A 139,474-nucleotide genomic window follows, 5' to 3' on the forward strand; every position below is an offset into this window, starting at 1 on the left:
GTAGAAGCTGCACTCAAAGCACTTGGGAGAAATAAATCACCAGAAATAGATGGCATACCAATAGAACTGCTTCAGGCTACAGAATCTTCTCTAGCTCTAGCTAAAATCTGACAACAAATATGGAAAACAAAAAAATGGCTGACACATCTGGAAATGTTCAATATACATTCCTGTCCCCAAGACAGGGAACATTAGGGGTTGCAGTAACCACAGGACCATTCCATTAACTTCCCCTGCAAGCAAAGTGATGCTCAAAATTCCACAACAGACTTTTTCCATATACTATGTAATGTCAGATGTTTAAGATGGTTTCAGGAAAGCAAGTGGCACTAGGAATCATATTGCAAACATACATTGGATAATGGAGTACATCAAATAATTTCAGAAGAAAATCATCATGTGCTTTATAGATTATAGCAACATTTTTGATTTTGTAAGTCATGAAAACTGTGGATCATTCTTAAAGAAATGGGTTGCTATAACATTGATTGTCTTGATGCATAACCTATACTCAGGACAAGAGGCTACTGTCAGGACTTACAGATGGAAGGTGGCACCATGTTGCAGCATCCTTTAGCAACTCCATGGAGGGGCCAGTGTTGAATGTGGTATTGCACATTGGGAACAAAACCAACTGGCAGGAATTTCCTCTTTGGTACAAGAGGCTCAGAAGAGATTCATTTGTGTTTAAGTCCCCTTCCTAGCATCAAGGTGACAAGTGTTATTGTCACCATGATGTGGGAAGAATGGAGGAAATAGAGAAGGGACCATCACCATGTTCAAGCCAAAGAAAAAGACCATAACAATGCAATCTACTTTCTTAACTTCCCTAACTACAGACTGAAGAATTAAGGAAACCTCCTAATTGATGGGGGCATTTTACTTCCAGCACTGTCACTTCTATGACTGAAACAGTGAGTAAATTGTTGGTGGATGTGGGGCCCAAAGTCCACATGCAGAAGTGTTGTGCCAGGAAGAAATGCCACAGAAAGCTCTGTTGTAGAGATCATGCAAGTAGGAGAAATCCTTCTCCCACACAGAAGCTGCAGACACGACAACTGCTGAGTTCTCTTTAAGAGGCTTTTAATCTCCGTTGCAAGGTATTTACACCGACTGACATAATGCTCCACCACCATCCACTAAACACTAACCACATGGGGCATTGGCACTCCTTCCTTATATACACAATCACCAGCAGAGATTCTAGTCCAACCCCTAACGGGTGTGTTACACAGTTTCTTATCTCCTGTGTGCCATGACTGTGCATTATTGATGCTTGATGGCTTCATGTCATGCCTTTGTGTCACCAGCTTCCTGTGATTCAGCTCACTTCCATATGCACTGTCATCATGGCTTCTGGTTGAATTCTGGTTACCTATAATCTTTGTTCCATATTGCTGCTTCTAGGACATTTTCACTGGATGCAATCCATCCTGACATACATCAACTCTTATACCTGAGTGAATTTAAAAGTGGAAAACAGTATTCCCTTCCCCCTTTATTTTATAATAATTATAATTTGTTGTAAGAAAGGACAGTAAGCAGAAATGAAAATGCTGCAAGCCCAGAAATTAAAGCAGTACACAAAGAATTAAAGCTATTAGTGTGGATGTTTTTTAAAAAAAATCTTAATGTTCACTCTCCTCGGCAAAGGCAAATTTGTCACAAGTTGCAGGCTGAAAGAGAATGGAGGAGATTACCTTATGGTTCATAGGGCATGGAATACAAGTTAACTTGATGGAGGTGGAAAGAAACAGGGACATCTAGTTATGAAGTGGACTAACTACAACAAAAAAGGGAACAACAACAACAACAACAACAAAAGAAATGTCTGCAAGGCTTAGATCTAAGCCAAATGGACAAGGAGCACATGCTCAAGCAGTCACAACATCTGTCGATAAAACTAATAAGATGATATATACAAATCAGATAATTCTTGAAGAAATAAAGTGATTGAGAGCTGAGATGACCCAAAAGGGATCTGATTTACAGTCTGGATTTAAGAAGGATTTGAAGTTTGAACTGAAAGACATAAGGAAATATCTGGCTCAGAGTACTATAGAAATGCAGCAAATGAATAAAAAATTATCAGCTTTAGAAGGCAAGACACAGAAAGTTACTGAAAAATTGACTTCAGATAGAGAACATGACCTGGATTTTCTGGCTCTTCTGAAACTGGTAAGAGACCTAGAGTGAGATTTAAAATTCTAGAAGATTCTACAAGAGGAGGCCTTGGACTCCCAGATTTTAAATTATATTCTCTGTCTGTTGTTTGGTTTGAGTAAAGGACTGGATAAAGTTTGGGGGGGGGAGTGATTGTTACAGCTGGAGGGGTTTGATTTGAGATCTGGTTGCCATAGTTTTATTTCGATGACAAAATTAAGGCAAATTCAGATTTTAATAATCATCGTGTTAGAAAATCTTTGTAAAGAATATGAAACAAATACAAAACAAGATTAAACTGTAAAATGCCTTTATGGGTTTCGCCTCATGAAGCTTTTTCCAGAAAAGAAATGGTTATCTAGAGATAAATGAGTAACTAATTGAGCACTCCTAATGTCTGATGGGGATCATTATAGAATGACAACAAGTGAAGGACTGGAATTGGAAGGATGTAATTTTTCATTGTATTTTTCTAGACAGATATTTGAGAGATTTAAGATGGATAAGAACATATATGGTTTGGAAATCATAAAATCAGAATTTGAAATTCAATTATGTACAGATGATGAACATTTAATTGCAAAAGTATATAAGCTTTTGTTAAGAATGGAAATGGAGAAAGAACAGGTTAAAGAATGTATGATAAAATGGGCTCAGAATATAGGTCGTAATATTCTAATGAATCAATGGAAGTGAATGTGGACAAAAGGGTTGATGTTTGCCTTAAATTATGATTTGAAGGAAAAATTGTATAAAATAATGTACCAATGGTATTTGACACCAGAAAGACTCAAAGATGTATATAGTTTCCACTGACATATGTTGAAAATGTAAACAAAAAGAGGTGGTGGACATGCAATAAAGTGAGAAAATACTGGATTCAGATACATTCTATAGTGCAAAACATCTTGAAATTTCAACTGAAACCAGAACTGTTTCTATTGGGAAACCTGGAAGAACAAAGAGAGAAGAAATAAGGAAGAAATGTCTAACATATGCTTACTGTAGCAAAAATACTCTGTGTGTAGAAAGGGGAGGATGTAGACACTGCATCACAACAAGAATGGCTGATAAACTGTATGAATTTGCAGAAATGGACAAACTGATAGATTTGATTAAATAAACATCAGCTAGTAACTTTTTAAAAGAATGGGAATTAATAATTGACTTTTTGAGAAAACATTGATGGAAAATAGCAAATTTAGATTTGAAGAATAGACTGGGGAAGTTTATTGTATATATTTGTTTAGAGGAAGTTAAAGAATTTAGCAGCTATAACCAGTAAGTTGCAAGTCATATGTATCCCCCTTTTCTTTTGTTGTTGTTGTATTGTCATAAAGTATAATATGATAGAGTTAATAATTAGTGTGTGTATGTGTATCACATAGTGTGTAGATGTAGTAATTTCCTCCATATATGTTGTTTTATAGAATTAAAAGTTATGTTTTTAAAAAGTTTTTTTTGTTAAAAAGAGAGGCTACCATCAGGATGGATTACAGAGAAATAGAATGGTTTCCAGTTGTCAAGGGGGTCAGGCAAGGCTGCATTTTATCACCCTACCTCTTTAAATGGTATGCTCAACATATCTCACATAAAGCAGGATTCGACTCGGAGGAAGGAGATGTGAAAATTGGAGGAAGGAACATCAACAATTTAAGAAATGTAGATGATACCATACTACAAGCGGAAAATTGCAAAGACTTTGAATGACTACTGAAGAAAGTCAAAGAAAAAAAATGCAAAGGCGTGTTTACAGCTGAACATTAAGGGGGGGAATGACCACAAATGATATACATAACTTTAAACTAGACAATGAAGACATCGAAATAGTTCAAGATTTTCCATAGCTTGGCTCAGTCATTAATCAGAATGGAGACTGCAGTCAAAAAATCAGAAGAAGGCTATGACCTGGCAGGGCAGCTATGAAGGTTACAGTTTCAGGACAAGATCTAGAAATGTAAAAATATATAACTGAATACTAAAGGTAGGATTGTCCATGCCATTGTACAGTGGGCTCTTCCCATCTTGGAGGTTTGGTTGTGGGGTTTCTTGCAGATGGCAAAAACCAAGAACTGTTGTGCCCCATATTATTCAGTGGTGGCAACATACACATGGATGCACATGCTGCCATTTCATAATATAGTCCACTGTATTTCCAGTTTCTATGTATGGTTGTGAAAGCTGGACAGTGAAGAAAGCTGATAGGAAGAAAATAAACCCTTTTGGTGTTGGAGAAGAGTTCTACAGATATCATGAAATACTAAAAAGACCAGTAAATGGGTCCTAGAGCAAAACAAGCCTGAACTCTACCTAGAAGTCAAGATAACTAAACTGAGGCTATCATACTTGGACATATAATGAGAATGCTTGACTCATTAAAAAAGGGAATAATGATTGGTAAGACAGAAGGCAACAGCAAAAGCGGAAGGCTACATTCCAGATAGAGAGACTCAATTAAACATGCCATAATGTTGATTCTACAAGACCTAAGCAGGGCTGTTGATGATAGGATGATTTGGAGGTCTCTTGTCGCCATTAAGTTGAAGTTGACTTGATGGCAGTTAACAACAAAAGCTATTCATTATGGTCATGTTCCTGGTTCACTTTTCTTGTATTATAAGCTAAATGCCCTGATAGACCTTTTTACTTTTCTATGATCGGGTCACTTTGGAGCAAAACAGATGGGAAGGAAGGAGTAGCCAGAAACTGATCCTGGCTCAGTCAGCCCGGTGCTGCAGCAAACATACGCTACAGCCCCGAGAGCACCTCCTGCCATGGTGCCAAATGTGACAAGAAGTGGAAAAGATCGTTTTGGGATTGGTTTTGGACTTCCAGGAAATCCAGGGGTGTGCATCATCTAAACACCATGCCCCAAAGCGGCCAGATATTGCCCCCATCTGCCCATCTGTTTCAGGCCTATTTTTCTGTACAGCAGCCTAGGAATGTATTACCTTGTTTAGAAGCCACATAACATTGCTGGGTTATATTTTTCTTGTGAACAATTAGATTATTTATGGCCCGGTACAGATGGGCCTCAACGCACGTCTTGATGACATGCTAGGGTTGCCTTGGGGCGTTGCTTACAGAATGCCCAGATAGATCTTTTTCAAGGATGTTATGGTGGGAGTCTACTACAGACCCCCAAATCAGATGGAGGAATTGGATGACGCCTTTTTAGAACAGATGACTACACACTCAGAAAGGAGAAATGTAGTAGTGATGGGCGACTTCAACTATCCTGATATTTGCTGGAATTCAAACTCAGCCAAATCCTCAAGGTCTAGCAAATTCCTCACTTGCCTCGAAGACAATTTCATTGTCTAAAAGATGGAAGAGGCAACAAGGGGGTCAGCTATTTTAGATCTGATCCTAACCAACAAGGATGACTTGGTTAATGGGGTGCAAGTGGTGGGATCCTTAGGTGGAAGTGACCATGTTCTCCTGGAGTTTGTTACACAGTGGAAAGGAGAAGCCAGGCATAGTCAGACAGGCATTCTAGACTTTAGGAGAGCGGATTTCAGTAAACTTAGAGAGGTATTGAGGGTGATCCCGTGGTCAGAAATGCTAAAAGAGAAGGGAGTTCAGGATGGATGGGAGTTACTCAAAAGGGAGATACTGATGGCACAATTTCAAACAGTTCCATTGAGAAAGAAAAATGGGAGGTGTCTCAAGAAACCAGGATGGATGACTAAGGAACTTTCAACTGAGCTAAGTTTTAAACGGAACATGTATAAGAAATGGAAAAGGGGGGAAATCATGAAAAAGGAATTCAGACAAATAGCAAGCACATGTAGGAGTAAAGTCAGAAAAGCTAAAGCGCAGAATGAACTCAAGCTTGCTAGAGAGGTTAAAAACAGTAAAAAGGGCTTTTATGTATATGTCCGCAGCAAAAGGAAGAAGAAGGAAATGGTAGGGCCACTACGTGGAGAAGATGGCAAAATGCTAACAGAAGACAGAGAAAAGGTAGAATTACTCAACACCTTCTTTGCCTCAGTCTTCTCAGAAAAGGAAAAGGGTGCTCAACCTGAGGATAATGGAGCAGAGGACAGAATAGGGGAATTTCAGCACAGAATAAGTAAAGAGATAGTAGAGGAACACCTTGTTAATCTAAATGAATTTAAGTCTCCGGGACCAGATGAACTCCATCCAAGGGTATTAAAAGAACTGGCAAATGTAATATCGGAGCCATTGGCAATAATAGTCTTTGAGAACTTCTGGAGAACAGGAGAAGGTCCCTGCAGACTGGAGGAGGGCAAACATTGTTCCCATCTTCAAAAAGGGGAAAAAAGAGGATCCCAACAATTATCGTCCAGTTAGTCTGACATCTATACCAGGAAAGATTCTAGAGCAGATAATTAAATAGAGAGTCTGTGAACATCTAGATGGCAATGCCATAATCACAAAAAGTCAACATGGGTTTCAGAGAAACAAGTCATGCCAGACAAACCTAATCTCTTTCTTTGACAAAATTACCAGCTTGGTAGATGAAGGGAATGCTGTGGATATAGTATCTCTTGATTTCAGTAAGGCCTTTGACAAAGTTCCCCATAACATTCTTGAAAACAAGCTTGTAAAATGTGGGCTAGACAAGGCAACTGTTACATGGATTTGTAATTGGTTGACTGGCCGAACCCAAAGGGTGCTCAACAATGGCTCCCTTTCATCCTGGAGAGAAGTGACCAGTGGGGTCCCACAGGGCTCTGTCCTGGGCCCAGTGCTATTCAACATCTTCATCAATCTTGGATGACATAATTGGGGGCATACTCATCAAATTTGCAGATGACACCAAATTAGGAGGAATAGCTAATACTCCAGAGGACAGGATCAAAATTCAAAATGACCTGAATAGACTTGAAAGCTGGGCCAAAGCTAACAAAATGAAATTCAACACGGAGAAATGTAAGGTACTGCACTTAGGGCGGAAAAATGAAATGCACAGATATAGGATTATGGGGGACACCTGGCTGAACGAGACTACATGTGAAAGGGATCTTGGAGTCCAAGTAAACCACAAATTGAACATGAGTCAATAGTGTGATGCTAAAAGGCCAATGCAATTTTAGGTTGCATCAATAAAAGTATAGTATCTAGATCAAGGGAAGTAATAGTGCCACTCTATTCTGCTCTGGTCAGGCCCCACCTGGAATACTGTGTCCAGTTCTGGGCACCACAATTCAAAAAGGACATTGAGAAACTGGAGCGTGTCCAAAGGAGGGCAACTAAAATGGTGAAGGGTCTGGAAACCATGTCCTATGAGGAACTACTTAGGGAGCTGGGGATGTTTAGCCTGGAGAAAAGAAGGTTAAGAGGTGATATGATAGCCCTGTTTAAACATTTGAAGGGATGTCATATTGAGGAGGGAGCAAGCTTGTTTTCTGTTGCTCCAGAGAACAGGACCCGGAACAATGGATGCAAGCTACAGGAAAAGAGAAGCTACCTCAACATTAGGAGGACCTTCCTGACAGTAAGGGCTGTTCGACAATGGAACAAACTCCCTCGGAGTGTGGTGGAGTCTCCTTCTTTGGAAGTCTTTAAGCAGAGGCTGGATGGCCATCTGTCGGGGATGCTTTGACTGAGATTTCCTGCATGGCAGGGGTTGGACTGGATGGCCCTTGTGGTCTCTTCCAACTCTACGATTCTATGATTCTATGTATTCCATATGTCAAAATGGCGGCGCCCTGTACAGATGGGCGCTGCCATTTTGACATGATGGACGCACTGCAGTGTCAGTATCGCGCCGCAAAAGGAACCTGCTTTTTGTGGGTTCTTTTTCTGCCGGCGGGAAACTGCCTGGTTTGTCCACTGCATTTCCCCCCCCCCCAGCAGAAAACTAGGCACTGCCAGACTGCCCTTTTTGGGCGATCTGTAACCAGGCCTATAACTATTTCTAAGAGACAGGTTTTCACCATTCTGTATTTGTGGCTGTGAAGGTCTGTAGGTTACAGATAGCTTTTACTGCCTTTTTGGATGACTGACACTGGGAAAAGAGTGGGGGAGTATATCCTTGTTGGTTGAGATGGCAGATTTTTACCATATTATAATTTTGGGCTGCCCTTCTGGGACAGGATTTGAAGGCATCGTTTTACAGTGGTCGGTTCCTTTGTGGTCAGGCAAGCCATGAAGGAGGTGCTGGGAGACTGCTGTTTGAAGTCCCTTTTGTTCTGCCCTTCTCACCAAGAAATATAGGATGGTGATGGTGATGATGATGATGATGATGGCAATGATGATGATGGCAATGATGATGACAATATCAACAACAACAAAGTTTCCTTTTGTTCGTTTTGGCTCTAGCCTGCCAGGATTATTTTAATTTTTGTTATCTTATGTGTTACTATCTCCCTTCTCAGTTTTCTGCCATCTCTAGATTTGATCAGCTTTTACATTCTCATCCTACATCCTCATCCAGACCTTTTAAAAATCTTGGTTAGTACAGAGTTTCAGACAGACGTCCGTGGTGCTCCACTTGAGACCTCCCTCCAAGTTGATGTAAAAACCTTAGTGAGCACTCCCTGTGTATAGTTGTTCAACCATCATTAGATCCACATTGTCCAAGTATAAGTTGAAAATGTGGGTTTCTACATCAAAGTGATGTAGAACAGCAGGGCTAAGTACAGGTATAGTTGAATGTGTTTATTGGTTTTCAGTAGGGTGGAGTGAAGGAATGTGGCTATATGCATATGTGATAGGATCAGAAAGTAGATTCTGGCAGATCATCAAGCACTGGCATGTTGCAGTGTCTATGGGTGTATTTATGTGTATAATTTTCCACAGATTCATTGCACTATCACTGGGTGCAGACAGTACTGACAGCTTGAAAAGGGCGGTACCCAAACTGTGTATCCTTTTGGCAAGAAATGACTTGGGTACAGTAATATATACCCTGGTAATATCCAGGCTGTTTATTTGTAGAACGTTGTATGCACTGAGCCCTTGAAGACTGTTCAGAAACTTCAGATGATTCAAGCATATATTTAAAATCTCTCATTGGCTGTCCTACCAATCTATTTACAGGTCCAGTTAGAGTTATTGGGTTGCATCATATTGTGTCCAGCCATCAGTAGGAAGGACAAATTCCACTAACAGGCCTAAAGTAGGCCCAAAATCTTCTTTAGAAAGTTGGGGGATCTCTAGACCAAGATGAGATGTAGGGGGCAAGAGAACAAAGAAAAGCCTTGATGTGTGAGCAAAAACATGATCACTTGATATTGGATAAAGCCCCTGATTTGTGGCTTTAGACTAGTGGCAGTCATGTCATTCTCCAGACAGTGTTGGGCTGTATCTCCCAATATTTTTCACTGCTGGCTTTGCTTATCCAAAGCGGCTGCCCTAAGCAGTCTATGGATGACCTATACTGTGCTATTCTGCATTACTTTGGTGTGGAAATCCACATTTCCAGGTTATTCCTGGATGAGTCACCAGGATATGCTGTCTTGACTGGCTGCTCTAAACAGTTTAAGACCAGGGTATCAAAAGAACCACTTTCTTCCACATGAAGCAGCCCACCTCCTTTAATGTCTTTCTTTGGGTACCTCCCCACCTGAGGTTTGTTGGAGGTGGGACTGTTGGAGAAAGAGCATTTTCTCTGGTGGTGCCCTTGAATTATGGGACTCCTTCCCCAGTTATGCTTGCCAGGACTTGACTGGCATTGTCTATCCTGTTATTGTGAGGTTTTAATGGCATTTAATTGCTTCAGTGATTCTGCTTTCCCCTGTAATTAAACGTATGGTTTCTCAGCAGCTTCTCTTCTTGTTATCTGAGGCTTTTAGTGTGTTTTTTTCTTTTCTTTATACATATGTAACTAATTTTAAGGCAATAAACTGTCAATAAACAGGGATACAAATCAGGAAAATAAGTAAAGGAATGAATTCTCCCTGTTCAGTGTATTCTTAGAAGTGTGGAAATCCTTTTCAGTGTAATTGTAAACATGTAGAAGGTGGTATTTATTTCAAGGCAATTACTTCAGAATAAAAGGATGTGGTCAGATATATGGCCAAAAACCATGTGCCAGGAATGGAGTTATTCATAGCCAGTAGGCAGTGAGATGTGGGAGCAAAATTGTTCTGAATGACATAAATGATTTAAATATTTATTATATTTATAGCTTGCCTTTTTGTGACATGGTACTTCTCACCCCCATTTTTATCTTCACAATAACTTTATAAGTTAGTTCATGTCTGAGAGGTAGGTACTAGCATACAGTTAGGAACTCTGTGAGTTTGATGGCTAGGTGGGGATTTCAACCAGTCTTTTCAGTCTAGCATACTAACCACTGTGTCATACATGCTGCTGTGCTTCATGTTGAGTCTTAACAGTTGCCATGCCAGGTGAGACCCAAGGCCTATTTATCATTTTGTTTTCAGCAACCACAAACCAAATGAAGGCAGTAGTCTTCACTTGAGGAACATAGCACCTGGTACATGAAGATACGCTGCTTCTGAAAATGAAGATTTAATTGCACAATCATAGGTAGTAACAATTTGTGAAAACATCTAGGGGTAGTTATGTTGGCCATATAGTAAATCCAATAACATAAAAAATCCACCAGTGATACCTTTATTGGACACCCTAAATGCACATTATGCATGTGCAGTGGAGCTCTGAAGGCTTGCAGCATGTATATTGTGCATTCTGGCTGGCCAATAAAGGTATCGGTGTTTGGTGGATTTTTGATGTTATTGGAGTGTCCATTTTAGACTTAATCTTCTATGAATTTGTTACACTGTGTATGCCTTTGTCACTTGTTGACTTATAGTGACCTCATGAATTTGATAGGGTTTATAGTTTTCTGGGCTATATGGCCTTCTATGCCACCACCCTGAAGATGCCAGCCACAGATGCAGGCAAAACATCAGGAATAAATTCTTCCAGAATGCGACCACATAGCCTGGAAAACCCACAGAAAATTATGGATGCCGGCTGTAAAAGCCTTCGGCTTCACATTCATAGGATTTTCTTAGGCAAGGAATTCTCAGAAGTGGTTTTGCCAATTCCTTCCTACAGTTCCAGGTTTCTGATTGTAGTCTTCCATCCAGGTAGATGGAAGAGCTGGTTAGAGCTGACCCTGCTCATCTTCCAAGTTCAGATGGGATCTGGTGCCCTTAGGGTATTTAGGCCTTTATGCTGCCAAGTTAAAATGAAGAAGACACAAACTCAGACTCTTTTGACTTTGTATCTCCTTGCACCATAATTCCTGATCAGCTACACCAAGTGCTATTTTTTAGCCAGGTTTTAACCTTACTTCCTCTGAAGTATACCCTACAGCACCAGGTATTAGCTGTCAGCCTCCCATTCAAGTACTAACCAGATCTGGTGCTGCTTAGCTTCCAAGTTCAGACAAGATCTGGTGTGTTTAAAGTATTCAGACCCATTTGTTAAATTCCCCCCATATGGTCTTGGGCCCTTTCACACTATACAGTTATAGCCTGATGGATGTCATGGTGATATCCTATGGAATCCTGGGACTGGCAGTTGAGCTTCTTTGGGGCCTCTGACCAAACTACAAGCCCCAGGATTCCATGGGAGGTAGTCACAGCTGGGGAACCCATGGCTTTCCAGATGTTGCTTTGCTCCAGCTTTCATTAGGCATTTGATCATAAGCTGGGTGACTCTGAGAAGGACAGGGTTACTGTACCTTTATAGCTGGCACAATGAAGCCTTCTCATGTTTGTGTGTGCCTTCAGGTTGCTTGTTGACTTGTGGCGACCCCATAAATTTCACAAGGTTTTCTTAAGCAAAAAATCCTCTGAGGTGGTTTTACCAGTTTGTTCCTCTGAAATATAACTTGCAGGACCTGGTATTTGATGGTGGTCTCCCATCCAAGTACTAACCAGGCCTGACCCTTCTTAATTTACAAGATCAGATGAGATCTGGTGCCTTCAGGCCATGATACGGCACCACTAGATATGGTCTGATCTTGAAAGCTGAGTAGAGTCACACCTGATTATTCCTTGGGAGACTTCCAGGAAATAACCAGGTACACCTTGGGCTAGATGCTAGTTGCAATCCAATACCATGAGAGTCATGGCTCTCCTCAACTATGTTGTTGTTGTTAACTGCTTTCCAGTGGACCCATGGTGACCATGAATGAGACTTCCAAGCCATCCTATCCTCAACCACCCTGCTCAGCTCCTGCAGATTCATGTGGCAATTCTGATTAAGTCCGTTCATCATGAATGTTATCTTCCCCTTTTCCTATTGCCCTCCACCTTACCAAGCATTGTTGTTGTTTGTTGTTAACTGCCCTTTAGTTGATTGCAACCCAAGACTCCTTGTCCTCCATTGCTCCGCTTAATTCCTGCAGCCCCGTACCCATGACCCCTTAATAGGGTCCATCCATCTGGCATGTGGCCTTCCTACTTCCTTCCAACCTTCCCAGCATTATTGTCTTTTCCAATGAGTTCTTCCTTCTCATGATGTGTCCAAAGTATGACAGCCCTGGTGCCGCAGTGGTTAAATGCCTTGTACTGTAGCCATTCACTCAAAACCATAAGGTTGTGAGTTCAATACCAGTGAAAGGCCTCAAGCTCAACTCAGGCTTGCATCCTTCCAAGGTCACTAAAATGAGTACCCAGATTGTTGGGGGCAATTAGCTGACACTTTGTAAACCGCTTAGGGAGTGCTTAAGTGCACAGATAAGCGGTATAGAAATGTATTTGCTATTGCTAACTTTGGCTTCCAGGGAGGTTTCTGGCTTGATCTGCTCTAGGACCCATTTGTTTGTCCTCTTGGCTGTCCATGGGATCCTCAGCACTCTTCTCCAGCACATCTCAAATGAACTGATTTCCTTCCTATCTTTTTTTTTACAAGCCAGTTGTCTAGCGGTCACATCCATACATGGCAAAAGGTATACAATGGCTTGTATGATTATAACTTTTGTGCTTAGTTGAGTATCTTTGTATTTTAGGATCTTTTCTAGTTCTTTCATAGCCACTCTCCCCATTCTTAACCTTCTTCTGATTTCCTGGCTGCAGTCCCCATCCCTATCACTGTTTGATCCCAGGTATAGAACTGTTTTACTATTTCCATTTCTTCATTGTCTAGGTTGACTTTGTGTAAATTCTCCATGGTCATTATTTTTATTTTCTTCAGCAGTAAGCTTGCCTTCCTTGATCTTTCTTAGTAGTTGTTCCAAGTCTTTCAGGTTTTCTGCTGGTATTATGGTGTTGTCTGCGTATCTTAGATTGTTGATATTCCTTCCTATTTTTACTTCTCCTTCTTCTGTGTCCAAGCCTGAGTCTTCCTTCCTGGCAAACAAACATGCCCAAGACTGCACTTTTGACCTTCTGGACCAGACAGTATCTTGGGAATGGTAACGAATTCTCTTCAGCTGATGAAGAGAGTCTGGCCCTGAAATGCGCCTATCAAGGTGAGTGAAAGAGGCACCTGGTACAGGATGACCAGGCGTCCTCCTTTTCCCGGACATGTCCGACTTTTCAAACTTCTGTCCAGGAGGGATTCCAAAATGTCCTCCATTTTGAGTGTGACTATGAAACATGAATCTAAATTACCATTTTGAGCTATTATTGGGTAACGTCCTACATTTTTCTTCCGTATCCCCCTACATTTTGCAGTGCCTTGTCCTCCTTTGCAGTCATGACATCTGATCACCTGACCCGGTGTATAAAATGTGAGACAGAGAAGCGGTGTATGTGACAACTAGGGTGGAGGTCTGTGTCCAAGATGGTGTCCTCCTTTGCCAGGACATACCCTACAATTCAACCTTCCGTCCAGGAAGAATTTTAAAAAATGTCCTCTATTTTGAGCATAGCTAAGAAGCATTAATTTACATGAGTGTTTTGAGCTTTTATTTGGTTATGTCTTTCATTTTTCTTGAATGCCCTCCAATTTGTGGTGCCTTGTCCTTCTTTGCAGTTAGGACATCTGGTCACTAGTGAATGTGTTTGTGCGTAAAATGTGAAGCACAGAAGCCAAGTGTGTGGCAACTACAGAAGAGACTTTGTGCGCAGGGTGACCAGACACCCTCCTTTTCCAGGACATATCCTTTATTCCATCCTTATGTCCAGGAGGAATTAAAAAAATGTCCACCATTTTGAGAATAACTAAGAAGCATTAATTTACATTTCTAAGACTGTAGCTTTTATTTTGTCATGGCCTCCCTTTTCTTCAACACCCTCCTTTGTGGTTACATCTGGTCACCCTGACCCTGTGTGTGTGTGTATGTGTAAAATGAGAGGCAGAGAAAAGTGTGGAGACCAGGGAAGAGGGCTATGTGTGGTTTGTGTATGTCTGGTGTGTATGTAAAATGTGAAATAAAAAGAGGCAAAAAGTGTGGCAACCAGGGAAGGGGGCTTGACTGCTATGTTTATATGTTGTGTGTGTGTGCTATGGTGTGTGTAAAAAGTGAAATAAAGGAGTGAAAAGTGTGGCAACCAGGGAGGGGGGCTGTGTCTGGTGTGTGTTATGTGTTGTGGTGTATGTGTGTAAATCTTGAACTAAAGGCGCAAAAAGTGTGGCTACCAGGGAAGGGGGCTGTGTCAGATGTGTCTGTGTGTGGTGTGTATAATAAAATGCCAAGGGGCGAAGCGTGAGGCGACCCTGGAGGAGGAGGAGGAAGGGGGGGCCTTGTGATATAAGTCACCGAAGAAGAGGCCAAAAGGGCGCGTCGTCGGCAGTGGTGGCGGCGGCCTTCCCGAGGCCTAGCGCTGGCCCTGTCTGTGAGGCGGCGGGAACAAGGAGAAGGAGGAGGAGCAGGTGCCCATGATGCCGGCTCCCTCTGCCCTGCCTCCTCCTCCTCCTCCTCCTCCGCCACCAGAGATGAGCAGCAGCGTCGTCGCCGTCCTCCTCCTCCTCCTCCTCCTGTGCCTCCGCCCAGCCGGCGGCCTAGTCTCTGCGCATGACCCCTCGGAGCAGCCGGGGAGGAGAAGGTTAGGCTGAGGCAGAGGAGGAGGAGGAGGAGAGAGAGGGGAGGCTTCCCTCCATCGCCGCCGTCGACGCAGTGCGGAGGTGTGGGCAGGTTGCTCCGGCGAAGGAGAGGCGGAGCGGGGCACACAGGGGCCCTAATTAGCCCCATTAGCCCCAGCAGCAGCAGCAGCATCACTCCCCTCCCTTCCGCTCCCCTCCCCGGCGATGACCGTGGCGGAGGAGGCAGCGCTGCCACCAGCCCCCGTCCCCTGCCTTCTCCTTCCCCAGCTGCTGCCGCCCCTTCTTCCTCCGCCCTCCCTTTGCTGCTGCCGCTGCCGCTGCCGCCGCCTCCGGCGCTGCTTGTGCTGCTGCCCCCGGCGGGGCTCCAGGAAAGTAGCTTGATGAGTGTCCAAAGTAGCCGTGGAAGTTTGGAGGAAGAGGAGGAGGAGGAGGAGGGGCCGCCATCTTGGTCCCGGCTCTCCACGTCCCCAGCCACCCACGGCAGCGGCAGCGGCAGCGGCGGCAGCGGCAGCAGCCTCCTCTCCCCCGCGGCGGCTCCGGCTGCAAGGCGCCTGCTCCTCTGCAACTGTGGCGGCGTTGGAGGAGGCGGCGGCGGCGGCGGCAGTGGCAGTGGCCTCCCTGCTCCATAGGCACACGCCGCCCGAGGAGGAGCAGGAAGGTAAATGGCCAGGGCTAAGAGGAGCAGGAGCAGGGGATGGTGCCCGGCTGGGGCTCCTGGGGATCTCTCTGGAGAGAAAATGGCCCCCCGGGGAAGCAAGGGAGGGAGGAAGGAGGGGCACGGCTGGGTCATTCGCCTCTCTGCCACCGCCTCAGGCCAGGCTTCTTCCTCTTCCCTTCCTGGCCGACATGGCTCCTTCCTCCTCCTCTCCTCCTCCTCCTCCTCCTCCCTCCTTCTCTCTCGTCTAGACGCCCCCCTGCTCCACTCCCCCAATCCCCGACCTCCACTTCCACACCGGCCCAGCCCTAATCAAGCCATTGATTCCAGGGATTGTCCTCCTCTCCCAACCCTCCAAATAGAGAGATATATTATACACACACACAGCATCCCTAGCTCTCTTTTCCTTCCTTCCCCCCCCTCCAAACTTAGAAATAGGCATCCTTCCTCCATTCTCCCCCCCTCCCCAAAAAAACCCCCTTAATTCTTCTCTCACTTTCAGGGTGCTGTGCCTTTAATGGCTGCTTGGCAAAAATAATTTTAAAAATGGTGTAAAAGGTCTGGTTAAACCCCAGGTCCTTCTGCTGCCCTTTGTTTTTTAAATTCTTTCTTTCTTTCTTTCTTGCAAAGGTGTTTATATATATATATATATATATACAGACACACACACATACACACACACAGAGAGTGTAGTTTTCTCTCTCTCTCCCCCCCTCCACCTTATTGCTGATTCTTTCCTTCATGCTGTAAAGTGTGTGTGGGTTTTCTTTCTCATTTTCTTAATGCAAAGGTGTTCACACACACACACACGCACACGCACACACACTTTTTCTTTTTAATACAAAGGGTTTCTAAAATTTATAGATATAGTTTTCTTTCCCCACCTTATTGCTTATTCTTGCCTTCATATTGTAAAGTGTGTGCGTCTTTCTTATATTATTAATGCAATGGTGTATATATGTATGTATACATATATACATGTGTGTGTGCATTTTATATAAATATATATATAGTTTTCTTTCCCCCCCTATTGCTTATTCTTTCCTTCATGTTACAAAGTGTGTGTGTGCTTTCTTTCTTATTTTATTGATGTAAAGATGTATAGATAGTTTTCTTTACCCCCTTATTGCTCATCCTTTCCTTCATATTGGAAAGTGTATAGGGTTTTTTGGGGAGGGGGGAAGAAGAAGTGGGTCTTTTTTCATGCCTTCAGCCTTTTCCATAGCTGGTGATGGTGATGATGATGATGATGAAGAATGTGGCTGTTGCTTAAATGGGAAAAAAAGAAAAGAGAAAGAAGGTTGAGTCGTTTTTTGGCATCATGGAGGTGACGAATGGTGGAGAAGAGACAAAGATCGAGGCACTTTATTGATAGAGAGGGGAAGGCACTTTCTTCAGCCATTGGTTTCCGACAAAAGTGACGAAGAGACATTAAAAAGCCATGGCAGAATGACTGCAACTTTCTCCTTTCCCTCCTCCATCACATCTTGGATGATTCCTCCCCACTGCTGCCGCCACCTCTTCCCTCCCATTTCTCCTTCCTCCACCCCTCGACAGTGAGAGAGCAGGGTGTTGTGGGTGTTTGCAGTGAATATCTGTGTGAAGGTTATGTGCAAACAAGTCTTTTTTATTGTTTGCCCATTCCAACCCCCCCCTCCCACTTCCCGGGTGTTCCTTGCATTAAACCGTATTGCCACAAGATGTAGCAATTATACTGCTTATGAAATGATTAATGCTTCTTTATTTTACTCAAAATGATGTTGAGAAGGGAACTTTCATACAATAAGCTATGGTATTCTGGAGGAATGAATATTATTGCGTATTCATGATTTTTGGAACGTGGACGCTCCCGATCATGCTATGGTATATTCCCTGGCTCTTGCCTTTTGTTTGCATTTGCGTATCTGCGAGTATGCGGTCCCTAAGAACTAAAACTTTCAGCCTTATTATGAATGCTACAGTTTTCTTGAAATTAGATATTTAAATTTAAGAGGCTTTTGGACCGTTCTGAAGCAAACCTTTTTGGGTTTTAATAATGAAGGCCATCAAGAGTTGATTAGAAGTGTTAGGAATCCTGGAAATTTACAATGGCACAGTGTGTCCTCTTTTCTCCATTCCAGTAGTCAGACTTGCATCACTCCTTGTCACTTTTGCACACGTTCCTAGATAGGAAGCTGACAATAGCAAGCTCAGATTGGCTTGAAAGCGCTCTAGAAAATACCTGAAATGGTTGGATTTATGGCATATGTTTAAAATGTGGCAGGCATTTTGTTTTTGGCTGTTTCTTTGGGAGAACTGAGCTGGGAAGCGAAAACAAGGTTGCATATGTTAGTTTGAACTAAGTTCAATGAGCTACTTCTCTGTCAGCTAGATAATTACTTAATATCAGTGTGTACTATACCCATAATCTTTAACACGTCAGTCATTATTTTTAGACAACAGTATAGAAAACTTACTTTTAGGTGAACGTTGTTCAACATTTATAAATAGAAAAAAATATTTTTCTGTGACATTTTCTCTTGGTAGTATATAAGATACGTATGCTCTTAAACGATGATCTGTTCTACTCGATAATTATCTACTATGCTGAGGTGTCAAATCTTTGATTTTGTTAATTCATCTTGCAAGGCCATAGTATAATGCAAATTGCTTTAGTACTTTTGTAGAAAACAATATTAAATCTCAATATTTTCTGTCATGGAGCTAGAAGCACTACTTTAGTAATATGAAGAGAACATGCATGTCACATGAAAAGTTTAGGACCAAGCCCTCTCAACTCATTATAAAACTGTTTGCTTTTATGATCACATTTCAATTGTAAACTCTGAGAAGAGAGAATGTATCACTGTGCAGCTTTTAGAGCTTGAAATACAATTGTAAGTCAGTATAGTTCCTACTAATGGTAAACTAAGCATGAGCAATGAGCCTCCCCAACTTTGTTTTCACTCTTAGGAAAGCTGGAAAAATATAGTTATGGCAGCAAATGTGACGTATTGTCAGAGAGTGAAGCTCAGAATTATAATAGCTGTGTGCAGACTGTTGTTTTCTAAACTAAAGTTGTCATTTGACAAGACTTTTTTAATTTAGAGCATTTTTATTTCTTTGAGTGTACTTATCAGACTACTAGATTTTCCCTATAAGGGTCTTGATATGTTTCTCATCAGAATAATATGTAAAGTTAAAGACTTGTAATTGAAATTGAAGCCTTCAAATGTTCATAATAGCCTGTCTGTGAATGATGTGACCATTGCAGAGTATGAGAAAACGTAGACACACAAGATGGAGTTAATTATTGTGTAATCACAAGGGAGGCAGAACAGCAAAGTGCAGTCGCTAGCAGCTACTGTTTGAATTGACTAAAATTCAAAGTCCATTTGGTCTACTGTAATGTGCTGTACATGGGGCTGTCCAAAAATTATTTGGAAACTTTAGCTGCTCCAGAACCAAGGCCAGTCTGTGAATCACTTGTTGTGGACCGCTTCACTGTCTGTTATTTTGTTTCTGAGCATAATTCAGAATTTTGGCTATGACTGATAAAATCTCATATTGTACATCTTGGGACCAGGCTATTTGAAAAACTGTATGTTCTCTTATGTCCTGGATGTTAAGAGCTTTGAATGAATCTCTTCTCTTGTTCTTGAAGGAACCTTTTGTAGGAACATGAGATGGCTTTCTTGCAAAGGAAAGCACTGGACCTTTTCCCTGTTAACCTTGTTGCTAAGGAGGGCTTTCGTTGTGTCGTGGTTTCCTTCTTTAGATTCTTTTTAACCGTGTTTTTAATTTGTTTTAAACTTAACATTTGTTTTTATTTTATTTTACTATTGTCATCTACCCTGACTTGCCATTTTTAGCAAAAAGGTGTAGGGTGTGAATTTAAATAAATAAAATAAACTCTGCATGTTGTTTAATAGACACTTCATAAGAGTGAAGTTGGTTTGTACCTCCAAGTTATTTTTGACTTATGATGACCCTAAGGTGAACCTATCATAGGGTTTTCTTGACAAGTACTTCAGAGGGGGTTTGCTATCGCCATCCTCTGAGGCTGAGAGAGTGTGACTTGCCCAAGGTCATCAATTTATGCCCATGCGGGGAATTAAACCCTGATCTCCAGAGTCATAGACCAACACTCAAATCACTAACCATGTGGCTCATCTTACATATCCAGTACTTACTCCAAATTAATTCCTATTACTTTCAGTACTGTTGTTTAATCTAACTCAGTCAAAGCTGAAATTTAATGAGCCTTTACCTGAGAGTATCAGCAGGTATCCTATTTGCAAAATGGTATTAATAGTTTCCTCTTTGTTGTCACTTAAGTAACATCATAGTACACTCATCCTTCCCCATTTGCGGCTTTGACTTTTGTGAATTTGATTATTAATATTTTCTCTCTAGGAATAACTCCAGCCTCCAGCACAACTCCATGATCAGCTTTAGCCAAATGTCATACTGAAGGACCTAGAGACTTCTAGAGAGAACACTCCACTAGCATTTGTAGCTTCTCCAGCGCATTGTAAATGTCTGGCAGATCTTGACCATGAAACTGCCCTGGAAGACCTAGAGATTCCTAGGGAAGTGTTCTCTCAGGTAAAAACATAGTGTTTTTGTTATTTGCGGTTTTCCCACATTCACGGGGGTCCTGTGCCCCTAACCCCAGCGAATGTGGAGGGATGAGTGTACATCCTTTATCAAGTGAAGGCATCTCTTGTTTGTCAATTTACTTTTTCATGGAAACAGATCTGCAAACTAACTATCTTGCTTGCTAGAAATGTGTTTTATTGTGATGTATTGTTTTAATATGGAGGGACTTGATCAGGCTTATTATTATCTGGTATTTTTTGGTGAAATGTGACTGAGAATTTCAACACTATATGGAAAAGATTATTTTTATTTATATATAATAATATTAATGTTTATGTTTAAATTATGACAGAGTAAGTTATTGCATTAACGGTAGTCAGATTTTTTTGAAAAAGTTTTTATTTTGTTCAGGATATTTTATAATGTAGTACCAAATACCATACTGTATTACTGTTTTCCTGAAAACCTATACCAGTGCTCAAAAACAGCTGGCATCTAAATCTTAAAGTTCTCTGAATCCTTTCAAGAAAGTCATTAGTCCTAGGCATAGCTAACAGGGGAAGATAAAATATCACCAGTTGTCTAGAAGACATTTTTCCTGTGTACCAAAGTGGGCAAGTGATGCCCTTCAGAGATAGTTAGAGTGCAGCATCCATCCCAGCATAATCAATGATGAGAGATGATTGGACTTTCAATCCAGTAACTCCTGGGAGTCCAGAAATTGCTCAGTCTGGCTCTAGCACTATTTGTCCCCTGCCTTTCTGTCTACCAATTGTAGTTCCATTGTAGGCCCTCTTAGAATTGAATTGTGTTTCATGTTGAGACAAGAATAAAAATATTTGTAAGTACAGCAACTTAATTTATTGCAGAACTGCTGTTGAACAGCATACTTTTCGAAACAATATGGGAGAATTTTTAATTGATAGAGATTCTTGGTTCTTCAACAAGAGGGAAATATAAATATAGGATCTTCTTGCATAGCTATTCCAAAATACTTTATTACATCAGTCATTGATGTTAAATGAACTTTATAGTATGTGAATACAAATGGATAATTAAAAACACAGGGATTAATTTGTTGATTGTGATACCTTTAGACTAAAGAAATAACGTAAGTTATGGAAAAGTATTTTTAGATGTTCACTAGGTGTTTTGTTGTTCATTAGATGTCTCCAAAATGTAACCCTGCATCATACTTTTTTAAAAAAGGTAAAATGAGGTGAAATTTACCTCTAACTGGTGCTTGAGTTCGCAGGGGAAGGCCAAGCAATTTAATTCAAATTAGATTGAAAGTATCTACTTTCTGCATGTATGGTGCTTGAGAGAATGTGGGTTTTCCATTTTAATTGAATATTCAAGGAACTATCTGATTGATACAAATGCAGTGGTCTCCTGCACAAGTACCCTTTCTGTAATTTTGTGTTGCAAACTGCTGTCTTATCTGTTAATGAGAAGAATTGATAAACTTGAAGAGGCAATATTATTGTTGCTTTACTGATGATTATGTTTACCAGGGAGTGTGACATTTTCAGTTCCCCAAATCAAGACTATCGTAGCTTCTCCTACTCATCTGCACATAATGAGTACCATGTACTTTTCACTGATAATTTATATGTGATAACCTCCCTAAGGTTCATCATTGTTAGTATGGCCTGAGAACTGTGTATGTGTGTTGTGTGCCTTCAAGTCATTTCTGATTTGTGGCAACCCTATCATCGGGTTTTCTTGGCAAGATCTGTTCAGAGGAGGTTTGCCATTGCCGTCCCCTGAGGCTGAGAGCATGTGACTTGCCCAAGGTCACCCAGGTTTCATGACTCAGCTGGCAATTGAACCCTGGTCTCCAGAGTCGTAGTCCAACACTTAAACCACTATGCCACGCTGGCTCTACCAGCATGTGAACTGCATTTTTGAAAAAGAAATAGCCTCTCAAGCCTTCTCAAGAATACTATTTCATGCTTGTAAAAAATACCTTCAGTAATTCCAAAGTAAAATATTTTCATCTGTAAATTTAAACTGAAGTTATATAAAAGTAGTTAATTGCCAAATTATTTACTTGTTGGGATATTATATACAGTAGTCTGCCCTTATCCACAGTTTGCTTTCTATGGTTTCTGTGACCCACAGTGAGCCACAGTCTGAAAATATTACTTATGTGCAGTTTTGCTTTCCACAGTTTCCGTTACCCACTGTCAATCAGGGTCTGAAAACTAATGATATAGGGTTTGGTTCTGTTCGTTTCAGTCGTCTGCTGGGAGTCTTGAAACATATCCCCCACACATAAGGGAGGACTACTATGATTGCTCTGATGGTGTTACTGCCATTCATCTACTCCAATACTAGCCTGTTAAGCCTGTGTATCATATGCATACAGTGAAAAATGAAGGTGGGTCCAATACAGATGCCATGGCCAATCCTTTGTTTGACTTCATGAATGTATGTTGGGCTCTCACACTTCCTCACTCCTTTGTGTGCAAAAATTCCCCCCTAAGTTTCCTGGATGTTATTTATTTATTCAACAAAAGATCTCTGAGCTGCCCATTAAGTCACACTGCCCTCACAAGGTAGTGTATAATACTTTGTAACAAAAAGTACTGTATAAAACCATCACATTAAAACTACATTGTACAGTACTGCTTAAAAAATATTACTAGCAATTAACCCACCACAGCACAATTACAGTGGGGATTTAAATAAAAATGGCTTGAGTTATTTTTAAAACCTGCAGTGATGTGGGTTTTCCAGAAAAAGTAGAACCAGCAAATGTTTTCATTTTATGTAGAAAATATTTTATTATAATCTCTGTAATAATGTACAGCTGATAGCATATATTTCCCTTAGATTTAACCCAAAATGACTAAGAGAATGAACAAGATTTTTTAGCATACATACCTAAAGAGAGCTGTACCTGATATGTCTTTTTTTTGCGGAGGTAAAACTGTAGTAACTTCAGCTTCACTTATTCACTCTCTGCACTACCTATCAGTTCCATTTCAAGTTAAGAAAATAACTGACAGAATAACCTAAAGAAGTTCATATCCTATATTTGACTCCCCTCACTCTGAGTGATGGATCTGCATGTATTTCTTGTGGGATGAATTTTCATGAACATGGATCAACCATTAAAAATTGCTTTGTCTCTAGTGCCTATCAATCTGATGTTTTTTATGAGACATATCAGGGCCTAAGAGGCTGATATGCAAGTCAATGCAAGTTCATATGAGTGTGGGCAGTCCTTTGGATATCATAGTCTCAGACCTTTTAATGCTTTAACACTATGTCCCCCAAACTTTAGTCTTCCAGATGTTTTGGGCATCATCTCCCAGAATTCCTGACTTCTGGCCAAGCTGACGGGCTTCTGGGAGTTAAAGTCCAGAATACCAGGAGGACCCAATTTTGGGAACCACTGCTTTAAAATGTCATAACTAGCAATTTAAATTGGATCCAGAAACCATCAGGCAGTTGATAAAGCCGATAAGGATGTGGTGTTAGGTGTTCCCATTGCTAGAAGAATACTTCCTGTTGCCTTCTGTACTAATTCAGATTTCCAGATGGTTGTTAATAGCAGCGCCATGTAGAACAAATAACTCAGCCTAGATTTAACCAGACCATGCATTCCAAGGCATGGTCCTCTTTCTTTAGATAGGGCCACAGCTGGCAAACCAAACAAAACTAGTTTTTAAAAAGCTCAAAACGTCAACCATCATCATGTGTGCCTCCAGTGGGAATTTCAGTCTCAGAAGTATTCTAAACTGCATATTTAACTCCTCAAGGGGAGTGCCATCCCATCCAAGAACCCTATCCCCACCCTTTCTTCCAGATCAGTACATTTTGCAGTCTACATGGCTTCCATGTTGTCAGGATGGAACTATCACAAGGTCTGTAATTCAGACTTTTCACTGCATCTCTTATGATTAGATGATGGAAGAGAGAGGTAGAGTTGCAGCCTACAGTTTAAGATGCCTTTAATTGGAAAGGGCATGGGTCTCAAGATAGAATCTCATAAGACTTCAAAGATTATTGACTCCAGGAGGTAGACTAGAAATTCCCTAGCATCACTTTCTGCATATCTTCTCCCAGAAAGGACTGGAGTCACTGTAACATTGTGTCTGCAAGCTCTGTCTCAAAGCAGCTATTTAGAAGGGATACCATTGTCAGTGTTGTTGTTGAAAGCTACTTAGAAGTCCAGTAGAAACAATAGCATTGCACTGTCCTGAGATGATACATCTACCATGGTCACATCATCAAATACAACCCAAAAGTAATATAATTAGTGTCCTCTTAGATGGCCTATAGCTGACATAGTACCACTTGCTTTATGAGCTTGCTTAAGAATGGTGAATTACACCTTGGTAATAATTTTCAAAAGCCAAGGTCTAAACAAGGCTTAAACAATTTTCAGTACTACTTATTGCAGAGTGGCAGACCTACACCATTTCTTATGATCTCTGAGATTCATGTAATAAACCTGGGCTTGGTAACTTTCACTAGCCAGGAAACACAAATCTACACTATAGTTTGTGGTTATCATAACTTGTCCACTGTAAGTAGAATAGGAAGTCACATTTTTATTAGGTCACCAATAATGTGTTAGAGACAAACTATGTGGTTCTCTGATTTAGATAGCCACTACAAAACTGGTGTTTCTGTGACACAGGAGGTCTAGGAAGAGATTGGAGTTCCAGGAACCCAAAGCTTGTTCCCTTTTGCTAAACAAGGGTTCCTGTCTCAGCCCAGGATTTCCTCTGCCCCATCCCGGATTCGCCCCTTTTCACTTGCTGCCCCTCACTCCTGGAACCTTCTTCCCCCACAAGCAAGAGCCATCACTTCTTTAATCAGCTTCAAAACGGAGTGGAAAACCATCCTGTTCAGAGAAGCCTTCCCAGGCATTGCATAATTGTCGCTTACTATCTGATGTTCTTTTGTTGCCTGTTTATCGATCCATTTCCTGTATTGCTATGTATTGTATATGTATTATCCTACTTGAGAGTATGTATTTTCCCTGGAAAATGATTAACCTTCCATTTTGAAGCCAAGCCCTCCCTCCTGTCCATCTGCCTTGGTCCAGGCCTTGGAGGTAGAGAGGAACTGCTGGACCTCTTACCCTTTCCCTCCACCACTCCCTTCTCCTTCTGTGTCATGTCTTTTTAGATTGTAAGCCCGAGGACAGGGAACTGTCTAACTAAAAAGATTGCATGTACAGCTCTGTGTAAATTTACAGCGCTTCATAAATAAAGGTTAATAATAATAATAAATAATAACAATGGCTCAGTCTGAATTGAGCCAGAAGTATGGTAGTGTTTCAGAAGGATGGAATTCCTATTTTTTCATGTTGTATTTAGACTTTTGGTTGCTGTACTTTCTGACTATATACCATTCCTTAGCATTACCCATAGCTTTATGTTACAACAGTCCATATTAGCTTGCTTTCTGTCTGTTAGTATGTGCTTAACTATTTCTGTAACAATGTTTATAGAATCCCAGGTTATTTGATAAACCTGCTTGGAAATAATGACCTGAGGGGGGTTGCTTTAAATCAGGAGTAGGCAAAGTGCTGGCTACAGGCTGCATGCAGCCCTTGCGACCCTCCAGAAGACCTCTGCAGCCCTACCATTTAAAAAAAACCCTGTAATTTTCATTCATTTTGTTGTACAGTATCCAAATGGGTCAAGACTGCATAACAATTCAGTCTTTGTCTTCCCCTAACCCTGCAGAGCCCCCCCAAACCCCCCCAAAAAAGAAAATAATAATTAGCCAAAATGGTGACTAAAAGTGACATCATGTCACTTTGAACACACTGAAGTGGTTGCAGCCCACCAGACAGGCTCTGGGGGGGGGGGTAGGTAAAATGGGCCCTACCCACTGTGTAGTTTCCCACTCCTGCTTTAAATCATTGATTCTAAGGGGCTAAGCAGACCACCCCAATAGAGCGTCTTGCCGCCATGCTTTTCAACACTGGATCAGGCCCACTTGCACACCGTGGCCTCGATCTAGTGCTTTGTTGACCCAAGAAGGGCTGGCAAAATGCCTCTCCTTTTTAGAACTGCAAAAAGCCGCCCTTGCTACCGCAGTGATGGCTTTTCAGGGTTTCTTTGGTGCAGCACATCTAAATGCTACGTCAAACAAATGGTGTGATGCCGCCCACTGTCTGGCCCTGATGCTTGAGTTTATTGCTGGTCTGTCTAGCCCCTAAGTCACCAAAAGAAACCCCCAGTTAAATCTTTGACTTAAATGTAATTGTTAGACCCAGGTAAAGAGGATCCATTGAACCAATAGCATTTACATTTGTGTTGACATAATCAAGTTTCCATTGACTGAGTGGATCTATTCTAGTTGGGCTTAATAGCTAGATTTGTGTTCATGTACTTTTAACATTGTGTGCTGGCATTTCCTAAATTAATAAATTAATTAAAACCCCATTTTTAAATTACACAAATTGTACTCTGAGTGTATGATAGCTATAAAGATTCTGAGACAATTTAAATAGTCAAATACTGTTTGATCATTTCCTTTGCCTGTTTTTCTTTTTGTTTGTTAAATTGATGTTATGCTGGTAGTCCTATTTTAGAAGATTTCAGATGCATTTTTAGATTAATTTCGGCATGAATTTTTCAAATTACAGGCCATTGTTTTTTCACACTCTCCAAATAATGAGTAACCTGATGTTTCTGACCACTCTTACTCTTAACAAGTAACAACAGTATTTGAACACGGTAATGAATAATGGGGAAAACTTTCAAAAAGTAAATTTCCAAGCTCTACATGTTACAGTGTGTGATTCTATGCACACAGGTATGCTGACTTTTAAGAGGTGGAAAAAAACTTTTGAGAGATAGTTTAAGAATATTGAACTACACTGTATTTAAAAAAAAATTACAGTTTTCCTAAGTCATGCCTGTTATTTTGTTCTAAAGTTCTAGGAACTTATTTACACTAAGGATATACAATGGACTCTCTTTGGTCCTGGTATGATCTGTCCGAACAATGTATGGCTACATCAGTATGGCTGTTTTAAGCTATTAATCCGATTTAGGAGAAGCTGCAGTTTACTCCATTCCAATTTGGGGAATAATGTTCCAGACAAGCACTGGATTAAGTGACCAGTGTAGATGCACCCTAGGTCTCTATTTCAGAGAGATGGGAGAGGGAGCAACATGACAGGATTCAGTTGAGAATATTCAGTTGTCTTCATTATTTGCCAGACACCACACTCCATTTGATGATGTAGAGTGTTAAAGCAAGCTGTGAACAGTGAAGTGGTCTGTGTTCATTTCATTGTGTTCAGGACCTATTCACTACCCTTCAGTCGTATCTTCCTCATTATGGTAACATAGGACCAAACACCCATCTATGCTGCTTTGAGAGTCTTTGAGGAAAGAGCATAATTAAAAAACAAACAGTGATGTAGCTATGTTTTTTCTAGCTAAACTTACTAATATTGCTTGATTGATCTATAGGCTGGTGTTTGCCACTGTAAACTGAACTTTGTGATCTTGGATGACAAGTCATTTCTTCCTTTGTTTCCATTTCTCCTTTCTTGGTGAGACAGGAAAAAGTTTTTGAACTTCATGTGTTTGGTTTTTTAATTAGTCTATAGTGGGCCTGTTCCTTTATCAGCCCATAACAGTTTATCAGACTGTTACAGGCTGATAAAGGATTCTTTATGCAAAATAAATATCATTGTGTAGATATTTCTAAGGGTGCATGAAATAAACCTGAACTACCTCGACATAAACTAAAGAGGATTTTGTTGATAGACTATGCTCATAATTACAAAATCTGAAAGGTAAATTGTCTATGGCTTAACTATAAAAAGTAGGGAAGGAAAGAGGGAGGAGGAGTTTTGTGAAACCTTTAATGCTGACTTATTTTAGCACGAACCTTTGTGGATTATAATTGACTACCTCAGATATACTGAACTGGATTGTAATCAAAGAAAGCTCATGCTACAATAAATTGGTTACTTTGCAAGGTTCCAGAAGACTCCCTGTCCTCATTTCCGACTTCCCCCACCATATTATAGTGAAACAAACTACAGTATCTGTCACTTCAAATAAGGGTTAACAAGACTGCAGCCTTCCAAGTGTTGCTGTTTTTATAGTTAGTATATTGGAGTGATTAGGGAGCAAACCACCAGTAACTCTTTGTAGGGTCTAAATTCCACATACAAGAGTGCTTGAACAATTTTCCTAATATATATTATCTTCCATTGTAGTTATTTTTAGATTGTCATTGATGTGACATTAATAATTTGAAATACAAAGAAATTATGCAAATAATTTCAAGTATAAACAAATGAGAACTAAGAAAAATATCTTGACAAACAATTTAGGATAGCTTCTATTTATATTGTTATCTTACCCTACCCCAGTCCCTTAATATTACTGAGATACGTACTTCCTATTGTTGAAAAATAATGACATGACCATGCACATTTAAATTGCTCACTTGCTATGATACCCTTTAATAGAAATGTCATTGTACATTTACAGTCTCTCTATTGGCTGCCATTCCAGGCCGCAATTCAAAAATCTCAATATGACCTACAAAGCCCTCAGCAGCTTGGCTATATCAGACCATATGTACTCCTATGAACCTGCCTGGACTTTGAGATCTGCAGGAAAGAGAGGCTCATCTTTTGATCCCATCACCTTCAGAGTTGATTTTAGTGAGGAGGTCAAAGAGAGCCTTCTTGTTGGTTCCTCTCAGATTGTTGTTTTCTTTTTAAAGGCTCCTTCCTGTTGTTCTTCTGCTGGTAGGTAAAGACTTTTCTGTTCACACAGGTTTTCAGCAGCTGACTACCAGCTGTAGTCAGGGATGCTGAATGGATGTGAGGGACTTATTAATATTCTTCCTTTGCAGGTAGGCATCAACTTCCACAATTTTTACCAAAGTGGTGTTTTCAGTTATAGCCCACTTCAGACAGCAGAGAATTAACTTGTATCTATATTTGGACAACATTTTGGTAGAGAGAGGGAGCTGCCTAAAGGCAGACTTGGATTTGAGGAGGATGCTGTAATGTCTGGAGCACCATGGGTTCTTCGTGAATTACCAGAAGAGTCATCTTGAGAAGACCATGAGTCTTACTCATTTGGGAACCTAGGTGGATTCAGTGAAGGGCTGTGTGTTCCTAATAGTGATTGAGCTATGAAAAAAAGCATATTTGATGTTTCTAGCAAGAGTATTGGGAATTCTGACATTGACAATACAAATAGTACCATGGACCAGGTTTCAGGCAAGATCTCTTCAACTATTCCTGGGATTGCATCAAGTCACAGTAATAAAAACAGTCATTTCAATCTTGTTTTGCCTCATCGAGTGTTGTCAGGTTTGAAGTGGTGGATAAGAGACAAATCATTGGCAAATAACAGTTCCTTCTTAACATTTGAGAAAATAAAGTTGACAACAGACACAAGTCTTTATGGATGGGGGCCCTGTTGCAAAAGTCAGTGGTCAGATATGGAGAAGACTCTTAAGCATCAATCTGTTGGCGATAAGGGCAGTCAGACTGGCATTGCTACACTTTGCACTGATAATCTGCAAGCAAAATGTTCAGATATGTACAGACAGTATAACAGAGAAGTCCTACTTGATGAACCAAGGAGGTTCTTGATCATTGCAGTTAATATAACATGATTTTGGCACGGTTCCAAGGTATCTAAAATCTTTGATAGTGCTTTATTAAGAGGAAACATTGGACCTGACCACACATTATGTGAGCAAGCACAAAGTATTATTAGGCGAGTGGGGTTTGAATGAGCGGATACTTCTGGACTTCCAGGCAAGCTTTGGAATGTTTGTGAGAGACTTACCTGCCTCTGGCAAGAATTCAAAACTAAACAGATTTCTTTTTTTCAGTAGATGGAAGTTTATGTGCTAAAAGTCACCACGTCTTACCAGTTCCATGGCTGATAGGTCTTCTGTTTGCATTTCCACCATTACCAAAAATTCAAAGAGTTATAGCCAATATCAAGTTGGAGAAAGCTCAAGAGGTTTTAGTAGTTGCTTATCGGCTTTGCAGACCATGCTTTCCAGTACTGTCAGAGGAGAAACAGCAGTTTCCTAGATCAAGATTATTCTGATGCAGTAACAAGTACTATGTTGGCATCTTAAGGACAGGTCCCTTCAGTGTTTCCAAGAAGTGGCATATGGACAATTCAATGATGTGTGAATTAGCAATGGTCAGGGATGTTTTAGCCTTTTTACTATCAGGTCTGATTAAAGGCTTGAGACATAAAATATCAAAATGGCAGTTGTCAGCATTATTAACAGTTCCAAACAGAAAAGGGAAAATGTTGCTGTCTCACCCTCGTGTGAAAAGATTTCTTCAAGAGGCACCTTTGCTGTGCACCAGTGGTGCATAGATTCCTTTCTTGGGATGGTATTAAATATGCTCATTAAGCCACCATTTGAGCTGCTAAAGGAGGCATCACTGTTTTCTGTGTTTTCAAAGTAGTGTTATTAACAATAGTTACATCAGCTAGAAGGATCTCTGAGCTAGATTCATTGTCCATCAATCCAAAACTATTGCTGATGGTAGATCCATCATTTGTGCCAAAGTTGTTATGGTTGAGAACTGGGTCTCAATCTTTAGAGCTGCCTACATTTATCCTGAATCCAGTGCACTTGCCAGAGAAAAATTGGCATTCATTGGATGTTAGAAGGGTGGTAATAGTGTACATTCAGAGGACAAAAAGTTTTGGGAGATTGGAAGTCTTATTTGTCACTTTTCATCCAAGAACCGTGGGCCATAAAGCATCTAAACAAATGCTTTCTCACCATTGTATTCATGTTTGCTATGACTATGCAAAAAATCTAACACTGCAACATATCAGGGCACACTTAACACCTTAATAGTAACAACTACAGCTTATAGGGTGGCAGCTTCATTTGAAGATGTTAGCAGAGTGGCAGGTTTGTCCGTCATAAAATTAACAAATATGAATTGGGACAGGTAGACTTTGAAAGACTAGTATTTCCCATGGGTAGTGGATTGCTACTTCAGCCTACCTGTGAATGAGAGGTTGGTACCTCCTGTGAACAGTCAATCTTGGTAGGCTGAAGAATCAATCCTCTCCCACCCATGGTATGTACAATACAGTTGGTCCCCCATTTGCGTGGGGGATCTGTTCTGGACACACATACACACCCATGAAAACAGAGGCTCACATGTATTCAAGTGTCTGTGCTCGCAGCCTGGGAGTACGCGCCTTTAGAATGAATGGAGGTCGCCTCTCCGTGCATAATTGAGGTCGCGAATCTGAGATCCGTGAGTTAGGAGGGGCAACTGTATAGGTATCTCTCCCTCTTTCTCTTCTGCATTCTGTCTATTCTTCTCTGTTTGCTGTTTTTTTCTTCAGTTAAGTATGAAAACAAACTAATGGGAGAAGGGGAGTCACCTTGTATTCCGATGTTTGAAGCAATATGGGGTGGAAATCAAATGAAAACAAATAGTACTCTTTAGGTTGTATTGACTTTATATTCCTGTACTGGTAACATTCTTGAATAGGAAACTCTTACGCCTGATAGTTACCCTATTGGTGTCTAGGAACAAATGGTAAATACCAGTTATCATGTATGGATGAGAGAGCTGGGCAGTGAAGAAGGCAGATAAGAGGAAAATCGACATATTTGAGATGTGGTGCTGGAGAAGAGTGTTGAGCATACCAAGAGGACAGACAAATGAATCCTTGAGCAGACAATGCCAGAAACAACCCTAGAAGAAAGTCAAATTGAGGCTGACGTACTTTAGCCACTTTATGAGAAAACATGATTCATTGGAAAAGACAACAATGCTAGGAAAGGTAGAAGGCAGTAGAAAGAGAGAAAAACCATATGCCAGATGAATAGACTTAATCAGGGAGGTCACGGGCATGAAGTTACAGGAATGGAGTAGAGCAATTGAGGACAGGAGGTCTCATACATCACTGTGGGTCAGGGATAACTTGAGAGAAGTTAACAACAGCAACAATGAGCAGTACCAGAGAGGTTTTATCATTTCATGGTCCTGCCTCATTTACTGAATTTTCTGGGAGCTTTACATTACATTGTCCTCTACCCAGAACCCTCTGCTGTTTTTCTACTGCCTTTTCTGTCTTTTTTCTTACAGTAGAAAATCCATTGAGGGAGAGAAAAAGGAATAGCTGCACACTACCTTTCAGTTGCTAATTCTAGGAAACTTGCATATAGATATGCCCTGTGTACACTTTACATTATTGATGTTCAACCTCTAAAACCTGTACCCAAATAGATCCTTGTAAGCTAGTTGGTCATGTTTTGCTATTATTTAATAACAGTGTTCAGGGGAAGCTAGGCATTGTAAAATAAGGAATGGAACATATAAACATTACAATACTTGTGGTGACTGAGCTGAAGTGGGCAGGAATGGGATATGAGCCGATTCAGTCTACAGAGACAGAATCTACTCAAGTTTTAACTAAAATCTGCCAAAATATATGGAAAACAACATAGTGGCCCACAGATTGGAAATGCTCAATACATGCTAACCCCAAGAAAGGGGACACTAACCAGGGATTGCAGAAACCACAGGACTATTGCATTAATTTCCCATGCAAGTGAAATTGTGCTCAAAATTCTACAACAAAGGTTTTTTAGAATATACAGAGTGAGAAATGCCAGATGACCAAGCTGAGTTCAGGAAAGGAAGAAGCGCTCGGGATATTATGTCAAATAATGGAGCACACTACACAATTTCAAAAGAAAATCAGCTTGTGCTGATAGATTAAGTAGCTAGATATCTAGCTAGATTATAGCAAAACCTTTGATTGTGTAGATCATGAAAAACTATGGATCGCTTTTAAAGAAATGGGTGTACTTCAGCATTTGATTGTCCTGGTGCATAAACTTTACTCAGGGTAGAAGGCTACAGTCAGGACAGAATACGGAGAAATGGAATGGTTTCTAGTTGGCAAGGGGGTCTGACAGGGCTGCATTCTATCTGTTTAATTTGTATACTGAACATATACATAAAGCAGGATTAGACTCAGAGGAAGGAGGTGTGAAAACTGGAGGAAGGAACACCCACAATTTGAGATATGCAGATGACACCATATTACTAGAAGAAAATAGAAAAGACTTTGAACAATTACTGAAGAAAATCAAGAAAGAAGGTGCAAAGGCAGGTTTACAGTAGAATGTTAAAAAAATGAAAATAATGACCACAGGTGATTAAATAACTTTAAAGTAGATGATGAAACGTTGAAATAGTCCAAGATTTTCCATAGCTTGGCTCAGTCATTAATCAGAATAGAGACTGCAGCGAAGAAATCAGAACAAGACTAGGATTTAGTAGGACAACTATGAAGGAACTAGATAAAATCCTGAAGTGTAAAGATATAATTGAATACAAACATTAGGATTTTCCCTGCCACCATGTTTCCCATTTCTATGTATGGTTGTGAAATCTGGACAGTGAAGAAAGCTGATAGGAAGAAAATCAACTCATTTGAAATGTGGTACTGGAGAAGTGTTCTACAGATACCATGGAATGGAAAAAGACAAATCAATGGGTCCTAGAGCAAATCAAACTTTGACTACCCGTAAAAGTCAAGATGAATAAACTGAGACAGTTGTGCTTTGGCCGTATCATGAACAGACCTTGCTCATTAGAAAATATAATACTGTTTGGTAAGGGAGAAGGCAAGAGGGAAAAGAGGAAAATCACATTCCATAAATATAGACTCAGTGAAGCAAGGCACTGAGCCAGCAAGTCCTGAGTAAGGCTGTTGATGACAGAGTGACTTGGAGGTCTTTCACTCATGGGGTCATCACAAGTTGAAGTGAACTTGAGGGCAACTAACAACTATATATGTTTAAAATGTTCCTTCAGTTCAAGAGATGAAGGGAGAAGATGGAAAGAATGTGAGGTAGGACTACTATCCTACCCTTTAGTAAATAGATATATTTTATAGTGGAGGAACCAGAATTTTCTTCTGTGAAATGAGCAGCCATTGGTCTGCCCATAGTCAGTCTTGATAAAACATTTTAAAACATGCGCGCACGTGCACACACACACACACACACACATCCCTCCAATGTCTGCCCTGTATGGCAGATCTTTAGAAAGAGCAGTAGCAGGAAGTGTCTCTAGTAGATTGAGAGAGAGTCAGAAAAGTTGAGTAGAAACTGAAATAGTTTGAGTACGTTTACTTGTGTTTTCTGGTGAGAAGTTGATGATTTTTGTGTGTTCTGTGTGTGTTCTTGGAGAGCAGATTTTTTGTGTGTGTCTGTGACTGCAGTAGCTGTCTGTGTATATATATATATATGCATATGAGAGAGAGAGAGAGAGAGAGAGAGAGAGAGAGTTGTGCAATGTTGGTGAAATAGGGGGGGAAGTGGCCTTAGAGGAGTGTGTGTCTGTTCCTTTGTGCATTATTATTATTGCATGCATTGACAGTGCTTTCAGAATATATTGTGCTGCCCATGCTTTCTTCAGAGTAATTTAATCTTTATTTCTGTGTAGATAGGCATGTATGTGCATAGTTTCTATACTCTTCTGCTTTTCACTTTTATTTTGAGCAAACGTATATAAGTGGTGATTTGAGGACCAGCATAGTGTAGTGGTTGGACTCCAACTCTGGAAATCAGAGTTTGATTCCCCACTCAAGCATAACTGGGTGATCTTGGGCAAGTCACACTCTCTCAGCCTCAGAGAATGCAATGGCAAACACCCTCTGAAGAAACATGCTAACAAAACCTGATAATTGGTTTACCTTAGGGTCGCCATAAGGCAAAAATGACTTGGAGACACACAACAAAAACAAACATTGTGGTTTGCGTGCAAAAGATTGGCTTTTAGATTCTTCTAAAACATTTCTGTGTGACAGCATTATCATCATTGTCTTCAGTATACAGTATTTCTCTCCCACACACTCAGCTGTACAAGTGTATTGTTTCCCTTTTTTCAAATGGGTTGCAATGGGTTATTGTTTTTTGGGCCCAGTACAAGGTGTTGGTTATCACCTTTAAAGCCCTAAATGGTTTGGGTCCAAACTATCTCAAGGACTGCCTCCTCTCATATAATCCTCCCCGCACACTCCGGTCCTCTGGGAGGAGTTTGCTGCAGCCTCAAAGATCTAGGCTTTTGGCTACCTCTCAGAGGGCTTTTTCTGTTGTCGCCCCCAGACTATGGAACGACCTGCCGGACGAGATCCATCAATTGACATCTTTAGATAGCTTTTAAAAAGGCTGTCAAGACGGATCTCTTCCGGCAGGCCTTTCCTGGATAGGTAATCCCGGCCTCAGGAACCCTCTTCTCATGAGAGTCCCCAAGGTCCTCTGGAAATTTAAGTAGAATGCTACCGCAGTTTACTGTTTTGTCTTGTTTTGTTTTGTTATAATGTGTAAGTGTTGATGTTGGTTTTAATTATAATTGATTTAATAACTTTTTAAGGGAGGGAGGGAAGTAGATTTTGATGTATTGTATTTTATTACTGTTAGCCACCCCGATTGACCTCAAAGGGGTGGGATATAAATAATTTATTATTATTGTTGTTGTTGTTGTTTTTGATTATCATGGGCATTTTATGTGTTTCATGTGTAGCTGAGTAAAATCTATTAGATTGGGCTGTTGGTATCAATGATGTTACAGGGCTGAAAATGGATTCAAATGTGAGAGGTTTTGTGCTGCTGTCTATTTTTACTTTGTGTTTACTGTATTTATTATTTTTTAAATTCCAGTGTCTCCATTCCTTGATAGCTAACACATGTACACTGTACACTGTTTTTGGAACTGCTCCAGAGTCCCAGCCACCTTAATCCAGTCCTGACTCCCACATTCTTCACCCCTGCCTTGTACCATTTATGTTCCTAAGTGGTATAAAGACGGCTGTTAGATTGAAACAGTATAAGAATCAGTTCATTTGTCACATTTTTACATAGATGTACCCCAAATAATTCTCACCTTAAAATTTGCAGTACAATAGTGCTGAACTGTTGAATTCTATAGAGGTAGTGTATATCACTAATCATTTGGAATAGTGTAGCTCAGAGTTGGAGAAAGTGTCATATGTGGGGCCCTAAGGCTGTTTTTTCGGCCTCTCAATCTGAACCCTACCAAATTTTAGGGAATGGCAAAGTGTTTTAATCCAAAGTGACTGATTATGAATGTTAGGTACTTGGGTAAATGCTCTTGCTAATTTTACCATGTTGGGGCATTTTTTTCTTCCCTTACCTTATAAAGTTTGTGTGCTCTTTTCCTGTTTTGTACAGGAAATGGTGCTAGGTTCCTCAAAACAAATGTAACAAATAGTCAAAAGCATTCCCCAGAGACATGGGAGAACCATTTTTTTCTGTACTACCCAAAATTTGGGGTGTGGAGGAAGCAAAGGATACAGCCCTCCAGGGTTGCATTGGAAGAGCAATACGGATATCAATCCTTAGCAGTTGACAGTAACATATCACTAGCTGTACTAAACTATTTTTGGTATGAGAATTTTAAGTTTTGATTCAAGCTGCCATTATGTTTTCTTATTTTTGTGCTTACTAGCCCAAAAACCTATTTTTCCTTAATGCAGAAATGGATGTAAAACTTCCTAGGATTTGTTGAAGGTACTTCACATCAGTTTTGGGCAGTGTGTGTGTACAGACGCACACATATATAAATGGTTTTGTATGGTTAGATGATTTTTATAGTTCACAGTTGCTCTTAGGCTTTTTAGTTAGCTCTCCATATCCACAGATTGTTTATCCATGGATTCAACCATCCACAACTTTAAAATATTCAAAACATATTTTAAAGCCATAAATGGTTGATTCAGTGGAAATATAAAATATATATTCCAAATAGCAAACCTTAATTTTGGTATTTTATATAAGGGACATCATTTTACTATGCCATTACATATATTGGGACTGGAACATCCATGGATTTTGGTATTCACACGTGGGATGTGTGTGTCCTGGAACCAAATCCTAGTGGATACCAAGAGCCCACTGTATTTACCACTGCAGTGGTTTACATTTTATATCTTTCAGATTTGTTAACAACCAACCAGTTCTCATTTTCAGTACATAAAAAGGACGCTGGCTAATTATACTATTGTGATATTGATTAATGTTGAGAGAAGAGGTTGTTGTTTGTAGTAAATTAACCTTAATATGACCGCTTCCATTTTGACCTTGTCTTCCTAGGAGATTTAATTCTTAATTAGCTCTTTAAAAATGTTGGGTATGTAATTCTATCAATTTAAGGAATCTAGGAGAAATCATTGCAATGGAAAAACATAAACAGACTAGTAAATGGATGGATTGAAGTTAATAGTATCTGCTGTTATGAAGGTCTTAAACATGGATGTGATTATGCAAAGCTGTTGTAAAAGGATTTCAGTGCTGTGTCACATATTTTTTATATGATTCAAATACTGTATGCATCTTGTTAGAATTTGAGTAAAGGCTTTTAGTTGCATGTGCTGCTAGATTGTTTGAAATAGTTTGTGTACTGGTTGTTGGGCAACATGATGATGGTCAGAAGCAGAAGAAAAATTTTTGTAGAGAAGAAATTTGAACCTGAAATTTCTTTTGATTTTGATTTTTGATTAAGTTATAATTAGTTACTTTTCCACTTTTGACAAATGGATTCTGCTTAACTCAAAGCCTATACAACAGTAGCAACATAAGATTTCATATTTAAAAAAATACTTGGAGCAAACATGGCAGCAACTTTTCATGTGGACCAGTGTAAAAACAGCTGAATTGGAATGCATTATTAGTATGCCATTGTGGAGTTCTGTCCACAAATCCTAGGAATGTGTATCTCTCTGCAAAAGGTAGTGGTCCTTATGTGTTGTGCTGCCGAATGATATAGTTATCCATCACTGTTGGCTCCTAGATGGCAGTGGGTCATATCCACACAACATGCTCTTGCATATGTTCAGTTTTTCACTTGTGTTCTGCCTAGTACTGTAATTGACCTACTGCTATGCTGTCTGCTGTAACATATTGGCAGGTTTTGTTTGTTTTGGCTGCATTTGGCATAAACCCCTTTCCTCTGTATACTATGTGTGTGTGTGTGTATGTGTACACATATACACACACAAATACAGGCATTTCATTCCCTTGAAGTATGCTTCATCAGTTCATTCCACAATAGATTTGTTAATCTTCAAAGCCATTATTCTTGTTAGCTAATTCATTAGCAGTTCAGTTATTTATGTAGGTGTCCTAGATTGTTTAGTAGACCTAATTCCAGCTATTGCAAATATTTGGTGTATCCTGAAAGAATAAAAGGATATGAATGTCATAAAAGAGCATTGTGATGTCAGCACATTAAACTCTATTGCTCAATGTAAATTTCAGTGAAGGGAATTTTATCTTCTTTGTGATAGTTGGCTACAAGCATACTATTTTATTACATGATACTAAGTTTACTTCACCTTTCTAAAATGCAGATTATTTAGAACGATATACATGCTGAATGCCATCAAACAGTGAGGTTAGTATACAGCATTTCTAAAGGTTTATATCCCATTTTCATAAGCTCCATGAAGTCCAGCTATATTGTGTATTCTGAAGCTGTATGAAGTTACGCCATCACAAGTTGATTGGTATTTTAAATACTGTGGTTTTATATAGGCCCAGCAGAATACATGCTTAGAGAATAACTAATCAATAGGAAGTCCTTTTCCCCAAGGAACTGAACATTTAAATTCCAACACATAGAAAGCAATTGGTAGAGGGAAGAAAAGGAAGCAAGGGTTACAGGATAAAACATGTGTAAGAATATAAGTTAAATTCTACATGAAGGAATAAAGCACAGTTGCTCTGTTCATATATAAGGTGGAATTATGGTTTGTTAACATCCAGTCAGGGCTTCCCCCTCCTTAACTGCATGTAGTCTCCACACTTCCTTGCATACACACACACACCACAACTTTGTAGTTGTGGTTTGGAGGTGAGCGGAAGCAATAGTTTCCCAGTTTGGATATCTTGGTAAACTGTGGTTAAACCAGAAACAGTAGATGTGAGTTATGAAAGACATTCTTAGGCACCAAGCCGTCCTTATGTATTTCATCTCAGTCGACCCAGTGTAGCTGACATAGGCTGCATACACACTGCAGAAATAATCCAGTTTGGCTCTGCTTTGACTGCCATGGCTTGCTATGGAATTCTGGGAGTTGTAGTTTTGTGAAACAGCTTTCTCTGTCAGAGAGCTCTGGTGCCAGAACAAACTACAATTCCAAGAATTCCATAGCACTAACCAAGACAGTTAAAGTGATGTCAAACCTGACTTTTTCTATAGTGTGGGTACAGCCATATTGCAAGGTACCATTATGAGTATGTTGATTGATGAAATGTATTTGCCTTTTCTACAATAATATTTGTTGTATGTGCCAGATTGAGCAATCTGCTGTTGTAATACTGTGTTGAAGGCATGCATGTGCTTCACATAAACTGTATTGATGACATGAAAATAGGTGTAGTTCTCTGTTTTCAACTGTTCCTAAAACCATTATGGTTGGCTAACTCTCTGACAAGAAACTGAAAAATCAAAAAACAATGATAGTGTAATTCTTGTTGTTTTAAATTAAGCACTGAGAATATTTGGGATAGGATGGGCAGGTCACTGGGGTAGTATGAAAACCGCAGCAAGTGATATATGTTGTACATAAAACATGTGTTCCTGCAAGATTTTCCAAATAACTGATCTGTTTGTGTTATCTGCCAGTTGGCTGCTATTTGGGAAGGGTAATAATGTCATTACTGCATCAGATATGGTTGGATAATGTGGTCATTCCTGATAGAGACATAGCAGAATTATCCATCCCCTAAGTAACCTATCATGGCATAGTCAGTGGTTTGAGTGTTGGACTACAACTCTGAAGACCACCAGAATTTAATTTGTGCTCAACCATAAAACCCACAGAGTGACCTTGAGCAAGTCACACTCTTTCAGCCTCAGGGGAAGGCAATAGCAAACCTCCTCTGAATAAATCTTGCCAAGAAAACCCCAGGATAGCATTACAATAGGGTCTTCATAAGTCAGAAATAACTTGAAGGCACACAACAATAACAATAACAATAATAATAAAATATTTATTTGTATCCCGCCTCTTCCGTTTTGGGGATCGAGGCGGGTAACAACAAAGTTTATACAATATAAAACAATAAAAACAACAAGCCCCACAAGACTCTGGCCCAGCCCTCCCTCATAAATATAAAATTAAACTATAAAACATGGTTAAAAATACATAACAGTACGTCAAAATTAATAAACAAACCACGAATAAGAAAATTAATAAAAGGAGGGGGGATTCAGTTGATTCTGAACATTATCAATCGGGGAAGGCCTGCCAGAAGAGAAAGGTTTTTGTCGCCTTTTTGAAAGCCTCGAGCGATGATAACTGGCACATCTCTTCCAGCAGGTCATTCCAAGTTTTTGGAGTGGTGACAGAGAAGGACCTCCGGGAGGTCACCGCCAGTCTTGCCTTTCTAGATTGTAAAAGGTTTTTCCTGGAGGATCGGAGTGTATGGGAAGGACTGTATGGGAGAAGGCATTCCTTCAAGTAGACTGGACCCAGGCTATGTAGGGCTTTATACAAGGAACCTATCAGTAGAATCTGTGCATGAGCCTATACCAGCAATTTTTTCCCCCTTAAACAGGGATGTAGCTAGGATTTTAGGAAAGGGGGGTGTCCAGACTAAGTGCCACCATTATAATAGGGCTTGGATGTGGCGGCGCAGCAGCACACACCATTCATTTTTCTAATAGAAGGGGGGGTACGGACCCCAAGAACCCCCCCCCCCCTTGGCTACGTCTCTGCCTTAAACATAGGGCAGATAATACTAATTCAATATAACTCATAAAAATAATTATTCTTACATGATAATGTAATATGCTTTCAATGTAATTAAAAGTAAATGTTATCCTGATAACCGGAAATTTTGAAGAAACTAAGGGAATGTGGCTTCAAAGAAGGGATATATGATACCTACTTTGTAGAGAACCAAAATGATGGATTAAAAATTGATTATTTTTCATTAGCAGTATATATCTCAAGTTGTTGTTATGTTAGCTGCCTGGAAACTTTTTGTAAGTTGAGGTTTTCTGAAAAATGTATTATAATTGGTGACATTTAGTAAACATTCAGGTAAAGGGAAATTTGCATTAAAGAGAGAGAGTGGAATGGTGTAGAAAATAAGAGCAAATATGTCATAGAGAGTTGGCAATGTGTAAGGTAGTATAGTCATTTGAGTTTTTTCCCATTTTTACACTATTTGCAGATGAAACAACTACTGGTAGCTCTGATTGGGTTTTGCTGATGACATAACAGGTAGTAATGTCAACACCATTCACTTGTAAATGAGTGTGTAGTTTTGAAGTATAGTATCCAAATTGAGGCTTGTTCTGGTGTGTAGGTTACACATTGCAGCACACAGTGAGTCAGACCAAAAGTGTTGCATTGTGGAAAACAAGAGAAGAATGCATATTACTGCTTGTGTATGTAAATGGCTTTCAATATTTTCCTTTTAGGGGACAAGCCTTTGAATTGGCTATTCCTTTCCTTTGAGTCACAAAGCTATACATGATGGCAATAATGCCATTCCTTAAAAAAAAATGGGTGGCTGTTAAAGGAGAATCAAGTGGCCGAGTGGGATGAGACCATTCACAAGCAAAGAAGCAGAAAGGGTGTCTTCATCAAAATATTTTCGTATCTTCATTTCTCTGTGCAGACCTCCCTTAAGCTAGGCTCAGTTCAGTTCTTGGTGTTTGGCTCAGACAAAAATGAAACAAGGAGTTGTTTGAAAGGAAAGCAGTAGGGAGAGAAAGTCCATAGCATCTCTTTCTCTTCTACCATTTCTCAGCTGGATGTTGTCATCTCTCACTTCCCCCTCAACTCAAGTTTGGTGGGAACTTGCAAGACTCATATCTGATGCCAAATGTGTTAGATTATTATGCTGTCCCCTTTCAGGTAGATAGTGAACAACTTTTTGAGAGAACATAGCGCACACACGCACACACACGCACGCACACACACACACAGAGTGTTCCAAGAATAACCTCCTTGCCCTTTAAAGATGCTGAGAATATTAATTTGTGCAGACTTCTGTGTGTGGTCTTCTTTGATTATGAAGTACATTCGAAACTTTACAAGGAACATACAATCAGAACTGTAGTTAGATATGACTTGAAGGCTTTCAGTATGTGAAAGGAATTGCCACAGACTGGTCTATTTTGACACATTATTTAACCTTAATTGCATTTAATCCCACTACTATTTTTTTTTAATATTGAACGGAATCAGACCTATATGAGGGGCAACATATATACATATACAGTGGGCTATTGGTATCTGCTGGAGTTTGATTACAGGACCCCCGTGGATCCCAAAATCCATGGATGCTCAAGTCCCATTAAATATAATGGCATAGTCAAATGATGTCCCTTACATAAAATAGCAAGATAAAGATTTGTTTTTTGGAATGTATATACTGGTATTTCTTTGACTATTTTCCAGCCATGGATGCTTGAATCTGTGAATGAAAAATCCATGGACAGAGAGGGGTGGCTGTATACTTCCATGTTCTGTGAATTAATTGATACCATAAAGTCTGAAGTTTCAGATAAAATGTTTTGAATTGGATACTAAAACAACTGAGGAATTGCTGTGTGGTTAAGCTTGTATTTGGTGCATTCAGGCTTGCTTTCATGTACCTAGACTTTTGAGAGCCATTTTGAGATTTCAGCTGATGGAGTTTATCTTCCCCATAATAACTAGCGTTGCTATAAAATATTTATTTTAGGAATGCTCATTGGTAGTTTTGACTGTCCCATTACCCCTTTCAACAACCTTTTTCATAGCATCTTAAAAGAAACAATACAGTGGGCCCTTGGTATCCTCTGTGGTTTGGTTCCAGGACACACTTCCCCCTGTGGATACCAAAATCCATGGATGCTCAAATCCCATGAAATACCAGTAAATACCAGTAAATTTGTGTCCCTGATATAAAATAGCAAAATCTAGATTTATATTTTTAAAATATGTTTTCAAGCCATGGATGGTTGAATCTGTGGATATGGAAGGCTGGCTGTATCTTGGAAAGATGGTTAAGAAAATGAAAACTTTTTTGGTAAACCTTGCTATGTAAATACCCCTTGGTATCTTAAACATGGGTTAAGTAGATGTTTTAAAAACATGACAATATTGGTGAAGTAGAACCTACATAAGACTACTTGAAAATGTTTATCTAGTCAATATTTTTTCCCTTTGGAAAGCCACCTTAACCTAATAAAAATTCTCTTGCAACATGTGATGGATGTTTATATTTGTAGGGAGAGGTGTGTCTTATGTTTTGAAGAAAATCCCTAAGAAAATTTATTTAATAGCTTTAACAGCTACAGAAATGTAAATTTGGGGACCCACTAAAATGTTAGAAGAGAATTCTTGCATGCTGATACGGATAAATATATAGAATGAAGTTAAAATCATGGAAAGAATAAAAATGTGGAAATACTAATAGATGAGCAAACTTAGGAAGTGAACAAAATATGTAAAAAGTGAATGCTTGTGTTTTTGATGAGATATGAAATTAACTGGGAAACAGAAAAGAGGTCTTGTGCTGAAATGGAAAAGGGCGGTATGGGGCTATTGGTGGGGCTCTCCTCCTCCTCTCATATCCGTCACAATATTTTCATGAGATATGAAATTAACTGGGAAATAGAAAAGAGGCAGAGGGATGAGGGCTTGAAATCCAGTGGAGGCAGCCTTGAAGTGAGGCAGAGGCGTTGTTGTGCTGAAGTGGAAAATGGGGCTATTGGTGAGAAAAGAGGACGAGAGCCCCACCAATAGCCCTATACTTCCCTTTTCCACTTTGATTCTTTCATATCCCATTTAAAATGGTTTTATTTTTAAAGGATCTTAAAAGTAATGGTACATAATGAACAACGAAACAAGCAATGCAACCTGTTATTAATAAAAACGTACAATAGCAGTGGAGATGCTTGGAGTCTAATTAGTTTGAAAAAGTAACTTTCTAAGCTCTCATACTACAGCAAGTTCATCTTCCTTCCTACTTTTACCTTTTACTTCTTTTACCTTGCAGCTATCTGCAGTTAGTAATTTTTAATGCCTAATCCAATGGGGTTGAACTTCAGGTGCTCTAGTGATACCAATACATAGATGACTTTTGTGCTTTCAGTGCCAAGATGCCAGTGTATATATATCATGTGAAAATGTGACCTAATAAACCCTATTGCATTTTATCAAATAGATTTATAATCTGCCTTTTAAACACACTATCATGGTGGATTACAATGTGATTTTTTAAAATTAAGATGTCTATGATTAAATAAGACATCTTTCTCTTTGGTATTTGAAGAATCAAGCTATGCTACAGTAAAGTGTAGTCTGGTATTCCATGGGACTGGATATGAAAAAAAATTGCAAGAATGGTACTGTACCACTACTATTTCACTCTTGTTCCTGCTATCTCCAGCAGTGAAAATCAAGTTCTGCAGTGAACCTCATTCTTGGGCACCATTACATACAATTTCAAGATTTATGAATGGGACCTCTACAACTTCTTTTGTTCCTGAATATCTGTGGGAATTTAGTTTCATTTTTACCCAGTCAGATTCCCCTTACTAAAACTCACATCAAGTGTTTCTGGGAGTAGGTTAACTCAGCTGTATTGTGAGGCAAGAATGCCTTAGGGTTTGCACTAGCTCTTCTCCTGAGAGGAAAATAACTTCTATGAGTAATGAATTGCACATATTGAAACCAAAATAAAAGCAAAATCCATTCATTTGCAGCATCCTCAGGCAATGGTGCTCAACCAGCCATGGGCAGGTACTATTTCAAAGTAGTCCATTGAATTTGCAGAATCCCCTTGGGTCAGCAGTCTATGGCTATTTGCATCAAAAGGTTTAGAAAGAGAGCCCTGGTGGAGCAGTAGTTAAATGCCTGTACTGCAGCTACTCACTCACAAACCATAAGGTTGCGAGTTCTATACCAGCAAAAGGGCTTAAGCTCGACTCAGGCTTGTATCCTTCTGAGGTTGCTAAAATGAGTATCAGATTGTTGAGGCAATTAGCTTACACTTTGTAAACCGCTTAGGGAGTGCTTAAGTGCACTGATAAGCGGTATAGAAATGTACTTGATATTGCTATTGCTTGCTAAAGAGCAAATATGTTTCTTAGTTAGTATTTCTGTCAGTATGGAAGATGGTGCAGAGCAAATACAGTCAGTCTTCCTTATACCCAGATTTTTTATGCACGGATTCAAGCATCCACGGCTTGAAAATATTCAAGAAGAGTATGAATTCCTGATAGCAAACTTTGATTTTTCCATTTTATATAAAGGACATAATTTTGCTCTGCCATTGTATTTAATGGGACTTGAGCATCCATGGATTTTGTTACTCACGGAGGATCCTGGAACCAAACCTCAGCAGATAACAAGGTCACACTGTATGTTGTTTTTTGTTCGTATTTAAACTTGTTATACTGTAATTCCTATTTTCCCAGTACCATTAGATCGAAGTTGTGGCAAAGGCTTAACAAATGATTACATTTGTTTGATCAAATGACTCACTAACATTTATTTATTGATTTTATTCTTGCAAAAATATTGGTGTTCTGTCATGTTTTGCTGCTGGTCTAGAAGCCCAGGAAACCAGGGTTTGAATCCATGCCTAGCCATGGGGGGTGACCTTCAGCACTCTCTTAGCCTCAGAGGAAAGAAATAGCAAACATAAATTGGAGTATACTTGAAAGCACATAATAGCATAAAACAGAACAAAAAATAGATCCAATCATTTCAAAGAGTGTGTTTTAAATAGGACTAATTTTAGTGGTTTACGTGTTATGCGGAGGGAGGGTTAAGGGAAAGGAGCACTGTAACATATTTTCTGGATATGATAACCTAGTCCACAATTACTATAAGCATATTGCTACTGGTATCTTGTGAAACCTAAAACTGATACACTTGCCCCGCTCCATACAGGGCTTCCCATATGCAGATTTGAGGTCATGCAGAGAGGAAGCCCTACAGGAGTGTTCCCCATTCATCTAGATGGGGCTTCACGCATGGAATTCACTTTACACAGAGGGAGGTCTGGAATGGATCCCCCGCATACATCAAGGGTCCACTGTATATTACCCCATAATTGTATCGAAAAAACAATAAACATATCCATTCCTTGTTAAAATTAACCAAATATTTATCCTTAATTAATATTGTCAGTTTGTCCATTTCTCCAAGTTCATACATCTTCACTAGCCAATCTTCTTGTGTTGCAATTTCAGCTTCTTTCCATCTTTGAACATACACAAGTCTCACAGCTGTAACCATGTACTGTAGAATTCTTCTGTATTTTCACTCTAAGTGTCCAACCATCATTCCCAATAAAGAAAATTCAGGTCTCTCCTGGAATTTTATTTTTAGGATATCTTCCAGCATCGCGTGAGTTTGAATCCAACGTTTTGAAGTTTTATCACATGACTATCATATGTTGTAGTAGAGTCGACCCTCCGTATCCACAGATACCTTTCCCACAGATTCAACCATCCACAGCTTGAAAATATTTTTAAAATATACAAATTCCAAAAAGTCAACCTACATTTTGCCATTTTATATAAGGGACACCATTTTACTGTAACATTGTATTTAATGGCACTTGAGCACCCACTGGTTTTGGTATTAATGGCGAGTCCTGGAACCAAACCCCAGCGAATACCAAGAGCCCACTGTACGTCCCAACCTTTAGATCACATTTCCAAAAATTATTTGCAACATTTTTATACATCTTAGAAAGTCTTTCTAGCTATGAATCATTTTATAAAAAAAACTTCTTACAAATCATAATTCACTGTAAATTTTAAAGATTTTGTGTAGACCTTCTCCCATTTATCCAAATGTAAATTGATACCAGTACAGTGCGCCCGCGTCACACGTGGATTTGAGCATACGCTCAAACCTGTGTAGAGTTGCACGGGGCGCAAGGGTCGGTGCGTGCGCACCGCCACACCGCAGCATGCATGAGCCCCAGTCAAGTGAATGGGGCTCAAGCATACGTGTTTTTTTTGCTTATGCGGGGGGGGGGGGCTGGAACGAATCCCCCACGTAAGCCAAGGGCGCACTGTATTTTATGCCTGTTTTATCATACATTCTTTAACTTGTTCAGCTTCCATTTCCATTCTTAACAACATTTTATACATCTTCGCAATCGAGTGATCATCTTCTGCACAAAGTTGGGTTTCAAATTCTGATTTCATCATTTCAAAGTCCTGAGGGTTTTTTTAATTGATCTTAAATGTATAGTTTGGGTGGGTGTCCATGGTCTAGGAGAATTTATTCCTGACATTTTGCCAGCATCTGTGGATGGCATCTTCAGAGAATGCTGGCATAGAAGAGAGTTGTGTGTGTGTGTGTGCGTGCGTGCGCGTGCGTGTGCACGCTCACACACACACACACACACACACTGTGTGACCCTGGGTAGGAAGGAGTGATTCCCATGTTAATCTGTGTATTGTTCTGTTGTTGATGGCAAGGCCTCAAGGTGGGAGGGTATGCAAGGAGGATTTGTGTCTGCTTAATTAGTGACCATTGTCTGCTGGAAAAACCCTGATCCTTGGTGGTTTTCATTTGCATTTTTCTGGGTCTTGAATTTAGTGTTTTTCAGGACTAGTAGCCAGACTTTGCTAACTCTAAGGGTTTCTTATTTACTGTTGAAGTTGTCTTGGTGTTTGTGGATTTCAGTGGCTTCCCTGTGCATTCTGACCTGATAGCTGTTGGCATGGTCCAGAATTTCAGTGTTTTCAAATAGCATTTTATGTCCAGGATGGTTTATAACATGTTCTGCTACTGCTGATTTTTCTGGCTGGCCCAGTCTGCAGTGTCTCTCATGTTCCTTGATTTGTGTTTGAACACTGTGTTTGGTGGTCCCTGTGTAGACTTGTCCGCTGGTATGCGGTAAACTCCTGCGGCCATGAGAGAGTCTCTCTTTTGCTTCGCTGAGCATAGCATTTGCTGGATTTTCTTGGTCGGTTTATAAACCATTTGGAGGTTGTGTATTCATCTTCCAAGAAATTGGGTTCACAGATTCTTTTTGCCCGGTCTACCAGTGTTTTTATTGTGCTTCTTTTTTGTCCTGGGTGATGGTTGGAGTTCTTTGTGCAGGTATCTGTCCGTGTGTGCAGGTTTTCTGTATACTGTGTGGTCCAAACATTGGTTCCATTTACGGATGACCAGGACATCCAAGAATGGCAATGTACCTTCCTTTTCTTTTTCCATTGTGAATTGGATGTTTGGAATGAATGTTGTTCAGATCTTTCAGAAACACAGCCAGATCTTCTTCTCCATAGCTCCAGATGGTGAAAGTGTCATCCACATATCGGAACCATGTTGTGGGCTTTTTTTGGTGCTGTTTCCAGGGCTTGCTTTTCAAAGTGTTCCATGTAAAAGTTTGCTATCACAGGCCTCAGAGGGATTCCCATGGCTACCCCATCTCTCTGCTCATAGATCTTAAATTTCTCAGTAAGTTATCTATGGTCCAAAAGACATTGTAGATATAACCTGGTTTGAGACCACTTTAACTACCCTGGCTCAGTGCTAAAGAATCCTGAGAATTGTAGTTTATTGTGGCTCCAGAGTTCTCCAAAAGAGAAGGCTAAATGTCTCATAAAACTATAGTTCCCAGAATTCCCTAACATTGAGCCAGGATAGTTAAAGCAGTCTCAAATTGGATTAGTTCTGCAGTGCGTTTTGGACCTGCATAATGTCCTTCTGCTTCCAATTCTTCTCTTAAGCAGATTATTGGACACCTTTTTTCGTTTGATCTGGGCATGGGCTTAAACAGGTTTAAACGGGTCTTATCGCATGCCTCCATCCCCAACCCGGCCCAAACTGGACTGCTGACATACTTTTAGAAGAACGGTATTGTTCTTTGAAAAGTACGCCAGGTGTCTGGATCGGGTACGCAATGTGACCAAGTTGAGCACTGAGGTGTGCAATAAGATCCGTTTAAATCTGTGCCCAGCCCATGCCTGGATCGGGCAAAAAGAGATGTGTGATAATTTCCAAAATTTCATTCTATATTGCCTAGAATAATAATATTCCAAGTTCTCAGTATTGAACTTCTTACATGGTGATTATTAACTTCTGTATCCACTTCATCATACCAGTCAAATCTTAGCTTGAAACAATCCAGTTGCAATAATATTTTGTTTTTCAATGTTATTCATGTCTTCAACCAGACCAGACAGCAGGCATAGTAATATAACTTCAAATCTAGTGAGGCCAAACTTCTTCTTTGTTTTGCATCTTGCAATATCTTAAATCTAACTCCTGGTTTTTTGCCTTGCCAGATGAAAGTTGAAATATCTTACTGTCATTGCTTAAATGGTACATCATTAATAAATATCAGTAAAATTTGAAACAAAAACATTTTAGGTTAAAAAAAAGTAATCCTAATTACAGAAATCCAACCTAACATTGACAATTTCAATTTTGTCAATTTCCGTAAATCTTTTTAAATTTAATTCCAAGCTTTCTCTACATCTAAAAAAACGAGTGGCATTTGTTTCTTGTTATGCTTATCAAGATATTCAGGACACTTCTAATATTGTCTCTTAAAAATCTCTTTGGTAGGAAATCTGATTAGTCTTCATGTATCAAGTCCTGTAAAACCTTTTTCAATCTCTCTGTTAAAATTGCAGGAAAAATATTGTACTCATTACAGTATTAAGTAAAGAAATTGGTTTGTATTTCTTTGTTTCTTTCAGAACTTGACCTTTAGGTATTAAAGTTCTGTTGGCCTCACACCTTGAATCTTGTATCTTTACTTTCAAAAAAGAGTTCATAGTTTGTTGAAGACATACAGTGAGTTGATCTTTAGAATCTTATAATATGGTGCAGACTGGACCTGGAGCCTTCATCGTCTTCATTTTCTGTACAGACTTTACCGCTTCAGTCATTGCTGTAGGTTCATCCAAGCTTTTTATTTGGTCTTCAGTATTTTTTGGCAATATTTTTCTATTGTCTCCTCTGAAATCCACAATCTATTTGGTTACGAACTGGCTATAAAGGATCTTCCAGTTCAAGTTTGTAGCCATTCCACAAGGGCTGTGGCTGCTTCATCTGCCTTCCTGAGGGACATGCTCTTGGAAGATGTCTACAGGGCTGCTACTTGATTTCAGGCTATGATCTTCATTTCACACAATAAAATAAATGCTAGATCTAGGGTTGATACATCCTTTGACTGTCATCTGTCATAGCATTGTTTTTCATCTGTTGCATGCCACTCCCACCTACTTTGATTAATAGCTTGCTAATCTTCCATTTGTATGAGTCACAGAGACCATAAAGAAGTAGGACAGGTTGAATACCTGTAATTATAGTTCTTCGAGTGGTCATCTGTGCACTCACACAACCCCACCCCTCCTCCCGTTGTCATTTTCTGACCTTTCTTAACTTCTTGAATGCTGTTGCTATGATATCCATTGAATTGAGGGTTTAGGCAGGAACTGCACTGGTAAGGCGCCTAGTAGGTGGCCTGGATTACTGCCTAAAAGCTTATGCAATAGGTCTAGAAGGTTCCAAATGATGTTTTGCGCAAGAGCAGATGACCCATTTGGGTGAGTTTACAGATGACCGCTTGAAGAATTACAGTTACAGGTGTGCAACCTGTTTAGCCCTTTGATACCATTCCAACCATCATGGCTCCATCCTGTGGATACTGGGATTTGTAATCACTCGTTATTTAAAATTCTCTGCTAGAGAGTTCTTACGCTTCACCAAAGTACAAAGCCCAGGAGTGTGTAGGATGCAGCTAATGGCTACTTAAAATAGTATCTATGGTGGGATACAGACCACCCCTTTGGGGCGGCATGCATCCGCCCCTTTCCCCGATGGATGGGGGCCTGAGCTGCCACAGCATCAGCCCCAGAGGTCCCGATCTGCCGCTTTTCAAGGCCTCGGGGAAGCGGCAAAACAGCAGCAGGAAAAGGGAGAAAGGGGCTGCTTGGCCTCTTTCTCTCTGTATCGCTGGCGCGGCCGTTTAAAGGCTGCACCAGCGATATGCATGGCGGAAGGAGCTCTGAAATGGAGCTCCTTTCGGCACCACTGAAAGGGCACCACAAGCACCCTACAGCGGCGCCATGATGTGATGCCTGCGCCGCGCCGTTTGGACGCAGCATATCTGTCACATCAAAATTGGAGCGCCCATGTAGACAGGGCACCGCCATTTTGACGTACAGAGTACGTCCTAGGTTTGTGGGGCATCTGTAAATGACGCCCTGAGGCAACCCTAGTATGTATCTAGGCCGGTTTAGATACCGCCAAAGTATTGTAAGTATGTAGTGAGAAAAAGAGAGTGCTCCTGTGGACTTGGAGAGTAATTGATAAACTACAGTGCCTCCTGATGGTCTGGGTATAGCTGGTTGGAATGGTTCGTATAGTTTTGGTTGATTTGTATATTAGTTAAGAACAATGGTCAGGAGCATGTGGCCCATGTGTACACACACCACCCTAGTCTCTACCAATTCCACTGTTGCCAAAATCCCAGCGATTCTGTTGTGAAACATAGCACCTGAGGGGCATGTGTTTTGTTTCCCACCAGAAATGTATTTTCCGTAAGCCCCTAGGGGTGTATTTCTAGTCCCTCTATGCAATGTTTCCTTAAATGGTAAGATTTTTGTGGCAGAAGTGGTTGTGTGGTAGAAACAACAACAGCAAATTTATTAGTGATGGATAGTTCAGCAACAGATTTGATGGTAGTAGTGGTAGGGGCCTCCCTTTGTGTTTTTGTGCCTCTTCCCCCTTTAAATTTGTCTGTATACTCCTGATGCATAAATTAGTCCAGTTGGAAGGACTGTTATACAGAAGCACCTTATACTGTATGCTTGTCCCTCCACAATCACTGGGGTTGGGCACAGACCCCATGAATGTGGAAAAACCACAAATAACAAAAGTACTACGTTTTTATTTGATATAATGCCTCTCTAGGAATCTCTAGGTCCTCCAAAGCAACTCTGTGGTAACAATCTGCCAGACATTGACCATAGAATTTTGCTTGGAGGAGCTACAAATGCCTAGTGGAGTGTTCTCTCTAGGAATCTCTAGATCCTTCACTGTGACTTTTAGTTAAAGTTGACCATAGAGTTGCACTGGAGGACCTAGATATTCCTAGAGGAACATATTAATAAAATCTGTGAATAATCAAAGCCACAAATGTGGAGAGACGAATGGTTTTTTTTAAAAATGAAATATGCAAATGAAAAAACACCATGGAATGATCACTTTCCAAGTGTAGAACTTTGATTCACAAGCTATTAAAATGTTCTTGAAGTAACTAGAATATTGAACTGCTCTACATATTATGCAGAACAAGATGCTGAGATTCTAAACTATGCAATTTCAGATAAGTGTTGACTGGTCTTCTTGCATTTTGTAAATTAACAAATCTGAAGGGCATATTTCGTTTTGCTAATTTACTATGGACAGGGAACTTTTGCTGAGAAGACTCCTTCCTGTTGTGTTAGAGCATAGAGTCAATTGCTGTGTCACATTACCCTATCTAATGTTCATGTAGACACTTTAAGCTAAAGAATAAGAGATATTCCACATCAAATGTTCAGCAGTACTGCCACATGCAATAAATCATGCTTCTGGGTGTTGTTTTTAGGCTACCGTTGGTGGGATATGTAGTAGAACAATACTACAAAAATGTTTCCTTGAGGCAAATGATGACGTTTACATCAAGTTCTGTTAATAGCAAATGAAAACTGTCTCTGTATAGGACAGGGGTAGGCAACCTGCGGCCTGGGGGCCGGATGTGGCCCGGCGAGGCCTTGGGACAGGCCCCAGCCCGGTCCTGCCGCCGATTGCCGCCGGGGCCTTTGGCGTCTCGCGCAAGGGGCATGGTGGGGCAATTGTCTATAGAAGCCTCAGAAACATGCATTTATCTTAACATTTTTTTAAAAATCAGCAAATTTTTTTGCGTGTCCTCCATTTTTTATTTAAAAAAGTGCCCTCCATTTTGAAATTTTGTCCTACATCTGTCCCGGTTTATTTATTTATTTATTTTAAAATTATTTAATTATTTATTTTTTGGCTTCGCCCCCCCAGTTGTCTGAGGGACAGTAACCCGGCCCCCGGCTCAAAAGGGTTGCCTACCCCTGGTATAGGAGGATAGCTAGGGTATATAGGAGTAATTTACCAACATTTTCTCCTTTTCGAGTTCAGAAAGTATCTTTAAAAATAGGAGTCAAAGAAGAGATGGGCTTCATTCAGCTGCAGTTATATAGCTGAAACAGTTAAAGTAGTACAGTATTGATCTTTTCATTTGAGTATTTTGTTTTCACTAGCAATGGGAATAACATTTCCTTGTAAATGATAACCTGCTGACAACTTTATGAACTACTAGCCTGTCTAATGCTCTCATCTGTTTTTCCCCTTTAGCTTGCCATTATTGAACAGATTGAGGAAAATACTTTTTTGTCCACTTTTTATTGCTGTGAGGATGCTTCTTATGTCTGATTTTAATGCAAGGTGAGTTGAAGTTAAGCAAGACACTGAATTGTTGACTTGGACACATTGCTAATGAAACAGTCTTTTGGAGCTAAGAAGACATTATAGTGGTAAATTCGTATTAAAATGTAGCTTATTTCATGAATTCTAGTGGGGGGTGGGAGGGGGCTTTCTATACAGAGGTGGGTGGCTGGGTAGGAAGGGATACTGAATGCTTGTTCTTATCAGGACTTTCCCCATGGCTATGTTCTTTGAGACATATTTCTCTTGGTGCTGCTCTGAGATAAGTGATTCCTATAGGGAAAAAAGCAGTTGAGAAGTTTTAGAAGAATAATCTGGGTACTGTGTTCAATTATGCGTCTGGTCCAACAAGTATCTCTTCTGGGGCTGTAAAACAAATAGAAGGCAGCCAAGTCCCTGGAGTATTGATAGCTTCTGGAAAAAAAATTATCCAGAGGTAAACACCACACGTTACCAGAAACTGGGAAGACTGTACAGGAAGCCCTGCTAATTCAACAGGTTAGGGACCAGAGCACTGCCACAAAGTGGAGATTGTCAAAATGCAGAACCATTATGTGTTCTGGTCCCTAACCTGTTGAATAAATGGGGCACACTTATATCTGTTCTGAGGAGTGGTGCAATTATGTGATTTATGCGCACCCTAACTATAACTCCTGCTTATGAGGAATGTCTCCTTCATTGATGGCAGATGGGACAGGGAGGCTCAAAGAATTGTTGTGTTGGAGCCTTCATGTTTTCCTACTAAACAGAAAACTATCATGGCCAGTTGGCAGGTAGTTGGCGACAATAACAACTGCAACACGATATTATTTATTTGAATCTGGAGGATGGAAACAGTTCACCTGGGATGCCACTGAGCAACTAGGCTCGTTATCCTTCCTCCTCCCTTTGCTTTACCATGGTGCTGACTGAGATGAAGCCTAGCAGAGAGTCAACTATGGTAAGTAGATTCTGCTGGTTTCGTTCTGGTCAGTACCATGACAAAGCAAGGGGAGGAACAGGAATAACGAGCCTAGTTGCTCAGTGGTGTATCAGCTGAAAAATCTTCTGCCCTTCAGATTCAAACAGAATAGAATAGAAATTTATTGTTAAAAGCTAAAAGCCATCACAATATAAAATATATCCAAACAGTAAATACAAAAACAGTGTTTGAAAAACAACAACAAACAAACACCAAAGCATAAAAATCACCAAAAAACAACATGGTAAAGTTAATAAAAGAGATCCGTCAACAAAAAACCAATAATACATCATAAATGATAAAATAATAAAACCATAAAACTAGAATGGATTCAAACAAAAAACACAGCATAGTGGTTGTTGTCATCAATTCCCTGGCGGAAGACAGAGCAACCCTGCAGTTGGACCAGCCATATTAATTCCTCCTGTTTAGTGGGAAGCCACTAGGGCTCCAATGCAGCAATTCCTCAAGCCTTCCCTCCTGTCTAGAAAGAGTAACATTCTCCACCCTTCCTCAGAAAGGAGAAAGGAGAGAGCAGAAAGGGACCAGAGCATCCATCAGCCTGTACTCTAAGGTTGTTTCCTAGGTGGAGTCTGTGCCTGGGAAAGTCAGGATCTATTCAGGAGAAACCCCACCTTTGGTCTTTCAATCCTTTTAAATTACAGTGATGTATAAGGAGAAACCATAAATTCAATGGGTTGAATTAAACGATTCTGTTGCAGAGTCAAAATTGACACAGATAGTGTTGATTATTTCATACACAGAACATTATTGAATAGGTGTGAGGTGCTGATGTGCATAAAACATATTCCTGTTATAAAAAATAAACATGTTTCTAATTAATCATTGATACCATATAACAGTGACAAAAGAACTGTAAGGATATGAGTAGGAAATCTTAAAATATATCACATGTTGGCACAAAGTGCAGATCTTTCACCTTATTAGATATGGAAAACACATATAAATTGATTAAATACAATGATCTGATACATATAATTTTGATTGTTTTACTTAGACTATTGCAAACTACACTGAGTTCTGCAAATGTAGGGGAAGACAGAATATAAATACTTTAAATATTTCTTTTCTTTCTACAAAATTTGCTAAATTTAAAATTAAACTTTGGTCTTTCACAAAGCAAAGATGCTGCTTGGGGTTGTTTCTCAAAATCTTTTCCTGTTGTGGAGTCAATACTAGTACTAGAGAATGATGGCAGTGTACAAAAATCTTGGTTGTATCCATTGGAAAGTAGCATAATGCTGTGGCTTCCTGCTATACATAACTGAAATATTTTGAAATTTTTATTACTGTATGTAGTCTGTGTAGCGGTTTTTTAAGTTAAATTAAATTACATTGGTTTTGAAACTCATTTAAAAGATGTGGACACCTTTTGAGCTAATGTTAATGCAGTATTAATCAGTAAAGTTCAGGTTGTATTTTGACATGAGAACATGATGACAGTTGTGACTCTTTCAAACTACAGTGGACCCTTGTTATATGCTGGGGTTTGGTTCCAGGATCACCCGTGGATAACAAAATCCGTGTATGCTCAAATCCCATTAAATATAATGACATAGCAAAATGGTGTCCCTTATAAAAATGGAAAATCAAGGTTTGATATTTGAAATTTATACATTTTTTTAACATTTTCAAACCGTGTATGCTTGAATCCGTGTATAAAAAATCCGTGTATAAGAAGGGCTGACTGTAGTTTTATTAACTACGATAGGGACTCTGTGATGCTTCAAGAATGTTCTTGACCACTTGTTTTCAAGTGTAGATCTCCAGAAGCCTCAGACAGTGGTCAGGGATTTGTGGCATCAATTCCATGCTAATCCCAAATAAAGTAGATCTGTTAAATTAGTGGTACTTGCTCTTACCAAGTTCACATTGATTTGGTGAGTTTACCCTATTTGGGAATAACAATTGGGAGCTGAAGTTTAGTGTGATCTTGGGTCCTCAGATGAGGACCACTGCTCTTAGGCAAGTAGAATCCTGGATCAAATCAAATATACTTTTTAAATTTTTTGATATTTCTTGTCATTTCCATAGTTCTGTAGAAGATAAATATAAATATACATCTGTTCTTTTATTGTACATTACTGTACCTTGATTTGTGCACAAAAGCTTTTCATATTGTTTACTTTGACTTGTCAGTGTCACTAATTCTGGAAGAAAATATTCACATTTACAAAGCAATGGCAGTAAAGAATCAGATTTATAAACTATTTAAGCCTAAATGTTAAGTAAGACTAGTCCTGCTCAGTTAAAATCATAGCAGTTGAACTTGGTGACTCAATTCAAATCTTTGGGCCCGAACAGACAGGCCAGAATAAAGCGGATTTGGGTCACTTTGGAGGTATGCTGTTTAAATGATGCATGAGTCCTAAAAGGCAGGAAAGCCATGCTCCAGTCCTAAGAACTGGAGCGCAGCTTTGGCACAGCTTCTGGACTCTTAAGATGCGTGTGTCGTTTAAACAGCATACCTCCAAAGTGACCTGAAGCAGCTTTATTTTGGCCTGTCTGTTTGGGCCCTTTGTGTCTAAATTTAAAAATGAATACACCTGTCCTTGTGGGGAAATCACTAGTTCTTTAACTGTGAATACAATCCACTGAATTCCAAATCATGCTTTAGCTAAATGATGAACTCTTCAGCATTGTATGTGTTAGAAGGCCATTAATACAACTGTGTTACAACTGTTGGAGAGAATTAGTTGAAATTATCATTATTATAGTGTTTCCTTTTATCATTTGATTTCATCCCCCATCCCACCCCATAGTTCTTTTGGATGTCTTGAAGTAGAACAAATGAATTGTGCTGTTTCATTGATTGGCACTATGACATGGTGAATGCATAATGAGGGTGATGATTTCAATGTGTGTTAAGCATGCAAACATAGCATCTTTTGAGAAGTAAAAGGAACAATATGAAAGATAATGTGATGGAAATAAGTATTTCATGTGGACAGGATTGGACTAAGTAAGCACTGTTTTGCATTGCAGTTATTTCTGTGCATTGGGACACTTTTACGATATGTAGAAGAGATGGACTTTTCTGTATACATTTGCTTATGTATATTTTTCACTGTTGTATGTCTCTGACTCATAAATCATTTTCATGTTCTCATAGCAGCAGGCAAAAAAAGTTTGATTTGCAGTAGACCTTTCACATCCACAGAGATTCAGTTCTGCAGGGGGAGAGATGGGCAAAAACACAGATGGTTGCACCCCATGTTTTTCATTGGGCAATGACATGTTCACATCTGCATCAGTGCATCTGTGTGCACTCGCCGCCATTGAATATTCTGGGGTGTGGCAATCTGCAGATGTGACAATGATTTTAATGAACTGAAAGACATTATGTCCTCTGAAAAGGCCTTATGTGTCCTTTGAAAAATTGTCCTTAAGGTTGCTGGACACTCTAGAACAGCATGATATGTGATAGGGATTAATATGGAAATTGGACAGGAATGCTTACACAAATTGCCTCCATCTGATTTCATTCAATTCATTCATTTCATTAAATTCCCACTGTGACCAAACTCCTTTGTCCATCCAATGTTGTTCTGGAGTCCCTCAACCCCTAGGGGTGGTTTTCTAGGGGATGCAGGATGCTGTAGTTAGAAGGGATATGGAAATCCCCATGTACAAGCATTCTTATCCTTGTCTTTCTCTCTTTACCATCCAGTGTTTTTACTATGTGACAATTCAAGCACATTTTTGGTTTGAAGGAGAGTTCAGTCTTATTTGACTCTTGAGCAATTTATTTGTCTTTTTGGCACTTCATGGTATCCATAAAACCATCTTGTTACTATCTTTCTGTGGTGCTGGGATTGCTTGCTTCCATGGGGGGGTGGACAACAATGGTGACAGTAGCATTTAGCACTATGCAGAAGAAGGCACCAGTAAATCACTAATAAATGCCTTTTACCCAGAAAACCCTATGATAATGCCTTAAAATCCAAGAATTTATAACTTGACTACTTCAAATTTCTAAAGTTTATGTAAAGTAATTCTTGATATTTATATTTTCTAGTCTTGCTGGTGTTTATGTAGAAAGATGTTTTTGCTTCCCATGCTGTAATTATGTTGAAGTATGAGGTTTTTAAACAGAGGCTGGATGGCCATCTGTCAGGGATGCTGTGATTGTGAGTTCTTGCATGGCAGGAGGTTGGACTGGATGGCCCTTGAGGTCTCTCCCAACTCTATGATTCTATGATTTTATGAGGAAGAGAAGTACATTGTAATAAGCTCCAATTGTAAAAATAAGTAGTACAGGTTTAGTATCTCTTATCTGAAATGCTTGAGACCAGAAGCATTTGGTAGTTGGGTTTTTTGGATTTAGGAATACACATTATACACAATATTTTCCTGTACTGTATTTGTAGGACTGGACAGAGACATGAGGTTCTGTGAAACGGTGGGAGGTATGGATTCACACTGAGCACTATGCTTGGATTCCTGCCATTTCATAGATCCTCAGTCTCTCCAGCCTTGCATCGTTTTCCTGCCAGCCACCCTCTTCCACCCTCAAGGCAGCTGCCCAGCCTTGCATTTTGGTTGTTTGCTACTTGTGATGTGAATGAGGTGCAAGGCTGGAAAGAGACTGAGGAACTGAGGTGGATCTCGAATGTGGAAATGGGCAGCTAGCAGTAAAAAGCTTTTTTTTTAGAGTTTTGGATTTTCGGATTGGGAGTGCTAAATCTGTACTCCGTTTTTCAGGAGGATACTATAAGATGCCACTGTTAATGTTGTCAATAATTTCCAGAAGATAACCATTTTGACAGCTAATAAAGAAGAGCTACATGTTGATTTCAGAGTCCAAAAACTCTTGTCAGCTCTAGGGTGAGGAGTGGGTGGGAGCAGAAAATCCACGGTCTGTTCTATCCTGGACTAGCCTTGGTGCTATGCTGGAATGTTTAGTCTCTTCCTCTGCAGTGATAGGCTTAAGTGTTTGAAGCTTTAGTTAAGGATGACATAATAAGAGGTTTATTTAATAATGTGTTATTCATAAGTCACCATAAGTCAACAGGTGGCTTGAAGGTACATACTTTATTTTTATGTGGAGAAAGCGGAGTGTCTCATAATACTAAAACTAAATTTCCTGCCAGTCAATTTCAAACAGTGAAACTGGATGGCAGTAAGCCCAGGGCAGACAAAAGAGAATAATGCATGCAGTGTCTGGTTAACTGTAATTCATTGCCACAAGACCGGGTGGGTGGGTACTGTTTTTTTCATAAATTTGAAATGGGATTAGATAAATTTGTGGAGCATAGGTTTACCGATCACTAGTGATGATGGTTCTATGGAGCTGAGCTTGTGGCACTCTTAACTGTTTGGAAGCAACAACAGGAGATAATAATTGCTTTAATGCAGAGTTGGTTTTAAAAAAAAATTTTTTTTAAGGAATTTGTTGTAATATAGTTTTGCACAATCTTTGCAACTTTTTGCAGGATGTAGGGAAGCCTAGTATCTTCTGGAAAATATTACTATTACTCACAAATTTAAGCAATTCTTCATACAATGGATAACTTAAAGGTGGGATGAGATGTGATATTTTGGTTTATGCTTTCGTTTGGATAGGGAATCTAGGCAACTTGAAAATTGGTGCCTTACTGCTGGTATAAGTATGGTAGAAAATCTAGGGGGATGTAATTAAATTGTAGTGGTATGATACTGTTAGCTGTTACATGTTCTGTAACAAATTATTATTATTACTATTTAGGTGCAATGGATGAGCTTCATAGCCTGGATCCAAGAAGGCAGGAATTGTTAGAAGCTAGATTCACAGGAGTAGTGAGTGGTAGCACTGGGAGTACAGGAAGCTGTAGTGTTGGAGCAAAGGTGAGTAGTAGTGTGGACTGTACCACTTCCATGTGTTTGTCTGTTCAAAGAGTGATAATAATCTTCCCCTAACCTGCACTAAGGAGAATGTTACAATGAGAGACAAGAGAAAATGCCAATGTAATAAGCACAAAAAGTGCTATTGGCTGTGGCAAACTGCTGCTTCTGATTATATGGGCCAGGATTCAATGAGGGTGCATCTGATCAGGAGTTAACAATCTTCCCTTCCCACATGCAACCCCAAAATCTTTTGAAACCCTTTGAGAACCTAGTCAGCCTATCCAAGGGCAGAAACTGAAAGGGGAAAGGGAAGGAAATATCCATCATATATTGTGACTTTGGATTTGGTGACCAGAGTATAAATGTAGAATGTTGTTTTTTTAAAGCACAAGCTGGGAAAACATCATGCAGAGGGATCTTGTGACATCTTTGAGATTAACTGAGAGAAAGAAAGAAATCAGTAGCATAAACTTTTATAGACAAAAGTTATGCTACCAACTTGTTTTTCTCTCTCAGTCTCTAAGTTGCATATTGATTTAGACTAACACACCTGTTTTTGAATTCTTGTAAAACATTGCTAACCTTCTAGCAGGTAACTTCAGAAATGTTAATTATTTGATTCCTTTGTTTCTGAACAGGCCTCAACAAATAATGAGAGTTCCAATCACAGTTTTGGAAGTTTGGGATCTCTAAGTGACAAAGAATCTGAGGTATGAAATATTTTTTAAATAATCAAACTGACAGTTGTAATGTAATTTCATAGCTTTCTCTTTTTTTAATTATATGCTCAAGTAGACTTTGTTCCTAAAATGTGGACATAGTTTTATTTACTTGCTACATTAAAAACTAGTAAAGACCAAATAACAATATTTTGGTATACTGACAGGATTATTATTTTTAGATATTGTACAAGTCATTTACTAGTTGATATAATTTATGCAAATAGGTTTAAACCCGTAAAAGGCTATTTTCTTTTGGACAGAAAAGCACTATTTATTGAATTCTCCATTTCTGCCATAATGGCATTCTTCTTGGTAACAACAAAAATTTGCTAAAACAAAAATACATTTTGAACACATCAGTGAAACAAAGTAATAGCCCCATATTGGTTAAAAAGTCTTTAACAGCTTTCTGTTACATCTTAACTACCAAAGCCATTTAATTTTTTACAACCCTTTGCTTTGTCTGCGACTCAAAAAATTAGTAGACTAATCGATTCTTTTTATACTTGAAATTTGTTATATTAAAAATAGTTTAATAGTATAGAGAAACTGTGCAGTTTGATTAAGATGTACATGGTTGGTTAATTTTCAGATTGATAATTTAGGAGACAATTACTGGTTCCAGTTCCAAGTCTGAGTAAATGTCTGGTTATTTTATTCTGAGAAATATTAATAATACTTGATTAAGAATACTTAGATAGATACTTAACATTAGAAAAATTGAAATAAACCCCATAACCAATGACCCTTAAATAGGACCATCTACAAGTTGTTTACGATTCAAGAAAAATCAATTTCTTGTAAATATCAAGTCTTTTTGACACTGCAGTGACCTATTGCCTTTTGGGTGCATAATCTATCAGCAGCAGTACTATTTGACATCTCAAAACAGTCCAAACCTGTAAGCCTGTGGAAGCAATGAAACTTCAATAAGTGTCGATTTATCAAATTCTCCAATGACTCAAGGAGAACTTGATTTAGGCCTGAGAAAGCAACTCAAATTAGATAACACTATTTTCATTATGTTTTAATAAATTACTTGAAAATAGACTCCTGTTAAAATAAAGCTGTAAGCAAAACATGGTTGTAGAGCTGTAATTCTGAAAAGACAAGAAGTTTCTGATAACGTGTAATTTTCCTAAAAGCTTGAAAATGAAACATGCTGCATTTGGGAAGAATGAGACAGCTTGCCATATGGTGAGGTGTGGCAACCATATCTAAAATGAAGGGAATTCTGAAAGCGGGGCACCCTGAAATCTCTCTTGGTGTTCCTAATTGCTTGATTTCACATATCTGATGTAGATCTTTGCATCCTATTCTCTGAACTTGTAGGGGGACAACATCAAGATAAAATCCGTTATCATGAAGTGGAATTGCACTTTTATGATGAAGACTGTCGCTCTGAAAATAGATCTGTACCTTTCAAAAATAGGAAGGGTTTTTCTCCCCCCTTTCCGACTATATATAGCTGTTGGTGCTGTTAGTGACTACTAGAATACCCATTAAATGTGGTATATAATAGTTCCTCTTGCTGGAGCAAGAGCGTTTTTCAGTAGCATTCCAGAGTCATAGAATGATTACGTGTTTTAAATTGTGTTGCTAGTTTGTGAATGAATTGCAAAGAATTCAGAAAATGCTGTTTTGGTTCAAAATAACTCAGCAGTGTAATTTCTTCAGAAACCATACTTGAATTTTCCTTTATACTAGAAATAGTAGTGATTTCTGTCTCATTAAAAAAAAAAAATATTACAGTGGTTCTGTTGTAAAGTTACTGATTTTATGATAGTAAAAATTGTAGGCAATAAGAAAGACAATATTTCATGTGGGAGTTGGCCATTACAAATTTAGTTTCTTTACATACATCGGTGGCGGTGGTGGCATCAGCATTTTGGAGCAAGTGTGAACTAATGAAGCATGAATTTACTGTAGTTTGGATCTAAAGTGTCTGTTTCTGAGAGAAGGAAAGGTTCCCTACATTCACTGAACTCAGCCAGTGCTTCCCATTGGAGGAGAGTAAAAGGAAACAGTTTCCCAGCAGACAAGGTCGTAACATCCTGAAGTTCAAAAAAAGACTTAAATACCCCCTCACCAGCTACAGTGCTATTCATAATATGCTGAAGGTTCCTTTAAGCTTCCAGAACAGCTTTCCCCGGGGGGGGGGGGGAGCTGAAAGGAGAAGTAGGAAGCTGCAGAAATTATCTTCTTTGTTTCGCAGCAAAACACTCTGTAGATAGCATTCCACTCAAGGGAATTCAGGATCCAACGTTAAATTTAAATTTGTAATAATGCTTTTAAAATGACCTTGGAATTAGAATGAGAATTGTAATGGAATTTCATGGACTGGATCAAAAGTCACAATTAGCAAAAGATATTTAACATGCTGCTGCAGGATTTCAGATTCTTCCCCCTTCCCATCTGTTCTAGAACATATCCTAAAAGTCACCTGGGGTTTCTGGGGGAAGTAGAAGAGTCCCCTTGTGCAAGCATCAGCAGCCTAGCATTACTTTGGATCTGAGTCAGTATTTTCCAGTTTATAACCGTAAGTGGAGCTGTTAAGTATTTACTCCCCCCCCCCCCCCCACTTCCAGTATTTATAAACAGGGACATTTAAGAGAAGTTAGTTCATTATTCTGGTAATGTAACCCAAAATTATTATGTGGCCCATGTTGAAAATAAGCAAAGCTGCTTATTGTTTGAATGCTTCTTTGTAATACACATGCATTGAACTTCTGGCTCCAGTTCTTTTGCACTGAAAGGCATTTTGTGTTTTTGTGCAGACTCCTGAGAAAAAACAACTGGAGCCTTCTAGAGCTAGAAAAAGAAAAGCAGAAAGCCAGAGTGAAAGCAGCCAAGGTATGATATGCATTGTATACCTTCATTAGATATCATTTACTGTTGTCAGCTGATCTAAATCTACAGTTCAGTAAAATTTCAACTTTCTACAACAGTGTTATACACTTCTGTGGTTTGTTAATAGTAACACAAGCTCTGCCCATTGTCTGTGTTTACTAAGCTACCTGGCTGGACTAGAAAAATAGTCACACAAGATGTAAGTGAAGGAGGGAGCAAGCTGCATCCGAGACGCCTGGAGTATGGAAAAAAGAGCCATGTTTGCGCTACCACTATGATAGTCTTGGAGACAGGGAGGGCTGGGCAGGCAGGGAGCGCTGACCAATCCAAGCAGGCTTTGTATACAACAAGTTTTCCTGCTAAGTACCTGCATGTCATAAGCATTTGAATTAAAATTACTATATTGAAATCAAATCTGTTTTTTTTAATTGCATTGGAAGAGGGGTAGTCTTATATGATGAGTATATCCCAAACTCTATATTTTAACTGGAAAAGTTGGGGGTCATCTTATACACCCAGTCGTTTTATACGCCAGAAAATACGGTATAATGCTTTAGATAAAATGTGTGCAGAATTCTCTGTATGTGTACATGTATACTACTGCACAGTTGTTAACTTGTTGGTTGTGTTTCTTCAGCACCTGAAAAAGACCAAATGCTCATAACAGATTTAGAATTTTAGTTTGCAAATTAGCCTTAATCTAGTTTTTTAAAAATGTGTTTTTCTATGTGACATAGCTTCACCTATTATATAGTTAATACATTTTTGGTCCTACATTATCTGGTGGCTTTCAGTAAAAACTAAAACCAATAAATGCACAAATAAAATCATAAAACCATAAAATTTAACAGCATAAAGTCACCAACAGAGGAAAAATGAATACAGCAGATTCATAGTGACATGAGAGATTTCATTGACCTTGAAACATCAATAAGTATCTGTAATCACTAAAGGATTTTTAAAGATTTTAAAACATCTGGCAAAAAATGGGATTTATTTATCATGAATAACAACTACTTTGTCAGCTCCAGGTGAGCCTCTTCAGGGAGATCATACAATAACTACGGGGGGAAATCATTTTATGAATAGACTGTACCATATGTCATTTGTTGGAGGCACTTGGAAAAGGCTTCAGATGTCAACAGAAATTAGTGGAAAAACAAAAGATTTGGACATAAATATGTCAGATTTGAACTATTGAGTGCAATCGACCAGGAACCTGAAAAATTGTGGGCAGAAGTCAAAGACATGATTAAGGAAGAATGCAAGAAAACACTAACAGTGGCCAAAAAGAAAGATAACAAACAATGGATGACAGATGAAACACTTGATGTAATAAAAGAAAGAAGAAAAGCAAAAACAAAGGAGATAGGAACAAAGCCAGAAATATGAACACAACTGTCCAACGTCTGATACATAGGGCTAAGGAGAAATACTACAATGACCAATGCAGAGAAATAGAAGAAAACAAAAAGGCAAGAATGAGAGACCTCTATCAAAAAATTCGAGAAATTAAAGCCAAGTTCAAACCGAGGGCAGGAATGCTCTATGGAGAAGAAAAGAACATAATACAGGAACAAGTAGAAATAGGAAGACGCTGGAGGCAATACACAGAAGAGTTATACAAAAGAGATGAGGGAATGAGTGATATTGAGAATGAGGAGCCATATGAAGATGAACCCCAAATTCTAAGAAGTGAAGTGGAATCTGCAATAAAGGAAAAGGGAAAAAATAAATCACTGGGAACAGTTAATATCCCAATTAAACTGCTACAGTGCCTACAGACAGATGCAACTTTAGTGCTAACTGAAATATGCCAACAAATAAGGAAAACAAAATGATGGCCAGCAGATTGGAAATGCTCAATATACATACCAGTCCACAAGAAAGGAAATAGAAAAGACTGCAGCAACTATAAGACGATAGCACTAATCTCACATGCAAGCAAAATAATGTTCAAAATTCTGCAGTATAGACTCCAACCATACATGCAGAGAGAAATTCAAGAGGTGCAAGCAAGATTCAGAAAAGGAAGGGACATTAGGGACCACATTTTAAACATGTGATCACTAATGGAGCGCACCAAAGAATTCCAAAAAAGAATCAGCATGTGTTTCATAGACTACAGCAAAGCATTTAATTGTATAGTTTATGAAAAATTATGGAATACACTCAAAGACATGGGCATGCCACTACATCTGATAGTCCTGATGAGGAATCTGTACCAAGGACAAGAGGCCACCATCAGAATTCGGGGAAACAGAGTGATTCCCAATAGGCAAGGGGTCAGGCAAAGCTGCATCATATCACCTTACTTGTTTAACTTATATGCTGAAAACATCATAAGAAAAGCAGAATTAGAAAAAGGAGAAGTGAAGATAGGAATCATGATGATTTGAGTTAATGTCTTGCCTTGAGCTCTCAAAATCAAGCAGATAAGAACAGTAGGTAGATACAGGGTTTGAAATGCTTTGGTCTTGTAGGAAATCTGACCAACGACTTATAAATTGATTCTGCTTTCATGTCGCTTATTGTCTCTGTTGCTAAAATATTCATACAATTGTTAAAATATCTTTTGCTGCCTAAATTAATTTGATTACTTATATTCAGAGTATGGAAAGCTAGAGTGAACTATGGAAACCAATTACAGTTATTAGCATAAGAATACAGTTGGCCAACTAGTTGACATAAGTAGTGGGCTTTCTCCTACAAAAGCTCATGCCACAATCATTCTTTTTGGTCTGTGAGGTCATGAATTTTGTGTTTGCTATACAGAATAATTTGGTGCAGTCTTAATAAAATTAAGCTAATCTCAGTTATAATTAAATTACACTGAAAGCAAAATGACCTATCATATTTACCTGCGTATAACTCAACCTCATGTATGGGTTGAGGGAAGAAAATTATGGAATATGTTATAACAAAGAATGTAAATGATGAAGCAAAGTAAAACAATGCCAAAGAACTGAAAAAAAATCTGGTAGGCATAACTATTTTTGCTCACCCTGAAAGCTGGCTGAATGAGGAGGGAACTATGGTGAAGATGGCTGTGTGATATGCATGGAAGGCAGCTGAGTTCAGGTGGGGCTAAGAAAACATGTACATGTCAAAAAGGAAGTAAAGTCAATAGTTAAGGTATAGAATTATCTCATATAAAAAAAGAAACCATCCTCTTCTCTGAGTATAGTGGTGATAGACAGGAGTTTACACCATTCCAAGAGAACTCAAAAGAAGCACTTGAACCTTTCTAGTCTCTTGGTCTCCTTTGAGGAAAATTGCCAAAGAGCTGTCACCTCCGCAGTTTTTCCACCCAGGCATTCAAAAAGGCCAGAAGTAGTTCCACAGCAGAAAGGGTAGAAGAAGTTGGTGCTTCTCTTAGGTTCTTCTTTGTGGTCTCTGTGACTCACACACACATGAGTTTTCTGCACCCACACAGAGCCTGTTCAGAATCTATAGAGCTATCAGAAAAAACATTGGCCTAGATGCCACTGACCTCATGTTAACGCTTAAGGCACGGAAAATCATGGATGATTACTCATAGAACTATAGTTACAGGTAAGCGACTTGTCCTTTTCCTGGGATAGACTAAGAGGGATAGTTCCTTTTTTTGATAAGAGTTAAGGTACAGTACTTACACTGAACTGTGGATAAGTCGTCCCAGGTTTTTGGGGTCGATTTTTTGACAGATTTCTAGACTTATGTATAAATATATAGTGTAAGTCAGTAGAGAGTATAAATATGGAGAAAGTAGGCCCTGATCCATATTCTTTTTAAAAGTGATTTTTTAAAATCATTCCATGCATAAACTGGAATGGTACCTTCTGAGCTAGACAACATCTTAGAAAGTAACATTTTTAAACAATAGTTGACAGATTATTATGTGGCCCTCATGAATGCGTGGAGTTGCTGAACTGCAGCTCCCAGCATTCCATGTGATTGGCGTTGCTGGCGAGGAGTGCTGAAGCTTGTAGAAATATGGAGGTCTGTTACTCATCCCTGTTACTCATACTGTGCAGCATTAGTTCTACTTTTTGTCTCTCCTAAGGTCTCCTTTTGAAAAATAATAATAATTGCATTTCTGTTTTTGCTTCAGGAAAAAACATTGGGGCACGTGGTCACAAAATTAGTGACTATTTTGAAGTAAGTTCCATTTTGAACTATTTTAATATATGGAATTTATGAAGTATACATGAACTATAACTTTATTTTAAAAAAAGAATTATTTGCTTCTTGTCATCTGCTTTTACACACTAAAAAATGAAGAACACAATTTTCTGACAGGTGTTGCATGTCGTCTTACGTGGATTTGTCTTCTTGCATGAGCACTTGGCCTTGGGATACAGTCATCTTAAAAAACCAATCTATTCAAAATCAGTCCTCATATTTTGGATATTCCTTATTTGTCCTTTCATCATCCTAATAAATAATCTCTGGTTCTTCCCATACATAAATACAGCATGACTGCTAATCCTGGTTGAAACAGGTCCTGTTGAATCGTTCAGGAGTTTTGTTTGCATCCATTTAATTCACATATGAGAGGTTTGAGGCTCTTGATCATTAAAATGATTCCTCCTAATTCTGAGCTAGGTCTTTGATTCCTGTGTTCTTCAATCTAGAGTTATAGAACATGGCTAGTACCTCCCTTTGTTCTCTTAGGATTGGCTTGACATGAAAGGAGGCTGAGAACATAGGGTTGGCCTGAGAGAGACTAAGGATGACCAGTAAAGAAGATGGACAAAACAACAGAACAGTCTATATAATATACTACCATATATACTTGTGTACAAGTCGATCTCATATATAAGTCGAGGGAAGGTTTCAGGGTAAAAATCATGGCTTTTGATATGACCCATGGATAAATTGAGGGTAAAACTTAGGGGGCTTTAACAAAGATGGAAAGGGGAAAACACCACTTCCATCCCTCCTTCTTCTCTGGACCTCTCCTGACCACCTAACAACACTTCCCTGGTCCTGGAGGAGAGGTTTTAACATTGGATTGGGGAGGAAAAGAAGTTGAATTAAAAGGGTTGTTTCTTTGATGGGAAGAGAATACTTTCTAATCAGGTTGGAAAGGGACAGAAGTGGAGTTAAATCGGAGGTTTCTTTGATGGGAAGAACAGGCTTTCACATCGGAATGGGAAGCAACAGAAGTAGAGCTAAATGGGGGGAGGGTTGATGGGAAGAACAGGCTTTCACATCAAATTGGGAAGAGACAGACGTGGAGCTAAAAGGGCAGTTTCTTTGATGGGAAGAGAAGGCTTTCACATCGGACTGGGAACCTCTTGCACACGCACGCACGCGCGCGCACACACACAAAACTGCCTCGAGGTACAAAGAGTGGGGCATCAGGCGGCGTTTGTTTCAGGAACTTTCTAAGGAGTATTAGTGTATTGACCTGTATGTAAGTCGACCCAGGATTGTAGGGTCATTTTTGGGGCATAAATTTCCTGACTTATAGTCGAGTATATATAGTATATTAAATTAATAGGACTCCCACATACATACCATCCACAATTTTAGTTTGGACATAGAGTTGAGCTGGTATAAACAGAACATTTTAGCTTTCCTATGATGAATTATATGCGTATTTGTGCACATGAATCATGTACAAAAAATACTTATGGTCCACCTTTCCATCCAATCACTAGCATGCCCAAGACAGTAATCAAGAGTGATAATACCATTTCATAATGCATTTTTGAAAAGAACATGCATTTTAACAAGTGGGAATAAACTGAAGAACTGGTCAGATCACAGTATTTAAGTATTTGTATCTAAATGCCATTGTAGGGTGGAGGGGCATGATTTACACAAACAAACTAGCTCTTGTATTTCAGGGCAAGTTGATGCATCTATTGGAGCAGTTTCAGTTCTTGCAGTCTGGTACTGTAGGGTAATTCAGGCCTTCTGGTTTCCTGCTTGTCCTGAGAGGGATATGTGCAGAATATGAAACACAGCTAGACTGAAAGTTGGATTCTTCATAGAAGATATTTCACATCTGACTTTAGCATGCCTCTGTGCTCCCAGTTCAGTTCTACAGTTTATGAGCAAAATAATGTTTTCAAATTACAGTGGGTCTTTGTTATCTGCTGGGGTTTAGTTCTAGGACACCCCCCCCCCCCCCGTGGATACCAAAATCCATGGTTGCTCAAGTCCCATTAAATACAGTGGTGTAGTAAAATGGTGTCCCTTACATAAAATGGCAAATCAAGATTTTCTAATTGGAGTTTACAGTTTTCAGAAATATTTTCAAGCCATGGATGGTTAAATCTGTGGACGTGAGCCCTGGTGGCGCAGTGGTTAAATGCCTGTACTGCAGCCATTCACTCAAAACCACAAGGTTGCGAGTTCAAGACCAGCAAAAGGGCCCAAGCTCGACTCAGGCTTGCATCCTTCCAAGGTCGCTAAAATGAGTACCCAGACTGTTGGGGGCAAATTAGCTTACTTGCTAATTAGCTTACTTGCTGTTCACCGCTATGATCATTGGAATAGCGGTATATAAATAAAACAAATTATTAATTATTATTAAAAAATCCATGCATATGGAGGGCCAATTGTAGTGCTATCCTCTTATTTATCTCACTGGAAGAAAGTGATAGATTATAGCATTGTGGTAGGAGACAGAGGCATCTTTCAGCAGTGTTTTAGTTGTGTATTCCTGTATGGCAGGAGGTTGAACTATATGGTCTCTGTGGCCCCTTCCAACTCTAACGTTCTACAAATCTATATATAGGTAATTAATTCCAGCATAGGCTTCATTGTTTTGATCAATAATATTTGTCAATGTTGCTTATTATTATTATTATTATTATTATTATTATTCCAGGTAGTAAATAGAATTGAATATAAAATGGGGCTTATCGATGTATACTTAAATAGAGACATACATAGTTGGACCTACAGGCTTATCACATGAGAAAAGAAAACTGAAATGGAGTGGAAGAGTAGAAACTTTTTCCATGCCTCTCTGCATGCTGTCATAGCACTTCCGGGCTGTTCCCAAGGGAGACAGTTGTAGAAGTGTGTCATTTGTCACACTACAAAAATCCATTTGACAAAAGGTGTACTTTTACAACTGCCTCCCTTAGGAAGAGAATGGAAGTGCTACAATAGCACGTTCAGAGACACAGATAAAGCTACTACAGTGGAACTTCCATTTCCGTAGACTTGCCAACCACAGATTTCAGCATCCACAGATGGCAAGCCCCCACTGTCCATAATGGCGGTCCATGCATGCAGCTGTGCTAGCGGGCCCGCTGAGCTGCCATTAGGGAAGAAGGGATTTGAGGTCCTGCATTTTTTGGTATCTGTGGGGCATCCAGAACGGATACCCCACAGATACCAAGGTCCTACTGTACTCCCCTGCTCTCTTTTTATTTTATTTTCTCATGTGATAAGGCTCCTAGTCATTATGAGGTTTCTTAAAACTATGTTAACATATAGGAGGAGGAGTTTGTGTCCTGCCTAATATTTGTCATCATTCACTTTCAAGAGCAAATCCTCAATAGCATGAATTACTCTTCTCCATCCAGTTTGTATAAACTGAAAAACTTTATAGAGCTGGGAAGAAAAATATTGACTTCATAAGCCAACCTTGCTTAGCCATGGTAAAGTGAGGTTCATGTTGGATGTATGGAGTGTTAGTTTTCCACTGATTTCTTTGTGAAAAATTGTAGACATTTGTACCAACTTTGTACAGCTCCTTTGGAGAATTTGGAACAAAGCTTCTCTGATAGTTTATTGTCTCTAATCTATCTACTGTCACAAAATGAATGAAGTGTTCTACAATGTGCAGCTATTGTTTACCTTTTTGGCATGAGCTGGAAAAAAGGGTTATCAATAAAAGAATAGGCTGTTGCTAATTTCCTCACTTTAGTCTTGGATATAAATAAGAAGCAGCTGTTTGAATTTACATATGGATTTGGAAACATTCTCTTCTGCACTGAATATCTAATTGATTTCTGTATTATGAAAGATTTGAGAAATGTAGGCAAAACTTTAACTGCAGTTGTGTGTTGCTTGCCTTTTTTTGGAATAGCTTGAAAGTCTCCATTTTCTGATAATAATACTGTACAGTCGGTCCTCTTATCCACAGATTCTTTATTCGTGGATTCAAACATACACGGCTTGAAAATATTTTTAAAAAGTATAAATTCCAAATAGCAGATCTTGATTTTGCCATTTTACATAAAGGGCACAATTCCACTTACACCGTTGAATTTAATGGGACTTGAGCATCCATGGGTTTTAGTATCCACAGGAGGTTCTGGAGCCAAATCCCAGCAGATAACAAGGGCCCGCTGTATGAACATTCAACAATTTATTTTATGCTTTCCTCTTTGTTTAGTTTATGGAGAATTTCACAGAATGCAGAATCAAACAAAAGTGAAATTAAATAGCAAAATAATAACCAAATGTGTTCAGTTCATGGTTTTCTTAATCCTTACTGACAGCTTTTCAACATTGGTCCAAGGCACACTGCAAAAATAATTCAGTTTGAGACCACTTTAACTGCCCTGGCTCAATGCTAAGGAATTCTAGGAACTGTAATTTTGTGAGACATTTAGCTTTTTCTGTTAGAGAGCTCTGGTGCCACAGTAAACTTCAATTGCCAGGATTCCCTAGCTCTGAGCCAGGCAGTGAAAGCAGTCTCATACTGTTTTGGACCTTTATTAATAATCTGATAATGAGAAACTATTTAGTATGTAAGCCATAGCTTGCAGCTCAACAGTCATTACTTTTTTCCTTTTTATTTTTTCCATAAAAATTTATCTAAAATGTATTGCATTTTATTACATAATGGAAGATTTGCTAATTCATAATATTCTTTACTGTATTCAATAAACATATTTTTCTTTGTCATGTCATTTTCCCCCAGTACCAAGGTGGAAATGGGTCTAGCCCTGTAAGAGGAATGCCTCCTGCAATTCGTTCGCCTCAAAACTCACATTCCGCTCCTTCTTCTGTAAGTTTCATCACCAGAAATTATAACTGGCTAGTATAAAATGCTCAAGCTGTTTTAAACAAGCTTAACAGAAACAATGCCTTGTTTGACTGTGTTGTCTTAGCAGCTAGTAACAGGTTCTGTTATTATTATTATTCTGCTTCTGTCTGCCAAACTACATGGAATGTGCTTGGTTTGGTGGTATCTTTAGTTTCAGGTGTTTGTAGGCCTAGGTGATAGATATGTTACATTTCTTCTGTATAGAGTTCCATAGGCAGAAATCATGCAAAAGTTTGTGTTTTTTTCCTTCAAGTAAGCCTTTAAGGTGCTGCGGGATTCTTGAGTTTGGGTTTGGGTTTTTTGTTGCAATACATTAGCATGGCTACTCCCTTGCAGTTCAAAAAAACCATTATGCTAAATATAAATAATAGAATATAAGGAACAGCCTTAACAAAATTAAACATATCCTGTTACTCCATGCTCTCATTGACCACAGCCTGGAATGTGGGAATAAGTTCTTACTGAGAAATTAGGTGGAATATTGCCTTAACCTTTCCAGTTGATTTTCATAAAGAAGAGCTTTCCTTTTAAAATTAAAAGATGAAAATGCAGGGGCAGGTGTTGAAGTATGCATAGGGTGTGGGGGAGAAGTAGGCAACTGTTTTTCAGTCATATAGATCGTGAAAAGGTGAAGATACCATTCAACTTTGATAAAACAGATTGCATGTATCATCTTACACCTGGTAAGAGAATTCTAGAAAGATTAAAATCTTGTTTCTGAATCTCAGTGAGTGGAATCTTCCTTTTTACCTGCAATATGTATATGGGAAGTGGGGGAGTGAAATTTCTGACACCTATTGGTTGGTGGTCTGCAGCAAGTTTCCAGGAAAGAAAGAAACAGCTGTAGTCAATCGCACAAATGTTGTACCAGTCCCTGGTCCATTGGGGGAAAAAACACCTGCCATTCCCTCACATTAGGCAGCTTAAGAGGTACTGCTTTAGTTGACACTTTGGTCCAAAACACACTGCAGAAATAATTCACTTTGGGACAGCTTTAACTGTCCTGGTTCAGTGCTAGGGAATCCTGGGAATTGTAGTTTATTGTGGCACCAGAGTTCTCTGAAAGAGAAGGCTAAATGTCTCAGAACTACAGTTCCTATACTTTCCTAGGACTGAGCCAGGGCAGTTAAAGCAGTATGAAACTGAATTATTTTTGCAGTGTGTTTTGGACCTTTGTTATTTACTGAAAACACTTAACCTGGGCAACTATTTTTAAGAAGCACTGTTAATTTTCATTAGTTATGCGCCTGTCATCTCTGATAGAATGCTTCTTACTAAAACTATGTTGAAGCTGTGGCAAATACTACCAGTGGTTCTTTCCATTGCCTTGCCTCCCTGATGATGGAAGCTTATAGACAAATGTCCAATTCCACTGAGTTTGATGATAATACAGTGGGAAAAATATTCCAGTAATTTTTGGGACCTTAATTGCATGGATGGAATTCTTAGGTTTATGAAAAATAATATATCTAAAGAATTGATTATTTCCCATGTTAAAAAAGTGAAGAATAAGGTACAACTGTCCCTTGATTTTTTGCATTCTCTCAGAGACCAATTATGTCCCTTTAGAGACAATAAGGAATTAAGAGTCTTGACTGAAGATAAATCAGAAACAGATTTGTTCTTATTTATCAAAAAATCAGAGCCACTTCTGACAAAGAGCAGAAGGAATTAAGCAAAGTGTGACTTCATTCTGTACAGATACATTCCTATACCTTGAGGGGGATTGTCTGTCCTCCTAGGTTGAACAGTAAACCGTTTTTGTATTTTTCCTATTCCATGTTCTTCTCACATTTAGTACAGGACAGGTGTGGCTTCTTTCACTCATGGCTGAACTGATTTCTAAACTTGTCAGGTGAACAGAAGAAACTAAGTTTTGATCTAAGTACAGATTGGAACTGCCACAGATCACCCCACCCCATACTAATCAGTGATAGTGTGTTTACACATGCATGTTGCCACCCATTAACTAATATGGACTTGAACTCCCATCCACAGGTGGCACAGAAGTGAACCCACACAGATGGGAAAGGCCCACTGTAGTTTTATAAATTTGCCTTTTTTAAATGGAATATACATTTTACACAAATTTGTACACCTCTAGGTTCGGCAGAATAGCCCTTCTCCTACTGCATTGTCTTTTGGGGACCACCCTGTTGTACAACCAAAGCAGTTGTCATTTAAAGTTACTCAGGTAAGCCTTCTGAATTGTAATTCTGTCTTTAATGCTAATCACAGCATTCAGTTTCCTTACTCCTGTATTATTATTATTATTATTATTATTATTATTATTAACCTTTATTTATAAAGCGCTGTACCAGCCCACTGATTCCTTCCAAAATATACTTAAAGTAAAATTAAAATTTTACACTGAGACACGGTGGTTCAAGTTATTAAGATACTGACTCTGTTGATTGCAAGATCAGCAGGTTGGCAGTTCAAGGCCCAGGTGCCATGTGATGGGGTAAGCTCCTATCACTAGTCTCAGCTTCTGCCAACCTAGCAGTTTGAAAGCATGCAAATGCAAGTAGATAAATAGGTACCACTTTGGTGGGAAGGTAAACAGCTGCTTCCAACATTACACCATGTGAATCCCCAGGAGACCTTTGAAAAAACAAATATTGTGACAATATCCTCAGAGAAGATGCTTTGGGCTTAAGTCAGGGATTAAACCTGGGACCTGCACAAAAACCAAAGCATGATCTTCTTCTAACAAAGAGGTTCAGCAAGTTTGCATATTTTCTTTAAATATTATTCAGAAATCTTTTACACTTTTAAAGATCACCAGACAATTCCTGACATTTTCAAGCTTATCTTTACATCCATAACCGTGGAACCAAAGAGTTGAAATTTTGAGAAATATGACCTTTGGCATAAAAGATCTGGATCAGTAATGTATTATTTTGACTCCTCTCCTCAGTATGTCTTCCATGCTAAACTTGGCTTTTAGACATGTTTAACTTTTTTGCAGGAAATCACAGCTAGCTTTCTTGTTTGCTGGACCTGTAAAATTTCTGGATGTTTTGAAGCCTTGGGTTAAAATGTGTGGGGTCTTTGGAAGGGTTATTTTTGGGGAAACTGAAAAAAATGCAATAATAGCATGCTTTATAGATTGAAAGTATTTCTGTTACTTTAGGAACATAGAATGCATATTATGCACAGCTTGATGTGGCAACAAAGCATCTTGTTTGACATATTAAATAATCACCAGAATTGAATTTACCTTTTTTAATTTTTATTTTGTGTTAACAAATGGGGAGCTACAAGATGCTGAACTTGAAGGAATACCCAAGGAACTATTTTTTTGCCAGTGTATAAGAAGCAGAATTCACCTCCACCCACCCTACACACACCAATAAAAACAGAGACCTTGTGCAAGGAGCTGCACAAGAAGGGATTGACCTATAGCCAACCAAGAAGGGAATGACCTATAGCCATGAACTTATATTCTATTCTACATATTCACCCCAGAGTTCAACACACTTTGGCACATCTTTTCTCAAGTTGTTTCTTCTTCCAAAAAAATTCTGATGTCTGGTCACTGAAATGCTGCTCTGCTGCTGCTACCTCTGAATCATTTGAAAATTTCCTCACTTTAAAACTTATTTAAAAGTTTGAACACAGGATATAGTTAAATGGAGTAAGACCTAGTGAGAAGGGTGGATAGTCTGTTCACTCAAAACCTAAATTCTTCAAAAAATGTGTTGTCTTCTAGGTGCATTGTCCTGCATAAAGAGAACACCTTTTTGCAGTTCCCTCACTGTTTTTCGTTCAATGCTTCTTTTAATTGGCATAGCAAGTTACAGTAATATTCTACACTGACTATTTGGTCCTTCTGAAGTTAGTCATCATAACATCTTCCTTACCCCCAAAAAACTGTGGCCAAGACCTTTTGTGCTGACCTTTGAGTCTTGAATTTCTTCTGCCGTGGAGAACCCAAGTGATGCTACTACAAGTACTGCTCTTTGGTTTCTCGATCATAGAGATGTAACCATCATCAGCAGTGATGAGGCATTCCAAAACAATATCATGAGATGACTCCAAATGCTGCAAAATCATAATAGGAAGTATCCACTCAATTTGGTTTCTGGTCAGCATTCAAACATTTCAGCTTCCTCTTGGCTGACATCTTCTGCATAACTGGTTTTCTCATGAATTATAAACCCAGTGTTGTTCCTGGGATATCTCTAGCATCTCAGCATTTGTTTTAGTGAGATTCACCAATCTGTCAAAATCAAGTCATGAACATACTCAACAATTTCAGGAGGTGACACTATTGAAGGCCTCCCAGACATTGTTGCATCCTCAGTCTCAAAATCTCCATGCTGAAAGTTGGCACACCATTTCTTCACAGTTGAGTATGGTGGGCAGTGCACTTGTCACTCAATGTTTGCATCATACACTCATATTTCCTTTGGCATTTTTTTTCTGCAGAAACAGGAACTTTGTGATGACCTGGAGTTCAGCACTTGAAAATGCCACACTTTTTATTGACACAGTTCTATCAGTGATCTGAAAAAATACAGACATTAGAGCTCTGATCCTAAAATTGACAGTTTACAATACAAAAGAACACTCTTTCGAGATGAGTGACAAAACTATGCTCAGATTTTGTGGATTGGGCTGAAAACTTTTCAGCACCACATCATATAACAAAGATAATTATTTTGTCTCCCCAAGGGGTGAAACACATGGGGTAAATAAAAAGGTTTCAAACTGCTTTGAAGGCAGGGCATTTAGATGATGCATACCTCCAAAGTAGGCAAAAACTGGATTGAAACTGCGCTCTGAGGCAAAAAATGGAGTAAAAAGAACCCAGAATACAGTGGACCCTTGTTATATGCTGGGATTTGGTTCCAAGATCCTCCGTGGATAACAAAATATGTCCCATTAAATATAAATGACATAGCAAAATGGTGTTCCTTATAAAAAATGGAAAATCAAGGTTTGGTATTTGAAATTTATACTTTTTTTTTTTTTTGAACATTTTCAAACCATGGATGCTTGAATCTGTGTATAAGAAATCCATGTATAAGAAGTGCTGACTGTATTCTGATTTAGCCCGTAAAATGTTCACTTTCAACCCTACATATAAGCACCCCGATGCCAGAGTGGTTCTAAAGGAGCAATCTATCCTAACCCTAACCTTAAAGCTGCATATAAACACCGTGATGCAGGTGCACATTTTAAAAAGATGGAGCCAGTGTACACAAGCAGTAATGGATGCAGTTATAACATACAGAAACCAAACAGTCCAAGAGGGGGTGGGAGTGAAGGGGGAATGTGGGAGGGCATGAATGTGCGTTGCCAGTGTTTTACTGGGCACACCAATGTCCAATGCCCTGTATTGGTGGAGGATTGCAGGCGTGACTGAGGATCGCAGGGATGGCCATCCATTGGGATGGCATCTAGGCAGCAGGCAGTTGCCGGTACTGTGTTTGTGCAGTGGTGTGCATGGATGGTCAGGGAGGTGACCAAAAATAATTACCCAACAGGGGGGCCTCACATCGGATTGTGTGATCAGGCCGTGCACACTTGGTCTGCCTTGGGAGCAACCTGTGCAATTAGCAGTGTTTCAAAATGTTTTTGGAAAAAGCAGGTTCAAGCCACTTTTTCCTGCCTGTCTGTTCCATCCCCAAGTCCTCTATGGTGCCCAACAGACATAAAGCACCCAGTCCCATAAAAAGAGCTGGAAAAAGGAATTCAAGACTAGGAATTGGGAGACAATCACGTGGAAGTTTACCTTTTACATGGTTTTGAGAAATAATATGGGGGGGGGGGGAGCATATTAACACCTTGTAAATTTTTTTTTTATTCATCAGTCTAAAAGAAAATATCCCATAATCTATTCATTTTCCATTTTATTTGGTGGAAAAGGGCTTCATGTTTTTTCATGGGCCTTCACATTTCTGTGGCCAACAAAAATCAATAATAGGTAATTAGCTTGTTTTTCAGTTATCATACTTAGCTTCAACCACACCATTAAGTTGGCTTTGCAACTAATTACTGAAATAGGTCAAGTGGTTGATTATATTTCCTTTCCCGTTGCCATTCTGTCTCTGTGTTTGGCCATGGGAGGCCACGCTTCTTGCAGGACTTATAATTCTTAGGCAAGAGACTAGGACAGCCATGTGCAAAACTTCACAATGCAATGGCCAGTTTTAATTCTTATGAGCTCTGCATGCAGACAGTTTAGTGCTCTCTGATTAAAATGGAATCCTGCTTACTTGCCTGTGTTGTCTTTTAGAAATGGAACATGTATAGATTTGGCATTTGTGTGCTCATCTGAAGGATATCTTGTTCTGCCTGAGCCAAACAGACCAGTGGCAAAGTAGAAGGTTGAATTGTGATGGAATCTATGTTGAATCTGCTGAATGTTTGCATGAAAGTGGCCCCTCTTCTCTCCTGTTTTTATGTAGACTGATCTCACAATGTTGAAGTTAACTGCACTTGAAAGTAATAAAAATCAAGACTTGGAAAAGAAAGAAGGTCGTATAGATGATTTGCTCAGGGTAAGTGTGATAATGGTATGATTAAGAGAAATACTGGGTTACTGGTATTAAATTAGAGAAGAAGAAAATAAATGCTGTTCTAAAAAGGAAAAAAAATGAGTTAATTGTATTTGTATTATGGTACCAGACAAACACAAAATGCAATGTAATATATGTTTGCAATTTTTCTAATATAATATCCTTCAAATTCTCTCACTTCCATTTCATGAGAGCCAGCTTTTTTACTTGTATTAGAAATTCTTTTTTTTTTTTTCTTCTTCTGAGAGTTCAAGAGAAGAAGAGAGATTTCAGTTTTGGTTGTCTTTGCATACAATTTGAAACCACATCCATGATAAATATAATTTCCTTTAATTCTTAGGCTAATTGTGATCTACGACGTCAAATAGATGAACAACAAAAGTTACTTGAAAAATACAAAGAAAGATTAAACAAATGCATTTCAATGAGCAAGAAGCTTTTAATTGAAAAAGTAAGTTGACTAAAAAAAAGTGTGTAAGCCCCAAAAGAAAGAACATTCAGTCATCTTGATACTATATCTTAGGTTCAGTAACAATGGTACAAAATTAGGCTGACCATGGCCCGTTACAGACGGGCAAAATATGGCGTGGCGGCAGCAGTACTAGGGTTAGGGAGCGCGCACCATGCAGATGCTCCCTAACCCTAGTACATACTGGCGGCATCAAAATGGCGGTGCCCTGTCTACATGGGCGCCGCCATTACGACGTGACGGACGCATAGCATCTGCACATTGCATCCTGCTTGTGACATAATCAGTGCGCCATTTGCGCATTTGGGCATCGCAAGTGCGACGCAAAAAGAACCCGCTTTTGGAGGGTTCTTTTTCCGCTGGCAGGAAGCCTCGCCGTTTGGAAGCTGAGGCTTCCCTCCGGCTGAAATCCAGGCGCTGGCAGGCCGCCCTTTTTGGGCGGTCTGTTCCGTGTCCATATTTTCTTGAGACCAAAATGGAACATTGGGATGGCAAAAATGGGGTGAGGTTATGTAATAGTCCATATTCAAGAAATAGTAAGATAATAGATAACAAAAGTTTTATTACATGAAAATATTGAGCTAACAAATATTCCTCAGTAACAGAACTGATACAAAAATCTAGATAGACATTGAGAGGGACTGTATTTCACCATGATCGTATCATGAATATGGAAATTAAAGGAAATTATCCTTTAATGAACATTTCTCCAGTGAAGTAATCTTATGCAGCAAATTTCAGTCATTCAACACCTTAGCATAAAACCTCTCATACTCCATGACACTTTTTTTGACAGCCACAATTTTAAATAGGGATCTTCAAACTATTTTTTGCAACAGAACAGGGCATTTTTCTTGAAAACGGGTCAAAATTGACATTTATATTAAAATGATGGCATGGTCTGGAAATATGAAAAATAAACAGTACTGTCCCATTTAAAATGGTATATATGGTCAGCCTATACAAAATGTAATTTGTACCATTCCAGTAAAGATCCACAGTAGATGGCGAGGTGGATACAAGATTCTGGAGGGAGGAGCTTTGACTACAGTCATGCTAAAATTGTTTTGCAGTGGCGCATTCCCACATTCAGACAGAGAGAATGTATTACATAGTCACTCTCTGTATCCATGGATTTTGTTATCCACAGAATCAACCATTCATGGCTTGGAAATACTCAAAAATAATACATATTCCAATAGCAAACCTTGATTTTGCCATTTTATATAAGGGTTCACCATTTCACTATGCCATTACTATGTAATGGGACTTGAGAATCCATGGTTTTGGTATCCACAGTGGGTCCTGGAACCAAACCTCAACTGATACTTCTCTGAATTTGTCCTCTTCCTATATCTTCTCCCTGGGATGAAGTGTCTGGCAAGAATCTTCTGTGCTAGAATGGTATTGTTACAGTTTTGGACTGCAGCTCCCACAATTCCCCAGCTAGCATGGCCACTAGTGCATAATGTAAAATAAGAGGCTTTAGAATGACCTTGATTGTATAGTACTGAAACACATAAATTGATTCAGCAGTTGGTCTTGCTACCAACATTTAAACTAGTACAAGGGAAACCTGTAGCTGAGTGGGAAACAATTGCTTGCCTTCTGTGAACTGGGTGCTCTGTTTCAGCAGAAAGCTATGCATAATCCACTGTGGCTCCTGTGTAGGGAGAAAGGTGAGATATAAATTGAATAAAATAAGGAGTACTTTTTTTCTGTTTTAGGCTTATATGACCTCCTTTGCCCTGTTCTCAGATTTTAGGCAAGATACTAGTCTCTTGTTTTGAGATCGTGGAGGCAGCCATAACAGCCAACTTGGAAATTCTGTTTCTAGTTATGAGAAAATGCAGTGTCTTTGCAAAATAGAAGCCTTGAGGGACACTATGTTGATTCAACACAATGAATTAGTAAATATGTTGCACTTATTATTGGATGCAATACCCATTGCTGGGAAAGGCTCTAAAAGTAACTGGTTATATTTTGGTTTTCTTAGAGCACGCAAGAGAAGCTGGCAAGCAGAGAAAAGAGTATGCAAGACAGATTACGCCTTGGGCATTTTACAACTGTTCGACATGGTGCTTCATTTACTGAACAGTGGACAGATGGTTTTGCATTTCAGAATCTTGTGAAGTTAGTCCATGTTGTATTTTTAAATTGTTTACTAATGACCAGTTCCCTTGAGTGGATGTTTTGTATTAGTTACCATACTCTGAGATCTATTTTTACATGCATTACATCATCTTCTGTTTTAATTTTCAGAATATTGAATTCCCTGCTCCTGGTACCTTTGGAAATGAGCAAATATCTCACTTTGATTTCCAATGAACCTGAAAAACAAATCAAAATTTACTGTATGAGTACTATGTACATAGAAAATTGTAAACTTAGACTACTGAATTTCAAATTGGCCCATGATCTTTGAGTTGGGTATTTGTAATAAATGAGGTACTTGTGCATCAGAATGATTTGTAATCATAGATGACAATAAGGAAACAAGAAGTTAGTTCACTTTATTAGAGGCTTCTTTTAGCATAAAGTGTGTGTGCGTGCGTGTGCACGCGCGCACAAGTGACAGGGGGATGAAGTCTGTTGTTGTGTGCCTTCAAGTCATTTACAGCTTACAACAACCCTAAGGCAAACCTGTCATGGGGTTTTCTTGACACGTTTCTTTAGAGTGGGGTTACCATTGCCATCCTCTGAAACTGAAAGAGTGTGACTTGCCCTGGGTTGTCAGTGGGTTTACATGTCTGACCCAGGATTTGAACCTTGGCCTCCAGAGTCATAGTCCAGTGTTCGAACTGCCACCCCTTCTAGAGGCAGCCAAGCTGGGAAGAGGCTTGGGGAGTGAACGTTCCCTCTTCCCACCATCTTGTTTCTGTATTGACTTGTGTATAAATCAACCCATTTTGGGGGGGTCAGTTTTGTAATATGAACTTTTCTATTTACAGACAGGTATATACGGTACCTCAGTTAACAAAGCTTCAAATAATGGAGCTCTTTTCTACAAAATCTCTTTATAGCTGCCTTTTCTTCTTACCTTCTGATAGCTGGAAGTTTCTTAGCACTGGCAGTGAAAGGATGGGGAAGGAAGACTGGAGAAACACCAACTTGTGGTGTTGGGGTTGTATCAACACAATACAGTACAATAAAGCTTGAGGTGGGAAAGAATGGGATTCTACTCTATTCAGTCCTATTGTAGCTATCTACAACAGGCAAGGTCAACTGCCATAATTATTTATGGAGCGAACATGAATAGTAAAAGCAGAGCGAAAAGAAGGAACCAAATTAGCCTGCCTTACTAACTACCCACAACATATTTTTTTTAAAAAGCAAAGAAGTAATCAGAATGGAAACTATAAGAAAAGTGAAAGCTGGTGATAAAAAAAATTGCTAGAATGCTAAATGATAAACCCTTTAAGCAGTGGGACAAAGAACTCTTGAAATCCCAGGTCAACTTATTTATCGGTCAGTATGGTAATGTGATAGCAGCTCTTTCAGATTTCCCCATACGGTGGGGAGAGCATTGTCCCTCTCCCGCCTGATGAAATGAAAGCTGGAACGCTGAAGCAAAAAGCCTCAATTAGAGTCCCTCTTGCTGCACACACACACATACACACTGAAGAAGCCTTCAAGTTTTACCTTCAACTTATGCACAGGTCATGGCACAATCCATAATTTTGGCCCCCAAACCTGCCCTCGACTTATATGTGAGGTTGACTTATAGTAGAGTATATACGGTAAATTTATTTTGTCTTTAGACTTGGGTCCCCTCTCCAGGATATTTCATTATGTACATATATGAAAATGCAGGTATTCCAAAATTCCAAAAAAAGTCCAAAATCCAAAACACATCTAGTCCCAAGCATTTCAGATAAGGGAGATACAACCATGTATCTGTATATTTCAATTTTCTCCCTAAAGCTGGTAATACAGCCTTCCTGTGACCATGCTTGTAATGTATTAAAGGACAGTATGTGTACCTCTATTTTCATAAATATTGAATATGCCCATCCCTCAAATTCATGTTGTATCTTGTTGCTCTTAAATAGAACCTGGTATAATTTGCTGTCAAATACATCAAATTGTGAAAAGAATATTCTTGGAGGTGCCAGGTTTGTCTCTTGTTAATCTTACTGAATTTCCAAGATTCTAGTGTTCCACGTAGGTATATAATAAAGAATGATTTGGTAAGAAAAGAAATTGTCATTATTTAGTATGGGCATCCATTGCTGTGAATATATTTGAGAAAGCATTTTGTTAATCTGACATAGAGGATGAAGTTAATACCAATTGAATCTATTTTTTGAATGAGATACATTTGATACAGTTTCAGTTTGATAAAAATTGATAGCATGGAGAACAATTAAAGCAATGATATTTTACAACTTCAATTATTCTTCCATTTATTTTAGTTTGAAAGAAGTTTTGCCTTTAAAACTTATCTGCTGACAGAAATTTAAAAATCAGTACTAGAAGAAACATCAGTGAATCCTAACTTCTTAGCAGCATAAGCTCAAATTCATTTTTTTAGTCTTAATACACCAGTGAATCAATAGATTTTACAGAAGTGTTAACTTACCAAGTTCCCATTGATGCATACTGTTATTCCTTCCTTTCTTAAATTAAAATATGCTTCAGTGGGAGAGAGGGATTGAAACAGAGTAATGGTCTCATATAATAGGGCATAGATCTGGTGTGAAGTAGCAGAAGACAAAAAAGTTTTATGTCACTTGTATGCTTCCGCAGAAGGCTGGTTTGAATCCACAGGTAGGAAAGGTTTTTTGTTTTGTTTTTTGAAAAAAGAGTTCAGACCCTGAAATCATTTTAAAACATTGTTTTCGGGTTTGCAGGCAACAGGAGTGGGTGAATCAACAAAGAGAAGATATTGAGAGGCAAAGGAAACTTCTTGCGAAGCGAAAACCGCCATCTACAAATAATTCTCAGGCACCCTCTGCCAATTCAGAACCTAAACAGAGGAAAAACAAAGCTGTCAATGGAGCCGAAAATGATCCATTTGTTAGACCCAATTTACCACAATTGTAAGTTCAGAAATATTTGTTTGCTACTTATGTATTAAGGGCAGGATAAGGTTCCTGTCATGTCAGGGTGCTACAGTCACCTACCTGTATATGTCAGTTCACTCAGATGACCAGTAAAATAAAATGAAGGGTTGTATGCTGGGAGATTGGAACTAAACTTTCTTCCTAGCTTGTGGGGACCTTGTTGTCCTTATGGGCAGGGATAAAGTTATGTATTTTTGTTGTCGCTTCAAATAGCTAAGTTAATTGGAATTTTGCTTGGTTTATTCCATAGATGCCACTGAAAGCTGGCATACTATATTCTTTATTTTGGCCTTGCTTGGTTGTGATAAAGAGACAGAACTGCGAACTGGCTGTTAGATTATTGTTGTTTTTGATCTCAGACATTGGTGGTCTTCATAGTCTCTAGGGTTCATCTTTGTATATTTCCTGTCTGAAGGGTTAGGCTTTCCACCCAAAACAGCTCTAGAATGTTTTGGGGACTTGCACAGATCAAGGATCAGTATGTATAGATTTACAAGTGCTTGCTCAGGGTGCTATAGTTTCAGGGAAACAAATTGTCCTTCCCCAAAACCCTGAACTTACACAGCCTAGAACTTGGTTCAGACAAGTCTGTGCTAGCATCAAATACAAATCAAGTTTAGATGATTTTAAAAATATGTACAGAATTAGTATTTAGCTGAATTAATATGGCAATATTAATATTAGTAGTCGTATTAATATTAGCTGTTGCTATTCTTGTTTACTAAATATTTAGTCTATTATTATATTTACCCACTGTCTTTCTGTTTGCTTGTCTGAGAAGTTTTGATGACCCAAAGCATCACCTATTATTATTTGTATTAGCAATGGAATCGTTTGCAAATATGATCAGGGAAGCAGAAGAGATAAAAGGATATAAAATAAATAAGGGAGAGATAAAGTTGAATTTATTTGCAGATGATGCTCTGATAATGACACAGAAACCATATCAAGCTGTGATCAAATTATTGGAAATATTTCAGAAATTTGAAAATATTTCTGGGTTTAAATTTAACATGGATAAATCGGAGATAATATTTAAGAACACTGATTGGCGGGAACAAAAAGAAACTTAAATTGTATCAGGATTGAAATTGGGGAGAAAAAATATGACATATTTACGAATAAATTTATCAATTAAGTTAGATAATATTGTACAGGGTAATTACAATCAATTATGGGGGGGGGGAATTAATAATCAAATCTCCAAATGGGCTAGTAAATATTGGAAAATGCTAACAAAAATTAGGATGTTCAAAATGATGGCATTACCAAAGTTTTTATATTTATTTCAAACTATGCCAGAAATAATTCCTAGTAAAGTTTTGAAGAAATGGGATAGATCGATATTAAAATGGATATCGGGGAATAAAAAAGTCAGATTATCTAAGGCAGTGGTCCCCAAACTGTGCCCTTTAAGAGATTTTGGACATCAGCTCCCAGAAGCCTCAGCTATGTTGGCCAATAGTCTGGTATTCTGGAGGCAGAAGTCCAAAAGAGCACACTTTGAGGACCACTGATCTAAGGCATTCTTATATGAGTATCAAAATAATAGAGGATTGGGTGTTCCATCACTCAAACTATATTTTGAGGCAATTCAATTGCTAAGAATGATAGAGGTGGAATATAATCAAAATACAAAGTGGTTTAAATTAGAAAGACAGAGCAATCAAATGGAGCATGTCTCTATCTTCCAGGGGGGGAAATGGGGAAAGTAAGAAAAAGAGAAAATTGGTCCAATGATGGTGAATTGTAAAATATGGGAGAAGTGGAGTATAAAACTGGGTATAAAAAACTGGAAGTGGCTACCAATCGAATACTTAAATAAAAGTAACAATGAAGACTTTGGAAAGATATTCAACAGTGGCACGAATACATGAAGAAAAATTAACTATATTAATTGAAAATGAATACTGGATTCAAATAAAAGGGTTAATAAAATTATTAGATGAAATACAATGGAATATTTTAGGCCAAAATAAGTTGCTAGAAGAAATAATTTAAAGAAATTAGAAGGTGGAAAAGGATTAATAGAGAAAATTTATCAGATTATGCTAACAACCCAATTCAGAATGGTAGAGGGACTGACAATGAACTGGGGAAAAGACTTATTGATTGATACAGACAAAATTAAAATTTGGCTACAAGAAATTGTTAATATTAAAAATACAAATGTAAAAGAACAACAAATGAAAATGATTGGGAAATGGTACTGGATGCCACATCAATTAGCATTTATAAATGATAAATTTCAATCAAAATGTTGGCATGGATATGGAACTATGGAAATTTACATACATATGTGGTGGGAGTGCCCATTTGTTCAAGAATTTTGGACAGAAGTTAAGAAACAGATAAATATAATAATAGGGATAGAGAAAGCTGCTCATGCAGTGATTGCTTATGGATGGAAAAACAAATCAAATTGAAATAAGTCTTATTTCTTTAAATATATAAAAGAATACATATTATTTGATTTCCTTAGGGAAAGAAAACTTAAATATATTGTGGAAAGTAATAAATAATCATGTTAAGATAAATGGGAAATTGTGATTAAGAAAGTGGAAAGTAAAATGGGGTATGAAGAAGTAAAAAAATATAATTAATGATATTTTCCACATCTCTGATAATTATTGTTAACTTGATTGGAATGTATTTCCCTCAATGCTGTTTTTGGGAGGGGGGAAAAGGGAGAAAATCATATTATGAAATGACAATTGTATAATTTGAATTATATACTGTGTAATAAAAATTAATTTGTTAAAAAAAGCATCACCTATGTTTGAGTCAAACATCAGACACAGAGTTAGGGACTTTTGATTTTAATCTGCCACCATTTTGGAGAACAGAGTGGAAAAGACTCTGGATACAGTCTCTAGTAATCAATAATGTAGACACACTCTACTTATTAACTTAAATTCAAAAAAGCAATTATTTTTGGCCTTAGTTTAAAATAATTATCTATGCTAATCTTTGCAGGCTAACACTGGCAGAATATCATGAACAAGAAGAAATTTTCAAACTGAGATTAGGACATCTCAAGAAGGTATGTTTAACATTTAAACATTTTCGTAATCATGTAAAAATCTTGCTTCTGTAGTCATAGAACTAAATTGCCTTACAGAACAGAATCTACTGTATAATGGTGTCTTGTCTTATTTGGCCATCAGCATGTTATTGGCCTACAAAAAGTAGCAGTTTGTTTTTTAAAAAATTAATTTCCAATTCTCTTTCATCATTACAGTTGTTATTGTTGTTTTCCTTATTACTGGAACATTATTTGGAATTAATAATAATAATAATATCAACAACAACAACAATACGTTTAATTTATATCCTATCTCTCCGAAAGGATCAAGACGGGTTACAACATAAGATGCATACATAACATACATAAAGACATAAATAAATCATTACATAAATCCCTTATCACCTATCCTTAAACTAATCCACATAATTACAAAAAGAAAAATATCAACATTATAAAACAGTTAAAATCCAATTAAAATAGTCACAACTGGGGCGAGACATCTTGGAGCAGATATTGGGCAATCCATATCTGTGGAGCTGGGTCAATCAATCAGGGAAGGCCTCCCAGAAGAGATCCGTCTTGACAGCTTTTTTTAAGTCGTCAAGTTTGGTGACATGTCGGATATCTTCTGGCAGGCCATTCCATAATTTTGGAGCAGCAGATGAGAAGGTACTCTGGGTAACTGCAGCCAGCCTGCTCTTCATTAACTGCAGTAAATTCTTCCCAGAGGACCTGAGTGTGTGGGGTGAATTAACATTAAACAAAGCAGAAAGGATATTAGATGGACCAGGCTTGACAAAGGGCAGGAACAGATGGACAGGAAAACGCAACTTGATCCTGGATTTTCTGAAAGCAGGTCAAAACCCTGCTGTCCACATGGCCTGCTCCCAAGGTGGCTAAATACTCATGGGCTGTCCACACCACACAGCATCAAGCTGCACTGCACAGTTATTTTTTGTCACCTCCTCACCATACACAAGCACAATCACACAAGCTCACTGCCTGTGACCTCCAGTTACCTCCTCCTTTCTACCCAGATGCCATTCCATTGGACATCCACTGGTATGACCGGCCACATAGTCACACATGTGATACACAGTCTGCACAGTGCTTTGGTGCGCCCAGTGATACACTGGCAAAACACAATCATGGAGCCTCCCTTCAGAAGGCTTCACCCCGTGTCTCCCTGTTGGACTAGCTGGTTTGTGTATGTTGTAATTACATCTATTGCATTATTGGTAATCGTGTTTTTGCTTTGCCACAGTCCCATACTGCCACTAGGTTGTTTATATTCGGGTTGATGATGCACATTTTCTGCCTTAGTTGGAGTATCCCAGCTTGTTTTTGTTCCGTTTTTTAGCCCCACAGCACGGCTTCATTTTACTTTCCTCCCGGTTTCACCTTGTGCATTGTCTAAACACCCAGCCTTCAAAGTGGTTATAAGCCACTTTATGTGGTGTGGACAACCCCAAAGGAAATAAATGGTATTAATGCACCTGTATAGCTGGTATTAAAGTACTGAAAGACAATAAAGGCCCAGGTCCAGACAGTTTGATGTTAGCATAATATGGAATCTTTGCTGAAGTGTTGGTCAAGCCATTACAGTGTAAAGTTAATGAAACTGTGCAGAAATTAATTCCTAAAAACATGCTTTAATTTAGTAGTGGTGGATCTTTTAGGTGTCATGCCCATTTGAACAATTAATTAAAACTGGATCCCATTCCAAGAAAAGAAAGGAACTTAAATACAATATTCAAAGAGGAAAAAATTGAAGTTAAAAACAGTTTTGTCTTGTTTACAGGGGCTGTACTATCTCCTGTCTTAATTGCAATACGGTGGGTCCTTGGTATCCACTCTAGTTTGGTTCCAGGACCCCACATGGATACCAAAATCTATAAATGCTCAAATCCCATTAAATACAGTGGTGCAGTAAAATGGTGTCCCTTATATAAAATGGCAAAATAAAGATTTGCTTTCTGGAATGTATATATATATTTAATATTTTCAAGAAGTAGATACCTCAATTTGTGGATGAAGAATCCATGGATACAGAGGGTCAACTGTACTTAAAAGAAAGAAAATAAATAACTTTGCTAAAAACAAACACATTTTGAGACAAATTTGACTCTGGAATAATGATTATAAAACGTTTGCACATATGTTAACAATGTGTTTGGACAAGATTTTACTGAAATAGATTTGCTAGGCTTAAACTGTTTTTGTTTTGTTTACTGGAGCGGAAAAATGAGACTGAATGTTAGAAAAAGCCTTGCATGTGGTGAATGAGACTTCTGGATTAAATGAAAAAATATTAATGATATATTTAGATTCCAAATAAGCTTTGGATATTATTGAATGGCTTTTAATTAAACCTTCTTGATAAGTTTGACCTGTAGCCCCACACTGTAAAGGAAGTGAGAACTTATTAAAACTCTGCTCAGGCTATTTATATTTGCAATTAGTATATCTGCTGTTTCCAGTTGTTGCCAGAATTATATGATATGGATAAGTTGACCACGTAGACCATACACACTGCACAGACTTAAACTGCCTTATAGCTTCTTCTTCATGGTCTCTGCGAATCATACAAATGGGTTTCACTGCGCCTGCGCAGTGCTGTTCGGAAACCTCTGGAATCACTGAGCAAAGTTTACTTTGCAACATATAGAAACTTTTTGGCGGTAACTCCGCTATAAGGCCCCTGCCTTCCCGCTCTTTCCCCAGTTCCTTTTTTCCGCTGCGCTAGCTGCTTCAGGGAACTTCGCTCGCTCTTAAGCTCGTTCGGAATCACTGTGTTTTTGATCATTTGTTGTCTCCCGCCCCTGATAACTTCGGACTCTCGGCTTGTTGACCTCGATTTTGGACTTTCCTTCCGCTTTTGTTTCTTCGGAAGAAGGTCTCCAGCACCTTTCAAAGTGTGACGTTGTGGAGACAAGGTGCCCATCCGGGAAAGGACCACGATCCGAAGACTTGTCCACCCTGCAAGCCCCTCTCTTCCCAGGCTCGGAGGAATTGTAAGTCCTGTCTGACTTCGGCCATTGACCAGGCCAAGACCCATGAGGGGGGGCCTCCCTTCATCGTCGGCTCCCTCGGCTACGCCGCCTGCTTCTTCTTCCCGGGCCAGCGTGTCCAGCGTGGTGTCTGCCCACCAGTGGCTGAATCATCCACCACCGCCGATGTGGCCAGTGGTTCATTCAGACCCAGTGCCACCAACAAACCCTCCGAGCGCCCCCACATAACATCGGGGACTGAGGGTTCCGAGCCCAAGACAGAGTCCGGGAGGAAGGCGTCCCCAGAGGGCTCGCGCTCGAAGGATCGAGCGGATGTGGCCCGTGGTTCATTCAAACCCAGTGCCATCAACAAACCCTCCAAGCGCCCCCACATAACATCGGGGACTGAGGGTTCCGAGCCCAAGACGGAGTCCGGGAGGAAGGCGTCCCCGGAGGGCTCGTGCTCGAAGGATCGAGCTGATGTGGCCCATGGTTCATTCAAACCCAGTGCCACTAACAAACCCTCTAAGCGCCCCCACATACGTCGGGGACTGAGGGTTCCGAGCCCAGGATGGAGTCCGGGAGAAAGGCGTCCCCGGAGGGCTCGCGCTCGAAGGATCAAGTGGATGTGGCCCATGGTTCATTCAAACCCAGTGCCACCAACAGACCCTCCAAGCGCCCCCACATAACGTCGGGGACTGAGGGTTCCGAGTCCAAGGCCAAGTCCGGGAGGAAGGCATCCCCGGAGGGTTCGCGCTCGAAGGAACGAGCGGATGCGGAGGCCCTGACCGTGCCGGTCCCATCCTCCAAGGCGTCGTCGAAGGCGTCCCGTCACGCCTCCAAGCCGCCCAAGACAGGGGCACCCTGGGTGCCATCAATGAACGCCGCACCGGAGGATGAGGGCAAGGTGACCAAGCCTCAGCCTTCAGGGAGCATTGTCCTGTCAGACCTGCTGGGCAATCCTCCCCCCCCCCCCCGAGGAGCAGGGCGAGACGCCGGGATCCTCTAAGAAGAGGCACTCCGAGGGGGCTTTGGACAACTCCACGCCCAAGAGGCCCAAATCCACCTGGTACCAGGTGAGTCGGTGGCGTCCTCCAAGGGCGAGGAGCGCGCTTCGCACAAAATGCGCTCTCCATCCAAAAGGGCTCCAACTCCGGTTTCTTCTCGCCCGAAGGAGTTGTTGGCATCGTATGCGGTTTCCATGCTCGACACCCCGCTGCCTTCGACTGTGAAATTTGTCTGCGTCAATGCGGAGAGGGCCAGACCTCCGCGGAGGGAGTCCTTCCCTCTGACCCTTCACTCAGGTGAGGATGAACCGTCTGATGAGGATCCTTCAGAAAATTCACGAGGCTGAATCTCCGTCTTATGGCCCCTGAGAGAGACAAGCCCCCAGTGTCGCATGCGAGAGTTTCAACATCCGAGTCGTAGCGGCCCGCTGTGGAATCGTCAGCTTTTCAGCTTCCGACGTGTCCCCCACGCGAGTCCGGGTGCCGGATCTCCCACTGGCATCAGACACCGTCTCTGAGCCAGAAATCTTGTCAACTTCGGAGGACCCATCAGACGATGAGGCCTCCATCCAGGCTTCTCCTCAGATGTTGCACCACCCCGAGCCTTCTTCTCCCACCGATGATGGCCGCTCTTTCAACAAGCACATCATCAAGATGCCAAGGTCCCTGGACATTGGGCTTCCCTTCCCTGAGGAGAAGGCTCACGACCCAGTCGAACACAGGGTGCACGGCCGTGTACCGTCCCCACCATCCATCCCGCTGCTGCCGTCCCTGGAGACCTTCGTCAGGTGGCCCTGAGAGTGCCGGCCTCCTTGGTGAGATCGTCCCGCAGGATCGAATCCCTGTACCAGATCTCTCCATCCAGCGGTTTCTGGTTGACCGGCCACCCCAAACAAAATTCGGCGATAGTCAAAGGGACACAGCAGACCTTCATCCCCAAACAGACGACGCCTCCGGCAACGCCTACATGGGGGCTTACATCCAGACCTCGATGGAGGGGATTTTGCCATTCATCCCTTACGTCCCAAATGATGTCTAGAGGCGCCTGGTGGAGATCAGAGATGAGGCCCACTCCATCGGGAGCTAGCTCATCACTGCCTCCACAAATGTGGCTGACTGCGCTGGACAGGCCATGGCAGCATCGATGGCTCTGCCCCGACATGCATGGCTGCGTTGATCTGACCCGAACACCAACGTCAGGACAGCTATTGAGGACATGCCACTTGACGGCTCTGGTCTCTGTCACGCCGAGACTGACGAGCTCCTGAACCGCAATTTCAGGATGAAGGCGGCGGCCAAGAACCACGGGATGTCGTTGGCCTCCATCTCACCCGTCCGGAAGAGACAGCGACCGTGGCAGCCCCAAGGTCAGGCGCAACGGTCTTTCCAGCAAGACCGACAGTCTCAGCAGCATGACTCCCAGAGGTGGCGTTACCCCTCTCAGTCTTCCTCCTCCTCTGGCCGTCGCAACACCCCCCCCCCGGTATCGGAAGTCCCGCCGTCAGGATACCGACCGGGGGAAGAAGAGAACCCGAGGGGTTCCTGCGCACTTCGTCTCTCTCCCCTCCGGTTCTTGGACATCTTGAGGCTTTCCCACTACTGCCGGGATGGTAACCTTGGCCTCTATTCGGCCTCTACTCCACCAGGGCCGGTGGTTCGTGATGTTCTACCTGGGGGAAGCCCACTTCCACATCGGAAGTCGAGAGTCCCACCGGAGATCCCTCGCCAACGTACTTCCCTTCGGCCTAGCCACGGCCCCGAGGGTCCTCACGAAGTGCATGGCTCCAGTGGTGGTATACCTCCATCAGAGGGGTTACAGAGTCTTTTCATACCTCGGCGACTGTTGTTGCCGCCGACTCACAGCGGGAGCACCAGGAGACAGTCTCATTCGCCTTGCACCCTGGGCGCCCCTCGGCCTGATTGCCTGCGAGGAAAAGCCACTGCACACCAGCCAGGCAGGCTAAGTTCATCGGGGCCATCGCCGACTCCGAAGGATGCTCCGCCTTTCTCCCTCCGGACCCTTTTCAGGCGTTGGCAGCTTCACTAAAGCGTTGCATCTCCCACAGAAAGGTGAGGGCCAGAGACATCCAGGTAGCCCTAGGCCACATGGTGTTGACAACGTTCGTGACGCCGTGGGTGAGGCTTCGCCTCCGACCCCTTCGGGCCTGTTTCCTCTCGGTCCCCTCAGTCTTCAGACTGATGGAGGACTCCTTGACCAGGTATCTCACGGCACTGAGGCCAGTGGCCACTTCTCTGAGATGGTGGTTGTCTTGCTTCAGCATCTCCATCAGAATGCCCTTCCATCAACCCCAGCCTCAAATGACTTTGACAACAGATGTTTCCCTGGAAGGCTGGGGCGCCCACCTGCTCGACCTCGTTGTCGAGGACAAGTGGTCCGCCCGGGACAAACGTTTCCACATCAACACGTTGGAGATGCTGGCAGCCGACAAGGGGTTGAGGGCATTCAAATCCGCTGTGGCTGACAAGGTGGTCCTCCTGAGAACAGACAGCACCACTGTGATGTATTACATCAACAAGCAGGGAGACTCCAGATCCAGGACCCTGCTCGAGTTCATTCTGCGCGTCTGGAGCTGGTTCATCCAGAGACAGACGCTCCTCTACGCAATTCACTTGCCAGGAGAGGACAACGACCTGGCGGATTGCCTAAGCAGATCTCCTCCGGTGCCACGAGTAGAGGCTCCATCCGGAGATGGTCAGCAACCTGTTCGACCGGTGGGGGACCCCCCAAGTCGATCTTTTCGCGACCGAATGGAACAGCCACTGTCCCCAGTTCTGCTCCGGGAGGCGAACGGACGGTTCCCTCGGAGACGCGTTCGCCTTCCTTTGGACGGGAGAGCTGCTCTACGCCTTTCCTCCCTTCCCTCTCATCATCAGGGTGGTGTCCAAGATGACAACAGACCAATCGGATGTGATCCTGATCGCTCCGTGGTAACCGTGGCAGCCCTGGTTCGCGTCTCTTCTCCACCTCCAAGAGATGCTCCCTCTGCCTCGACTTCCGTCTGGACCTGCTGTCAATCCAGGACGACCGGATCCTCCAACCGGACATCGAGAGCCTGCCGCTGGTGGCCTGGAGAATCCAGCCCTAGCCTCACTGCCTGATGCGGTGAGGACTGTGACCCTGCCTATGCAGAAACCACCCACCCAGCGGTCCTATACCAGTAAGTGGAGGAGGCTTAGCCTCTTCCTTTTAGAGGTTCCTTAGGAGATGTGCCAACCTGCACCCCCTTGGGTCGGTACTGGTACCAGCTTGAAGCCTGGAGGCGGTGCTGTCCGCTCTTCAATCCAAGCCTTTTGAACTGATGGCCACGACGGACTTGAGATTGTTAACTTGGAAGACTGCCTTCCTTGGGGTCATCACCTCCGCCTGCCGTGCGGGCGACCTCTGTGCCTTGCGGAGGGACCAGCCCTTCCTTAGGTTCACAAGGAGTAGGTAGTCCTCCGGTCAGACATTACTTTCTTGCCCAAAGTACTGTCTGCTTCCCACATGGGCCAGGACATTGTGTTGCCTACTCCGGCGTCCAACCCGACTTTGGACACAGAGCGAAGCCTGCACTCTCTTGATGCCAGGAGGGCGCTGGTTTTTCACTTGGACATAACCGCTGCCTCCAGTCGGTCCGAGAGACCCTCTCTGTGCTACTCGGAACCAATGAAGAGGTTGCCTGTGTCTGCGCAGAGGTTTTCCAATGGGTGGCTGGTACCATCCACCTCTGCTATGAACTGTTGGGTAACCTCTCCCTGGCAGGGTTCGGTCCCACTCCACAAGGGCAGTGTCACAACCCTCAGCATCCCTGTTGGGGATTGCCTTAGAGGATGTCTGCAAGACTGCTGTCTGGTCCCAGCCTCTGACGTTCATAAGGCATTACAGGCTGGACACCAGGGCCATCCTAGACGCAGCTTTCGGGAGGGCTGTGATGGTCTCAGGGTTGCATTGGTTGCACTACTGATGATGTTTGTTTACAAGGTTATGTAAATTATGCCACTGTTTTACATTCCTGTTGAATGTTGGTTTGCACAAATTGCCATGGGATTGGTCTTGCATGACCTTACGTTCCCTTCTCAGGTTCTGCAATGTTATTGCTGTGTTGAGGTGTTTGTGCACAAACAAAGACTGACTCTTTTATGGTTCAAGGTTTTTATTGTGTCAATGATATACCTTGGTTGCCATAGCTTTGGTTTCAGGACACTCCGCATACCTAAGCTTGTCAGTCTAAACCCATTTGTATGATTCGCAGAGACCATGAAGAAGGAGGACAGGTTGCTTACCTGTAACGGTATTTCTTCGAGTGGTCATCTGCGAATACATACAAATCCCACACGTCCATCCCCTCAGTGCCCTGCTCTTATTGGCTCTTTCCATCGCCTGCTTGGCGGAAAAATTGCGGAACTGGGGAAAAGAGTGGGAAGGCAGGGGCCTTATAACAGGTGGGCGGAGTTACCGCCAAAAAGTTTCTATATGTTGCAAAGTAAACTTTGCCCAGTGATTCCAGAAGTTTCTGAACAGCACTGCGCAGGCGCAGTGAAACCCATTTGTATGTATTCACAGATGACCACTTGAAGAAATACCGTTACAGGTAAGCAACCTGTCCTTTTTGCCTGTTACCTTCGATTTGTAAAGATTACCTGTCGACAAGCAAAACTGGCATTTATTTACCGTAGTTATTAACCCAGATGTATTTAATCTTACAGTAGCTGTCCTACAGTACAAGAACAAATGCTTTACATTACTTAGATTTTTGTCAGAGGAATCATTGCTTGAATTTATTTTTCTCTAAAATGTCTTTGAATTTCTTTTGAAAAATGTTCACAGGTATGATTATACCCCATGTTTGTTTTGCCTTAGCAGTAAGCATTTTTATATGTGCAAGTTAGAATGTATGTTTCTGAACTGTATCTGCTGCAGTCCTCTGATGTACCCCAGTCTGTTGTATTGGCTTCCCTAACCCTCAGGTATAACCTGGGTCCAAAACACACTGCACAAACAATCCAGTGTGAGACCACTTTAACTGCCCTTCCTCAGTGCTAGGGAATCCTATTAATTGTAGTTTATTGTGGCACCAGAGCTCTCTGACAGAGAAGTCCAAATGTCTCACAAAACTACAATTCCCAGAATTCCCTAGCATTGAGCCAGGGCACTTAAAGCGAACTCAAACTGGATTATTTCTGCAGTATTTTTGGACCCTGGATGATTGGGATCCACAAAAAATTGATATTTCATCTTCCATAATGCAAAGCCAGTAGTAGAGGCAATCTTTTTCAGGTTGTACTTTCCTAGTTATCTTTTACCATCTCTACAGTTGGATATGGATAAAAATACTTTCTTTCTGAATATAAATTCATTATTTTTATTTGCAGGAAGAAGCTGAAATACAAGCTGAACTTGAACGTCTGGAACGAGTCAGGAATCTTCACATACGAGAGCTCAAAAGAATAAATAATGAAGATAATTCCCAGTAAGGAAGTAGATTTAATCTTTCACATTACTTTGTTCATACTTTACTAGCTTTGGAGTAAATATGACACCAGGCTATGCAAAGCATACTTTTAACTGTGAATTTTCTTTTACTAAAATTATGGAAAAGTACTGTTGGGATTTCAGAATCACTGAAGTAAAATAAATGACAGTTTTAAAAGGTTTTGTGAATTGCTATTAAAAAAAGAAAGATACTTCAGCATCAAGCAGTTATAAGTGTACCTGCAATAAAATGTCACCTAGGCTGCATCTGCACTGCAGAAATAATCCAGTTCATTCCCACTTTAATTGCCGCGACTCAGTGCTGTGGAATTCTGGAATTGTAATTTGAGTGCTGTGGTGCCATAGCAAACAAATTCCCATAATTCCATAGTATTGAGTCATGGCAGCTAAAATGGTATCAAACTGGATTATTTCTGCAGTGTAGATGCAGCCCTACTTAGAAAAATGTTTCTTTTCAAGGTTTTCTCCCCTGCCCCCAGGTTACTATTTACTCAATAGCAGCTGTGCTTGAATTGGGCTCACCAATTTCTCTTTCCTCCACTCTGTTTCCTTTTCCCTTGACCTCTCCCACCTTAACTAATAGGTCAAATCCTATGTAACCCGAAAGCTCACAAATATTAATAATCCTGCTTTCAACTTTTAAAAAATGTATTTAGTTTTCAAACATACATTTTTAAATTAAAAATTCTGACCATTGTACTTTATCCAGCTAGGAATCTCTCTAAAGAATTCTGCATGGGTGCCTCTACCAGTGGCTGATTTTAATCTAATTATTGCATCTATTTTGCACTCTTCAAACAAAAAAGCTCTCAGATTAGCGCAAATCAAGTCAGTAAATATTACTGTCCCTGCCTGCAGTTTTCAAGACTAAAGGTGAAAAGGACTGGAGAGGAAAAGGGGGGGGGGAAACACATCCAATAATTGATTCTTAAAGTTACAGATAATTTCAGCTGCTCTTTCCCTTTGCCATGGCTTGATGGAACGACTGCTGCCAGTGATGTTTCATCATGTGATACTGTTTTACGTTTAAAGAGTTTGGGCACACCTACCACAGCTACATAATGTAGCATTGAATCTACTGAGGTTTCGGACCAATAGGAATCAGTAGTACTATGAAGAATAATTCTCTTTGAACGCAATCAAATTGGCTTCTGAGCAAAATGGAAAATACTGCATTATATGGGATCTCGATTTTTATGTAGACTTGCATTCTTCTCCTTATTATTATTATTATTATTAAATCAATAAATTAAACTGTAATAATAATGAGGAGGAGGAATGTCTGCATAAAGTCAAGGACACATATAATGCAATATTTTCTATTTTAGTGACATCATATATTGTACTTTACCAAGTAAGCAATATAGAACATCAGTGTGTTTCTGTTACTGTTACATTTGGAACCATTTTTTTTTTCATTTTAAAAAGTATTAAATATATCATTAAACTAAATATTTTTTTTGTGAACAGTGTTTCTGATTTATTTTTTAAGGTTCAAAGATCACCCTACATTAAATGAGCGGTATTTGTTGCTTCATTTACTTGGTCGAGGTGGTTTTAGTGAAGTATATAAGGTAATGTCCCATGTTTTGTATTTATATATTTTTCTTAAACTATAACCCACTAGCATGCTGCTGAAGAACCTCACTTAACACAGAATAAAGATAAACATTTTTAATAATTGAATTTGGATGTTATTTGATGGAATATTTTATAATTCTGAATTGCTGTCATTGGTTTTATATTTTATCATGCGAATGGCCTTTGGCTTAAGCATTAATAAAGATTGATTGATTGATAATAAAAAGATACACATTTAAGATTTTATTTAGCCTTTCTCTTTTGACAAATGTGCATGTTTGGAAGTTTTCATCCCTTCCACTTCAGATTAACAATAATTTATCATGTCCTCATAAGAAAGAAAAAATGAATGTGATTTCAACAAACCACACCTGAAATTAACTTCAGTTCATAATTCAATCATCACATGAACTTATTAGGCAAAATGAAACTTTATAATATTAACACCAAAAAAATGAAATTATAAAGAATATATAAACAGTTATAAAAGAACAGAGTTAATATGGCATTCATTCAACCCCTTTTTAAAAACAGGAACCTAAAATAGAGCCAGAAGTTCCTGGTATTCTAACAATTAAGCTGGACAGAAATGTGCATAAGCTTGCTGATGCACATTCTTGTAAAATTAAAAATTGCATATTATTTAAAACATTTATATCCCACCTTGTATCACAAGATCTCAGGGTGGCATACAAATAAATCAATTTAAACAACTTAGAACAGTTTAAAATTTGAAACAGTAATTTAAATATATAAAATGCATATTAAACAATTTCATTTGCCATTGCCGTTATGTCTGAATATGTTGTGTTTATCTGGTTGATTAATATGCATTTGATGAACTAAATTGTTTTGCAGCAACCCAGCCAATGAAATCAATTTTTCCTCAGTAAACACAGAAGACAATTACAGATTCGTTCTGGACCCTACCCCGCCCCACCCCATGGATAGCAAAAAATGTGGGACCTTAAGCGCATTTAAAAAAGCCAGCACTTGCTGTCTGCAGAAGCTCAAATTGAGGATGGCAAGCCCACGGTTGACACGGATACAGTGTACATAGCTTCAGTCTTTAACAAAGGCTATACTTCAGGCTAGACATCACCTGATGCCTAAAAAATTGTAAGAAAGGCACCAGCTGGCAGTGTCTAAAAGAAAATTCTACAGTTTGGGTGCCACTGTTGAAAGGAATCTCCTTGTGATAGTCTAATTTCAGGAGATGGCAATAACTAGATTTTGGCCTCCAAATTAGTTTTCAGTGGCAGGCAGGCTCATGTATGAGAAGGCAGTCCTTCAGATAATTGCAAATGTGTCCATGTCCATAGAGAATATATGTGTCTGTCCATTTTTAAGGCTTTATTGTACATCTCTTTTGTGTCAGATGGCAGAGCTTTTTATTGTTAGCTACATTTCTGCATTGATGGGATTTTTGAAATAATAGGGCTGCATTAAGACTGGGACAGGTGAGGGGAGAAAGAGAAATGAGGAGGTGCTGAATTTGGGAGATCTCAGACTCTTATTTGAAACTGGACTAACCACTGGGATAGAATCCTGAGTTTGAGATTTGGAAAATAGAAATCTTATAATCTGTTGAAATGAAGTACATGGAAGTAACAACTATGGTAATTAGCATTCTCTTGGAGATGAGTATTCCAAGTAGGTGATAGCCTGTTTAGCTCCCACATCTCACAGAGTGTAGAAATGATGGAGCTTCACTGAGTAACTCCTGGAGCAGATTGTTGAACAACTTAATGGTTGGTGAAATAAATCTAAAATAATTTGTGTGACTGGATTCAATGCAAGGCATGTTCTTATGTTCCTATAGTAAAGTGTGGCTTAGTGTCTTTGTTTGAAGCTTTAACTCAGATTTAAGGGAGGAAAAAAAAAACCTCATACGTTTTCTACCACTTTCACCCAATGGATCTTGCAGGCTTTTGATCTCTATGAACAAAGATATGCTGCTGTCAAGATACATCAGCTTAACAAAAGCTGGCGGGATGAGAAAAAAGAAAACTATCATAAGTAAGTGTTATTTTTTTAAAAACTACTTAACCACTTTTTAACAAATTAAAATATTATTTGAATGGTCACAATTAATTCTTTACTTAAGGCATGCCTGCAGAGAGTATAGAATACACAAAGAACTGGATCATCCAAGGATAGTAAAGCTGTATGACTACTTCTCCCTAGATACAGATACGTAAGTATGCAAACTGACATCTTTTATGTTTTCAGACTAATTTGTTTAAGTTAATGAGTTACTTGAGGAAGAATTTGGTTTGTACCATATCCAATTGTCATAGAGTAGCCCACTGAATCAGTTGCTTAATGGTAAGCCAATACTTGATGTAAATTTCCATTAATTGAGTGGATAGGCATGTGTAATTTAAATTTTGTGATTCAATCTTGCTGGGTAAGTATTTTTAAATATTGCAAATAATTTTAAAGAATGCATAATTATTGAAATATTGTATATAAGTTTATGTTCATATTTTTCATTGTATGTTTCAAACATTAGGCTTTTTGGATAACAAACTTTATTTTCTTCCACTTTCCTAGGTTTTGTACAGTATTAGAATATTGTGAAGGCAATGACTTGGATTTCTATCTTAAGCAGCATAAACTAATGACAGAGAAAGAAGCCAGGTCTATTGTAATGCAAATAGTAAATGCACTGCGATATCTCAATGAGATTAAGCCACCTATAATCCACTATGATCTTAAACCAGGTAAATCAGAACTGTTGGACAACATCAGATATTATGTATCATTTCTGTGAAACTTGTTTATCTTTCCATTCTTACTAGTAGTCAAACTGCCTCTCTACTGAATCTGCAACAGTCCAAGTTTTAAATTGTTTGGGTTTTTAAATGTAGTACGGATGGGGGGGCGCACACAAAGGGGTCTTGTATTCATGGCAGGGAGAATAACCTTCATTAACTTGAATCCTTTGCAGAAATGTTTGTCTATCATATGCAGTATTTTCACTTAAAGCTTTTTTTGTCTCACCTTTCTTAGCCCATTCCTTTGATCACCTCTTTATTTTTCACTTTGAAAGTGTCCTTTCTATTTTTCCCCCCTCTATCCCATCCTGTCTGCTTCTGAGTTTGAGGTTTTTAACTGTTTTGACTTACATGTTATATTCTTGATCCCTTTGGTTGGTGTTTTCTATAATTCTTATTTGTTTCCACATTCGACTGTATTTATATTCCTTGGAAGCTAAAGCTTGCAGTATATGTTCTGTCTTGGCAGCTATAAAATCATTAGAAATGGCTTAAGGTAGCACTAAAACTGCAATAGTTATTAAACAGAAAATCATTCCTTAAATTATGGCTCAAACCTTTACTTAAAGTACTTAATATATACCAGTTTTAAAATGATTTTAAGTTCCTTGTACTTAACCACACAGTTGAGTTGTGAAATACCAATTGCATAGTCTGCCCTCACTACATAAGAAACTATTCATCATGAACTTTGCTTTTGAATATGCAAAGAAGTTGTTATTTGTTTTTATTTAGTACACTGTGGTATCAGTGACAATAAACAGAATAAAATACACAATTACATAAATCTAGAAAAATCAGAATACAATGAAAGTACAGTGAGACCTCAGTATCTGCGGTCCGTTCCGGACCCCCTGGGCATATCAAAATCCACGGGACCTCAAGTCCCATTGTCTCCATGGTGGCATGTGTACATGGCCGTGCTACCATTAGGGACAATAGGACCTCAAGTAAGCCTCCGTTGTCCCCAGTTGTGGCATGTGCATGCATCCGCGCCACCATTAGGGACAACGAGCAGCTTGCCATCCATGGTCCCACTGTGCAGTAAAAATGTTTCAGGCATTTTCCCCCACACACACAATTGTTGAAATTTTACTCTTATGCATAATGTTATTCATTAAGTGGAAGAACTACCCAAACTCTTCATGATGACTTTATACATCTGTAAAATGTACAGCAAACATGATGTCCAACATTTGTCATATCTTCAGTCTATTCACTGAAGTGAAAGCTTGGGAATGCTTGACATTAACAAAATGGTAAATATTTTGTCTGATACTCTCCAAGTGGTGATTTAGACATAATTGTTTCTTCTCAAAATGATACATGGATCAATTCTACAAGTAACCCGTAGATACGTGACTTTTGATACGCCTGTGTTTAGAGTGTTTCAAGTCTGTAAAACTACATCATCCAGATCATGATAATGAAATATTATAATTTTGCACTCTTATGGGACTAGACTTCTTTTTATTATTTTTTAAATGTTCTCTCTCTCTCTCTCTCTCTCTCTCTCTCTCTCTCTTTCTCTAGGAAACATCCTTTTGGTAGATGGAACAGCATGTGGAGAAATAAAGATCACAGACTTTGGCCTGTCTAAAATAATGGATGATGATAGTTATGGTGTAGATGGAATGGACCTAACTTCACAAGGAGCTGGGACTTACTGGTAATATTATTGGTTTCCATTTTGTAAAAGTTTTGTTTAGTAACATAATAAGCATTATTTTTATAATCCTGCCATACCTATATAATTGACAGATTAATTCAGTTTTGTATCCTAATGATATTCTCCTATAACATATTGAGATTAATAAAAGTGACAGCTATGAAAATGTTCATAAACATTATTGTAAAGATTTACTGTCTGGCTTCTAGCTTACCACTAATGCAAACTTTGGTGTTTTTTTTTTAAAGATAACTTTGGATATAGCCCTATGTTGGAAGGCAGTATATTGGCTAATATATGTAACTTTTGGATTCAATATGCTTATCGTTGCTTATGTTTTTTGATAATTACCATGTGCTTCATTAATAAATAATCAAAACCAGCATCCTACCAAACAACTGTTTGAAAATATTGAATGCATTACATGTTTTACTTGAATATTGCATGCTTGCTTAAGCAAATGTCTTCAACAATTCTATCCCTCCTTCCTCCTGTTTTCACAGTGGCTTACATTCAAACTGTCCATATGTTTTGTAACAACCTCACCATTTTTGAATCATAAATATGAGCTTTAGACTCTCACTCTCAGATGCCCTCCCTCAGTTCCTGATTTGGCCATGTCATTGTCTGTTACATTTGAAAAAGCATAATGTAATTTGTGTTTTTAAGACAAACCGGAAGTGGAAATCACTGATAGCAATAGGCTTCCAGTTTGAAAAGCAAACATAATTGCTTGTCAATCAGGGTGTAAAGGCTTTATTACAGTGGTACCCCGGGATACGAATGCGCCGCCTTACGAAATTCCCGGGTTACGAAAAAAAATAATTTAAAAAAACTGTTCCGCGTTACGAAAGTTTTTTCGGGTTACGAAAAAACTTTTGGTGCTTTTCGGCGCGATTTCACACCAAATCGCGGCTTTTCCCCATTAGCGCCTATGGCAATTCGGCTTGCGAAAGTCTTCCGGGTTACGAAAAGGGCAGCGGAACGAATTAATTTCGTAACCCGGGGGACCACTGTATACCCAAAGTGAGAAGTTATAAGTGGAAATTGGAGCACACCCAAGAAAGAAGGTGTGAAAGTATTTGGATGCTCAAATTGACCTTTGGTGTGACATGTGAACTGTAAATCCATAATACTCTGAAGAGTAGTAGGAATTATTTATTTCATTTGTATGCTATCTTTCTCCCAGAATAGGACTGAAAGTAGCCCAAATACAGTCGGTTAAAAAAAACACCTTAACAGTAAAAATGTAAAGCAATTAAAATTCTCTCATTAAACAGTATTCATTTATAAAAAATAAAAAAAAAAAAAAAATAAAATAAAAAAAAAATAAAATTTAAAAGACATAAAAACACATTCCAACAAGAAGCTTCCCTGCTTACACATGAAAGAAAGAAGTTGGCAGCATGAGCTTTCATAGAATTCAGTCTACTTCCTCAGATGCATTTGGTGCAGTGGAAAGTCAGTAATAGACCTATATAAGTCATTTGTATGTGAAAACATTGATTCAAATTCAAAATCATTTATGTATGGAAATGAAGTTGCAACTCCATTTCTGACAATGTTCATTGGTGGACAAAGACAACAAACAAGGAAGCTGAAGCCTGCAGGTATGGAGAGTGGATGAGTGCGGGAAACAGATAGGGATATGTGAAGAGCAACCTCATGAGAATGGGAGTTAGTGTTGAAATATGTAGTGTGCCAGGAAACTTTTATCTCTGTTCAACCCACTGCAGATGGACTGTAGTCTGTGGATAAATTCCAATTCTGCTGTTTCTCTTTTCAATCTTACTTTGCAGTTCTTTTGTTCAAGGACTGCTCTGTGGTTTGAGATGGAATGCCCAGAGAGACTGAAGTGTTCTGTCACCAGTTCCTAGTGTCTGATTTATGTCCATTTATCCCCTGGTGCAGGGACTGGCCTGTTTGCCCAATGAAGAGGGCAAAAGGGCATTTCTGACATAGTATGGAATAAATCACATTGGAGGATGAGCGTGTGGAGGCCCCCCTAATATTGTGGGTGATGTCATTAGGTCTTGTGATGACATTTCCTGGATAGATGAGTGGGCAGAGTTGGCATCTTGGTTTGTGGCAACGCTTTGTACCAGTGTCTGCATCTGTGTTGTGTGTCTGTGATCTGTCTGTGATTCACCAGAAGCATCTGAAGAAGTAGATTGAAGTTTACAAAAGCTTATGCTGCCACTTCTTTCAGTTAGTCTCAAAGATGCTACAAGATCTCTTTACATACTGATTTTACAGACTGACACGGCTATATCTTTGAATTCTGCTTACACATTAAAAGCCTGCTTAAACAAAAATGTATTTGCATGCTGGTGAAAGGAAAGTAGGGAGCAAGCCACCATAGCCTCTTGTGGAAGGGAGTTCCAGAGAGTGGGAGCAGCCACTCTTGTGTCCTCACCAAGCAAGCTTGTGATGGTGGTATAACTGAGAGAAAGGCTTCCGCTGTAGATCTTAGAACTCTGGCAGGTTTGTATAGGAATTATAATCAAGCAGATCCCTGCGAGTCAACATGACAGTACATTATAGTTTTTGAGAGTTCTCCCACTTGTGGTCTCTTTCATATATTTGTAGTAATTACAGTGTATGTGCAGTAGGACATGAAAGTAATAAATGTTCATTGGTCTTCCTGTGTCTTGCTATCATTGGATGAATTTATTTAGCTCTTACATACTTCCAAAAACTAGGCTGGTACTGGAAAGGAAACCCTGTTAGTCTCTGTTTGTAGTAAATATGTTTCTTTTTTCCTCTCTTCCACCCTTTGCTTTCCTTTCTTTCTTATATCCAGGTACTTGCCACCAGAGTGCTTTGTTGTGGGTAAAGAGCCTCCAAAGATATCTAACAAGGTTGATGTGTGGTCTGTTGGAGTAATCTTTTTCCAGTGTCTGTATGGTCGAAAGGTAAATGTCTTTAAATGTGAAGTTTTTCACTATTTTGAAGTTTATCTAAAAGGTTACTAGGGCAGTTTTTAGGAAAATTGTATTCCCCCAAATAGGTGATATTTGGGTGATACAAATATCAGTGTTTCCCCACACTCTTGACAACTTTTTAAAAATTGTCTTAATGTTATAATTTTTAAAAAGTGGAATTGTTGGCTGACTCCCTTGCCTTTCTTTTCAAAAAATTACCATCATGAAGTCTGAACCTTTATCTTTCTTTCTAGCCATTTGGTCATAACCAGTCCCAACAAGATATACTCCAAGAAAATACAATATTAAAAGCCACTGAAGTGCAGTTTCCAGTAAAGCCTGTTGTGAGCAATGAAGCCAAGGTAATGTTGTGATAGAAGACTATGTAATCTAGATCAGGATGGATTTTGTTTTATATGAATGTTGAGAAATTCCATCAAAGATAACAAAATGTATGTGGTATTTTTGTTTGGAGCAATAGTAGATGGTTTTGAATAAACTCTACCCAAGCTTTCCAAGACTGTGTTTGGGCTGCACTTCTAGGTTTGGATTTTTAAAAATATTACATGGTGTAGTTCTTATCTCAAAGTGTCTCATCTCCCTTACTCTGACCTATTACCCATCCTGGTCTATTCTTCCACTACGTCCCCTAGGTGGGCTCTGCAACTGTTGCAGGTCCAGGGATTGCCTTCGGCAATCTTTGAGGGCCCAAAATTGGCAAAATAATGCTAAAGAATGAAAATAAAAACTGGAAGTAGCCAAAAGCTCACTTCTGATTTTGAAAACCCTTAGTCTTTTTATATTTAACAGAGCAGATGGGTCTGCAATCTATTTAAAAGGTGATCTGCCACTCCCAAAGGCTTCCAGGAGGATCAGTTGGCATTTTTGTTCCCAAAAGAAGAAAAGTACAGGGGTTTAGGGATGAGGGGCCACAAAAACTGCCCTTGGGAGTCACTCTTGGCCTACCCTTGCTTGATGTTCTCATCAAGACTCTTGACAACATTTCAGATGAGTGGAGCTGGGGATGTTTAGCCTGGAGAAAAGAAGGTTAAGAGGTGATATGATAGCCCTGTTCTAATATTTAAAGGGATGTCATATTGAGGAGGGAGCAAGCTTGTTTTCTGCTGCTCCAGAGACTAGGTCCCAGAGCAATGGATGCAAACTGCAGGAAAAAAGATTCCACCTCAACATTAGGAGGAACTTCCTGACAGTAAGGGCTGTTCGACAGTGGAACACACTTCCTCGGAGTGTAGTGGAGTCTCCTTCCTTGGAGGTCTTCAAGCAGAGGCTGGATGGCCATCTGTCGGGGATGCTTTGATTGTGATTTCCCGCATGGCAGAGGGTTGGACTGGATGGCCCTTGTGGTCTCTTCCAACTCTGTGATTCTATGATTCTATATCTGCTAAGTGCTGAATTTGGAGTTTTACTAGGTCACCATAGCTGGGGAATGCTAGTAAACGAAAAATCTACATTAGGAACTGTGCCATATTAAAAATGAAGCACATGGGAATCAAGACTGCTGTTTTCCTCCTCATGCCCTTTTTCTTAAAGTAATGAACAGATAGATCTTGCATTGCTTTTAAAAAAGAAAATGTTACACCATAAGATAATTATATTTAAAGATGATGTTACTGGCCAGAGCAAAGCATCTAATTTTGCATTTCTGCTCCGATCCTAAGACCCTAACATATAGCCCTTATAGCTCTTCCATACATATACTGGAACATTCTGCCTTGCCATTGTGGTTTCATCTCCTCATGCTGGTTCTGATGTCACTCCACTGGCTTCCTCAACTTTCAGGAAAGGCTTGTCAAAAAAGCTGCTGTAGGGGGAAATGTGAAGTATGTCTGTGCAACACAATCCTGCAACACAATCCCTGGAACCCTACAACCCAATCATCTGGATTCTTCCTTCTGCTTCTGATAGTAGACATCCAGGTGCCCATGGGGAATTCAAATGTAGATAGAGCACTACCATTCTGCAGGTTGATCTGTTGTTATTATTATTTACTGTCAAGGTGACTTCAGCTTACAGCAGCCATATGAATGTGAGACCTCCAAGATCCCCAGTCATCAACTTCCCCACTCACATTGATTAACATTTCTTACTTAGAGGTATCATACCTCTTAGCTTTGAGATTCTGTTTTTGTATTTCTCCTGTGACTACTAGGTTTTCATAGACCTAGCTTCTGAATTTATATTTTTAAAAAATTGGGTACTGATCACAATGTATTTTGGCATGAAATGGTATTCCATGAACCAGTATTGTATTGTGGCTTATGTAAAGTCCCACAAATGGGGCCATTCTGCAACAGGCCATCATTGCAGGAAGTCTGGAGCTCTATGCCTATCACCACAAACAATCTTTGTTCAGTAGTCAGGCAGTCAGTTGCCTCTCAGGGAGCAAATTGCTTGATACTCCTCTTCTAATCACTAACACTTGAGTGATGTCGGTGTGTTTTTTTGATTTGGCAATACGTAATGTTTATGCTATGCATATATTTTATAAGTGCTATTGAAGCCGCAAGAAAAGCATGTGCTTTGGTGGTGTTTTCCCCCCCATAAATCAGAATAATCTTTTGTTCTAGAAAAACATAACTTTTGCACCAAGAAAATTTAGCTAAAATTATCTGCAATTTCCTACAGTAGGTTGTATCCCTCTGCTGACAAGAGGCTATTTAGTCTCAGAGAGGCTTATGTCAGCAAAATGGAAACAAAACATTTTTCACAGAACCCCTCCCTTCTCTCTTGCAGCTGCCTATGCCCCCATCTGCTTAAGAGGGTTAACAGGGTCCTTTAGAGCAGCATAGTGGCAAGGTTGTGGTAGGTGGGATTCAGCAAAAAACAGTCCCCTCTCCATTCTACTGATGGGATTCTTCACTGGATCAAGGAGTGGTAAAATAGTTAAGTGCAACTGAATATATTTTGGTTTTACATTTTGTTCTGCGTGTTTTGTTTTGTTTTTTACTTATTTTGTAAAAGATATTAAGCACATATTACAGAAAGGCACTGAACAAATTAAATACAGGATCAAATGTAGTATATACTCTATACCCTTTGCAAATTGGTCTTTCTGCATTGAGCTGATTGCCTCTTTTTGCATCTTACTTGACATGAGAAGCATTCTTAAATAAAATCTGAGTTTTCTGTGTTCTGTACTAGTTGTCATATTCTGTCAAATTTTGTTCATATGGCAGTCCTCTTTCTGAGAATGTCTTTGTATATAATATTTTCAAATGCTCTCCTTTTTAAAGATCTATCGACTATTCATAAAATATTATTTCAGCTTAGTTTAGTTTGGCATTACCTGACCTTGAAGTGAGTTTTACAATAACATGCTGTCATGTTATCAGTGTAGAACAGACAAGCATCTAGGGATTGTCAGAACACTGAAAATAAAAAGATATTAAATTGTAAAATTAATTAGATTGTTAAGAGGATCAGCAGCAGATTTTGATCTCTCAGCTTTTCTAAAGGTAGGTACTTTGTAAACAAATCAAAAACTTCACTGGGCATTTAAATAAGTGCTTTCTTCTGCAGATATTTTCAAACGTCATTGGCAGTTCATTATGATCTTCCTTTTTTTAGTAATACTTAGAGGGGAAAGAAATTAAATATTCTACGTACTTCACATTAGTGCCTGCCCATCTGTACATTAATCAAGAGTTTTAGTGTAATGGCAGGTGGTTTAGGACGCAGTAGCTGAGCAGAGCTTGTTGCAGACCATCTGTGGAATTCAACATGAGATCAAATGTAAACCATGGACGTTCAGCTCATGCTTCCATTTATTACAACTCATAGTGTAGGCTGATGGCTGATACCTAGTGAGTATCTGTGTTGGATCAGGATTCAACATAACCATTTTAATTCTTCTTTTTAGTATCTTAAAAGAGCACAGATTTTCCACTAGAAGTATTATATAGACAAACCCTTTTAATTTTCAAAGGATTATAATTTTCTAAGGATTCTCCCTCTTTTATTTTTCCCCAGGCCTTTATTAGACGTTGCTTGGCATACCGTAAGGAGGACCGGTTTGATGTCCATCAGTTGGCTAATGATGCTTACCTCCTCCCCCACATGAGAAGATCAAATTCTTCAGGGAACTTGCATATGACTGGACTAGCAGCCTCTCCTACGCCACCTATATCAAGCATTATTCCCTATTGAAACTTCTTCACATAGAAGGCTTGCATGATGCCTTCTTGTCGTTTTTGCTGCCGTGGACTTTCATTTGAAAGCATTTGGTTAGTGTTTTTACACAGCAGGACAAGCTTAACCATGGTATTTTCTTACTATGGCCCTTCTGCAATCGTCATTTCTATGATGGAACTGGATCATGGTCTGAGAAGGGCACATTTATGTCAGACTTTTCACACTGGAGACACTGAAGGACAGTGTTACCTGTTGCCTCCATGCAGATGTGCTGTGTTTTTAAGACTGAAAAAAATGTGTGTTTTGGGCTTGGAGGGAGGGGACATTGTAAATAATCTTTTTAATACTTAAATCATTTTGGTTGATACTGGAGAGTTCTAATAAGGAGGGTAGTTTTTCATTATTTGACTAAAGAAGAAAAGAAATGGCGCACAGAAGAACAACTTTGTGCCTCAACAAGAAAGAAGTGAAATAAAAGAAACTTTCTTCCCAAGGAGCTGATATTTCACAAACCAAAGTCAAGCTGAGTGACATAGCTGTGTATGTTAATTTCTTTGGATAGAAGTGATTTAGTATTTGGGGGGCTGGGGAGAAATCTTCTAAACTGTTCGTTGGTTTAATGACTGTATTTCCAAAGGGATAAAGATAGCCGTTTCAGTGAGGTAGCAAAAGCTAGTTTGAAAACTAGTTCAATTATTTAGATGGCATTTTGATACTTAGCAGTAATGTCAACTGATATCTGCTACCCAGGCTTTTAGGGAGGGATATACAAAGGCCATGTATGTAACCAAAAGCAAACCAGTCATGTTTAATGTTTCTATGCAGGTTAATGACAAATTCCCTTCTAACTCTATTGTAAATTTATTGTACAGATGTCATATTTTCAGTTTTAAAATTTCAGCAACTTATTCCTGTACAAATGTTTAAAGTATGGCTTTTTCTAATTGGATATTGTATTTTTTTTAAGTCTCATTGAAGGCGCTTTTAATTGCTGCTAAATGATGTTGCTTTTGCTTTTGCAAAAAGAAAGAAAGAAAGAAAAAGAAATCACATGACCTCCTTAAGGTGCAAGTCAACTGTACGTCCTAGAGAGACTAAAAGTAGATAATTCATTAACCATCAAGGCATGTAAAACTGATCTTTGTTGGAACTATACAGTACAGTTCAAGTCAGTTTCCTGAGCTGGAGCACGTTGATACTAGATGTAGAAGTTGTTTATGGTTATTCTTGGTTTCTGAAAGTTCTGTCTACAAGGTAGGAAGATGTTCTTCTAAAGAGATGTTTCTTGTGGCTTGTACAGATTATTTTAAAATGTGAAACATTTTCTAACTGCCTTGTATGGTAGAATCTCCCCCCCCCCCTCCAGAATGCAGTATCTCTCTCCCATACAAGATTTCTTTTTATTGTCACATTCATAATGCTGAAAACCTGTATGTAACTTTGTCCATGTTGCAGAAAAGGGAGGCTGTATTACCACCGGGTTTTTTTTTTTAATATTGTACAGTTAAACTGTGGCTCTTGTTTCTGATGTTGCAAGCCATTTTGTTTTCATTGTATATATAAGGATACATTAACTGTCTCTTCAAGATGCTGCTGAAATTGTAGAGAATGTAGCCAAAACAGTAATAAAATAATGACAGTTGGAATTTCAAGTGTATTGCAAGTTAATTGCTTTGCAACATGAAAGGCTTTAACTATGATCCCTCATATTGCAGGGAGAACTTTCCAAGTGTTCCTCAAAATAAAAAGATTTGTTCTTCGCTTGACTGTCTAGAACAACACTAGGAAGCTGTCCAGAAGTTATTGGACTACAGAGCCCATCTTTCCTAGCCAACAGAGCCACTCGAAAAGGATGATTAGTGCTGTAATCCACCAGCATCAGGAAGGCCACCCCTTTGCCTGTTCCTTCTCTAAAATTTTGTTGCATGGTTGCCTAATCTTAAAGCCAGTCCTGTACATACTCTCTCTATGGGACAAAAGAACATGAGAGATGGCAGTGTTCATTCACAGAGAAAGATGTGGTATGTTGGAAATAGACCATTTCTTTTCCCCCCCACCACTGCTCCCAACACCAGCAATTACATTTCAGGAGGGCTCATCTAATCTTCAGAGCAGATTTTCAGGGATTACTAGCAGACAAGGAATCAGTAAGACTTGCTTCTGTTGGTCCTCTTTCTATCCATAGAGACATCTGGTTCCCTCCAAATTACCAAAATAGTGCATTTCCAGTTAGTACGTCTTTCTCTGAACCCTCAGTAATTAGGAATGGGAATGGAGTTAGAGTGGAGCGAGTACTGCTAACATTAAAGGAACAAGGTACCTTTATGCTCAGCTCTGCTCAATTCTGGTCCCACCCTGAAGGAAGAAGGACCCCAGATGGTTAGTCCTGATCCTTTCTGGAGTTGTGCAGTGTTCCATACAGTGTACTTTATGCATTTTCTTGCAATGAAATGTGGGCTTCAAAAGTTGTGTTGGACTCTCCATACCTACATGAATCCCATTTTGTAACACATTACTGCAGAGAGGAGCAATAGGTGATACAAGTCACTGCTGCCACTTGTCTTCTCTTCCAAATAATGTGTGAACCGTGCAGAATTAGGTTACCAGTGTGGAGTAGTGTAGTGGTTTGAGTGTTGGACTACAACTCTGGAGACCAGGATTCGATTCCCAGCTTGGCCATGAAACCCACTGGGTGACCTTGGGTAAATCACACTTTATCAGCCTCAGGGTAAGTCAAAGGCAAACCTCCTCTGAACAAATCTTGCCAAGAAAACTCCATGATAAATTTGCTATGAGTCAGAAATGACTGGAAGGCACACAAGCCACACACATAGTGTAATCCTAGGAGATGGTCTTTGGCATAATATTAAACTGACCTCAGATTTCAGCCATTCACCATTTACAGTTTTCTTTTTGCATATGTGGCACCTGGATGAAAAAAAGGTCTCTTGCCCCCAAACCAACTGGATTCTTAATCTGGGGATATTTTTTATGTATGCTAGTGTACTGTGTTGGGGAAAATTCATCCAATGCAAACTGACTGAGGAATTTAAGTCTCTGCATAGATCACTCATATCATTCAGGAAATTTACTGATTCCCCCTCCCTTTTCTTGTTCTTAGTTGGCTCAACTAATGGCATGATGTATTGGCATAATACTCTATTAGGGTAGAATGCCCCACGTTACAAGTAAACAGAATTAAGTCCAGATTTGTAACTGTGCATAGTTTTGCATGGGGGAGTAGTAATTATGCAAAAACCAGATTTTAGGATTATTACTTTTTTACTAGAAAAATTGGCTGTGAGGTTCTGGGAACTATAGTCCAAAGAAGTAACTTCTCTACTTTCTGACCAAGATGTATTTCAATGTGGCTTGGGGTTGCTCTTGTTAACTGCCCTTGAATTGTCCTTGACTCATGGTGACCCTGTGGATGAGACATTTCCAAGATCCTTTATCCACTACTCTTCTCAGTTCCTTTAAACTCATGCCCGTAACCTCCCTGATTGGGCCTGTCCATCTGATATGTGGTCTTCCTCTGTTTCTACTCCCCTCTACCTTTTCTAGCATTATTGTCTTTTCTAATCATCTGTGCCTTCTAATTATGTGGCCAAAGTACAATAACCTCAATTTTATCATTGTTGCTTCCAGGGAGATTGATCTTTTCTAAGGCCCAGTTGTTTGTCTTTTTGGCTGTCCATGCTATCCTCCGCACTCTTCCCCAACACCACATCTCAAATGAGTTGATTTTCTTTCTGTCTGCTTTCTTTACTGTCCTGCAGCCACATCTATACATGATGATGGGGAATACAGTGGATTTAATGCTCAGTTGTACACTTGGCAGCCCCAACCGTGAGCTTGCCATCCACAGATTTGAGCATCCATGGATGGCCCCATTCACCCCAATGGTAGTGCATGCACACAAGGCACAGCACCACTAAAACCAAGAGGACATGTGGTCCTGTGGTTGTTGGCATTTGCAGGGGGATCTGGAACAACCCCTGAGGATGCGAAAGGCTGGTTGTATATCATTACTCTTTAGGATCTTGTCTAGTTCTTTCATAGTTGCCCGTCCCATCCCTAGTCATCATCTTATTCTTTTCTCTCTCTCTCTCTCTGGTGAATTGGGATTTGTTGGCATATATTTGTTAGCCCTAGAGTTGTTTCTATCTGTGTGCACTGTAGCAGTTCAATTGGAATATCCTCTGTTCCTGGTGATTTATTTTCCCAATTATTCATATTCCTGCTTTAACTTCACTTCTTAGAATTTTGAGTTCATCTTCATACAACTCTTCACTCCATGTGTTGTTCATTTCTTCATCTCTTTTATATAATCCTTCTGTGTATTGCCTCCAGTGTCTTTTTATTTCTATTTGATCTTGTAGTATTTCCTTTTTCTTGTCATAGACCATTCCAGCCCTTGATTTGAGCATCCCTTTGAGTTCCCAGATTTTGTGGAATAGGCTTCTCGTTCTTCCTTTTTTGTTCTTGCCTTCTGTTTCTCTGTATTGACCATTATAATAGTTCTCATTATGCTAAGCTGCGCACTAGAAGTTACATAGTTGCATTCATGGTTCTGATTTTGTTTCTATTTCCCTTTACTTTTGCCTCTTTATTCCTTTACTGCATGGAGTATTTAATCTGTCATCCATTATTTCCTCTTTCTGTTTGGCCACTGTTAGTGTCTTTCTGCATTCTTCCTTGATTATATCCTTAGCTTCTGCCCATAGTTCTTCAGGCTCTCAGTCAGTTATACTTAATAGTGTAAATCTATTTCTTACATAGGTAGTAAATTCTGTTGGGATGTTGTTCAGGTCACATTTTGGTATAATGACTGTTTCAGTTTTCTTCTTCAGCTTTACTCCAATGTCCAGTGACTCCGTGAATAAGATCATACTGGGAGAGATCATCCGGAGGCGTGGGGTGTTTTCAGTACACTGATGACACCCAGATATCTCTCTCCATGCCTCAAACTACAGCATATTATCTAAGGATGGCATCTCCCCTTAAGGTGTTAATGAACTGAATGAGGAAAAACAGACTGAAACTGAATCAAGGTAAGATGAAGGTACTTGTTGGAGCCCCTAACCCAGGTATGGAAGTTTGTCAACTGGTCCTGGATGGGGTCACACTTCTAAAGGAGTGTGATCACAGCTTGGGGGTGCTCCTGGATCTGTTGCTTCAGTTAGCTCAAATAGATGTGACGACCAGGAGTGCTTGCTATCAGCTTCAGCTGATACGCCAGGTGCGCCCCTTCCTGGAGCCTGGGGACCTAAAAACTGTGGTAAACACACTGGTAACCTCACAGCTTGACTTCTGTAATGTGCTCTATATGGGGTTACCCTTGTGCCTAGTCTGGAAACTTCAATTTGTCCAAAATTTGGCCAGATTGGTCACCAGGAGATCGAGAGGTGACCATATAACACTGATTTTAAAATCTCTTCACTGGCTGCCTATTAGTTTCCTGGCACAGTACAAGGTGTTGGTGATGACCTTTAAAGCCCTTCATGGCTTGGGTTCAGCCTATCTGTAGGATTGCCTTCTTCATATAATCTGCCCCACTCACTTAGGTCCTCTGGAAAAAATTTATTGCAGCCAACAAAGACCAGATTGGCCGCAGTTACCCAGAGGGCCTTTTAATCTGTTCCTCCCACATTATGAAAGGGTCTGCCGGAGGAGATCTGACATATTACCAACTTTGACAGCTTTAAAATGGCTGTCAAGATGGATCTCTTCCAACAGGCCTTCCCAGAATAATTGACTCAGTCGCCCCCACTAACACGGACTAACCTATTGACTATCCCATTGACTGTCCTATTTATTGTCTTAGTAATCGTTTTAATGATCTTAATTGTATTTTATTATAGTTATTGTTATCTTTGTACTTATTGTAGATCTGGGGTTAAGGAGGGAGGGGATTGTGGGATTTTATTCTATTGACTTTTATGGGTTTTATTAATGTAAGCTGCCTCGATCTTGTTGGAGAGGTGGGGTAGAAATTATTATTATTATTATTATTATTATTATTATTATTATTACTCAAGTTTTTGATATATGTAGTTCATAATCTGTGCCATAGTCAGCTCCTGGTCTGGTATTGGCTATAATGATGGAGCTTCTCCATGTTCTGCTTCCAGTTACTGTATGTAAACTAGCTGATTTTTGCAAAGTCGAAGACTTTCACTGCCGGCATCCATAGTTTTCTGTGGCTTTTTCAGACTATATCGCCATGTTCTGGAAGAGTTTATTCCTGATGTTTTGCCTGCATCTGTGACTGGCATTTTCAGAGGATGGTGGCATGGAAGTTGGCCTGTTGGTGAATGGCCAGGCGTAAGGGCTAACAGTCCTGAAAAACACTAAAATCAAGACTCAGCAAATGAACATCACCCAGCATCAGGGGGTTTCCCAGCAGACAATGGATCACTGATTAAATAGACACAAAGCCTTTGCATATTCCTCCCACCCTGAGACCTGGCCATTCACCAACAGGCAACACAGATTAACATGTAAATCACTTGCCCCCAACCAAGGGTCACACAGTATATATACCCCATGTACCTCCATGCCACCATTCTCTGAAGATGCCAGGCGAAATGTCTGGAATAAACTCTTCCAGAACATGGACACATAGCTCAAAAACTCACAAAAAACTATCTGATTTTTGTGTTGTTTGTCTGGTGATATTCATGTGTATAGTTTTCTATCTGGTTGTATGAAGCAGATGTTTTCAATGAGTAGGTTATTGGCCCCACAAAATTCTATCAGATGCTTTCATGCTTTGCTTCTTAATACCTAGTCTGATTTTCCTACTGATCCTACTGATTTTGAGATCCTGTGTTGGTATGCTGTCAATTTCTTTCTGTATTTCATTATAGGCTCTCTCAATTTCATCTTTCTCTGCCTCAATGGTTGGTGCATATACTTGCATTATGGTGGTATTTATAGGTTTTCCCTGGAACCCTACTGATAATATTCTTTCTGACTTGACAGTACAGCGGGCCCTCCCCTTACGTGGGAAATCCATGTATGCTTGTGGCTCAGGGCGGCCCATGCACCATTGCTTTCATTGCAATGCGGCTTCCACATAAACTGGAAGCCACGTATAGTGTGCCCACGTATGGCGTGGGCTCACTCTATTCCTTGATTGCTCTCACTACATCTTTCCTTGGGGTAGAAAAATAAATAAAAACAATTTGTGCTTTCTTTTTGTTTGGGGGGGTAAATATAATTGCTTTTTGTGCTGTTTTCAATATTCTTAAAAATCTTATTGTTACCCCTTTGGGAATCGGGTGTCTGTAACGAAAATGGATTTTTAGTGACTTTAAGGACAGTGGCCCTTTGGTATCTGCTGGAGTTTGATTTCAGGACCACTTATGGATACCAAAATCTGTGGATGCTCAAGTCCCATTACATACAATGCCATAGTAAAATGGGGTCCCTTATATAAAATGACATATTCAGGGTTTGCTTTTTTGATTTTTGTTTTGTTTTGTTTTTTACTATTTTCAAGCCATGGATGGTTGAATCCGTGGATAAAGAATCCATGGATAAGGGGGGTCAGCTGAAATATACTTTATAAATTGAACCTTACTGTATAGAAGGCTTCCCTTTTCAACTCTTAATTTTTTCAATTCCTTTCAGGATATTTCCTCTCAAATTTAATTTAAAATTATCTCCCACTGCATTACCAGAGGGCTTGGATATTTCTGATTTGCTTTGAGTGACATCAGTTACCTATCAGAACTCTGACATTTCAGATTCAGTGTCCCATTCAGTCATTTTGTCCAGAGCTTGGAGAAGCTACTGGAATTACAACTGTCCAAACTCTGGACGAAATGACTTAATGGGGCACTATTTCTCTAACTAAAATATTAACTAAACAATAAATAAGGCATCAGCATGAGGTATAACACAGTCACTTGAACTATGTGGTGTTCCTCCCCCACCATTTAATGCAGTCTCTCCTCTATGTCCCTAAAATAGGAATGGGCAAGTTGTAGTCCTTCAGATGTTTTTGACTACAACTCTTAGCAGCTCTTAGCTGCCCTAGTCTGTGTTTAGGAATTAGGGAATTACAGTCCAAAAACAACTGGAGGTCCACAATCTGCCCATCACTGTAAAAGTAATTTAATCATTAGTTACTGAACAAGGAGTGATGTTTTCTGATATTGAATTAAAATTGTGTTCCAAAAAGTCATACTTTCTGTTATGGTGATAACTGAAATAATTGCAAATAACTTGTTATGGAAGCAACTACTTCCAAATAACTTCACCCCAACTCATTTCTTGGCATTCATTTCCAAGTATGTGTAACCACTTTTGTGAATCATCTTTTTTTCGTTCATCACCTTGTTAAACTTGATGCATGTTTACATGGGCCATTTACCCCAGTTTCCCCTCATGTTGCCCTGTCCATGTGACACAGGGCCAAAGCCCAGATTTGACTACAGACTGTCTTCATGAAGAAAGGCCAGTTCTTCATCAAATGCAGACCATCCCTCCCTCAAAACAATTTTTAAAAAATCACTGTTTGCTTCAGATTTTCCTGGAAAATTTTCCAGGTAAATCTGGAGCACCCCTGAACGGCTGTATACACACATATCCTACCGTGTCACCTGGCACCGCTGCAAGTGCAAATCACTTCTTAAGTTACAACAAGGTACCCAGCCTTGTGATAGACACTGGGTGCCTTGTTTTTGACCTGAAAGGGAGCGACTCACAGCAACAGCTGCAGCCACCTGGCATTTGTACAGGATTCTTGGGGAGATGAAAGCCACTACATGTGTATTAGATGCTTGCCGTTCCTGGCAAATCAAGTGTTACCCCCAAGGTCTAGCCTCTCTCTTTTTGATATCAGTTTGATATTAAAGTGATATTTTAGGCAGGTAGCTAATTGGGCACCTCCAGTGCAGGAAACTAGCCATGCATATAAGGACCACCAGGACACTTAACTGGGATAGATCAATTAAGATCAGAATTTAGATAATTCCTGCACTGATAGGAGTGATGGTGGGTGACCTTGGGCTTATGCATGAACAAAAGTCCAAGATTACCTCCCTCTGAAAGTGACACTCCTTTGTCAAGGGACATTCATGGTGATTGGCCAGCCATTTACAGACTTCCTGTTCTATTCTTCCGTCCTGGGAACATCACCTTAGTCTCAAAACTGTCCTGGGATATCTTTGGGTCTATAAATATACCTGCTCAGGCACTACCAATTTGGTCTTGTTTTGAGGTCAGACAGACACTCTGTCTGTACCTCACCTGAGTCCTCAGCAACTGCTTGCCCCCCCCCCCAAGATCCACAAGGAGTGTGCTAAGTCACTTTCCTCTCACAGAAGCCCCTGATTGGAACCTCTGCTTCTGGAATCAGGTGCAGTATCGCCCTTTGCAATTCTGAAAATCACTGTCTGCTAGTACCTTTTATATTGTTGTTGTATTGTGTGTTGGTGTGTGTTTTTGTGTGAAAGTTGATTTCCCTTTTGCTGTTATAAATAAAACTACATTTGAAGTTGCACTCTGGAGTTCTTTTTCAGAGGCTTGACCCCTGCTTTTAGTTGCCCAAAGCCCTGTCAGCAGCTTCATTTGAGCTAATAAAATTCCCTCCATTAAATATTGGTTGTAGGTGGCCCTCTGGGACCTGGCCCTCTGGGACCCAGACTCCGGGATGGAAATAACTTTGGTCACCTTGGATGAACACTGGAAACTGATCACGGGGAGTGTGTCTCTGTTGATTCTGCTGGACCACTCATTGACCATGGTATCCTTCTAGGGCTAGGCCATCTTGCTAGGATGGAACTTGGGCACTGTTTTACCTAGAATCTAGAAAGTTGTGCTGGTGGATCGCTCTTCAGCCCTGTGGCTGTTGGCCTGTGGGGTACCTCAGGGCTTGGTTTTGTCCAACATTAAACTGCTGGAGGTGGTTGTCCAGAGTCCTGGAGTTCAATGCCATCAGTATGCTGATGACATCTAACTCCATTATCCCTTTCCTCCTCAATAATATCTTCACGTATGCACCTGCCTGTGTTTTGAGATCTTTTGAGCCCTTCTCGCTGATCTACGCCCTTTCAAGTGCATCTGGTGGGAACGCAGAAGAGGGCCTTTTCAGTGGCTGTTCCCAGGCTCTTGCACTCCATTCCAAAGAAGCTATCCTGAACTCTCTTGTTATCCTTTTGTAGGCAAGTGAAGACTTTTTGGTTTGGCAGCTCTTTGCGGACCTTTTCTCAGAGAGACGGGCCTTTAATAATATGCTGTATTGTTTATATTGATTGCTTTAATTTACTTTGAATTCTGTTGATAGTATAATTATATTTTAACTTTTTATGATGTGTACTTTTAGCTGTATCTGTGCTACCTTTTGTAAGCTGCATTGGCCAGTGGCAGAGAGAAAGGTGGGATAGGATATAAATGATAAAGAAGAGGAAGAAGACACCCATTTTGTTTCAAGAACTGAAGGTAGAAGTGTCACGCTGAGAAGACAGAACATAAGGGAAGGCCACAGCATTCTATTAGAACCAACAAATATTCAATGTGAAATATGTCTTCAGGTTCTCCAGAAGGCCTGAGTATTGGATGCTGAACAAGTGAAGCATTTCCTGAATCCTGATACTTAATTGCAAGAGTGCAGGAATAGTTGGATCTAGGAAGGTTCTTTGTTATTTTCCACAGAACTCTGAATGCCAGAAGTGTTGACATGAATTGTGCTGGCATAGTTGGCTCCCTGCCCAAACACTACTGAGGGTGCACATTATGGTTATTAGGGAACAACATAATGAGTTCAGCTTTAAAGACAACCTGGGCCTTCCAAATTCTTTAAGTATGCAAGTCATGTCCCAGGCTCACAGAAATGCCTGGTACAGCAGCAGTTTTTGGTTACTCCTTATGAATGAGTGAATGAGTGAGAATTGAGCAGTTTATCAACTCCAACGTTCTCACAGGTTTCAATATGTGCCTGCTTAAGGGCCTTACTCACGTGTTTGAGTCTTTTCCCTTTCAACCCAATGCTCCACCCCAACACAATTTGTAGATTTGTGCCTGTGCAAATGGCCCAGTGGGAAAGGACATCCCCTCTTTGCCACCCCATGTCAGCCACTCTACTCCTGTCCATTGTAGTTGCTACACAGAGGGCTGAGGAACCTTGCTGAATGGAGATACCAAGGGCCCACTGTTCAGCCATGTGCAGCCCTAAATGTCTCCTCCTTTGTTGCCCCACATGTCCCTGGATCCCACCCACTATTTTTGTGAAAACATCATTTCTTATTTTTTAAAAAAAACAGTGAATTTATGCACCTTAAGCAGCAGGTTAGTTCCAGTTTCCCACCTGTCAAAAATCATGCATTAGCTCAGAGGCAGAACTAGCAGTAAACTGCCAGTCACTTCCATGAGCTTTTTTCAGCCAATTTTGGGCCAAAAAAGGACACTATTCTGGTCCAGCAGAATAACAAACACATGCATAGTTAAAAATAAATATCTTACTGGACTAACTGGTTGTGTAAATATTATAGACTTCAGGTATGGCTGATCAGAAATGGGATGTAGAGAACAATAATAAAACATGGGGGGTGGCATATGCTTAATTTTATATATATATTTTAAAGATACTGCAGAACAAAGCATTTCAATCTTCTCTTTAATTGTATTAAGGTAAATGGGCTTTAATAAAATAGACTTCATAATGGAATAATAATAAGCTTGAGTGGCAGCTCAATTAATCAGCAGAATTGGTGGTGAAATCTCTGATTAATTAAATGCTTAACAAATTTAATACTGAAATGATGCCTTTTTAAATTAATGCTTTCCCACTCAGCAGGTTTCTGTTTGTAATTAAAGTTGTCTTAACATAATTGGAAATGAGAAGCTTCTGTGGAATGTATCTTTGGGAAAGATGATGATAAATGGATGTCAAACTTCTGATTTACAAAACTTAGAAATCTGTTGAATACCTTATGTCTTCTGTCTTCCAATAACTTGTGGGATAGTTGAAGAGAACAGTGCTCCTAACAATGTTCAGAATGCCTGGCTTTTCCACAACAGTGGTATAATTTCAGACCATCATTAGGGATCTGGAATGAGAGGAAAGTGTGTCTAGCTTAAAAAGCATGAATTCCATCCATCTTTAACAATCAGCACCCTCTCTTTTATGAATGCCACAAATTAGTGCCACAAATGTCTGTATCTACTAAAGATACCCAGTAAGTGTGTTTATCTCATCTATTAATCTGGAGAAAGTGATGAGCTTCAAAGCAAAGGGAAATTCCATTGAACTTGGGTTCTAATATATGTATTCGGTGTGACAGCTTGTTTTTAAAGAATAACTTTTGAACTGGTACAGTAAACTTTTGAGCTGCTGTCATTGCAATAGTAAGGAAAATAACTTTTCCCTACCCCAGCACCTGCCACCTGAAAAATATTGTCTTGACCATGAACTCACCTGGGGTACATTTACACTATACAATTAATAGCACCATCTTTCCACTTTAATTGTCATGGTTGCATCCTAGGTATTCCTGGGCTTTGTGGTTTGTTCAGAGGAGCTCTCTGGCTGAAGGTTCTAAGTGCCCCTCTCCCTTAACTGCATATCCTAGGATTCCATAGGATGCAGCCATGACATTTAAAGTGGGTTACCAGCACTATGCAGTCGGTGCTCCATTTCCATAGATTCAACCATCCACAGACTGAAAATATTAAAGATAGATAGATAGATAGATAGATAGATAGATAGATAGATAGATATTCCAAAAACCAAATCTTGATTTTGCCATTTCATATCAGGGATACATTTTACTATGTTATTGTATTTAATTGGAGTTGAGAGTCCACGAATTTTGATATTCATGGTGGTGGGTGGTGAGTCCCAGAACCAAACCCCAGAGGATACCATGGGCCCACTGTAATTCTGTGATGTCAATAGGCTACTGGTGGCATTAAGCCTGATTTCTCTCTATTTTGAGCTGCACATACTGTTTGAAAAGAGGAAATGACAATACTGGCAAAGATTTCTGAAGTAATTCATGTGAAGCTCTTTGCATTTTTGGAATGCCAGCATGGTGTAGTGGTTTGTTCATTGAACTGGGACCCTGGAGATCAGATTTGAATCCCAGCTTGGTTATGGTAACCCACTGGGTGACCTTGTGCAAGCCACACTCTTTCACATTCAGAAGATGGCAATGGCCTCTGGAAAATCTTGCCAAGAAAACCCTATTATAGGTTCTCCTTAAGGTTACCATAACTTGGAAACAACTTGAAGGCATGAAACAACCACAACAAATAGTAACATTACCCTGATGTTCTTTATATCTTCCCTGAAAAACTATTTCCCCTGAGAAATGTTTCTGTCTCTTGCTCTGCATCAAGAGAAGAGCAGAGAATCTTTGCATGGTTATGTCATTATGATTCTTCCATTAAGATTCACATTTTACCTTGTATAAACTTTCCACTCATAACAATAGGAGGTGATGGTGGTGTTATTACATCCTGTGTCCCATAGGCTCTCCTCCACTCAGCCTCCACCTTTCAAGATGCGAAGAGGTGAGCATTATTTGGCAGAACTCATTTAAAGAAAGCAGCTACTCTGTCCTATTCTGTGAAGAGAAAATTGTGCAGTACTGTTAAGAGGAGGAAAAACAGTAAGTGAGAGCTACACTTAGGAGGAAGGGCCATCATGGCACATAAAAGAACAAATTAGCAATTATGGTGAGCTGAGTACATTTCTCTCTCTCTTGGGTGAAACACTGGCTGAGATCCTGAACTAGGATATGTATATATCTCCTGTAGCTACACCTCTGTAGCTATGTCTCCCTCTAAATCCACTCTTAAACTGTGCGGCTTCCTCAACACAGTTGTTTATGGGTTGTTAGAGGGTCCTCTAAGTGTCCCAGAGATATTCCTGCAGATGAAGTCCAAGCTGGTCTATAGTGAGAATTACCCCTAGGACCCAATAACTATTGTTGGCCATTGGCTTGCTTATTCATTTAATTTTACAAAGAACTGTCTAGCTCTGAATGTCTCTCATTTGGTTCTTAAATATGTGAGTTGGTGTGGTTCTTTCTGCCCAGTGTGGAAGTTATCCATAATTGTGTGCTGAACAGCTCAAATAGATGCACATTGATCAATTTTCAAGCCTGTTTTGGAAAAGGAGGTTAATGTCCACCACATACCACTTACTGTGTACAGGTTGGGATATTCCGCCTCCTTTTCTTTTTTTAATACAGTGGACCTTTGGTATCTGCTGGGGTTTGGTTTCATGACTCCCCATAGACACCAAAATCCATAGATGAACAAGTCCCATGATATACAAAGGCATAGTAAAAAGCTGTCCCTTATATAAAATGGTTTACTTTTTTGAATTTGTATGTACTATTTTTAAAATATTTTCAAGCTGTGAATGTTTGAATCCATGGATTTAAAAAATCTGTGGATATAGAAGCTGACTATGTAGGGATGGCTGCACTGCTATTTCTGAAGAAAACAGCTTGTCCTTATCACACAGGTCTAGAAATGCAGATAAACTAGTTTGCCTCACATGATTTGAGGAATGTATGTTTTCAACCTTCCCATTAGTACAGTTTAGGTTTTATTTATATATAATTGGGCATCTTCACTTGTTTTGAACCATTGAAAAGAAGACAGGAGTTAATCGGAAAAGAAATATACCCCTTTAGTCTGCATGGCTTGAGATTTATAAGCATTGTAGACAAATGATATGCCTTATGACATAAAAGGAAAAGAGGGGAGATTGAAAGTCAGAGACTTAACAAAATTTCTCTTGTAGTTTCTAAATTAGATCTTTTCAAGGAGGGGAACATTCCTAAAGTGCAGTGGCTTCCATCTTTCTTCTCCTCCTTGTTTCAGTATTTAATTATTGTGGCCAGGAAGCGTGTACTGGTTTGAGCATTGGAGTAGGACTCTGGCTGCATCTCCATTACAGAAACGATCCAGGTTGACACCACTTTAAGTGCCATGGTTCAATGCGATGACTCATCCATAGGGTCACCATGAGTTGAGATCGACTTGAAGGCAGTTAACAACAGCAACCCAGGTATCGGTTAGAAAGGGAAGGTTATATATTAACATATGAGCAAAATCCATTCTCAGCCACACAAATCCCCTGCTTAGCAGGACCATGCCCAGGGCATGTTTCAATCCTGTTAGCAAATGATTGGGAGATGGCAGGATGCAGAAGAATAATCAAGGGAGACAAAGACAATGCATACTTAGGTAGTAGTGGGTGGTGTTTACGTAGTTTCTTGAATTCTGGTAAGGGAAGGCCTTTACTTGACTGGAAGGGAGTCCCCTAGGCCAGGTTCACTTTACCTGTTCTTGAACAGCAGCAGCAAATACAAGTTTTAATTTAAAAAAAACACCAACATTAATAGCAACTATACTATTAAAACTCTAGCAGGGCTCTTTCACATCGCACAGTTATAGAGGTATGATTCCAGTTTAACTGCTTTAGTAAGATCCTCTGTGATTTGTAGTTTAAGGAAAGGTAATGCACCTCACAAAACTACATACCCTAAGATTCCATAGGATGCATCCATGTCAGTTAAAGTGGCATCACTGTGATATAATTGTGTAGTGGGAATAGGCTCTGAAAACTAACCAAACCAGCAGTGACTCATAACCAGCCATACCATAGACAGTTTAATGAAATGAAAACATGAAAGTCTTCACTCAGCATCTTTGATGTGTTACTTTCCAGCTGCTTGTGTGAGAGACACAGAGAGACAGAATGAGAGCATGAGCAGGTACTTTATTCTCCCCCGTTTCCTGTGCACTGTGGTTCTTCTGGGTCCATTCAGGCTCTCCACCACTTCCTTCCTGTGACTACTAGCTTGCCCTGCTGTTTGATTCCTTGTCTCACTAACAAGAGATCATGGCCCCGTTCCCACTTACATCTAAACCGGTTTGCGATTTGCCTTCGCTTCATGCCGGTGAATCGATTCTAAAAGGTCCATTGTTCCCACTATGAAAGTAGATCTTTCCATTAGTCCCTTGTAATTTCTTCTTTTTGGCATGATTGTCGTCCCCACTAATTTGCGCCACTTCAAAATGCATGTCAATCATCTGCACATCATCATTAACATAAGCAGCAGCCCGGCTTGGGAACTATATATTTTTTAAAAATGGATAGAATATTTGATTCATTGGTTTTGCAACTATTTGCCTCACTGAGCTGCTGTCAGGCTGTCACCTGGCTTACCGTCCAAGTAATTGCAAGTACAGTTGGCCCTCCTTATAGGCGGGCTTGCCTCCTGTGGCTTTGAGTTTATGTAGAAGGCAAGCCCCAGCAGAAATAATAGGGTGCGTACTTGCGCCGCAAGCATATGCCCCATTATTTTCTATGAGGCTTGAGCATACACTCTTTCCCCCATACGCGAGGGAGGGGGTCTGGAATGGATCCCCCACATATGGGGAGGGTGGACTGTTGTTGCAAAATCAATGAATCAAATTTTCTATCATTTTTTAAAAAAATCATGTGCCCATAGGTCACACCACAAGCACAAAAGCACACCCTCATTGGTGGCTATCATTATATTCACAATATTTGAAAGTTGATGTTTAGTATATATAGCATTTCTCAAAAGTAATCAAGACAGTCAAAATACATACAAGTGCAGCCCAAACGCCCACTCTTGAACACTAGAAGTTGCTAGTGTGTGGTACAAAAACACAGTCTCTTCCCATGTGCCTCATCACAACTTCAGCAACCACAACAAAGCCCAAGGCAGAAGCATGCGCCACCACAATATCCCCCCTTAGTATTTGTTGAGACCACAGTAGTATAAAGATAGTAGCAGTTTAACTGACAAAGGAGTGAAGTATTCCTCTGCCAAGTAACTGGCTATTTTAACTAGTTACTTTCAAGCTCTGATGTTTCTCACTGAAATCAGCCTCCCACCTGAAGGTGCTGTTTCTAGCTATCTCTAGCTTTGGTAATATACAAATTGCTATGTTTTTCTCCACTTCAGTACAGCCTGATCCATCAGAGTTTGCAATCTCTTGCTATAGTTCTCCTTCACACCTGGGCTAAATGCAAACTTCAGGGATTTAAACCAAAACCAGCCTCTCCAGTTTACCATTCTGCTTACCATCTAACCTCATGATGCCTGGTGGAGAATGCAAGTTTTGTGACATTTGGAGTGTGGGCTGTGAGGTCCTTTCTTAGTTCTGAACTGTGTTTTTATTATATTATATTATATTATATTATATTATATTATATTATATTATATTAGCTATCCAGTTTCCCTTAGCAATGGATGATCTCAGTTTTTATTTCTTGCAATAAAAAGATCTCTCTACATACTGATTCTACAGACTAATACAGCTATATCTTTTATTTCTATTTCTTGCCATTTCTGATTGTTCCATTATTTTTATACAGTACTAGGTTTTCACATCAGTTTGAATTAAAAAAAAAAAGGGACAAACATTTTAAACCTTTTAGGTGTGCATTTTAATTTGATTTTGCCCAATACATTTTTACAATGAATTTTCTTTCAATGAGAAGTCGAAGACTTTCACGGCCAGCATCCATAGATTTTTGTGGGTTTTCCAAGCTATGAGGCCATTTTCTAGAAGAGTTTTTTCCTGATGTTTCGCCAGCATCTGTGGCTGGCATCTTTCAGATAATACATGTTTTTGTATCTGTGTGAAATTTCCATCAATACATGATGTGTTTTTTTTAATGGAAAACTGCATTACACAATTTAAGTAGAAGTGTCAAAGAACAACTTTGTTTCAGTTTGATTATTGGTTCAGAAAATATAAATCAAAGAAATTCACATTGAAATGCTAACTGGATGAATTCACCCCAACCCTAGTGTTCCTCTCTGTGTTCTCTGCTTTGTGTAATCATTTTTCAATCCTGCAGGGCAAGTAAGGCATCTGGTAAATCATCTGATGTAATCTTGGGGGGATTTTGGAAAGGATCCAAGCAACCAGTTGATTCCTGAAACTTAAAAACATGTCTGAAGAGAAGCAGCAAAGGGAAGGCAGGGTATTGGAGGTGTCCCATCTCCCCACATGTTTTGGAAGCAATTAAGTGCAAAAAAACACAATTGTCTCTCTCCTCCTGCCTTTTCTGTTGGTAATGAGTTACTTTTTTCTTTCTTGGTAACCTGATAAAGTTGTATTTCAAAAGTGATGCAATGGGTGGGTATGATTATTATGATTATTATTAACCTTTATTTATAAAGCGCTGTAAATTTACACAGTGCTGTACATACAATCTTTTTAATTGGACGGTTCCCTGCCCTAAGGCTTACAATCTAAAAAGACACGACACAAAAGGAGAAAGGAGTGGTCGTGGGGAAGGGGATGAGGGCCAGCAGTTCTTCTCAACCTCCGAGGCCTAGATCAGGGGAGATGGACTGGAGGGAGGGCTTGGCTTCTTAATGGATGGTTAATCTTCTTCGAGGGAGGCCTGTTGGAATTAGCCTGCCTCTCTAGTAGGATAATACATATAAAATACATAGCAATACAGGAAATGATTCAATAAAACAGGCAACAAAAGAACATCAAATAGCAAGCGACAATTATGCAATGGCTGGGAACGCTTCTCTGAACTGGATGGTCTTCAACTCTGTTTTGAAGCTGGTTAAAGAAGTGATGGCTCTTGCTCGCGGAGGAAGAAGGTTCCAGGAGTGAGGGGCATCGAGTGAAAAGGGGCTAATCCGGGATGGGGCAGAGGAAATCCTGGGCTGGGACAGCAGACCTTGACTACCAGAATGAAGGGCCCTAATGGGAAGGTGAGGAGAAATAAGATTTTAGCAGAGGGAAATAACAGTTTCTAGTTACAAAATTAACTAACTTAGAGGGCATTCAGGGGCATTTTTTTAAGGTATGGTTAGCGTACCCTACACCCCCCCCCAATACTGAATATGGGGTTTCATATTTTGAAAGTCAGGCATGTTTTTAAGAGGTCACAATGACCTTTGAAACATTAGGAAGTTTCCCATTGGAAAGGCACACTGACCTGAAGACACGTGGTGGATCTAGATAGCACTAAATAAATGTTAAATGGGTTTGCTGATCACTCCATCCTCTCCCAGGCTTTCCACATATCCTCTTGCAATACGGACTGGGTGAGTCCCATTGCAAAGTAGTTAAAGACCATATTTCCTTCTCACTTTGGGCTGTCTCCCTATTCACTTTTTTCATCCTACCATCCAACAGTTGTCTCAAATCCAGTCAATGTTTTGTTACGCTGAAGTTAAAGCCATCAGTTATTCTGGAATCCCATGGTCGATTCTCTGGGAAAACCATCAGGTCTTTGTTACTCTGCAGGATAGTACCAAGTACCCCTTGAGGCTAGGAAATCAAATATAAATATAGGCCCCACATATGGCCAATTCACTGCTACAGACCTAAGTTCTGTCACACAGACTGGAGCTCTGCTCTCTGTATAGCCTCAGATGCAGTCTAAGTCCTGCTCTGTTTCCCATGGAACCTCCTCTTCAGGACTGGTAATTATCACTGTCTCCTATTCCTAAGTTTTATCTACCCAAACTTTCTCACCTCCCTTCCTTTCTGTTATTCTGTATGATTCTTAAAGTTGCATAGATTCAACTTTTTGTTGTTGTATTTTCAAGGCATTTCTCTATCATGGGATTTTCTTGGCAAGTTTTGTTTTTGCCCTCCCCTAGTGCTGAGAGACTGTGACTTGCTCAGGGTCACCCTGTAGGTCTCCATGACCATGCAAGGATTCAAACTCTGGTCTTCAAGGTAGCAGATAGCAAAAAACGTAGGATCTTAAGTCCTGTTCTTTTCAATGGAAGTGTGTGTCTGACCACGCCGCCATGTGTGCACACGCCCATTGAAAAAGCTGGTCTTGCCATCCACAGAAGCTCAAATCACAATTGGCACACGGGCACACTGTATTGTATGTATGGTAATGTCCATGTATACAGTTGCTTTTTTGGTTGCACGAAGAATGTGTATGTGATGAACAAACTGTTGGTCTTGCAAAATTCCATCAATTGCTCCCTTGCTTCATTTCTTGATCCTAGTCTGCATTTTCCTACAATCTTTGATTCTGTTCTGTTTTGTATTTTTGCCTTCCAGTTGCATATGATTAACAAGAAGTCCTATTTTGGTGTGATAACTTTCTATTTGAACTCCAGCACAGAATCTTTCTATTTCTTCTTCTTTTGTCTCTGTGGTTGGTGTGTAGATTTGGATTACGGTTATATTGATGAGTTTTCCCTGAAGTCTTGTTGACATTATTTGGTCTGACTTGTGTTTTTGCTACAGCCTTTCTAACTATTAATATTACCCTGTTTCTTTTTACCTTTTCATTTCCTGAGTAAAACATTGTGTAATTATCTGAGTCCTGTTTATGTCCATTTTAGCTCACTCACCCCAAGTATTGCAATGTTTCTACATTCCAGTTCTTGTTTTATTATGTCCAGCTTCCCTTGATCCATGTTCCTCACATTCCATGTTTGTGTAATATGTGTTGTGCAGCTTTGGACTTCCTTTTTGTTTCTGAGGACATCAACAGCTTGACTTCCTCTGAGCTTGAGTCTAGTTGCGCTATTTGCCACAGTGCTACTAGTTATTGCCCTTTGTTCTGCCTATTAGCACATTGTGTGTATCCTGTCCCTAACTCTTCTTTCATTTTGGATTGTCTCATTCAAGGGCTTCCGTGGTGAAAGATTTTCAAGAAGGAGTTCAAAATTGCCTCCTTCTGCACAGGAGCAACAATCATTAGCTATGGCAACACTACCTTTTTTTACTGAAAGAGCCTCCACCAGTGTCACCAGCCACTACTGCTGCTGCCCAGTTGTTGATTGGCACCTTTACTCTAATACTTCCACCAAATATGGTGCTGGACTAGATAGAAATAGGTATTGTCACTTTCTATTTTGTTGAGTGAAAATATTCCACCACCCCTTCAAGTCACCCATCTTCTTAGCAGCTTGGGTCTCCCTTTCCCTTTGTTGACTTTCCCAGGCAACAGTGGCAGCAGCAGTGGCTTGATCTGGCCAGCAGCTGCCTGGCTGTCCTGCCATTTGGTTATGACTGCACCTCCCTTCTTCCTCACTGACTTAGACAGCAATGATGGCATGTCTCCCTTCCCTCTCACTGCCTTTCTCAGGTGATGATGGTGGCACTGGTGCCTCAGTCTGACTAGTAACTCCCTGGCCCTCCTACTGAGCAGTTATGGCTGTGCCTCCCTTTCTCCCATACCAATATGAAATCTAACAGCAGAAATTTGTGGAGCTGAGGATTACATTCCATTTACTGGACAGATAAGAAATGCATGAACTAGGCTCAAGGATGTGTGTGTGTGTCTGTCTGTCTGTCTGTCTATCTATCTATCTATCTATCATCTATCTATCTATCTATCTATCTTATACACACACATATGCAGATGGTCAGGGGAAAAGGAGGGTGGGAGAAGGAAATGCAAGATAGCCTTCAAGGACATATCCTGCAACTGGTGTAGAAAAAAATCGGAGTGAATTTACACAAGTGAGAGGAGATTACATTCTTCATTCAGTGCCTGTTGGCCCAGAATAGAAATGGATGAAGGACAATGGGATTTGTAGTCCAATACGTGGAGATTCTCCAGTTCCTTCCCATAGTGCTATACAGGATATGTGGTTGTATAAAACAAAAGCTTCTTTCCTGTTGTGTGATTGTTGATGATCAAAATAATACTTAATGTTATTAACAAAATATTCAATGAGCACACTTATTGTCTAGAAAAGCTAGAGAATAAATTAACTGTGCAATTAATTTATTCAAAGCATTCATTTTGGCATACATTAATTGGACAATTAATTTTACTCCTAAGCTCTTATAGTTAGTAAATGTACTGATTGCATGCTTTATTATTAATGATATTAAATATTGTGTTGCACATCACAAGGAAAGAAGTTCTTGCTAACATTTGAGAGACAATTGTATTTGCCCAGGGACAGCTAAGGATGTGACAGTTCTGACAAAGTCTCTTTGTTCAGCCATTTTCAGTTATATCAGGGAAACGTTCTGAGATGTAAGAATCAGGCTATGTAAGGTTTTCATCTTGAGTTTGAAGTCTGAAGTTGTAATGACTGTTGATATGTTAGAAACATTGTATAACTGGCTTTCTGTTGTTGCTGCTATAGAGGTTAGCCAGTATATGAGAATTACAGAGCACTCCAGTGTTGTTGTTGTTGGTAAATGCCATAGTAGATGAGCTTCCTTTTACCAATCCTAGCCTGCTGTCTGTGGAGGAAGGGATTCTATTAGCTACAGGCAGAAGAAAAAGAACAATGCTGGTGCAGTTTCTGGGCCAGATCCATGGGTGTATTGGGAGGGTGTGAAGGAGCCATATATTTATTGGATCCAAAGCCATCTCCATCGCACTGCCCACAACTTTCCATTTCATGCTCTAGCACGAGCAGAAACACCATCTGTGGAACATCTGTCTTATGGACGTTTATGTGGGTATATGGTGGAAGAATACTTACACCATGCCAAGTGTTCCCTTATCTGGCCCTTGGTCGGTTTTCAGCTTAGTCTGTTCAACACAACAGAGTTAAAAATGACTTAATTCAGAACAATCACATTTCCATCATAAAGCAAGCAAAGCCCGGGTTGGGGAAGCACCTTGGACAGGTAAGACAAGGTGTGTTGTGGGGCCAGATGTGCTTCACTAAAGCAGGAGTGGACAACTTCAAAATGACTGCGGGGCAGATTTAGCCATCTGAAGGCTGCACCCCTGCCAAAATTGTTCTCTCTTAATCCAGAACTGGAGGTGAATGTGGGCCTTGGTTAGGGTTAGATGAACAGTAAAGATTAAGTTATGGATGGGGTTAGGGTTAGAGTTAGGGTTAAGAGAGCTGTAAAGATCACGTTATAGGCAGAATTTGAATGAAGGTTAGGAGTAAGATATAGAATTAGGGTTATATTTGGGATATAGATCTTTCTATAAATTAAAATGAGGAAGAAAATAAGGTCAACCCCTGACATTCATGGTGGTTTGGGGCACAAGAACCTCTCTCGAAAGTCAAAATTCATGGAAAAAAGGGGGTGAGAGCAGTGCGCGTATGTGTGCCCCTGTTTCCCTTCTGAAGCCTTAAACAGCTCTAGCAAGCTCTCTGAGGTGCTGGAAGAACAGGGGAACGTGCATTTGCAGCTCCCTCCTTCCCTTCCAAGGCTTCAGGGAGCTCTTTGAAGCCTTGGAATGGCAAGAAAGAGGATGCGTTTGCTTTCCCCAAACCCCTTCCCATGGCAAGAGAGCTGTCTTTCCTCAGGCAGCTCCCTGTCTCAGAAAAGGGCAGGGGATTATTTTCCCCAAACCCATTTTCAAGTCAGAGAGCTGCTTGGGGAAAGAGGCAGCTCTCCATCCTAAAAAGGGGCAGGACTGGTGCACATATCCTTCCCGGCTTCTCCCTCCTGGGCTTTTTTCCTCCCGGGGCGGGGGGGGGGGAGTCTGGGAGGGATGAGGAGGAGGAGTGCATGCCTAGCAGTCTTAACCTCACTAATAATTGAAATCACGAGTGTCAAAGCTGTACATGTTGAGGGATGACTGTATAAGGTTATGGTCAGGGTTTGGGTTAGGATTAGGGGAAGCTACAAAGGTGGATTGGGGGGAAATTAGTCATTGCATGGTCAGTAGAGGATTCTGACTTCTCTAAAGTAAAAACAAAAATCACACAGATGTATAGTGCACTTATCTCTGCATAGTTCACTAAAACAATGCCAACATTTCACAGGGAAGACTTTCATGGACACCAAATTTTTAGCTATGACTTGGCTTCCCTTGCTTTCTTGAAAGATGGCTGCCCATGCAGATGTTTGTAGATGGATTCATGTGATGAAGAAATATGGTACTGCAATAAGACCTGGCAACCAGCAATCAAGCTGTTCTTCACCCAAAATAACCAGGTCCTAAAGCTACTTTGTCCCATGTAGCGTTCCTTATAGTTAGGATAGTCAGACATAGGACTGGGCTTAGCAACAGGCCAAATGAAGTGTCCACCTCAAATGTGCTGGAGAACACAGCTGTGTGCCATGTAGCCTGCCTAAACTGTACCCCTGAAACTAGCATGCTGCCCTCAGTTGCAGTGGAAATGAAGTGATGGTCCAATGGGGTTTGCACATGGAATTGGAAGAAGATGCCATCTTTTCTTGGGCCCAGCTCTGCTCATGAGTGTGCAGCTCACCTAAATGCAATTAAAAAAAAAAAAGTATTAACAACCACATTTTCATCCTTTTAAACCAGTTCTCCCCCTCTCCATCTTCATTTTTATGTTAACTTTGCATTTAGGGAGGAATAAAAAAGAGCCTCAGATATGTAGAAACTAATCGTTCTGTAAGACTGAGATTTCAATTGTCTGTTTATATAAATACCGCAGCATGTTAAACCTGTTAAATTATTCTAATTAGTGGCTTTTATGCTTTCAGTCCTTTTGTGGCATTGCGTGAGGCATTTTAATCCATTATTTGTTTGCACAGCAGCCACACTTGACAACAGATCCCAGGGAAACGGCACATTAATGACAGCAGGAAGCAGCAGGTAGAGGTTCTCCACTCACTAAACCTCCTGAGCTATTTGCTAAGGTATTTTATTATGCACCATTCCTCAGCTGGCTGACTAAAGTGATTTTTGAAAGCCTTTCAAAAACCTTATCACTACTCATCAAACTGGGACAGCTGTTTTATCATCTGAGAATCTGGCAAGGGTGGTTCCTCCTCATTAAGGAAGCACATGGCAATTCATAATTCCTAATTACTATCACTTCAGAGGGCTAACAATTGGCTCAGCACAGTTAGAGGAGCAAAAGTTGAAACAGCTTCCCTGCTGGCCTTCTCCCTTGACTTCCCCTCTCATGGAGCACCACATGAATGCATGGTTTGCTTAGCAATTCATAGACTGTTCCTAGCAGGACTGCCCCAAGGCATAGTATTGTCTGAGCAAGAGACATGACTGTGATCCCTCCAGGCATGCCATGTACAGAAAATGACCACATAGACAGCTGAATGGAGCGTTGACCTCCACTACAGCTGATGCAGCGAGGTAGTTTAGGAGAAAAGTGGGGAAAGTTACTTTTTGGACAACTTCTTCCTGAATCTCACAAGCCAGAGAATACTGGGAACCATTAATCCAAAAAGGGAACCATTCCTGGTTCTGGGGTAGGGACCTCAGGAAGGGTGTGTTCATGAGGTGAAGTCGGGAAGTTGCATTTGTTGTCTGAGGTAGTCACCTCACTTTTCTATGGGGAAACTGGACCTTGTCCTTAACACTGTTGGAAGCGAAAAGGCATCAATGCTTGTTCCTTTTATAATTGGGGACAGAGAGGAAACTTTGAAGCACATGTCTTGTTTTTATCTGTATGATCCCTGAATCTATATAATTCAAACATTTCTACTTTTTTCCTGCAGATGTTGCTTCCTCCCTCCCCCTTTTCTCCAAAAGTTAATGATACCCTTATCACGTGACAAAAGAAAGCCAGCACACAGCGAGAGAGGAGTAGTTTTCTCCTTACTTCTCCAAGTTTCCAGATCAGGAGACGAAGCATAGCTACCTCATTGCTACATGTCCCATGCAGGATCTCAGCCAGTGACTAAGGCCAGCACAAATGGTTAATCAAATTATTTTGACTTGGATCTAGAATCTGACTCCTAGAAATGGAAGAGCCTCTTTTGCCTGCAGAAGGCTTCAGATATGGCGGAGGAATCCTGCTGGCAGAATGGTCACTGGTGTGTGCCTTCAAGTCGACTTTGAGTTATAGCAACCCCATCAAAGGGTTTACTTGGCGAGATTTTTCAGATGGTGCTTGTTTCTGACTTGTTCTTAACCAGCTGAGGGTGTGATTTGTCTGTAGGGTCACCCAGTGTGTTTCCTCAGCTGAGTGGGTCAAATCCTGGTCTTTTGGAGTTCTAGGCCAACGGAGTCCACTACACCGCATTGCTTCTCTGAGTGGAATAGAGGAGGTGCCAGTTTCCCCTGCAGTGCTCTCTGTTCTTGTATCTATTTCACAGAGTTGGACAGTGAGGGCGGGGTGGGGGTATAGCACTTTAGGGGAAGGAGATGCTGTGAGCAGAGAGGGAGCCATATTTAGCCAGTGGCTCCTCCTTCAGTTGGAAGCACTGTTCTGTGAAGCATTCTGCTTACAAGTAGATGGTTAGATCCATTCAATAGTCTAATGTGGATCAAGCAGATACAATCTCTCCTCTCTATACCAACTTATTAAAACTGATTTTTTTTTTGGGGGGGGGGTGTTTGTGAGCCAATAAAACTGATTGGTAGTAAGCTGAGAACAGACAAAACAAAGGTCTAGTGACCACAACTCCTAACCAAAGAATGGCCACCAGTTTAAATGGTTTTAAAGATTAGATGTTAGATCAATTCATGAGGGAACAAGAGGACTCTCAGCAGCTGGATGGAATGGTCATGGTTGGAGGTGGTGTAGCACTCAGTCTTGGTTGCTGAGAGTGACAGTTTGAGAGGGATATGGCCTTCCATGTCCTGCTTCCCAAATACATTTGGAAAGCCAGGAAGGGAAACAAGATGCTAAACTAGATCATTGCTATTTTGTCAGAAAACAACATAAGGCTTATAATAAAGACATTCCTTCCAAATGACTTATTTTGCAGAACTTGAAAAATCCATCCATTTATTGGGTAAATTATTGATTTGTTAATTGGATTTCCTATATTTTGGTAGATTAATTATTTCAGGATGTTAGAATTAGAGGTGGAGTAACTCTCTCTCTGTCACATACAGTAGTAATAAAGGTTATAGTTAGCTTGTTCCACACTAAAAATGGTGAAGGAATGGAATGGGAAGTGATTTGTTTACTCAGCAAGAGACCCTCAGTCAGTCACAGTCTATTCAAAATGTCAGGCTCTTTAGGCTGAAGGCTGGTACTCCAACCATCCCCACCCTCTATGGAAATTGCAGGGTGTTGGGAGCTCTTTTTATTGAATTTATTCTGTAGTGTTTAGGTGAGCTGCAAAGAACCCCTTTGTACTCCTGTAATGTGCTTATTCCTCACACTATGCTGGAAACTTGGATAAATGTAAAGTTGCCCCCTTTCCTCCTCTCCTGGTTTTTCCATCTCTCTTTTTCCAACCTGCATTCTGCTTTCCACCCACCTCCTTCTTCAATGGGTCACAGGATTTGATGGGCTGAGTTTTGACCTATTAACCCCATTTTTCTTCAGTAATAAGATCAGGGAATCCCAAGATTTTAGAGTTTGGCTGCAGAAAAACAGTAAGGCCAGGCTGCCAAAATAGATATTTGGGGCTGCTCTACTGGCAATGCATTGATCAGTCCCCAGGTACTTTGATTCCTTCCTGAGCCCTTGCTACAAACATTTCACATGTATCATGTGAAACAAAGACAGACAAAACAAACAAATGCAAACATAACTTTGCTTCATTAGCTCTACAGTGCAGGACTAAGAGATTTCAACGGACATGTATTAAGGTAAGGAGAGTGTTAAATACTTCATCTTTTAAACTGGAGATGCCCTGGACAGACTTTGGGATCCCTGGTTCCTGCATGCAAAATGTGCTCTTCCATTTATCTTTGCAGACCTTGGACAAGATCCTATATCACAGACACAGCTAAGAATATGTAACTATGCATCGTTTGTGACCCAACTCCTTAAATGGCTTTTTGAACAGCCAGCAGCCACACTGAGCAATGGAGATCTGTTCTGCTGGCAATAGGGGCACATCAGGATGACCATCTCAGCCCCCTCCCACTAGCAATCTGTGGTACAACAATCACAAGCAGGAACCCTGTCACAACTCTTCATCCAACTGCATATTAGTGAGGGAGGAGGCTGGAAACATCATCCTGCTGTGCTTCAATCGCCAGAACAGACCTTCATTGCTTGGTGTAGCTGCAAGCTGTTGAGGTAGGTTTGGTGGTGCATTTGAGTGCGGCAATAGTGCCATGATTGTAAACATGAATACTGAACAGTTACAAATGTGTAAGTCTAGCTTACACATTCATAATGGCTGAAAGGATGCCAGCCCATATTTAAGTGTAGTGATCCAGTTATATATAAAAATGTTCTGAATATTTTTCTAGACACTCAAAACATTTCTGATAAAGAATTCTCTACCCCTCAGACTTCTCCTTGTTGCCAGCCACTTACTGCTGCATTTCAAGTGGATCAGTATCCCCTAGTTGAAACAAACACATTATTCCTAATATTTAGCATAATCTTTGATTAGCTTTTAACAAAAAAAGTATTTCAAGGGTGAATAAAAATTGTACACATTAGAGAGTTGATGATGGTGGGGGGGAAAAGAGGAAAAAATTAAATTAACAGGTTGTAAGATGAGATCCCACGTTTTAAGATGGCCTTTCCCAACCTGTTTCCAGGCTTACTGAATTCTCAGCAACTCCAGGGAACAACTGCATTTTGAGTTTTGTATTCCATCTGGAAACTAATGCCAAATTCAGGGAAGGCCAGTTTTAAATGATGAAAAAGAACACTTTTGAAGGAGCTAATAATACATGCGCCTCAATTGTGACAGTGACCATGCTCTTTATGTAATTGTTTTTGAAAACAAACCTTTCAAGTGACAAAATAATTAACATCAGTTTAAGGATCTGAATGATTTCACTAATTAATGGACATTGTCACATAGGGGATGGGACATTA

General features: G+C 39.9%; 1 protein-coding gene and 1 long non-coding RNA gene across 2 annotated transcripts; both read left to right on the forward strand.

The window, feature by feature from the left end:
- The first annotated feature begins 15,035 nt into the window (after positions 1 to 15,035).
- Positions 15,036 to 53,781, forward strand: LOC149313767 (uncharacterized). Its single transcript, XR_016280859.1, has 2 exons — positions 15,036 to 15,703; positions 53,695 to 53,781. It is a non-coding gene; the product is annotated as an uncharacterized LOC149313767 (long non-coding RNA).
- TLK1 (tousled like kinase 1) lies at positions 53,699 to 112,510 on the forward strand. The gene is made up of 21 exons (XM_089519769.1): positions 53,699 to 53,784; positions 60,474 to 60,592; positions 61,231 to 61,302; positions 64,092 to 64,167; positions 68,258 to 68,304; positions 73,043 to 73,129; positions 75,273 to 75,362; positions 79,588 to 79,680; positions 80,039 to 80,149; positions 82,164 to 82,300; positions 85,021 to 85,209; positions 88,210 to 88,276; positions 97,632 to 97,729; positions 99,245 to 99,326; positions 101,261 to 101,352; positions 101,441 to 101,530; positions 101,890 to 102,059; positions 103,647 to 103,782; positions 106,586 to 106,697; positions 106,961 to 107,068; positions 110,697 to 112,510. The coding sequence occupies exons 1-21, from the start codon at positions 53,778 to 53,780 to the stop codon at positions 110,871 to 110,873; spliced, it is 2,160 nt and encodes a 719-aa protein (XP_089375895.1). The 5' UTR covers positions 53,699 to 53,777; the 3' UTR covers positions 110,874 to 112,510.
- The last annotated feature ends 26,964 nt before the right edge of the window (positions 112,511 to 139,474 follow it).

This window comes from Sceloporus occidentalis, unplaced genomic scaffold, assembly GCF_023333645.1.
Source record: "Sceloporus occidentalis isolate IW3139 unplaced genomic scaffold, rSceOcc1.0.p SCAF_4, whole genome shotgun sequence".
NCBI classification, from domain to species: Eukaryota; Metazoa; Chordata; class Lepidosauria; order Squamata; family Phrynosomatidae; genus Sceloporus; species Sceloporus occidentalis.

Coding starts and splice junctions, on each gene's coding strand:
- TLK1 (XM_089519769.1), top strand. Junction 85,210..88,209: donor AGACCCAATTTACCACAATT/GTAAGTTCAGAA, acceptor TAATCTTTGCAG/GCTAACACTGGCAGAATATC. Junction 101,353..101,440: donor AAAAAAGAAAACTATCATAA/GTAAGTGTTATT, acceptor TCTTTACTTAAG/GCATGCCTGCAGAGAGTATA.